Raw genomic sequence first — 144,179 nt, forward strand, 5'->3', positions numbered from 1 at the left:
AGACAAATTAAACATCAAGCATTAAAATAATTTAATAATCATGAGACAGTCTCCATATTCCAGAGTTATACAAGTATAATTAAGGGCAGAATATGGCTCATGACTTCTGTAGATCTTGCGGTACTAAATCTTCTCAGTCAATGGACAGTCAATTGGCAGTGGCTTTGGACTGGTTTCTTCTATTAAGGACTTTCAGTGACCTCACGTTCACACCAATCAGTCGCTAGTTATCCAGTCTGAACAGTCAGTATAATTTTCAAAACTTGTCAGACCCACATTCTGCTCTTTATTCATGCACAAGATTCATTTAAGGTGTACTGGGATTATCACACACTATCACTTCTGCAATAGATGAAAGATGAAAGTAAATTTGTCAGGTGCCTTACATCTAGCTCAGCCTCACACCTGGCAGATCACAGCACTCATTGACCTAGTGAAGTTTCCAGTAAAAGAAACCTTTCTGTTGATCCTTTCATTCTATTCCTGTCTTTAGGATGGAGTCTAGAAAGTTTAATTTCAGGCAGTATTAATTCTTAATCTGGTTAAGGAATAGAGGTATTCAACAGTACTGGAAATTACACATGTTCTAATGGTCTGGACATGGCTATGAAGATGATTACTTGAAGTATAAAACAACTACTGTAAATTATACAGTGAAATATAAGACTCTTAGGTGGCAAGCCTCTGACTGCAATATACTGAAATTATTCATAATGTCACTGCTGTATGCCCATGTATTTTAACACCTTCCCCCAATGCATTTTTATAATGAACTCTTCCTAATCAAAACAAATGTACAGTCATAATTCTACTCTTTTCTTATTTAAAAAATTTTTTGTCTCTGATTCTAGCTTCTGTGGTTTTTTTGAATTGTTTTTTTCAGCACTTCCTATAAGGAATGCTTCTAATCCTTTCTACAAGCATACACTACTTGATCACTATTTTTTACTTCTGTATATGAGGTGCTCATGAGCATAAATTCACCTAAAACCTTTATGCCAATAGCTGGGATATCCATTTCTCCTCCAGCATGTGTACTGGCAACTTATCATCATGAACTATTGACTTAAGACTCAACAGCTGAGAAAATTGGGTCTGTTCAGCCTGGAGAAGAGAAGGCTGTGTGGAGACCTCAGAGCAGCCTTCCAGTATCTGAAGGGGGCCCGCAAGGATGCTGGTGAGGGACTATTCATCAGGGACTGTAGTGACAGGACAAGGGGTAATGGGTTCAAACTGAAACAGGGGAAGTTTAAATTGGATATAAGGAAGAAATTCTTTACTGAGAGGGTGGTGAGTCAGTGGAATGGGTTGCCCAGGGAGGTTGTGAATGCTCCGTCCTTGGCGGTGTTCAAGGCCAGGTTGGATGAGGCCTTGGGTGACATGGTTTAGTGTGGGGTGTCCCTGCCCATGGCAGGGGGTTGGAACTAGATGATCTCAAGGTCCTTTCCAACCCTAATTATTCTATGATTCTATGATTCTATGATTCTATCTATGATTTTGCTTTCCTTCATTTCTGATCATCTTGAACCTCACATTTCTGCCTTCTACTCAGACCCATAACCTGGGGACATTTTGCAATTACAAAAATTCTCAAAACTAAATTATGTTTTAATTTTGCTACCTTCTTCTGGAGCACATCTTAAAAACATAACCTTCTTTTCCATTCCACAGAGCTATTTATAAGATAGAATCATAGAATATTTTGGGTTGGAAAGTACCTTAAAGAGCATGATGTTCCAAGGTCGCTGCCATGGGCAGGGACACCTTCCACTAGACCAGGTTTCTCAAAGCCCCGTCCAACCTGGCCTTGAACACTTCCAGGGATGGGGCAGCCACAGCTTCTCTGAGCAGCTTGTCCTGGTGTCTCACCACCCTTACATCCACCCTTTGGATATTTGAAAAGCTCTTACAGAATTCTTTTTCTCATCTGTCACATTAAATGCTGTTCCCGTCTCTACCTGTTCTTGCTAGTTCATCTTTACTGTAGTTTCACTTTTAACACTCACAAGACTTAGCTCCACCTTCTGAATTTTTTTTCCTTTCAGTAGGAAAAGATTTAGTTGTACGTGTTTGATCATCCTTTAAAACCGGACTTGCTATCCTGCAAGACAGGATTTCATAGAAAAAGGAAGCAGATTACTATTCCGTCAGGACTCAGCCAAATAAACCACATTATAATCATATTCACAAGAAATATAATAAATATATTAATATGATCACTACCTTATCTTTCACTTCTTATGCATGGGGAAAAACGACATTTTATTAACATGCTGCAGAGTTTCAAGAGCTTTGTAAGTTAAACATTTTTCTGCCTTTTATTGGCTAATGGAAATCATTCCAGTGGCTGCCAGACAAGAATGTTAGTTACAACTCTTCACAGAATCTGCTAGAAAGGAAAAAGCGAATAAGTTAACTGTGCTCTGAGGGGGTTTGTAAATCTATGCTATGCACAACTAAAATCAGTGGAGACTTTCTCTTTTAATTATTTTTCATACAAGAATCAGGTAGAAAAATATTTTTTTAAAATAAAACCATTTTACTCACTCCTTTGTGACCAAAAAGTAAGGTAGAATTTCTACTAAAAAAAAAAAAACCAGAACAATCCAACAAAAAAACAGTACAAAAGCAAGAATATTGTCCTCTATGATGTGAAAATTTTCTTTGTTTTGCTTTGTATGTTGAATTGGTCAAAAGAACTTTTATCCAGTCTTGATGTAAATATCCATGGATGCACCAACATTTACAGTTTTGTATTTCTTTGAAACCCCAGTACAAACACTAAAAATCTATGAAGTACCACAGACTAGGACAATCTGAATAGTCATGCCTATCTTCTACATTGAGCAGCTCTGTTTCTTAAACTCAAATTCTCTGACAGTTTCTTCCATTCACTGTTTTAATGAGTCTAAACATAGTATGAATTTAAAGAGCTTCTTCTAGTGGCTTGCTCTTGCAATAGTTATTACAAAATATTTTATTTTTACAGATTAATTCTATTTATATGAATAAGAATTATGATCTTCAGGCAACTGAAGCTAATAGCCAATTTTTGTGGATATTACTATATAGGTTCTGAGTTATGTACTAGTTGGCTGCTAGTGTTGATAAAGTGAAACCTTCCCACATAATATAGTACATGTTATGCAGAGTTCAATTGAAACTGGAGAATACCTGCTGTCATAAATAATGCAATGGTATTCTTTCTTTCCTACCTCATATTCTTTCCTACCTCGTGTGTTAAATTTGACATGAAAATGATGTGGGTTTAGTACTCATTTAAAAAGAAGCCTACAATTTTTTCACCGGGAGACTTAAAAATTGTATGTAATTGTAGTACTGACTGATTCAGCTAATTGGTATCTCTTATTGTTTAGTAGCATTCTGGGATGCATGTAATTTGGATCCTAGGCCCTTAGTAGTATAGCTGATGGCTTACAATTGTTTCTATGAGTTGCACAAACAGAAATCAAGCCAAATTTTTTTTTATGGGACAGAAAGATAAATTCTTCTAATTGGGGCTATATGTTATTCTACTGACAACATGTCATCAACTGTGCTTGTGTACAGATTCCAGCTTTTATCATTCAAATTGGGCTACAGCAAATACAATGAAAATCAAATATAAAAATAAGTTAACACTTGTAGCCAAGCCTGTTAAAATTAGCTAACCAAATTATATTAAATCCTCCATCTGTTTGATACATTATCCTGACAATAGTAGTGGTAGAGCAAATTTACTGACTATATTTTATAGAGTGTGCTCCCTATAATTTTAGTTTTTAATTTCCAGACTGCAACTTCTGGTTACTTGTATTGTGTTATTTTATTGACACAGACACTCTTCACCATTACATGTTTAATAATCAAAATACTAATTTCAAAATGACTTCTAAACAGTCTGTTACAATTATCTTTTAATCAGGATATTAATTTTTATATTCAGTTTATGATAAACAACTATAAACTTTACGTCCTTTTTAGTTTCTTTTGGCCCTTCTAAAACAGTAAAAGGACTTCTTTCTTATCCGGGTTGTAAACATTACCTTGCAACATGAAGGTCCAGATTCACAAGAGAAGACTGTCATAGAAATGTCGTGTTCTCCCATTTTTCTTCTTGAGTTCAAGGACTGATATGCACAAAGTCAAGTAAGCCATCTACTTATCTCACACAACATATAGGAAAAGACAGATACTTAGAGTGCAGTCTATTAACAACCTATACAGCAGCAAAGATGTCCAAATTAGCTCACAGGGAACAGTGAAATATGGGAGGTACCTGAGGTTTCTCTTATTTCCCTTTAACAGACACCTATATACAAAGGCAAAAGCTGTTCACACCATCCATTCTGGAAACAAGATGGAAACAAATGGATGGAAACAGAAGAGAAGTGCACTTCAAAAAATGGCAGCAGCAGTGGTAGTGTTTGAAGTGGTAGAAAGTGAAAAATGTGGCTTTTAGATCTCCTTCAGCCTGAAGCCATTCAAACTATATCTCTTACTTCTAGGAAGATATCTCACATATCTCACATTATTCTGTGACCTACATGAATGGAAGGCACCTTCCATCTCACCTGCTGAAGTTGAAAAACAGTATTTGAAAGGCAATCCATTTTTTCAGGAAATTATAATGACTGAGAGCATAGGGAGCTCTGTTTCTCTGAGAAGACTCTTTCCATGAGATATGAGCATCTTAGGTTTCTAGGGACCGCTTATGCATCCTGCATTAAAGAGTCATGCAATAGGGTAAGTGAGCAATGTTTGAAAAAGAGATAAAAGCCAACCAAACTCAAAGTTGCCTATACCCTCTTAAGAACTTAAGTGCTTAGATAAAGCTTAATAGACAAACTCACAAGGACTTCGACACTTCCTTAGGTTGCACTTAAGGCACTCACATCTTTTAGTCCTGGATTCAGGCCCTAATGGACATGGTTGAACAATCTATGAAGACATGTACATAAATACCCCACAGAACAAGGTTTATATAACAGAGATTAAGGGCCAAATCACAAATCCTTCTCTTATAAACAGAGTAAATAAAAATTTTTCAGAAGAGAAGAAGGGTTTTGGGTTTTCTTTTTTTCTTGCAAGTTCTTAATATCAACTATTAACCCAACTATTTTGAATGTAGTTGTCATCAGATTCCACTGGGAAAAAGAATGTTCTAGAGTTCAGCAAGGTATTCAGAACCCATATTGTGTCATAAGTAAAGCAAGTGGGCAGAAGACCAGCTTGGCTGAACAGGAAACTCTTGTGACTCAGGAGAAAAAACGGATTGTCTGATCTCTGGAAGAGTTTAGGCATCACAGGAAGATTACAGAGCCGTGATTCACATATGCGGGGAGAAGACATGAAAGACCTAAGCTGAACTGGAGTTGAAACTGGCTAGTGTTGTCTCAGACAACAAGAAAGGCTTTTTAAGGTGTTTTAATAGCAGGAGGAGGTCCAAGAAAAGCATTAGACTAATATGTGTTGAACATGCTCAGGGGATGAAGGAAAAGCAGTGGTGTTCAATATTTTGTTTTGTTTTTTTTTATAGAATCATAGAATCAGCTAGGTAGGAAAAGGCCTCTGAGATCACCAAGTCCAACAGTTACCTCAGGACTGTCAAGTCCACAACTAAACCATGTCCCCAAACACCACGTCTGCATGTTTTTATATATTTCCAGGGAAGGTGATTCAATCGCTTTCCTGGGCAGCCTGTTCCAACGCTTGATAACCTCTTTAGGGAATAAATTTTTCCTAATATGCAATCTAAACTTACCCTGGTGCAACTTGAGGCCATTACCTCTTGTCTTATCGCTTGTTACTTAGAAAAAGAGATCAGCCACCTCCTTTGTCCATCCTCCCTTCAGGTAGTTATAGAGAGCGATAAGGTCCCCCCTGAGCCTTCTCTTCTCCACATTAAACATCCCAAGTTCCCTCAGATGTTTCCCTTCAGACTTGTACTCCAGACCCTTCACCAGCTTCACTGCCCTTCTCTGGATCTGCTCCAGCACCTCAGTGTCTCTCTTGTAGTGAGGGGCCCTGAACTGAACACAGGATTTGAGGTGCGGCCTCACCAGTGCCAAGTACAGGGGGATCATCACTGCCCTGGCCCTGCTGGCCACACTATTGCTGATACAGACCAGGATGCCATTGGCCTTCTTGGCTCTCTGGGCACAAACTGGCTCATGTTCAGCCATCAATCAGCACTCCAGGTCCTTTTCCACGAAGCAGCTTTCCAGCAACCCTTCCCTAAGCCTGTAGCATTGCATGAGGTTGTTGTGGCCCAAGAGCAGGACCTGGCACTTTGCTTTATTGAACTTCATACCATTGGCCACAGCCCATTGATCCAGCCTATTCAGATCCCTCTGCAGAGCCTTCCTACCCTCCAGCAGACCAACACTCCTGCCCAGCTTGGTGTTGCTTGCAGATTTACTAAGGATGCACTCAATCCCCTCATCCAGCTCATCAATAAAGATATTAAACAACACTGACCCCATACTGCATAAGACATCACTAGTGACCAGTTGCCAAGCAGATGTGACACCATTTACCACCACTTTTGCTTCAGTCTTAAATAACACTGATAGACCTTGGACTGCTCAGTCCTCTGAGTTGGAGGACCACAACTTTGAATGTTTATAAATCCATGAGGCCTGACAAGAGTCATCTCAGAGTACTGAAAGAGCCCTGGTGGATTTTACAGCAGGACCCTGCTATCTAGAATCTAGCAACGTTACTGCAATTTGCAAGAAAGTCATGAGGGAAGACTCAGGGAACTACAGACCTTTTAGTCTAACCTCAGTTCTTGGGAATGGTTCAAAACTGTGACAGGCGAGGTTCTGACTGGACATAAGGAATCATTTCTTTACTGAGAGGGTGGTCAAACACTGGAACAAGCTTCCTAGAGAGGTGGTTGATGCCCCAAACCTGTCAGTGTTTAAGAGGAATTTGGATAACACCTTTAATAACATGCTTTAGCATTTAGCCAGCCTTAAAAAGGCCAGGCAGTTGGACTATATGATAATTATAGGTCCCTTCCAAATGAACTATTTTATTTAATTGGAAGAACACATCTCTTTTAGCATGTGATAGACATAAACCACAAACATCACTGGAAACAACCTGACTAGTCTTTTAAAAATATTTACAGCACAAAAGCACTAGTATTGACATACATCACTGGATTGTGGATGCAGCTGCAATAAAGGCAAAAGGAATGGGTTAACATTAGCCCTCCTGACCGTGCCTTCCATTTCCTTCTATTTATCAATCACTTCCTAATTCCTGCACGCTGTTTTGGCTTTGCATTGGGAAGCTACAGCATCCGAGGGCTAGTGTACCTGCATAGCAGCAGACTGTCTCCAAATGGAAGAAAATTCATAAAACTGCATCTAGATGCAAATATTGAAAGGCCTGAACGGAAAATTACAATAATCTGGTCTTCTAGTAAAATTTTCAGTTTAGTAAGACGTTCAACATCCCTGTAACTTGTGCTTAATCACAAAATATTTCAGAAAGATGATAATTTGATATCAGAATTTCAAAGGATAAAAAATTTACTACCTCTGAACAAGTTGTTCAAATTGTGAAATATTAATAAACCAAAAATAACTACATTTAAAAAGCTATTACTGAATTTATGTAGTTACCAATTATGAATTTTCCTAGATTTGTTATACAAGAATTAGGATTTTATGGCTTCTCCTGGTAAACTGAAGGTTTATTCACTTTAAGAAAACTCTTTTTTATGTGAACACACTGATGATAATGAAGACTCCTCTTAACTGTTTGAGATAAATGTAACACTGAATGTCTTAGCTGTCTTTCAATAGACCTGTTTTCTAGTCTGTGTACTTACAGTGGCTGTTTTTAAATTCCTGTCCAACCCCTTAACATTTCCATTCGAAGCAGAGTTGCCATATTCTTCTTTACACACAGAGAAGACTTCATACCCTGGCTGCCTTCTGCGTGGGAATTGTCTATACATCTAAGAAAACTTCTTTGATACAAAGACCCCTCATTTTTATTTGATTACTTATAATGAGCCATTCCAGTTTTAATGCACTACAGGTGTTATCTCTCACATAGAACTCACAGTCTGCATTTTTTCTTTGTACATTTTGTGACCTTGCATTTGGCAATGTTTAACCTCATGTTGATCAAATGAGCCAACTTCACTGTATGATTCAGATCAGCCAGTTTTATAACTGACCTATAACCATTGTTACTTCCCTCTCCACCAGTTTTAGTATCATCTGCATTTTACAAGCAATGCTTCCATATTTTATTCCAGTTCATTTACAAAGGTATTGAAGATCAATGGGGCGAGGACAGATTCCCGCATGTCTGAACTAGAAGCAACCCCAACAGGAAGATGGGTCTTCATTTATGGGTTACATTTTGCGGTCTATTTGTTAGCCAAATTTTAATCCCTTTAATACAGGTTGCATTGATTTTGTGAGTGCTTTTCTTTTCCTTTTTTTCTTCACCTCTTTTTTCCCTCACCCATCAGATTGTGAAGCCAATTCAAACATCACACAGAAGTCTATTCGTCAGCACATTACCAGTATTGACTGAGTGCTAGGTTTTTAAAATGACCATTTTTCAAAAGTTTCATATTGGATAATTGGAAGAGTAGTAGTGAAATGTCTAACATGTTTCTTATTCTTTCCTAGGTGTCTGCTTGCGACTTTTTTTGGTTACTTTGCTGCCAGCTGGTTGCTTGTTTTGGTCTTGATCCAGTGACCACTGAAACAAAATACACATTTGTTAGTGCATTTTCCGAAACCCTACAGCCATTCTTATGCAATTATGCAAAAGGTTTTATTCTTTACTCATTGTATTCCCTATCAACGTTCCCACATGTTTGCTCTGAATAACTATCTACGGCAAACAAAATCCTGATTTATTAAGCTCAGGGGGCACACATGTGAAGAAAAATCAGGAGAACATCCCTCTGTATTTTTGAGAAACATACCTTTAAATTATTCTTGTATAGTTTTCATAAAATACTAAATAATTCTTGCTACTTGAAGTTATCAAGAAAGCCATATTCTTTGCTGACAAACCATCTGCCTAACCTTCTCAATAATCTAGTACACCTGTTTTTCTATCGGTCTTCTCTACTTACAAATTCTAAATGTTTCCCACTGCACTATGATTTCTATAAAGATGAACGCCAAGGAATATGAGATCACTCTGTCCAATTCTATAATTCAGCCAGAGTTATTGTTACAGTGTTTAACTTTTAAATGTTATGACATTTTAATGTTCTTAGGGCTCTTTCAAGTTTTTAAGTAACTCAAAAATTATTAAGAAACCCAAACATATACTCAAACCCTTTTGTTATTGATACATTAACCTGCTTTATTTTTCTGAATATAAAAAGAAATATTTACTGAACACTTGCTCCTTCTCAGCCTCATGCGTAATTTTCATGCTTTGTTTTTATATTATTTTCCTTCTGTTCTTGACTTTCACCAATTCTTGCTAGATTTTTAACAATTACTTCATATCTTCTGCGTAACTGGTCATACGTTGCCAAGTGATGCGCTAGTTTTCTCTGTAAATTCTTTGCATTTCCCAGCTTCTGGTTTGTCCTCAATATTCTTGAGATCCCATTAAATTTATGAAAAAGGACTTTAAGGAGACCGTTCTGAATATATAAAGTTAAATAAATGCATATGTTTTTACAAGAGAGACTTAATCCTGATTCAGCCCTATTGCACTTTCAACTAAGAATAGTAGCAGTGTTGGGAATAAGAAATTTTCATAAAAAACAGTAATATTACTCTACTTTGAGTCTCTACGTCTGTCCCAAGATTTAAAATTGGTATATCTTAATATAAGCTGGAAGATAGTTATGGAAATGTTTTTAATTTTTATTATCAGCAGATAATATGAACATAGCTACTGTATTTCCCTACTCTACAGTGGACCATTTCATTATACATTTCAAGCAGATTACAGCCAAATACATGCACTTTCATGGGAAAACAAAACCTGATACAAAGTATTATCTTTTGAACTTTTTGATTTTTTTTTTTGAGTTATGAATATTTTAGGCCTATGCATGCTATTTTCTGTGTAAAAACAGGCAGAAATAAAAGCTCAGCGCTTTTTATATGTTTATCTTGAAATTCTTTCATTGCATATACCTGAAAATTTTTGTTAAAAGTACAACGGTGGTTTGGTTTGGAGTTTTTTGGAGGGTGTTTTTTTATTTTTCTTTTTAGTGCTGTTTCTTATCAAGTTCATTACATATGAGATAACTCTATACGTTGTGCAGAAATCCACTATTTCCTTTTTGTTTATGAACTGCAAGTTATGATTTATGAAGTGCAATGTAATTTTTTCACTTAGAAGGAGATAAAAAACTTATTTTAATCAATAGGAAATACAGAAATATTCCTTGCAAGGCCTTTACATTTAAGATAATGACATAATATGAAGTTACAGCATCAAATTTACATTGAAGAAAATCAGTATAAGTCTGCTGCTATCTGCGTAATAGCTTCGAATTACATCAATTCTGAACTATGCTTTCTAATGCACATAGGTGTGTTTTATTTGGTGAATGATTTATTCACCAAAAAGTGGTTTGGCTCTGAATTATTCATAAATCTGATGAATAATTCTGAATAAAAAATGTTAAAATGGTTTATTTTGCATCTGCAGGTAAAAAGATTTTGCTTTCTTGAAGGTTAGAATTAGGAGAGGTGTAGGCGCAAGTTCCACTTTAATCATTGGATGACACATTCCTCTGATAGCCTGTTAAGTGAGTGGCAAGGACAGTCTTCTGGAGATCACAGAAGGTTCAAAACCTACCCCAGCCTGTACCAGGGAATAGCCTTGAACCAAAACCTTTTGCATCTCAGAAAGCTATTGCATAGGTGGGTGGTTGTTATTTGATGTAAATTTATTAAAATATTTTCATTGTAGGTGTTCCATTTTAAGGGAAAAAACCCCACACTTTAAGGTTAATCATCTGAGGGCCTGGAACTGAAGTTATACAGTTTTCAGGTTGGTAACTGCTGAGGTTTAAGCTACTCTGTGATAAGTTTCTCTCAGCATGTCCTTCTGAGTCTGCTCCATGAGCTACTGATGCCTCTTGCTGAAAGTCACAGATCTGTTCCCAATGTTTCTCTGTGGTGCTGTAACAAATCTTTCTTTCTCAAATGGAGGACTAGTAAACATAGGGGAAACATGATATTATTATTCAAAGAACAGTTTTCAAGTTGCTGCAAAATGGAGTAGCATTGAAAATTCAAGAATGTTTTTTTCCATTTTCCCCAACTTTGGTGAAAAATGTACTTGTGAACACAACAGCCTCTAAATGATCCATCTGTCTTTTCAATGCCAACATTTCTACTTCATACACATCAAATTTCAAATTAAATCAAGCCTGGATTTGAAAAGATTAACCCCCTCAAATTTATGTAAGTAAGTACACTTGAATCAGTTTAGATAAACTCACCATCAATGACTTAGAAACACAAGATGAAAACACCTATTTCATGCTTTACTTCCAAAGTCCTCTTTTTCTTTCCAATAACCAAAATCAGATGGAAGTCTAGTTCTCAGAAGTGTCCATGAGTTGAATTAGAGAGTCCTTATTTTACTTATTCCTTGGATATCTCATTATACAGCTGTTTTATTATAAATTAAAAGTCACCGTTCTCCATGTAGAGTTCCCAGTTGGACTCAGATCACAATTGCTTTAATTCTAGACTTAATGCATGACTGTCATAACCAGACACAAATACAGGACCAGACATCTGTCTTTCTGGCTGCCTTAGAAATATAACAAAGAAATGAAAGTTGGAAACAAACTGAAATCCTTCATCTTTGAGTGAATTAAATAACTGGAGCTTTTGTAGTGAGACAAGGGGAGGCACAAAATTACAAAATGGAATATATAAACCCTTAGAATCAGTTTTAAGTAATGTTAAGTTTGATGGCTTTGTAACAGTAGCAATGGAAAATTACTGAGGTGCATGATACACAGGAAAAAATAAAAGGTACAGTACAGCTAGATAACATACTGAGAATTCTTGTACAAGAAACCATTGTAGTTGACATAGTTTTAGGCCCTATGACCTTAGTACAAAATGAGTGTAAGAAAAAACAGGCTAGAAGAACAGGACACAAGGATAAGGAGTATCTGGGAATGCCAGGTGTCCAGGATGGGCTGCAGCTAAGCTAAGTAGAAGGACAGGATGATTGTTACGTCTGTGGTGTTAACGAACCAATTAAGCTTGTATAAGCATCTACAGCGTGTGCTTCAAAGACTGCCAGAAGTGATGAAGATTGCTGGAAGAAGTAAACGACCCTCAGAGAGCACCACCACAATTTTGTACACATGTGGGGAACTTTCTGGAAAATGATGTAATCCATACATAGCCTCATGAATATGTATGGCCAGTGGCTATATAAGGATGGCTTACATAGCAATACGGGCACACACGTTAGGAGGAGCTATGCCCCGTGTTTCCTGGCGCTGCAATAAAGAATACCTGCTTGTCAACTTGAAAACTTTGTTGGCAAATTTGTTCCTGGAGTTTTCTCCAAATCAGTAGAGTGACATATACTGGAAGTGGTGGCTGCCCAGGGTTTTGCAAGCTATTTTGAAAGTGACATTATTTTGTATTTTCATTATAGATGGAGAACAAACACTGTCTGCTCTAGTGAGCAACTCACTTGCCACTTTGCCTGCTAATTATTTTAATAATACTCCAATGTTTTAATATTTTAGGTTGCTTCTAATTTAGAGAGTAAGTACAATTTAATAATTAATGAAGCCTTATAGGTGATAAAAACAAGAGATATTGAAACAACATGCAACTGCCTGAACAATATGTTTTCTTGCTGGAAAGGATACCTTCAGATTTGGATGCTAACACCCTCTCATCACTTTTGTGTTTCTTTCAAATGCTTTAGTATGTTTGAATTAAGATGAAGAAAAGGATTGAAGTAATTGCAGAGGATTACATTAAAGGAGCCTAGAAAATACACTGGAAGTACCTTGGAAATTTCCAAGAAAGCATATCTGATAATTTTGAAATTACACTAATTATGACAAGATAGTGAATTCAGAATAAAACATTTGTGCTTGGAGAGTGAATAAACAGCATGTTATCATTTGAAATATCTATTCACACCTCCTTTTGGGTTTGGGTCTTAGAATGTGTCTGGGAGTACTGCTGTGAGAAATGGCAGAATCTGTGATTCCATGATAATTAGCTCCTGAAAGTCAGAACGGTAATACACGTATATATGACATTACAGTAGAGAAACTCTGTTTCTGAAAAATCAACAGTATGGCAGAGACACAATATTCATAAGCAATTTCAAATTGTTTCGTGATTGACATTCTAGTTCTAGATTCAAAATTTAGTCAGTTCAAAATTAAAACGCATTTTTCACCAGAATCAAAGCTAGAACAGACTCCTGTGTACTGAAAAACTTCCAGAAAAACTTCCCATTTCCTTGCATTAGTCCACTGTAGACAACTTTATTAAATGATAAGTCAGATGATATCTTTTATCTTAAGTTTCCATTGATTAAAGAAATGTGCACTACTGTGTATCCTTCAGAAGCCTCAGTTATGAAAATTTAAGTATGGAAATTATAGAAGTTCTGCTTTTAGTTAGATAACACTGGTGACAAGGATGAATGTGTGGCTATATGACTGTTAAAAATATATATTAATAATGTAACTTTGTGAGTACCTTATTGAAAAGAATTAACCTTTGAAAGTAAAGAGGATTCTTGTCCCTGACTCCTACTACCTCAGAAAGCAAAAGTAAGTTAAGGAGATCTGGTTAAACTGATATGAAAAACTGTAACTTTCCTATTTCTACTACTTACAGAAATTGGAAAGAGATTCTCACTTTTATTGTGAAAATCTTACATCTTATCTTTGTGCAGAAGAGAGACCTTTATTATTATGAAGTCTTCATTATATTTTGTGGCTGTATATGAGAATATAATTATGTCTATGACAACACATAATGCTTCAGTGACTATATTAACTTTTGTAAGCACAGGAAAGATTCCTCAAAAGAAAAAGCATAGACCACTGACTAGGAAACATTCAGCATATGCAGAACATCAAAAACTGACATGGATTTCAGTGGAACCTGTCAGTCTCAAAGTTCAGCACCTGCTGACATAGCAAAGTACATTTTGTCTTCATCACTTCCAGAGGAAATTTTTATCTCATGTAAATTGTCCTAATCATTTTTGAATCAATGATCAGGAATGTTTTTTTAAGTTTTAAATTTAAAATAACAAGGAATTTGTCCTAAAATTCTGAGCTACAAGCATTCCAGAAGCAAGTGACGACATGTAGAAAAATCACCCACGCAAACCAAATATCTGAGGGAAGTGTTTATTCCCTCCTGTTTATCTCTTGTTGGACTACGTCAGGAGTATTGCTTCCAAATATAAGAAAAATGTTGCAAAATTGGAGACAGTCTAAAGGACGGCAATAAAGATATTTAAGAATCATAGAATCATAGAATAGTTAGGGTTGGAAAGGACCTTGAGATCATCTAGTTCCAATCCCCCTGCCATGGGCAGGGACACCCCACACTAAACCATGCCACCCAAGGCCTCATCCAACCTGGCCTTGAACACTGCCAAGGATGGAGCATTCACAACCTCCCTGGGCAACCCATTCCACTGACTCACCACCCTCTCAGTAAAGAATTTCTTCCTTATATCCAATCTAAACTTCCTCTGTTTCAGTTTGAACCCGTTACCCCTTGTTCTGTCACTACAGTCCCTGATGAAGAGTCCCTCCCTAGCATCCTTGTAGACCCCCTTCAGATACTGGAAGGCTGCTCTGAGGTCTCCACGCAGCCTTCTGTTCTCCAGGCTGAACAGACCCAACTTTCTCAGCCTATCTTCATATGGGAGGTGCTCCACTGCCCTGATCACCCTCGTGGCCCTCCTCTGGACATGTTCCAACAGTTCCATGTCCTTTTTATGTTGAGGACACCAGAACTGCACACAATACTCCAAGCGAGGTCTCACGAGAACAGAGTGGAGGGGCAGGATCACCTCCTTGGACCTGCTGGTCACGCTCCTTTTGATGCAGCCCAGGATACAGTTGGCTTTCTGGGCTGCGAGCGCACACTGAAGCTGGCTCATGTTCATTTTTTCATTGACCAACACCCCCAAGTCCTTCTCTGCAGGGCTGCTCTGAATCTCTTCTCTGCCCAACCTGTAGCTGTGCCTGGGATTGCCCTGACCCAGGTGTAGGACCTTGCACTTGGCATGGTTAAACTTCACAAGGTTGGCATCAGCCCACCTTGCAAGCATGTAAAATAAGAGGCTATGATGGAGACAAAGTCAGACTTTTCTAAGAGGTCTCCAGCAGAAGGATTAATGCAATGGTCACAATCTATGGGGAAAAAAATTCCAGCCAAACATATAGAAAAGGTCTTCACAGTGAGGGTGGCAACAAACTGAGGAAGACTGTCAAGAGAATCTGCAAAATGTCCATCTCTGTACATATTCAAAACTCCTGGACAAGGTCTTCGGTAAAAGCATCTACCTTTACGGGAACACTACTTTGAGAAGGTGATGGAACTAGATGATTACTACAAGTTCCTTCCAATCTAAATTAGTCAGGGATGTCTGAACTCTCTTCATTTTGACATCCAGTTAGAATTTATAAAATATTTTTGCTGTATCAGTGATACTGTATTGCTTATAGATGCTGAATTCCACAAGCTTAATCGCATATTTTGAAAAAAATTAACAGTATTTTCAAACATGCTATCCTTAAAAATAAATCTGCAATTTTCTCCTTTTGTTGCAGCAGAATGTTTCTAGTGGTAGATAAAATGAAATTTTACCAAAAGAAGTTGAGAAAAAGAAAAACAATGCTGAATTTGGTGGAGGATTTTTGCTTTCCACATTTTGGTTGAGTAACAGTGTGGGAGGTATTGGATTAATGTCAAGAATTAGCAAGAAAAATGGAACAGAATGAAGGGAAGGAGAATATACTTCATTCTTTTGGCAAAAATAATTCTCTTGGTCTCTCTGGCAAAATACAATGTTGGAAAATTATTCTTTAAAAACAAAATGGGAACTGGTTTACACTAGAAACACATAAACCAGAAAGACTGTTGATTTTTATGTGCTCATTCAAAGATATATAAGTATTTCTTTTATCATGGTGGGTGCCTGTTAAAGAAGAATTTCTAAAGAATGTGATGAGCACTGGGTTCTTACATCTGGGAGAAATCCAAACTAGCTGAACTAACTTCAGTGAATTTATTCTGGATTTGTAATTGTATAATTAAAACCAGGATTTTATCCTTTGTGTTTCTTATTAGCTTATGAAATTAAATTTATATTTTTTGTCTAAAAATGAGAAAAACTTTTTCTGAGTAATATGAAAAAAAATACGTAGCAGCTAGCATCAAACCACCTGAACAAACAATTGGAGATGCGGCTTAGCATCAGAGATCTTTCCCAGGTTTCACAGGAGAAATATTACTTTTCCTTTGCAGTTTATTTGTAAGCTATATGGCACTGCAATACTGGAGCATCAGACATCAAATCAGGCTTACCCAGCAATCAAATAAGTTTTTAAAGGGAAAGGTGTACATATGTAGACATATATAAAATCATCACAAGACAGCTCTTTGAAGAACACAATAACATTTTAGTGAGAGTATAGCATAAGAAGCCCGGTGTTTGGTTTTCATGACAACTCTGTGAGACTGTTAAAGGTCTAGGGATGTAAGTCATCACTAAATAAAAAAATATACTCATGCCTTTTCTAAAAACATAATTCAAAAATGGGTAATAATACGCATCAAAAAGTCAATTTCTAGAGTGAACATCTTTTTCATGTTTCATCCCCTTACCTGAAGAATGAAGAATGTTTCTTCAATTAAGTCTTCCTGTATCTTCTCCGGGGTTGTTCCTCAAAAATTTTATGGAGAAAATTCAAAAAGAATGTGGTTTTCAGGTTTTTTTCCCCCATAAGAATATGTTATTTTAGAATCAAATTCTGGGGGTAGTGCTGCACGCTTTCTGTTGTAGAAAGCTTAAACAATTCTTCATATACAAGACCTAGAAGATAAGATCTCTCATAATATTTTCTAATCTTTCTAATCTGACTATCTTTTTCCTGCAGAGACACCAGAGAAGCTTGTGACCTCCACAGGTAGGATAGCTCACACAGGGTCCTCAAAAAGAAGGAACTGCAAAAGATGAAAGACAAGATCTCAAAGTTGAAAACCCTTATCCCTGCTTTACAACTCATTTTCTGCAGTTCTTAAGCAGCACTGATACCAGGATGAGGAGAAAAAAGAGGAATGTTTTATCTCTTTCTAGCTTGGCTTTTTTGAGTGGAAGGCAGCCAGGAAGACCACTAAGTGATAAAGCTATCAGTGTTAATTCTGATATAGCCACCATTTTACCATTATCTCACATCAGGAAAGAACAGATCTCTGGATTCTTTCCAGGAAGACCTCCACATATCTTGAGATATGAATAAATTTCAACTATCAAGGAGTCTGGTCGAGACCACAGAGCTGCAGTCAAGCTCCTTGTTCACGGATTGCCAAACTGAAGACTCGGCCAGGGTATTTAACATTGGAATGAAAACCCACAGAGCAAAGTGTTTTACAAAGTTAAAACAGAACCACACAGCTGAAGTCCAGACACCACTGTATGGTCCAGTGTTCATGACAGGAAGTGGGACTGCAAGCTGAAGCCAAACTATAAATGGCAGCCAAAGGTAATTGAGCTGAGAAAATAATGCCTTTTCAACACTAAGAGAAGAAAAATATCATAAATTTACAACTATTTCTTGAAGTTAAAGGTGTTAAATATCTTGAAGAAGGAAAGAAAAAAAACCAAACAAAACAAACAACCAAACTTGTAGAAAGTGCTCCAGATCAATTACCTCAGGAAGCATATCAAGAAAATGTGTCTACCTCTTAGGGACCAGAAAAGGAACTGATTAACAAAGGAAGCTATTTTTAAAGAGCTGAGGAACATAGAACTGAAACGAGAAACTTGTCAAGGTCAAGTGGAATTACACTTAAAGTATATCAAATTGGATATGCAGGAATATATCATAGGGTCATAGAATCATATAACGGCTTGGGTTGGAAGAGACCTTAAAGATCATCTAGTTCCAACCCCCATGCCGTGGGCAAGGACACATTTCACTAGACCAGGTTGCTCAAAGCCCCATCCAACATGGTCTTGAACGCTATCAGAGATAGGTAATTTATATCATAACCCTTTATTTTGGTTTCTCTGTCTCTTTATATAACCCAAATCAAAATGAATATTTTAATTCAGTTTTCTATAGAAATTGTAATACTGAAAAAACCAAAAATTAGGACACAGTATGAAGAGAGAAGTTATTCAAATGGAGCTGGCAGTACAATTTTAAAACTGCAATAGATTCAAGCTGAATAAGCTGTTCTCCATGCCAGAACACTAAAAGAAGGGGCAAATGAAGCTGTAGCAACAATTATTGCATGTTCAACACAAATCTACTGAGTCCAGGCAATATTTTGTTATGGAAAAATAGCAAATATGTTCATACTTTCAGAAGGAAGAAATGGTGAACAATGCACACAGTCCCGTTAGTTTGGTTTGAATGGTCATTTCTGGCTTGAATGGACTTAAGAACAAATTTGATGGAAGGAGTAAAAGCAGAAGTGAAGCATCAACTGTTACTTATTAAAACTAAAATGAAGCATATGACAGACAAAATTATTAAATTTACATATAAATAAGGTGAAGAAGATGGGTTTCACAGAATAGTTAGTAGTAGATGCATAGTTTTTATGAAACAGAGAGACAGGAAAAAAGTGATCTGAAGAACTAGTTGAGTTCTTGATCCTACAGAGCAGCATCAATGCATGAATCGTGAAAATCTCGTTAGTGTAACCACAAACAGGAAAATTTTAAGAAGTTTCCAAAAGTAAGTTGTGGTAACAGACTTAAATTAAAAATTAAACATTCTTAAAGTAAAGTACAGCTAAACTACCTGAAAGATACTAATGACTCCTTAAGGACTAGGAGAGTTTGAGCATATGTTTAATATGAAGGAGATTGGTGAACTAATGCTGGCCACCAAAAGATATGTATTCCACACAGACCCCTGCTTTACCAGACTCACTATTAAATCCTGGAGCTAAATAAATGGTGTTATCTGAAAGTCTTTGATCTGGACTGAGATTCTGGTCAGTGAGAATAGTCTTCATTGATCTCTAAGAATCACCCTTGAAATGACTATGAAATGACTGACAGTTTTCTAATTACTCTGAAATAACCAAATACAGGCCAAAGAGGTTAAAAAGGAGAAAAAAAAAAATCTCCAAAACCAAGTCATAAATCCTAAGGAATAAGTGGTCAGAAATAAAAGGAAAACATGCATATATCTGTTATCTGAAATAAAGCCAAGGGTTTTATTAATTGTAAAGTAACTAGCTGCCACTCCACATGTATATAACTGATAGTCCAACTCTCAGGTACAACCTAGTATCTTCGATGTTCATTCATGGAGGAGAATTTATGTATAGGAGCTAATTTTCTTTTATACGTGTCATGGTCTAACACCAGCTAACTCATAACCACGTATCCTCTTGCTCACTTCCCCTCATTGGCCCTCCTCCTCTGGGCAGCACTGGGAGGACAATTGAAAGAATGTAAACCACACTGGTTGAGATGAGAACAGTCCAATAACTAAAGTATAATATAAAACTAGTAATAGTAGTAAAACTAATAATATTTAATAATATTATTAATATATAATTATTATTATAAGGGTAATAACAAGGGGAGAACAATAATTATCCCTTAATTTATTATTATTATTATTATTATTATTATTATTATAAGGGTAATAACAAGGGGAGAGAATATAAAACTAAAAAGGGAAAGGAAAAAACCCAATAAAGACAATTGATGCACAATACAGTTTCTCACGACCCACCGACCAATACCCAGCCTGATTTGAGCAACGATCTGCCCTTCCAGGTGACTCCCCTCAGTTTATATATGGGGCATGACATGCTGTGGTATGGAATACGCCTTTGGCTAGTTTGGGTAATGTATCCCATCTCTGTTTCCTCCTGGCTTCCCATGCCCTTCCTCACTGGCAGAGCATTAGAGACTAAAAAGCCCTTGATCAAGGTAAGCACTACTGAGCAGCAACTAAAATATCAGTGTGTTTATTAGCATTGTTCTCAGACTAAAGCCGAAACACCAACACTGCTCCAGCTAGTAGGAAGGAGGAAAGATAACTATTACAGCTGAAACCAGGACAACATATTGTGAACTCTTCAGATTCAAATCAAAGCCAGTCCTCTCAGGCTGTCTTAATCATACTAAATCAAAATGCAATTTGGACATTTTTTCATTCCTAATGATGGACTGCTCACACCTTCTCTGGAAATGCTAACAGCAGCTACATGTCACCACTTATGTGTGTGATAATCAATGTCTACTGGCAGGTATTCTTAAGCACAGTTTAAACATGGCAAAATCATTAACCAGATCTTAGAAATACTTTCCTGATCAATATGGCAGCAAGTTCAAATTTGTAAAAATTTCCCAATGCTTTTGCAAGACCATGAGGCTTCTACTTCATACAGATATCCTATTTAATGTTCATAGTTCCTCTGATTACACAGCTGAGACTCTTGTAAGCAGTTCATTATTCATCAGACCCAAAACAATGAACCACTTAATCATAACAGTAAAACTGGAGCAAAGATATTCAGCGCAACTTCACTTCAAACTTGTCTTTTGAGGGATACTATGTAGAAAGGAAATAAAGTCTTGTGAGCTTGTTGAAAGAGAAGTCATCAAAGAAGACGGGATCCTAATGATTATATTATTCACTTCTGAAACTGGGGATGATACTCTTCATATATACATTGCAACAATATGATCCATGTTATCTCTAAATACGTTCTTCAGACCATATATAGCACCATGAAGGCAAATGAAATAGATTATACTGAAAGGAAAAACTGATGGAGGCTAAGCTTTTCAGAAAAATGACCTGAGAGTAGAGTACTAAAAAATGACTGTAACCAAAACCTGAAAGGTTATGAGATTTACAATGGAATCATATGAGAATTATTTGAAATATCATTCACTTAGAATAATTTGAGATACTACCAAAACCGAAGAAGTAGTATTAGTCCAAGTCCTAACCATTACAAGGATGAACAAGCTTTGTTTAAACCAACAGGAAGTGATAGAGCAACAGCCCACCGGAGCCAACATGAGACGAACAAGGAGAATTTTACCTTACAGGAGCAAAATAGATTACACATATCATAGAATCATAGAATACTTTGGGTTGGAAAGGACTGTTGAAGGTCACCTGACCAGCCCCTCCACAATGAACAGGAACATCTTCAGTTAGATGAGGCTGCTCTGAGCCCCGTCTAAACTGACCAGAAATATTTCCAGGGATGGGGCAACTATCTGTGCTAGCATTTTACCACCCTTATTGTACACTATTTTTTCCTCATGCCTAGGCTGAATCTCCTCTATTTTAGTTTGAACAGGCCCTTCTAAAAAGTCTTTCCCCATCTTTTTTATAAGCTCCCTCTAAGTACTAAATAGCAGCAGTGTGTACCTTGAACCTTCTCTTCTTCAGGCTGAACAACCCCAGCTTTCTCAGCGCTTTGTTCACAGGAGAGGTTTTCCATCCCTGATTGTTTTTGTGTCCCTCTTCTGGACCCTCTCCGACAAGTACATGTCTTTCCTGTACTGAGCTGAATGCAGTACTCCATGTGGTGTCTCAGGAGAGTAGAAGGGAAGAGTCAGCTCCTGCAACCTGCTGGTAACACTTTTTTCAATGCAGCCCAGGATACAGTTGGCTTTCTGGGCTGCAAGAGCACATTGCTGGCTCATGTCTAGCTTTTCATCCACAAGTACACCAAGTCGTTCTTGTCAGGGCTGCTCTCAGTGCCTTCATCCCTCAGCCTATATTGATACAAGGGATTGCCCCCAGCCAGATGCAGGACCTTGGCCTTGTGGAACCTCATAAGGCTCGCATGGGCCCACTTCTCGAGCTTGTCCAGGTCCCTCTGGATGGCAACCCCTCCATTAGGCGTGTCAGCTGCACCACCCAGCTTCTTGTCATAGTACTGCTGCTCATCCTTACCCATCTTTAAAATAAGTGATACGCACAGGTAATAAAACCTTTTAGAGGAAAAGATAGTCACATATATACTTACATAACGAATGTTTGCTTTGAACCTCAACTAAGAAGGATGCACATTGTTCAATTACATTCAAGCAAACTTGGCCATGTGTTCAACCAAGTTTGCCATGTATTTCAAAAAAGCCACAAGAGGCACTTCTAGAGCTCCATATGAAGGAAGGAAGAGGAAATGAAACACCAGTCCTTTTGGCTGAAATGGACAGAAATCACTGAATAGGTTCAGCGAAGAGACAGCGAGCCCTGCCAACAGTCAGGTTACTAATTTTCCTCCTTTGACAAACAGCTGTGCTTTTAGTCATCTTGGCAGAAAACAGTATTTTCTCAAAGGGTATGGCAGTATGGTTGATAAGTGGGTGGCATCTTCAATGAAATGGAATAAAGACAAAGTTTGCACATACAGGGGCACCACCACTACCAAATCCTCTGGCTCTCAGCAAGGGTGAAACAAAGAGTAGATCAATATTTCTTTATGTATTGAGTTAGTCACCAAGGATTTTTTCAGACATCACAAAAAGCAAGTGCCTAGGTGCTCCTTGGTCACAATTCACAAAAATGCCAGATGCTTACAAATCCCCACATAATACCACAGAAACAGCTATGCTGAGTAATGTCAGTGGCACCACAGATACAGCATTAAATACAATTAATGGCAGACAACAATTTAAAGAATTTCTTCTCTGCCATTTTGTAATGTGGTTCTGAACTGTTAATTTATATTCTTGTTTAAACCAATTTAGAATATCTGAAAGTATGTGACCCCAAAAGGTTTCCCTGTCTTATTTTTATATTAGTTTCAAGGATTTGATATTGTGATAGACAGATTCTCAGCTCATGCAAGACAACGTGAAACCTTTTCAACCAGCTTATAGTAAAACATCAAACCTGCATATAAGCATTTATGCATTAGAAAAATAAGAAATTTTTACATTCATGTACTTTTAAAGGACTGAGGGGAGAAAGACTGAGGAGAATGTGGGGGGCAGAACTGTAATAACAATAATATGAAAATAGAAAAAATAGGAAAATTATAAGAATTTTTCCAAAAGGGATTTTGTGGCTTTTGGCGCTGCCAATAATTTGTGTGGAAAAATAATATTTTCATGTGTGTTTAATCCTATGCCAAGGCAGCTGCTGGTGCAGTAGCTATCTGCAACAAATTAGAGGGCAGTTAAAGTGAGATTTTCCACAATCAAGAACAAAGCAGGATCAGTTAGCATGAGGACAGCTTGTTCTTGTTGCTAATGTGTTTAAAAAGTTGCTGCAAATAATTTGAAACAGCTTTTGTGCGTGGATGCTGGCTCTGGTTTCCAACGTCTAGAGCTAAATCAAAACCAAATAGAGAGAGCTGAATAAGAAAATGACAAATTGCACACTGACGTCTCCTGCTCTGGCTAAAGAGAAGGTTGTTTCTGGTTTTTTGGTTTGTTTTTTTGGGGTTTGTTTTTTTTTTTTAATTCATCTTTGCTATTAATTTAAAAGTTAATTTCACTCAATATTAAAATATTTAATGAATGACTGCTGGCTGATATCTGGAGCTTGAGGCCAGCTATCTAGAAGGAAAGCTCTCAATGACTATGGAGCAAATATAACACTTACAAGTTATTTAAAGATGTATTACTTTTACTATTAAGAAAATAGACGTAAAGAATATTCTGTGCTTTTTTAATGGCTGAGCTCTATTCAAGAGCTTTTTTCAATGTAACTCAATGTAACTTTTTATTTCAGTGCAAGGTGAAACGCATTGGCTGATGTCCTTGGAATCCAAACAGCTTCTCAGGTATCAAACTAAAACTGTCATTTGAAAATCAAATTGTATTTTGAAAATTATATCTAGAGAAAATAATAGAGATAATCCTATCTTTCTTGATTCTCTTTGATATCTTAGGCATCACATGGCATGTGATGTGCATCCTTAAGGAGGTGAGAAATCTAGATTTCTTAAAGTCAAAAATACCACTGATTTCAGCTACACATGTTGCTCACTGAAGTCCTGAATTGCAATGGTAATAATAGACACTGAAATAATTACAGTACTCTTTTGGAAGCCAGAATATGTTGAGAACCTTCCTGAATCTTCAGCCTCAGCAAAAAAGCAGCATTTGACCATGTTTTTCAAAATGTTCATATAATGGAGCTTATGTGATAACTGGCTGTTTGCTAAATTTGGTGGGGAAATATCTACTATATTTCCATGTACTTTCAGAAATAAAAAAGCACTAACATGAATATAATTTTTATTAAAAGATAATTGAACTTTTTCCAAAATTGACTGAAGTTTGGTTTGAGTGTTAGAGAAATCTATAGAAAAATACAGAATTTTTTTTTATTATTTTTTATTTTTTAGTAAAAATCCCAATAAGTCAGATGTGCCATGTAATCAAGCTAGCCCTGCACCTATATATAGAAGTCTTGGTTGCACTCTGGTTTTACGAACACAAAACACACTAAAATTTTCAACCTGCTCTTAGATACATAAAGCCTCCCAATGAAATACACATTGAGCTTTCTTCACTGCTTTGAGTCATATATGCTCTGTCAGTATATGCTATGTTATGAAGCGATTAGCCACAACTCCAGCAACACCAGAAGATAGCCAAAGCAAAAGGTATAGATAAGAAATACATGATAAAAAAAGAACGTACAGGCTGACAACTCTTCAAGGAAGAAAAAAATATCAAGACATGGAAAAAACACATAAGGCTAAGAAACTAAAGCATAGAAAATATAAATGGAAACTGAGAATCTGATTTATGAGTTTAGAGGATAAAATGAAATTCTAAATGAAGAATCCAAGAAGGTAACTATGATTTACCAAATTCTTTGCAAGTCAAGTCCAAATTCCAAGTCAAAGACAGAATGAAAACTTTGGCTATGGGAAGATGTGTAAAGAGGATGCAGTAGACCACATACTAGGTTACTCACTGCAGTTGTTTATAACAATTGAGGTTACTATGATTTAGAAAATTGCAATAAAATTTAAGCTCCTGAACCCATAAATGACAATTTTCAATGTAATCCTGGTAATTTCTATTTTTTTTTTGCCTCTGTCTGCATTTACAAGCTCACCTTTAAGAACCTACATTTGACATGATGTGTGTTTATGTTTATATCTTCTACCAGAGGTAGATTTTTGCATGCATTTAAAGGACTTATTTACGTGTATTTAGAGATATGTCCTGTAACGTTAGTTTGTCAAACATGCCACATTTATTTCTTCATAGTATGGTCATACATTCATTCATTACAGATTGTATCATGTTAGAATCATAGAATCATAGAATAGTTAAGATTGGAAAGGACCTTAAGATCATCTAGTTCCAACCCCCCTGCCATGGGCAGGGACACCTCACACTAAACCATGCCAGCCAAGGCTCTGTCCAACCTGGCCTTGAACACCGCCAAGGGTGGAGCATTCACAACTTTCCTGGGCAACCCATTCCAGTGCCTCACCACTCGCACAGTAAAGAATTTCTTCCTTATATCCAGTCTACATTTCCCCTGTTTAAGTTTTAACCCATTACCCCTTGTCTTGTCACTACAGTTCCTAATGAATAGTTCATCCCCAGCATCCTTGTAGGCCCCCTTCAGATACTGGAAGGCTGCTATGAGGTCTCCACGCAGCCTTCTCTTCTCCAGGCAGAACAGACCCAACTTTCTCAGCCTGTCTTCATACGGGAGGTACTCCAGTCCCCTGATCCTTGTGGCCCTCCTCTGGACTTGTTCCAACAACTTCATGTCCTTTTTATGTTGAGGACACCAGAACTGTGCACAATACTCCAAGTGAGGTCTCACGAGAGCAGGGGGGCAGGATCGCCTCCTTTAAAATGTTATGATTTTAAAGGACATATGGACACTTTCACCCTTGTCAGCTGTTTCCAAAGCCTTTCATACTTACAGTCAAACCCTGTAACCCAAGATGAGCATTCCCAGATGACTTCTGTGATGCTTGAGCAATAAATGGTTCCATTCTGTTTAAATATGACTTGCAAAAACAAAGAAACAGAAGAAAATAAGAAAAACAAAGATCCTGTTGTAATACCTGTATAGCCAAGGGCAAAGTTTGATGGGAATTTACTGCCTTTTTTCTTCATATTTGTATTAGTTGAAAGTTGCGTGTAACTCCAAAAGATGGTGGACAATGAAAGAGGAAACACCACATAAAAATTGTTTAATCATATCAGAAGACATGAGAAAAAGCTTGTTAGTAATGTCATATTTACATTTCAGGTTAGAAAAAAACTGGTTCAATACAAAATGTTTAAAACAGAAGCGCTTTTTATATTAACATTCAATTCTTCACTGTATTGGCCTTTGAAATAAGATAAAGCTTGCTGAGAGAGTATATTTTCAACAGAATCTGGTACAATTCAGACTTTGAAGAAAGCTGAACATATGCACAGTGCTATGTTAGTCAACAGGCTTAATAAATTAATAAATAGCCATGCAGAAAGTGATACTTTAGGGAGTGATATTACAGTGGCAGGCAATACCTATCTTATAATAGTATGAATTTGTTCTTGCACAGTTTTGAAGTGGGCCAAAGCTTCAGTTTCTATACATCGGGAGAATTGCACTAGATTCCATGCAACTGCATCAATCCATATCAGCTGAGAATTTAGCTTTAGTGTGCACACAAGACTACAGAAACAACCCTCCTATTGATAACGATTCAGAAATTGCCAAAATATTTTAACATTGTACAACTAGAGACAAGATAGCTCTACCTAGCTGTGAGAACCAGGCCTACCCTATTCTAAATGCAAAAAAAAACCCCAAAAACATTTGGAGGAATTAGTGGAATTAGGCTGCAATACTTCCATGAATATGTAACCTAGACATTAATATTATAGGCATACCAGCTTATTGAAATTTCTGAAAAGACTATTTCAATTTGTTAGGGATTTTTGTCATGTTTGCATTCCGTCTTTTGCTGTTGAGGTTCATAACAGCAAATAAGCCCAAACTCAAATTTACTGTAATAAGATAAACGTCATAAAACAATATGCTGCATTTTTGCCAAATACACACTTGATCCTTTTCCTTTGAAGTTAGTATCATTACCCGGTGGCTAAACCTATCCCATTTTTTTGTTTAAAGAAAGTGCTTAGACCTTATTTTATAAACTATTAGATCAAAACTTGCTATTTAAGTAAAACAAAAATAAAATACAGAAGTATTTTTTCCATTTCCAGGTAAAGCTAGGTTTCTTTTTTCATGCCAATTGCACTACTAGATGCAGCCATCAGCTGTTTTTATTTTCCATGATTATTTGCATAAATGACTCACACGAAAGACTAAAGATATGCAAAATCTTTTTTCCTCTTGTTATTCCAGCTTCGACGGCTTCATCAGCAACATCAAATTACTGCCAAAATAATGCTCAGTCTCTTCAAAATACGGATAGATATTCCTTTCCAGGGCTAATTTAAAGGTCTTACATCACTAGATATACAAAAATATTTCCATTTTTGATAACCAAAGTTTACAACATTTTTGATGATATGGCTCACAAGCGGTTCACAAATTCGTTTCTGTATGGCTTTCTCTACATTAATTAATGGAGGAGGCTGAGTTCCCTCATATATAGCAAGGTGTTTGTACCATTATCAAATCACTCTGGAGTACTTGGCTTCATGAAAGAAATGCTAGACCAAATCACAGAAGAAATCACTCTTTTCAAATGTTTTGAGGCAAGACTGAGAAAGGAAGGCATAAAGTTTTGAAACTATCCTTTAACAAGATGAAAAGAAGACAGAACTTAAGTGTCGATGCTGTTCCAAGGAAATCAGCAGGACGGCTCAAGTGTTGAACCTGGATCTGATTATCTTGCTGAATCCAGGCTTGAATATGGATGGGAGATCTGCCCCAGGAGAATAACATGAAATGAAAAACTCTACCATATCCCTCCCTGTTCCAGCTTCATGTCTTATTTCTTATTAGCTTCCAAGCTGATGAACAAGGCTCCCTCTATGTCTGCCTACTCCTTTCTTGCTGTAGTGGTGCTTGCTATGTCCTCTGTTTTTGAGGAGCTTCAGTTTTTGGTTTTAGTGCAGTAACACATATTTAATACATTTAAAATTATGCCAATATGCTTACAAAAAGGAGAATGAAGGAAGAGACAAATGTGGCTTTAGTTAGTGATTTAAAGCATAGTAGTTAACAGCTGTAAAAGTACAAGTTAGCTAATCTCTAAAGAGACTTTAACATTACAGTTGTTATTGAACTTTTTGCTATAAAGGAAGGGCAGATGCTTAGGAGGGTTTTAGAAGATGAATGCCAGACAGCGTTATTCTCTGTATTTTCAGACACGAAAGTTAAAATAAATTCTGACCTACTTGTCTAATACTTCTCACTATTCTTTAGGCTAAAAATACCATCAGATCAGCTGAGGATGTTTCCGTTATAGGCTTATACCATGATAGTATTCTACATTTCTTAGAAAAGCTCTAAGTCAAATGGATGCAGTTCCTCAGGTGCCTCTAAAATGTTATGTGCTCTCCTCTAAAAAATACAAATATACTGAATTTTGTTGCCTGGGCACCTCCAGAGATATGTCCGTATGACTGAAAAGTGACCCTACTGAAGCACTGCTAGGTACATACTTAAAATACAGACACTAGAAATTGGTGCTCACTTTTTATGTGCAACATTTTTCAAGTTTAATAAGGAGGAAGAATAAGTATAGTATTTATTGTAGTAAAGAGAGTTCCCCCTTCTCCCCAGCAACTGGAATCGTTTGAGGATGGGGGAAAAAAGGACTCTCAAAATAACAGCTTTTTAAAATTTTGACATGTCTAACAAAAAGAAAATGTAAAGGTTCCATTTTATGCTCCTGCCTGCTGCTTAACTAGGGTCATAAGGTCACTCTGTAACACCTTCTTTTGTGCACATCTATGTAATGGTGAAGAAAGAGAAAGCTGCCAATTCTCTAACTAGATATTAAGCTTCCTCTTCCCTTCTGCCCCACCCTCTCACTCCCTCCCTCCCAACCCTAAACTCACAGCCCAGATTTTCAACATCACTGCTTTAAAGTCTGAGAAGACTCTGCTTAGAAACATTTTTGACCCTGAAAAGACATTTTTTTCCATTGTCTCATATGTTCTTCTTACCCAAATATATATTACTGTATTCTAAGGCAGATTTCCAGAAATACTGAGATCTAAAATGGCATTGTAAATCACCTAGGACAATAGCTTTTTTTTAACTGTGATAACATTTTTTTATATGTTACTCTGATTTGCATGGTATCCACAACTTGCATACATGCTGTGGGTTTGGGATTTATCGGAAGAATTATGTAGGCCTTCATTTTCTTTCTTCCTCAAATGCAAAATGTGTTTAGTAAGAAATCTGAACTAAGATGTAAAATTTTGGAAACACTTGAAATTTATTGCCACTTCACTTTTAGATGTTATCTCGTTATCTTAAAATGCTTATGCCAGCAGTTGAGCTGAATTCAGTAATTCTGTTTAAATGGACATTGAATAGGTGGAGTCACAATTCCAGAACCCTGCTATATGATGAACATATTTAACTATTCACTGCTTTTTCCTAGAAAATCTGTTATAATAACATCTTTTTTGCATTCTTTTCCCAGATATGCTGATTGAAATTTAAAGAGGAAAATGTCCTGTTGATAAAATCAGTAAAAATATGTTTTGTTGTTTTTATGCAAAATCCACTCTAAAAAGATTTGGGTTCTTTTAAAAAATAAATTATCACCTCCACATAGTGAACAATCCAGCCTCTCATACATTTTTTGTAAATAGCATTTTGTATTAATGAGCAAGGCAGCATTACAAATGCTGGTATAACACAGTCCTGCCCAAGAACAGTGATGTCTTTCTGCAAAGAGGTATAATTGGCCGTAATAATATGTTTGGTCTGAATATAAAAAAATAGATTTTTAATCAGTCCTTTTGCAGTTCTGATTTTGGATGTGGCTAATAGGCTTTATTATTTGAGAGACAAAATACAAATGCTGCATTAACAGTTCAAATCATCAAAAGTAGACTTTCCAACAGCTGTTTTCTGTTATGCACTGCTGTATTCTTTAACTGAGAATTACATAGATCACAAGCATGTGATTAACCGTTTCCTCAAATGAAGACTGTCTGGTACCCTGAATGAGCTGATAGAGTTTGCTTGGTGTCTTAGAGGCAGAGAAATTAAGGTTTCTCATAAAACTTTGGATGAACAAGATAAAGTAACAGAAGCTATAAGCACCAGTCAGAGTTAAATGCACCTTCTTCATGAAGAAAATATGACTGAAACCGTTCAATCCTTAAGAGAGCTTTGGCGCAACCTCTTAAGTACTTCCCCACCGTTGGAATTCTTCCTGTAGCTACTCTTGATGAACCACAGATGGATGTTTTACAAAGACCAAGCTGAAGCACAGAATTGCTTGACACATTGACACATTGGTCAGAGATGAGATTCAGTCAGTCATTGTACTGCATATTACTGCACAGTAAATTAAGTCTCTTTCTATGCTTATGTTCTTGCCTTATGGAAAATCACATACTTTCAATTTTTTAAGTTACTAACGACAGCAACAATAAGAACCAAAATCATTCAACTCAGCACATGAAAACGATTTTTTTTTTCTCCTTAATAAGAAGGCATCACTTCACACCATCTCTTAAGGTACAACAGTGTTTGCAACAGGTTTTTTAAAACACTTAAAAAAAATCACAGATGCCTGCCATTTACTGTAAAGTAAAGCTTCTATGAAGGGTCCTGCTTGTTGTGAAATGACAAATTGTGTAACTTATTCTTTAAATTTCTGTAACATTTAAGATATAGTTCCAATCTAGTATTCAGTGGATTCTTTTTGTATGTTAAATATTACTAAAACAGTAAAACATACACAGAATATTTACAAAGACCCGGTAAGAGATACAGCCATCTTGGGACACTATAGAAATGTCTGTAATGTTACAATGATTAGTTGATAAACAGTTAATAAATTACTATCGCAATGAAACCTGTTTAGATACACCCTGTCCTCAAGTTGTTTTTTTTAATTCTAGCTATTCATTTTGGAAAAAATAAATTAACTTGATTAGAAGGAGAGAAATCTCCAAATCTTTTTACTAAAAACAGCTTGCCTGTAAAAACTAGGATTGGCATGACAATTTCACCAAACCCTATCATTCAAGATAGTCAGGGGTTTCCAACACCCTGCTCAGCAACATCTTAATTTGACTTCTACATTCTTGTTTTAAATTAACATTACAGCCCTGTTCAGCATCAGCAGGGTTTGAAGTTGCAATGCCATCTGCGTCAGTTGCACTTTCTCATAGATAAAGCATCACAATATATTCTCAGCATTCACACTTGTTTCTCAGTCACTTAAAAAAGCTGCAGCTGCACTGAAAATTAATTCTGCACAATACAGTAGGAGGGCAATGGAACTACTTGTAAAATTAGTCAAAGTACGGTGAAAACTTCCTGATACTAGCATATGTAGAGAGCCTTTACATGTGGTTAAAGCTTTGTTTAATGAGACCACCTCACTGAGAGAGGAACTAGCCCTAGTGATGAAAAGAATGACACAATTAGATTGCCTGAGACAAAAGAAGTGAACACTAATGGAAAACAGTAGCTTAGTTGAAATGAGATGGAACTAGAACGTTTTCTTCTACCTAATCTCTTGATCACAAATCTAAGAGCTGGATCTTGTCAATGTGCCCACTGATTTTGTAGCAGTAGGATTAGGTCTTACTTTCCCAAGATCTCAGATTGTCATGCTAACAGCATTTTACAGGCATGTTGCCCTGTGGAAGTATTGTTCAAAACTCAGAATAGAAGACCGCAACCTGACACTGGTTGGATGCATACAATGCACTGGAATGAGTAAAAAGATATTTTCTTGAGAACCGATAGCCATCGTCATCACTGAAAGAGAGCTACGAAAACAAAGTAATCTTGTTAAGGATTGTTTCCATATCCTTTTCACATACTCCACTAGATTGTCTTCTCATACCCCCAGAAATAAATGTGTAATCTCACAAGTGTGCTTACAAGGGACACATGTGAAGTACTATTTCAGTATCAAAAGATAACTGATATTCACTGATGAGATACTGTCTTCTTAAGGCAGAACAGTCTAGCAAAAATAAATATACTAAATGTTTCTGTTGTTCACAGCTTCTGCAATGGCTTTTCTTCATTTTTTTTTTCAAATTCACAGAGCCTGGAATACTTGTCCTCTGCTCTCACAAGATCTTTGCACTTAAGATTTTCAAAGAGTGAAAACTGGAAGCTCAAGCTGGTACTTGGTAAAGGCTACATGTAGATGCATATGCATTTCCCTCTTCCAACAGATCTTAAATGGAGTGTTTACACAGAATGTTTAAAATGTGTACAACTACCCAAAGCCTGCACAAGAACACATTTAATGCTTTTGAAAGAAAATTTCATTCCAGCAGGTTCATAATGAGTGCAAACACACTGATCTTGTGAATAGGCCTTCTCAGATAGCTCTTGCAACACTGGCTTTGTTGTTACTGTAATTACAGCTACAGAATAGGATTCAGGGAGATAAGCTGCATATTGATTTTTTACTAATGGCTTGATAATGTTTTGGCCACTGTGTGATCTTTGAGAAAGTCAGAGATGGAAAATTACAGCTTGCATTAAAAAATCACTGCTGGTGGCTGAAACCAAAACAGTTTGGAAAGAGACCAAGTAACAATGAACCAGGAGACCCAGTGCATTCAGGCTTTTTCTCATTCATCCACATAGCTGTTGACTGCATGACCAAGAGGATTCATTCATAAGGGCTCCTTCATTAAACTCAGTGTGACATTGTCCAGGTGTCAGAAAAGCAGTAGTAGATGGTATATAAAGCTGTAGCGGGCATAAGTTGTTCAAACCCCCCATTGTGCACCAGAATGCAGCACAAGTATAACCACAAAACCACACTGTAGTTACAGCAACTGCTGTGATAATCTTTTGAGAGGTGGAATGAATGTGGTGCTATTTTGCTATTTGCTCCAAGGTCTCCCTCAATGATAATGGTTTGATTTTGCTTGGTTTGGCTGGTGTGGCTGTTAGGCTCATGCTGGCAAAGTCAATTTGATTCTGAGAGACATCCAGTTCCGAAGTCTCTGCTGTCCTTTGGTCCTAGTAACACTACAGTGTTCTAATACTAATTCACTAATACTAGTGAATACTACTGTATTCAGTATTTATTCATAGTACAAATCCACAGCTAAAAACCCCAAAACCACTAAAACATCTTTATAAATTTTAAGTCTTTGTCTAATTAATGTGTTCATCTAGAGCAACAGAAAAACAATAAAAATACTTTTAGTAAAATTTGCTCCCAAAAAAATCCAAGTAAAAAATGTCAGCTTGTCTTAAATATAATTAACACATCATTTAGGTTAAACTAGATATTGCACATTAAATTGAATTTAATTATTCAAACAGATTTATGGAGCATTAGGAGATATCTACACATGTAACATCTCTCAAAAACTTTTTTATCTTTACTAAATACATTATAAATATATCACTTAGAAGCTTTTTTTAGTTTTTCTGTTCAACTGACTTCCTTCCACGCTATAAAGTAGAAGCAGCCAAAATTATCTTACTTTTATAAGTTGTTTTATTTAATGTGGTCTAACAGACAAACCAATGGGCTCTGCCTTCCTGTACTTGGTTTCCTTAGCTTACTTGCATTTACTTGTTTTTTACTTGCCCTTTGGTTTCCTTATCTATGAAATGGAGGTCAAAACACTTAGTATGTAAAACACTCTGAGGTCTAAAGATAACAAAATGTTAAATAAAATGAAGCATTATTTTTAAAATGCATGCAGAAGAAAGGGTATTACAGTATCAACTGTCATCACTGCTAGTATGTTCAGTGCCCTATATATATATATTGAAGTATTGCAGATCACATTATATATTAAGTGGCTACGGATGAGAAAAGGAATAGTGTCATCCTCATTTTAAACAAAGGTTAAAGTTTTAAGACAATATTCAGGGCAAGGTCTAACTCAAAAAAAAAAAAAAAAAATAGCAGCCAGTGTTTTTTCCTAAACCATTGGAAAATTGAAAGAGACAATGGCACCATTTCTTTGATCATGGCTAGACCAGGTCTCATGAATGAACCAGTTGCCCTGGTGGCAGGCAGTTCTCTCCTTGGAGTTTCAGTGGCTGTACCTTTACCTTTTGCCATCTAGAAAGCCACAGACTTTCAATGGTGGTGCTTATCCTGCCTCTTGCAGCTGTCCCATTGTATTGAAGCTCCAGAGACACAGAGGCTGAGTTATCACCTCAGAAGTCAAACGACTCTAGCACCAAGGATGTGGCACACAGGTTGGAGAGGGCAAGCCTTGTGTTTCAGCTGCTTCCCTCAGGGTTCATGCAAATACATTGGGTTTTGGATTTTGGTCATTGTTAAGTGGAAGGCTTTTCAATGTAGTTCATCAAATGGTGACATTGCCAATCAGTGGCATTTGAAGTGAGAGCAGATGAAGACAGTCTGAATGCTGTTACCATTCTGAAACCAGACTGTGTCTAAAGTTTCTAAAAGTAACTGTAACTCTCTAAAATACATATTCTTAAGAAAATAATTACTTTAAAATAGCTGTCCCTTGTGCTTTCACCTTTTTTTCCTTTCTGAATTGTGATATATTTACAGAATCAAAACAGAACTATTAATTTCAAGTGCTTATACGTTGGCTTTCTCAGGCAAATTGGAATAAACAGAAGCAGAGGTATCTCCTAGTCCACCAAGTACACTCCTGAAAGTGGCACAAGTAAATCAATCAGACACTTTAAAAAGCTTCCATATGAAATAAATAAAAACCATGCTGTCAAGTTTTCTTATGATCTTTTCTAGTCATCAGAAAAGAGAGCTGGCTATTTCTTTGTTGTGGTTGCGATTGGCACTTGTTGTTCTTCGACCTTCAGCAACCCCACAACAGAAGGATCCTCTGAGAGACCAGGCAAGGTGGACAGCTGCTCAAGTTCCTCTGCCTCCAAAGCAGCAATACCAAAAGCCCATCGGTACCCTTTTGGGTCTTTGAAGTACCCTCTCCTGAGGTAATCTATGCCGAGGATGCATGGAGCCTCTGGACCAGTCACAATGGGGTGCTTTTGCCATTTCCTCCCAGTCAGGCTGATCTCAGCCTCCAGTAGAGTCAACTCTTGGGATCCTCCTGTCACTCCAGAGATATAGATGGGTTCCACCCCTTGACAGCTTGACGGCATCAGGGTACACTGTGCACCGGTATCTACGAGAGCTTTATACTTCTGCGGGACTGATGTGCCAGGCCATCTGACCCACACAGTCCAGTAAATCTGATTGTCCCCTACCTCCACCTGGCTGGAGGCAGGGTCCCTCTAACAGTCATCACAACGTTGGACACCTAAGTCGTGTTGAAAGGGATTATTCTTCGTTATCACAGGAGCTGGACTAAAATCAGCTCTTCCACTCCATCTGGGAACCTGCTCACCAGAGACTGAAGCCGCAGCTCTCATGGGATGATTAGTCTTGACCCTTGTTCCTATTTTCAATTCATGCATGTGTTCCTCCAAAGCTGAAGTAGGTTTTCCATCCCACTTCGTCATGTCTTCTCCATGATCCCGCAGGTAAAACCATAGGGTGGCCCGTGGTGTTTGCCTTCTATATCTTCCCTCTCGAACAATAGGATGTCTTTTGTTAACAGCTGAGACGTGTGTTGGTACATGTGAGGAGCTGGATAAATCAGATAGATCGTCCCTCAATTGTTTGACATCCTGGGACAGTTTTTCCACAGCTGAGATGATGGAAGGGGTGAGATTGTCTTCGAACTCTCGGAGTTTGTGAATCATTTCATCCACTGTTGGTGTTACTATGTCATTCCAGGTTACTGTTGCCAATGAATGGGCATATGATGACGGTGCATTCCGTGTAAGTTTTCGCCACATGGGTCGTGTACCTTCGACTTCATCTGGGTCTATGGGTATATCTCCGTTATTCGGTTTGGTGTGATAGATCATCTCTACGATGGCTGATTCCCTCAGAGACTGGATGCCTTTGTCTAAAGTAGTCCACTTGGCCGAACGACTCGTAACATCATCCTTGTATGGAAACCTTTCTTTCACAGCTGCCAAGAGCCACCTCCAAAGACTGAGGGACTTTTTCTCTCTTGCAATTGCTTTGTCAATTCCCCCTTCTCTAGCAAGTGATCCCAGCTGCTTGGCTTCCGTACCTCCTAGTTCGTGACCATCGGCCCCATTGTCCCAGCATCGGAGCAACCAGGTGATGATGTGCTCCCCTGGTTGACAGGTAAAATCTTTTCGCATATTCCGTAGCTCGGTTGAGGTCCGAGATCGAGAAGTCACCTCTTCTTCTTCTTCGTCATGGGATGATGACTCCTGATCAGATGGTGGCCCGGGTGGTGAATACATTGTTTCTTCATCTTGCTTCACCCTTCTTGCCTCTTTTTTGCTTTTTCTCTTGCGTACGGGGGCAATCGATATTGGTACAAATTGGTCCTCTGGTTTAGCTGCAGTCATTATCACTGTGGTTTGAGTAGCAACAGTACTTGTCGCTGGGGGTGGTGTAGCTGCTGTGGTTGGGGCTGGGGTAGCTTCGCTGTCTGTTGCAGTTGAAGTTTGAGTAGCGGCTGTACTTGTCGCTGGGGGTGGTGTAGCTGCTGTGGTTGGAGCTGGGGTAGCTTCGCTGTCTGTTGCAGTTGAAGTTTGAGTAGTGGCTGTACTTGTCGCTAGGGGTGGTGTAGCTGCTGTGCTTGGAGCTGGAGTAGCTGTGCTGTCTGTTGCTTCGCCTTCAGATCCAGGGACATTTCTTTCCTTTTGAAGGTGCTGGATAGTGTTGAACAAGGCCCGGTAAGCATAGGCCAAGCCCCAGCACGTTGACATGATTTGTCCCTCTCTGGTATGACCAGGATGACAGCACACCTCATTTAAGTGTTTTACTAATTCTTCTGGATTTTGCACTTGTTCGGTGGTGAAGTTCCAAAACACTGGAGGGGCCCACTGACCTAGATACTTGCCCATACTATCCCACACACCCTGCCACTCATGGCTGTCCAGCCTCGGGGAAAATCTCTCGGTCCCCCTATTTTGTCGTCTAACCCCAGACAAGACCCAAACCCGACTCTGCTTAACTCTTGAGATCAGACGTAATGGTTGTGGACAAAACACACTCTGTATGCGTGCGAACATGGTGACCCCCATCACAATCAACAAACAGGTCTCAACTATATTAAAAGGCCATTCAAAAACTTCAAAACTCTCAAACGATGCTGCAAACGGTCTGGGAGGGGCACCGGGAGGGTAAGAGAATGTCTCCTTCATCGGTTGACCACCCAGGAAGGAGAAAAAAGATGTATAGTTGCTAAGCACTTGTATTATATACTTCCCAAAGTATAAAGGTGGTGACCACACTGGGAACATAAGCCAGACCAGTTTCATGATCAATTTTTCTATTGTATTACAAGTCATTACCATAAAATACAATGAGACAATAACCTTAGCCCAAGCCCCACACTTGAAAAACACTAACACAGCAAATACCGGCTCTAAGTAACCTACGGCATATTGAGACTGTGAGATCAAAAACAACAACTTTGAGAGCCAATAAATCAGCATTGTGAGAAGTGACTATCAATCCAAAACACTGAATGCTTATCACAAATACGATTAGACACACTCCGGTCAGATCTGTTGTTATCTCAACCCTTCGGGCCCCACGTTGGGCGCCAAATTGAACTGTCGTGGTTTAAGCCCAGGCCGTAAATCAGAGCCACGAAGTCCACTTCCCCCCCACCTTTCTTCCGTCCGCTCCTGGAGGGACGGGGAGGAGAATCAAAAGAATGTAACTCCCACGGGTTGAGATAAGAACAGTCCAGCAACTAAGGTATAACACAAATCACCACTGCCGCCACCAACAATAACAACGACAAGAGAAATAACAAGGGAAGAGAATACGATACCGCCCGCCGGAAAAGACAGACCGACCGAAAAAGGGCCGTGCCCTTCCGGGTAGCTCCCAGTTACATCCCCTGGCATGACGTGCTGTGGTATGGAACACCTCCTTGGCCAGTCTGGGTCAGGTGTCCTGTCCCCACTTCCTCCCGGCCCCTCCTCCTCCCTGGCAGAGCATGAGACTCACAAAGCCCTTGGTCAGTCTAAACATCAGTGTTATCAGTTTTTTGTTCCCAGGGCAAAAGTCAAAAACACAGTGCTGCAACAGCTACTAAGAAGGAGAAAAACTGACTGCTACTGCTGAACCCAGGACATTCCTGCATGCAGCTAGAAGGCAAATCTACATTAAATTATATAAAATCTTATGCAGTCATTCTGTTAACTGGTCTCCATGCTTGACATCCTCATGAGAATACATCTATAGGCCCTACATCAATGCAACTTTAAAAATACATTACTTTCCAGTATTGTCTGTTATTTCAGCTGTTTTCATAATGATCAGTTTAGTGTCTTACGTAATATTTCCTTTCAACTTTCTTTCCATCTCCAGAGAAGTGTAGGTGGTAAGATTTTCTTGCCTTTTCTTAAGTTTTTATCTCTTCAGTTGAAGCAGATTAATATTCATTACAAAAAATAAAGTATATAAAATAAGGTGACAGAAACTGAATTTGCGTACTGTGGGAACACTGAGAATGAAAAAAATATTATTCCTTCAGAGAAATATTAAGAAAAATACTCACAGAAATCTTTATTTCTTTTTTTATTTACCCAAACGCAGTGTAGAGAGCAGCCAGGCAACTCCCTCTGGTCCCCACAGCTGCCTCATTCCCGGAGCTCCTCCAGAGTTTCACCTGGGGAGCAAAGAAGTAGCATTTGTCAACATGCAAGGGAGACCCCTCATTACACAGTTCTACCCCTTTCATCATGGAGCTACCATTGCAAAGTGGTAGCTTTTAGCTGCAGATGACGTAGCCTGCAGAGTACCTTAACAGTCCCACAAGACTCAGGGCCTCCGGAGCATCTTTGGGTCCTGAGGCCTGAACAGTTTGAGATCATTGTCCTAGGGCTGTGATAAAATAAGGTGTCTGAACAATTGGCAGGAAGGGTCAGGCTCAAAGAACTGTAGGAAGTGGGATAACTTCTACTAACACAGTAGTGGTGTTTCCTAGGGCTCAGTTTTAGGGCCAGTTCTCTTCAATGTTTTTATCAATGATCAGAACACAGGACTTGACTACACATAAAGTAAGTTTACCAAAGATACTTAGTAGAAGCCATTGATTCTAGAGAGGTCTTATTGACAGTTCTTGATAGATGAGAGCATTGTGCAAACTCCAACTGTATGAAGTTTAACAAGGACAAATGTCGGATTCTGCACTTTGGATAGTGTTATCCTAGGCATAAGTATAGATAGGAGACTGGAGTACAGCCCTGCAGGAAAGGATCTGAGGGCTTTGGTTGATGGTAAAATCAATAAGAGTCAACAATGTGGTCTGGCACCGAAAAAAGGGCCAACTGCACTCTAGGGTGCATTAAGGACAATACAGCTAACTGGTTAAAAGAATTGATTGCCTCACTGAAGACTCAGGATTGGTGCAGACTCACCTTGAGTACATTGTGCAGTTTGGGGCTCCACAATATAAGAATGTTATAAAAGTATTGGAATGTGCCCAGAGAACGGCAACAAAGATGGTAAAACAGCTAGAGATCATGACATAAGTGGCTGACGATATGAAGGTTGTTCAGCAAAGATGAGAGTAAGAAGTGACCACATTGCTGTCTACAGGGAGTGGAATGGGAGGTGCTGATCTGCTTATTGTCTGGTGATAGGATGAAAGAGAATGGCTTAAAGCTTCATCAGGAGAAGTTCAGGTTGGATATTAGAAAAAGGTTTTTCACTGAGAGAGTGGTAAAGTCCTGGAATATGCTCCATAGGGAAGTAGTCATGTGCCCAAGCATGTGGGTGTTCAACAAGTGATTGGACAATGCTATTAGATACATGGTTTAACTTTTAGATTGCCTTGTATGGTGCCAGGAATTTAAATCAATGATTCACATCAGATCTCACTCTTCTGACACAGGGTATAGTATGTCTTTACGATGCTGTGATATCAGCAGGAGAAATCATGTCAGTTGGCAGAATTTAAACTTGTTAGTACAGTTAAATTAGAGAAATGTTCTCTTAAAATATTTGATGCTCATAAAACCTCAAGTTTATTGGCACTGCAAGCCACTGGAATTTCCCCAGCAACATGACAAGCTGCATTTACTTTCTGTCTTTCACTCCAGTGCCTAGTGTAAGTAGCTTTTGTACAAGCATCATCACATATACATATACACACGTGTGTGTAGTTCTAATTATGTTAAAATAGATTTATTGACCATAGAGCAATATCAACTTATTCATATCCCCATATGAGAAAAAGTCTGCAGGAGTAGGGTAGCATGGTGTTGTGCTTCACATTTGCTCCATGAAAAAAAAGATATTTAGATATTTAGATATTAACATGTTTCATTTGTTTTTTTGATTTTTGTTTGGGCTTTGTTTTTGCTTTTTTTTTAATTTCATAGAATCATAGAACAGTTAGGGTTGGAAAGGACCTTAAGATCATCTAGTTCCAACCCCCCTGCCATGGGCAGGGACACCTCACACTGAACCATGTCACCCAAGGCCTCATCCAACCTGGCCTTGAACACTGCCAAGGATGGAGCATTCACAACCTCCCTGGGCAACCCATTCCAGTGCCTCACCACCCTCACAGTAAAGAATTTCTTCCTTATATCCAATCTAAACTTCCCCTGTGTAAGTTTGAACCCGTTACCCCTTGTCCTGTCACTACAGTCCCTGATGAATAGTCTCTCCCCAGCATCCTTGTAGGCCCCCTTCAGATACTGGAAGGCTGCTATGAGGTCTCCACGCAGCCTTCTCTTCTCCAGGCAGAACAGACCCAACTTTCTCAGCCTGTCTCCATACGAGAGGTGCTCCACTCCCCTGATCATCCTCGTGGCCCTCCTCTGGACATGTTCCAAAAGTTCCATGTCCTTTTTATGTTGAGGACACCAGAACTGCACACAGTACTCCAAGTGAGGTCTCACGAGAGCAGAGTAGAGGGGCAGGATCAACTCCTTCGACCTGCTGGTCACGCTCCTTTTGATGCAGCCCAGGATACGGTTGGCTTTCTGGGCTGCGAGCGCACACTGAAGCTGGCTCATGTTCATTTTTTCATCGACCAACACCCCCAAGTCCTTCTCTGCAGGGCTGCTCTGAATCTTTTTTCTGCCCAACCTGTAGCTGTGCCTGGGATTGCCCTGACCCAGGTGTAGGACCACACACTTGGCATGGTTAAACTTCATAAGGTTGGCATCAGCCCACTTCACAAGCGTGTCGAGGTCCCTCTGGATGGCATCCCTTCCCTCCGGCGTATCAACCAAACCACACAGTTTGGTGTTGTTGGCAGACTTGCTGACAAACATCCATGTCACTGAGAAAGTCATCAAACAAGACTGGTCCCAATACTGATCCCTGAGGGACAACACTCATTACTGGTCTCCAGCTGGACATTGAGCCATTGACCACAACTCCACAACAGGATGTCGTGTGGCCATCCAGCCAGTTCTTTATCCACTGAGTGGTCCATCTATCAAAATGATGTCTCTCTAATTTAGAGATGAAATATGGCACATAAGCATATATCTTTGAGTGTTAATGTCTATTTTGAAACTTTCTTACTTCGTTTTTACCTTATTGTTTGTTTCACATTATGTGTCATGTTTTTAATCTGTTCTTGGAAGCATGATCTTTTAATTAGATTTTGCTACTTTGTCCACTAGATAATTATTTATGCTGTTCAAACACCTTGGATATTTATTTTTAAAACCTTTATATTTTTATTTTCCATAGCATCAGCAAATTATGAGGTTTTTTTTTTAAAAAGAGATTGGTTTTGCATTTTACAATAACTAACTCCTCTGACATTTTGTTTCTCTAGAAAGGGAGGACTGGAGGTTAGAATATGCCTTCACTTTCAACTTGTGCCACTGCCTAATGATTTGACTATAGTTTCAGGATATGCAAATGCTGATCTGAACCTCTGAAAAAGCAGAGGTGGCCAAAGGCTCTGGATCAGTGCTATCACCATTCATTAATTAATCAAAACATAGGAACCTATTCTAGTAATTCCTTCTCTTTGTTCAACAGGCTAATTTTAAAGTAGCCACAATTATACATAGTGAAAATATAGAAGAGCTGGAGTTCTGCTACTGAAGCTTATGCTGGATCAGGAGACGAGACAGCTGCATAAGCTGGACTTCAGACACAGGAAGACCAGACTAGGAGGTAGTGCTGCATTTAGGCTATTCTAGAATTAGGCCAACACAGAATGGCAGTTTTTCACATGGTAGTTTTAGGCTTAGGTTACAGAATTTGAATTAAACTGACATTCTGATTTATACACCTAAGTGATTTATACACCTAGGTAATTTTTCACGAGCCTACCCAAAGTCAGCTGCTAAAAGCCCCAAGTCTTTAAAAATAATTTCTCAGATCATAAGCAAAACTTAAGAAAGAATACATATTGCTGAATCCCCTAACCAACAAACAGCTTTAACTTCATCATATACATGAATGTATATAAGCTTCTACAGACATGCCATTGCTGAAGCACAATGTCTGTGCCTTGACCTTCTTAAATGCTATGTAACCATGACAACACCTGGCCACCTTTCAAAAGCTGAAGGTTTGGTATTTCATTCTCCACTGTGGTGAACAGCTTCATGTGTCTTGTGAAAAGGAAGATCTACCAACAGCTCTCTGCATCAGCAGACCCCATAAAGGGTCATGAAGGAGTAAGGAAAGAGGCACAACAAAAGCGATGATGGGACAGCAGCACGGCTAAAAGATAAACAAGAGCATTTTGACAGCACTTTTTCATAAAGCCATTGACCCACAGGGTCAGCTAAGGTGACAAAAGTGCTCAAGATGATCAGAAAACCTGCAAAGGGAGTTGCAAATCCTGGTTTGAGAAGTATTTGTCTATTTTAGAACTGAAAAATTATGTTTGCTGATCAATGTATTTGGGAGGCACTGGTGGACTACAATGAAGTGTTCTAATATTTCTCTTCAATCTACCTTTCAAAGACTACGTATATCTGTTGGCACTTACCACTAAGTAAATAATCTTTTGTTCACAAATCTGCAGCTCCACTGAAATCTTAATTTGCAAAAACCATCCTGGAAATCCAAATGCTAATGGACTTTTTAAGGACGCAGTGAGAAGGCAAAGAAAATTCAAGGCTTTGAAAGGACACACTGAAAGCCAAGCTATTTAGTTTTAAGCTTGATAGAAAGAGCTCTGCAAGACATGGCTGTACAGGCCCCAGAAACAAAGCAGATGCTAACAATTCAGGGGCAGGGTGGGGTCTAGGACTCAGCCCAGGTACTTCACAGGCAGCCGATTAGCTATTTTCTCGCATTTACTATGTGATGATATAAGCTTTTCAGATTTTTTTTGTTATTGTTTTGCTTGTTGTTTTTTAAAGGTGCTTTGGAAGGAGGCATGCAGTATATAGTAAAATAATGCTTTCAGAGGATGTTACAACAATGTAATCTCAAAAAAAAGAAAGCCCAGATACTAAGCATAATGAAATATTGCAAATCATATATTTGAATATGTTTCAGCCTGAGAGGAAACATAGCTTTTTACTCCAGTCTTCATGAAATGCCTTTACTTTCCTGAAGTATGTGACTGTTAAATTAAAGGATTTAAACAAATGCATCCTAGCTTCGGTATTTGCTTACAACTGAAAAAACTAAATAAGTAACATGCTTGTTATGTCTGCAAACAAAATGAATTAAGTGAAACAAGGCAGGCTGAATGGACATGCTGATGTCTCTGTTTCCAAAAAAGCCTTACTCTGGGAAGAATAACATGCTAAGATAAATAACAAAACTTTCTTGTTATGTTTAGCTATTTATTTGCTGAGCTATGATTTGTGATTCAAAGGTTTGCATAACAAATGATACCCAAGCAATTCTGCTCTGATTAAGAAATTTTGCCATAGACATATTCTACATCCAGTGCCCTAGAAAAGAAAATGAAATTCGTTGGAGGAGGGAGGAAGATTTAAACCAGTTACTTTATTTGTACTTTGCTCTCTAGCAACTGCTCCTTCTTCATGTCTAAGTAAGCTTTTGCAGTTACAGCCATTTTAAAAGGATGCTTTCAATAAGCCATTATCACTACTATTAAGCCAGGACCATACTGCTGCTTTTTCTTCCTGAGCATCTGCTCACAGCAAGGCACTTAGACAGTTAAGCCACCCACAATCACACCACAAGTATTTGTTTATTAAGAAGAAAAAGATGGTCAGACCTACAAAACTGGCCTATGTATTATTAACATCATCTTTGAAAGTGTTGTGGTCAAGCTATGGTAAATATCACTGGCAGTACAATATTGAAGAGTTTGGGAAGTCATCAACCAATGTTTTATATGTGGAACACATGACATAACCACAAGCTTCACTTTATGAAATATGAAACTGTAACACAAGGAGTGACCTAATTTAATTCATGTGGTTCCATGTGTTTGAAGTTAATAGACCCTTTCTTACTGGGGGGAAATAAGGCCTTTAATAAAATACCAGCCCTACCCTGCCAAGTCATTTATCCTTGGGGATTCATTTTTTCCATATTATGATTGATAATTCATGGATTCCACAGGGGTTTCCTGTATCTTTTACACATTATATTTGAAGGGGTAATTAACTGCAAGCTTAAAATGTTTTCTTATCTTCAGGTGTAATAAGGGGGGTGCAGCCAGATTGCTCTCATATGGTGTATCAGTTCTTCAGCCAGAGACAAAAAGAGGATGCTGACGGGGAAGGCACAGATTACTTTCTAATCCTTACAGTCAACATTCATCTGATACTATTCAAAGACTTGTTCTTGTAAAGGTATTTTATAAGCTGTCTTTAACTGGTTTGCTTTTCATGCAGATTTCCTTTTTTTTTCAGATTTTTTTTCCCCATAAGAGAATCAAATGCCTCAAAAATACTACCAGATGATTAGATTACCACCATCAGGTGGTTTTAAGACATTTCTTCAGGCTTCCCAACATGATATTATAGGCCTTTTAATATGGCCAACAACAAAAATTAATACCAACTGTGTCTCCTACTTCCATCACAATTACACTCTTCTTACCTGGTGTCACATAATTTCTGTTGATCTCAAGACAAACATTTGACTTTGTTTTGAGTCATAATGAAAATTCAAACAATCTAACATACCAAACACTGTATTTTGATATACCAAATTCAAAGCATTTTATTGTAGCACTTTAGCACAAAGCTCTTTAACATGTTTCTAAACTGCTTTGGAGTGTCATGGGAGTTTATTTTCCAATTTCTTGTGGCTTCTACTTCCCTGTGGACTAGACAGACCACACTACATGTCATATATTTTGGAAAAAAAAAACCAAACAAAAAAAAAAAAAAAGGCAAAAACCAGCAAACGGTAAAACAACAAAACAACAATGAAAAACAAACAAACAAACAACAAAAAAAAAAAAAACAAAACAACAAAACCCAAAAAAACCCTACAACAACCAAATAAAACGGCAACCAAAAAAAAAAAAATCCCTTGATTTTTCACATGGAAAACATTAATTCTTGTTAAAATGGAGATTTTCCTGTAGAGAATTTTGATCCAAATTTTCCATTCAAAAAGCACATTCACAAAAAGTGGTTTAGTTGTTATTAGCAGTAGTTACATAGCACCAAGGCCTTTGTTTCTCAGACTGCTCTGACAGTGAGCAAGTTGGGATGCACAATGAGTTGGGAAGGGAAAGACCAGGACAGCGGACCCCAACTGACCCAAGCGATATCCCACACCATATGACATTGTGATTAACAATAAAAGCTGCAGGAAGAAAGTAGAAGGGGCAATGTTGGAGATATGGCACTTGTCTTCCCAAGTGAAAAATAGACATAATGGAGCCCTGCTTTCTTGGAGATGACTGAACACCTGCCTGCTGGTGGGATGTGGCAAATTAATTCCTTGTTTTGCTTTGCTTGTTTGCGCAGCTTTTGCTTTGCCTAGTGTCCTTATCCCAAACTGTGGATCTTCTCATTTTAACCCTTTCAATTCTCCATCATATTGTGCAGGACTGAGGGCATGGTTTTAGTGCTATATTGCTGACTGGGTTTAAATCACAATAGTGCTCAAAAAAACTTGAATTACAGCCAAAACTTATCTCTTTAGATTTTTTGGTTTTCATTAAAAATACAATTTTTTTGACCAAAGTTTTCCAGACCCTAACAGAATATGCAATCAATAATGGAGGAAAAGCACAAGGACACTGAGCTAGAAGAGCATTCCCTTATCTGTTGTGGCCTTGTGTCCTCCTAGAATCATGAAAAAAATCAATGTAGCAACCAGATATTCTACCAAAAGGCTTTATATTTTTTGTTCATTTTAGGTCACTAGAAGGTATTCAAGCGCAGGTTAATTTTCTTCCTGAAGGATCTGAAAGATCCAACAGTGAAAACACAACTTGAAGCTTTTGGCTTTTATTTTTGAAGAAAAAGGAGAGAGAGAGAAAATACATGCAAACAAAAGAAGACATTAAAAACACGGAAGAGAGGAGATAAAGTGATCAACTCTGAGACAGGGTTATCTTCTAGGACCTAGGCAAAGATATTGTTAGGGTAGACATGAAGATGTGACTGTCTAGCAGTTCAACTACAGTTTCTGTGTGGGAGCTGTATCATATTGCAGGCTGCGCTGGCTTATGGACTAATGAGAAAACAAACCCTGACTGGAAGGAAGTGAACCCAACATACTGAGGATGATATGATAAGATCATATCTTATATATATATAACCATCCAGGGACATGGAGACTCCAGCTCCTCCCAGCAGACACTTGGAGAACTCATTACCTTGTACTTCTCTTACCTGTTGTGGAAGCATCCTTTTCCTTTGATCCACCTCTTTCAACTTGAAGGCATGTGGAGATTGTAGTATATGTCTCATAGGATAGACATCATTGACAGAGTCTTATAAAGTTTTTATTAATTTTAACTTGCAAACTACTGCACCTCCTTTCCTACCCAGTAATAACTAGTCCAGTGAAAATATTTGCATTTTACATAATGATGTAATGCCTAAGTGACTAGGTAAACAAGAGTTTCAAAAGCCAGCCTAGTAGGATATACATATATGCCAACCAAGATTCAGAATCCTTGCAGTCATGATGAGCCCTTCTCTGCACTGCTGAAAACAACAGAGTTTACTTGCCAGTGTCCTGCATCTGGAATCAAACATTTATTGAAAGCTTAAATTTCCCTTACAGGAAATTGGGTTTTCTTGGCTCCCAAAGCAGAGGATACAGGAAAGGCCTCTTAAAAAAGAGGTGAATGCTCCTCAGAAGTAATAATAGAAAGTAACTTTCCATTAACAGTAAATAAGTACTTTGATTAGTATCATTCATAAACTATTAGGGAAGGGAAAGGGGAAGGGTAAAGGAACGGAAAAGGAAGGAAAAGGGGAAAGGGTAAGAGAAGGAAAAGGGAAAAAGTAATGGAAAAAAAAAAGAAATGGAAAAGGAAAAAAAAAAAAAAGAAAAGTGAAAAGGGAAGGGAAAGTTAAAAAAGGGAAAGAGAAATGGAAAGGGAAAGGGAAAGAGAAAGGAGAAAAGGAAGAAGAAGAAAACTTCTTATTAATTCTATTTTAGAATCAAGTTTTATTCTAGTTCATTTAATTTTTTCTTTCTTATCCTCTAACAGTGAAGAGTGAAGACTTCTTTTCAGAAGGGATAAGAATCGGCCAGCTCACCTTGAATTCAATTAGTTCTATAGGATTAGGGTCCATTAATAACCAGAACAGAGAAAAGAAGCAGACTAAGAAACTGGTTTTCCCTTGCTTTTTAAAAAAAATCTAAAAAAAAATTCAGAGCTTTTTTTTGTTTTGTTTTGTTTTTCATTCTATTTAGCTACTGTTTTGTTTCCTTAGCAATAATCTCATTTGGTTTACCTGCACAGACTTCCAGCCATTTGTGTCAGATCAGGTTGCTGTCACATGAAATGGGGAACATTTTGTATTATCTTATACATAAAAGAAATATCTTTTTTTGTCTGATATATATGCAGTTATTTTTAAACCTTTGGTACTACAAAAGTATAGCTATAAATCTATAGAAGAACAGAAAAATAAAAATGTTGATATTGATGGGAAAGACTGGAGAAATGTGTTGCAGATTTAAAAGGCCATTCCTCCCAAGAAAGACAGCAGGAAGCAAATCTGATAAAGTCCAAATTATAAAATAATGACTGTAAGATCAACCTAATGTATTATACCATAATTTTGGCAATGCCATTTTAGAAAGAAAATAACAAGAGACAACCATTAACAACAAGCTCAAAGTGTGTCACTTTCAAAACACTGAATCAAAAGGTCACATGCAAAAATATATGCCGAATTACATGGTTAATCTGCATGCACAATTGCTGTGATTTCGTGTGATGCTCAGGTATTGAAACTCAACTGACCATTTTCATGCACACAACCTGATTTGCATTTGCAATCACAGTAAATATACATTCAGATTAAGTGTGTAATTATGCATGCAATTTTGCAGATGGCCCTGAGCTTCTAATATTTTGAAAAATCAGACCCTGAAGGGTGCATTCCTCTCTTGAATACACAGAACTCCCATTGTCCCATTAAAAGGGTAAGTAAGAGTGGAATGTTCTTCCATATGCTCTCACAGTACCCGCCTTTTTATGATTATTTATTTCTTATATTGAAAATCTAGCCCAAACCCACGAGTTTGTCTTTAAATAACTAAATCCTTTAACTGCATCACTTATCCAGCCTATATTGAAATAGACAAGCTCTTTATCAACTCCTTGGACTGGAGTTTACAAATTGAAATGCCAAGACATACTTAAGTAATGTTGAGAAGCCAGCACCACAATACAATGAAAAATAAACACTCTTGTACTCCAAAGGTCCTTTCTTGATCTGTGCTTCATATTCATTTGTGGGAACAAAAGGAGGAGGATAACAAAAATCTGAAAAAGAAAACTAGAAGGTAAAGATGAAAATGAGAAAAAGCAACGGACCAATTAAGGAGCAAAGGGGGGTGATACTCAAATAAAAAACTAAATAAACTTTGGTGGTTTAGTAGGGAGCAGAAAAGAAGACAGACACATAAATTACAGGAAAACAGAAGAAAAGTCTTCAGAGTAGGACTGGAATTTTATATTCAGGACTCAGATGAACAGATTTAGAAAGTCAAGCCATGGAAGATAAAAGATGGCTAAACTCAGTGAGGTTTAACTGTATGTGATTATAGTATTAACATAGGAGATATTTATGAAGTGCTTTAGAGCTGCAGGCCTCAGAATTCTTCACACAAATAGATATTATCGCTACCACTCACAGAAAGACCCAAGGCACAGAGAGGTTATATCACATGCTAAGCACCAGTCGAAAACCAAGAGGTAGAATTTAGGTTGCTTAACTTTCTCTCCAGTTTTCCTGAGAACCTTTAAAGAAGGAACTACAATGACAGCCTAGTTTTTTGTGCACGAGTACTAGACTACATAACAACAGTGAGTTTTTCAAGAGGGGGCATTTGTGTGACCACAGGGGATACAAAGGGATTTTTTAAAATAGAAAATTCTAAACTGTTATCTCATAGAAGTTGTTCAACTGTTCAGCTGTTCTGTAAGGAAGTAGCTTCAAATTGTCATTCCTTTAAATAATGGAAATTTTCTGTGTACACCTATATATCTGTTATCAGTATTAATGCAAATATGCACCCAGTATAGAATTTGTTCATGCAATTTAGATGGTCAGCTTTAACAATGGGCATATAAAAAGAATTGTTCCTCAATTTTTAATAAATATTTCTTAAATCTAGTATTTCTGTAATAAATAACCATACATTCCTCTTAAACTCCTCTTATATGAATACATTATAAATACTAATTGGTACTTGTGCAGAGTATCTACTAATAGAAGTGCATTTTATGTTGGTTTAACTATAAAGAATCACTTCCCACCTAGATTTTAAATGTGAATCTCAAACGATATATCGCTGTGCATTTAAGTTGTTACCCATGCTCATGATTTCCTGTACAATAAGAAACTAGCAAAGTCCAGGTGAACACTTCAAAGGGCCATAATGGAACCTTTGCATCTGTTCTGCCTGCCTTCCAGGAGCAGTCCTTGCCATGTTATGTAAAAAGGTCTGCATGAAGGCCAATGGGCATGCCATGTATAAAAAAGTAGTATTTGGGCATTCATATTCATCCATGTTCTCTGATGCTTACAAGATTAACATCATCTCTTCCCCAGAATCTTCAGCTGCAGGAAGACTTGGCATGGCAACAACATATTAAGATAATTTGGTTGAATGCGCCCTCAGCAGGTTTGCCAAAGACACCAAGCTGTGTGGTGCAGTCAACATGCTGGAAAGGGATTCCATCCAGAGGGACCTGAACAAGCCCTAGAAGTGGGTCAGTGCAAACCTCATGAAATTCAACCAAGTGCAGGGTCTTGCATGTGGGTTGGGACAATCCCAAGCACAATTACAAGCTGGGCAGAGAATGAGAGCAGCCCAGAGAAGAAGGACTTAGCAGTGTTGGTTGACTGAAAGGTCAACATGAGCCGGCAGTGTGAGCTTGCAGCCCAGAAAGCCAACCTTATCCTGGGCTGCATCAAAAGGAGCGTGACCAGCAGGTCTCATGAGAACCCACCTGCAGTACTGTGTCCAGCTCTGTGGGCCCCCGACATAAGAAGGACATAGACCTGGTGCAGCGAGTCCAGAGGAGGGTCTCAAGTATTAGATCGAAATGCTGCTGCCGTGCAAATGTCAACTTCTTATGCACCAAAATTTATATGTACACCTTTTAGAAGTCTGACTTGGTGAATTAATAACAAAAACCTGGTGCTGATCTGGTGATACAGGAAAGTCAGAATCCCTTCTTTTTATTACTAATGTGCTTTATTTGTGTAGATATTGTCTCAACAAAGTGTAGGTATGGGCTTACATGACTGATTACATCTTCCCCTGTTCCTGCTTCAACTACACACAGTCCCTCTTGAAGACGGCATTAAAAAAATCACTGGTATCACTCATGGGTCATCTTGTTATGCTTTGTGGTGACACAATGTATGTCGGAATGGCAAGGTAACATCTGCAACTGTGCTGAGATGTAATAAAGTCTCCTAAAACCAGCTTCTTTCCCATGTTCTGTTACATGAAGATGCAATCCTTACGTTTTATACTGACTGATATTTGTTAGACAGAAGAACAGAATTAGGCTCTGAACAGCAAGGATGTCAGGAAATAAACTACTTTACTAAAGGACCCATCCTCCGTCTCATCTAATGCATGGAAAAAAAGAATGCCTAGGAGTAAGAAGGATTTTCACAGTGAAATAAGAAAAATCTGCATTTTTGAGAGCTTTTTAACAAAAGCTCTTTTTGTTCCCAGTGTGAATTTTCTTAACCCTTGCTTTTGTGGCAAAATGTCAGACTGTGAATATAATTAAAATATAATTTTTCGCATAATATCTAAGCCTGCTTTCAAAACTCAAGTAGCAATTTAGTTACCTGGACTTTATTATATATTTCTGCTTCAAATCTCACCTGTGATTTGAACATGTTTTGTCTTTCATTTCAATCCAGTTTCTATGATTCAAACCCCCATGCTTGACTAGAATATGGTAATAGAGGCAATTATATCATTGCGTATGCAGCACTACTCTCAGGTTAAGGTTTCACACCTGGGTGTCATTATTCTGTCCCATATCAATTTATTATTTAAGGCCTTATTATATGAAAGCTCTTACAGTGCTCTGGCAATTAGAGTTGCACAGATTCTGTCTGCAGTAAGTGTATTTATTTTGCTCTTCTAGCTTTTTGTGATAGAATAATTAATTCCATTCATAATTCAGTAGTGGCAGACTCCTCTGAAACTGCCAATATTGCCAGGCCCTCTTTAATCATCTGTAAGAAAAATAATTTAAGGGGGTTTGTGTTATACATATACCCACAGAACTAAGAAGTACAAGTATTATAAAAATATATGTAAATATTTCAATTTTATTCATGCTGGCAGACCAGATTAATTTTTACACCGGAAATACAACAGTTTGGAACATTACATAGTAGCTTACCAAGGAAATAAAATTCTCCAATTTGAAAGCAGAAGAAAAATTAATTTTACTTATAATAAATATATGGTATTTATATTATGGTATTTGCATTATGCTGTTATTCAAGCTTTTACAACACAATTCACTGGAAGTCCAAAGTTTTGGAGACTACCTGCTCTGGAATTGTTTTCCTACAATGCAATTGGTACAAATAACATTATCTGCCCACTTTAAGCTGCAAAAAGCAGAATAATGTTTCTGTTTTCTCAAGATTATATTTATACTTGTTAGGATAAACCAAGCCTCTCCTTTCTTATTGAAGGAACAGCTATTTAATAAAGAGAGCAAAAGAAGGGGAGAAAAAACCACATGCACATAGATGTACACACTTACATGAAAATATATGCATGCTATACATAACACTGATGTAGCAGTACACCTTCATGTGTCTTTGCATCCTCATGCTCAAAATGTTGCTACATCTTTGCTATTTAGGTGAACACAGCAGAGCTTCAGAAAAAACATGGCCAAGCTTACAAATCATCTCTAAAGTAAAGTGAATTAGTATTTGAAAAGAAATGAAAATGTTCCTAACTTCTACATGGATTTGAAAGCCTAGTGGAACATAACACGAAAAGAAACCACAGATACTTTTTGAATCTTAAAATTCATTGCATGCTGTATCAATCTTTTCGTCGTTTATGTGTTTTTCTTACCATAACTTATAGACACTTCTTCATGTATGGTTTCCACTACTTTATATATCCAGCCTCAGAAAGAGTAGCTCAGTAAGTTTATTTCTATTGCTGTAAAGTTGATTGTCTAGGTCCATATCTATTTAGTTATAAACATGTTTGTCTTTTCCCTCTACTACTTTGGATTTTAAGCACTTGTATGAAAAAAGTCAATAAAATTGTGTGTAAATATTAAAAAAAGAAAAGAATGATAGAGAATGTCAAAGCCAGACTGCTTGTGCAGTACCCCGTAAGCTTCTTCATCCAGAAAAATGAAAACAGATGTTTGAAAACTTGTGATGTTTGATGGATTTGGAACTTCCATCCCCCACCATTTCTCATGTATTAATTTATGCCAAAATGAACAATGAACATAACATAAGATATCTAGGAGACTTTTGAAAAATAAAAAATAATAGCTCATCAGCAAGCTTTCACAATGGCAAGAAGAGCTGGACATCTGATTTCTATTTGATTTCTCCTTCCTATATAGTTGCATAGCTGTAACAGCCACATTAAAATATCTATCCAGAAAAGAACAGGCTGGATATTTTGCTTGAGTCATTGGCATTCAGAGGACATTTATACCTTCAATTTCCTAATTTTAGCCATTCAATAAAAGCGGTTTTTTAAGCAGTAGAGAGAAAATTGCGCACCAATGAGTGATGCTGTTTACCAAAACAAAAGGATAAAGATGGAAAGCAGATGGAAGAACCCAGTGCTTATCTACCCATTTCTCAAGTAATGCTGGGAATACAAGGAAAAAAGATGAATTTCATGAGTGGAATAGACCCTTATGTCATACTTTTATTAAACCACCTAAGTATCACATTAAAGTGGGGACACAGTGGGCTTTCATATATTTCAGGTCATGCTTTGCTCTGTTTTTTATGCAATTAAAAAATAACTCTCTTCCCACAGAGATGCTGACCAGACTTACAATGTCTGCAAACAACACTTAAAAGATGAATTAAGGACTTTGGTGCTTCTGTATGAAATTAGGCAATCAGGAATTTATGGAATTGGTGACATAAGAGAAATGTCTCATGTCTAAGGAAATCCAGCCTGTGAGGCAAAGTAAGAACAAGACTTTTACCATGCTAGGTCAAGATTCCTTAGAATCTGAAAATTAAAAACAGAACAAATAATACCAAGGTACATTAATACTTTCTACATTCTGCTTTATAAAATGACAATTTGAAAGATTATTGTCAAGCTGGCTCCTCCATATAATCATTCCTTGCACTGCCAGCTATCACTGAACAAACTATAGGAAATGAGACTTGTAACTTCCGAATGGAAGTTTGTAAAAATTGTCCTCTAGTTTACACACCTGCTGAAAGAGTGGTACAAATAAGGTACGCTTGTAGATATGGGGTTCCTCTTAGGAGAAGAGACTTCTGAGGCTGTGCACCAGGAGATAGTCAGCTCATGAGATTAATTCAATAAACTTGTTCTTTCTTCCTGGGATAAAAACAAAACAAAACAAAACAAAAACCAACAGTCTTTTTGGAGATTAAAATCAAGTAGTTTAATACAGTCTACGCAAGAACATATCTCTTCACAAGAAGACAGCTAGGAAATTCTTTAGTTCTTGATAAAAGTGATAGAGATTTACTATCCTTGCAAAAATTGCCTTGCATTTAATTATTTTTGAAGTGTTTATGTTATGGCAATTGCTCTTGAACACCTGGTTCATTTTTGCTATGTGTAAATACTTAGCCCACAAATTCTTAAACTTTGAATTAATTAATTTCTAAGAGAACTACTGATTTTATATCCAAAGCAATTAATAAGCAGTCTAATTTTACAGCTACTCAAATGAGCTACTAAACATAAAGGTTGTGCTCCTTTCCCCACTGCTGTCCCTGGGAGTAACTTCAGTGGCTCCTGGATTTCCTAAGGTGTCTGTTTCGAGTGCTAAACTCTAGAGTTAAAATAAACACAGAGATTAGACAAAAATCAAGGAAATAAACCTGTAATCACTTGAGTCATTGAATGACAAAGCTGTGAGTTACTTTGTGGCAATAATTTTATTTACTCCAACTTTTTGAAATAATTACTTGACTTGATCTGATTGGCCAATAGATAGATACTGGATACCAAGGTTGTAGAATGACAGTCTTCTTTTAAGCAAGACCCTTTCATGGAGAACAGCATGATCTATAAAATAGGAAGATGGCATGAAACGTGATTGAGGAGTGAGGAGGTTTTTCTTCTTTCAGCTCAGTATACTCTTCAGTCAAATGAAAACAGTGTATACCAACCCCATAGCAGTCACCTCATCAAGCTGACAAGATGGAAGAAAAGTACTTTGGAAGAACCAACTTATTAGAACTCTGTTGAGCTTTAGCCATACCGTTTCTGTTAAATTCAGTGATGTACTAACCAACTACAGAGGAACTACCACAATCTTTATTTAATTGTTGGCTATCCAGACACTTATGAAAAGAAGCAAAAACTGATAAACCCTCAAGAGCCAAGGGATTTTATTTAGTAAGGCAGCCATTTGCATTTACAATGTTGGTTTTTTTCTGACATACAGGACCTCAGAGCATCTATCTTGAACTGACAACATGGTAATGTTATGGATAGAATAAGTCCCAGGATGCCAAGATGAGAAAATAGATCCTTGAATAAATTAAAACGACTATTTTCAGCAGAATCTCAGAATTAAAAAAAAACTTTTTTCCCCACACACCTTGCATTTCATCAAATTCAATTTCTCCTTAAGTTAAACAGACTTATATACTCTTGACAGTTCCATGTGTACTCCTGCTTCACTGTTTAAATATAGTACTCAGAGAACTAAGTCAGTAACAAAAATAAGAAGAAATTAAATAGAACTGGAAAAATATTTTGTTCCATGCAATAAAATCCACAGAATATATTAACAATCTGGACTTTTATTTTAGAGTAAATACATGCTAATAGCAAATAACAATTTTGTGGGTTTGTATTCTCTAGGTACCTTCTATGCTTTGAGTTTCCCTCTTATGCACACTAAGATTGAATTAAACACTCTGCTGTGTCATTCACCTAGACAAGTTTCATGACTCTAAGTTTTCCAAAAGTTGTCATCCATTTTCAACCACAGAGTTAATTTTAATGTGCTCTAATATATTTTTCCCCAGTATTAGGTCTTCCAAAAAGTCCCCCTCTGACATTTAAAAAACAGTTTTGCTTTTGAAAGCTCTTAACATTGGAAGAGATTAGAGTAATATTGTTGAGAAGCTACACATTGTCCAAACAGTGTAAATATGTTTCTCTTGGGGTTTTTTGTGTTCTGTTTTTGTTTGTTTTGTTTTTTAATTGTCACTGCCATAAAGTATGATTGTATGCTTGGATGTGCCTGTAAGTAATTTCTATGTCTAAACTCTTTAGATCCTAGTCCTAAATGTCAAATGCAGCAAACAGTTCCACAAAGCAAAGCATATATTAAATAATTTTCACATTTAAATTTCTTATTTTTTCCCACTTCGTTCTTGTATTTTAATGTTGGTAATCTAGAAGTCCTGATTTATCATCATTATGCTTTTCCTCTTCTTATAGTCAAGCACTTGTAAGGTTTCCTTCCTCTTTACAGTGTAAGTTTTAATATAGCACTAATCACTTGACAGCGACACTGGTTATTTCAAATATCCTTATTTCAAAAGGAGAAGTACTACAATGACTGAAAGTTGTTTTATGCAAAACAAGAAAAATTTCAGAGTTGATGACAAAATCATATGTTCAAGAAGGAATCATGAAAATTCTTTGTTAGAAATAGAACACAGAAGCAGGAGAGAAATAAATAACAATGGTCCAAATTTAAAAGACCTCTAAGCTCATAATTTTCCTTTCCATGGTAATTTTCAGGAAAAATAATAATATCAGGAAAAAGATATTTTTCCACTTGCGGGTAAGGAGGAAGTATGAGAAATGGGCAAATATACAGAACTAGTACATATTTTTTTAACCATCTCTTGCTCAGATTTATCCTGCTTATACCTATCTTTTTACCTTATTTATAAACCAAGTGCAGTTCTGAAGACACAACTTAAGAAGGTAGAAAAAATGCTCAGATCTTAATACTGCCTATTTTCATGACAACAACTTCGTTATGAAATTATGCAATTGTTCTTGGAAGTTTCATATTTTGTATTAAAAAACATAACCAAGAACAGACATTTTACTGTTCCACTTCTGGAAAAATACTCCTTATATGTTACTTGAAATGAAAGCGACTGTATGTGGCATGAAGGAGTGCTCAGGTATCTCTCTGTACTGAAGTCCTGACCAGTAAGTGTCAGGAATATGACATTTTCATGACTAATTCCTTCACGTCAGTGCATTATTGGTTCCTAAATTGCCAATGTCTTAGAAAAAAAAGACTGCCACTGCTCATTAGCTCTGTTTACCTGAGCAAGGGTTACTATTGATGTTCTTTGATAGCCATTTGCAAAAACATAGCTATTCATGTAGGTATATATATGTTATGGCTATTTTCATAGGAAAAGTCATACCACTAACCATTCTGTTGCTGCTGCTAGGAATAAAAGCAAACTGCATAAAGTTGTGCAATTCCCTGAGACAATCATCTCTTTCTCAGCATCACAGAAGATGCTATCACCTTTCACTGATTCCCCAACTTAATCAGGAAAAAGTAAATATGGCAGCATCCTTTCCTAGCTTTCAGAAAGGCATTCAGTCTGAATCAACCAGATGCCAAGTACAGTTTAGCTCCTCACAATTTGCATTGACCTACACATTACTGGCAAATCAGAGGGGTGTGACTGGACCATTATCACCATTGTTGAGTATTTTTTCTTTAGGAGAGGTTGCTTCTTAACTGTCTTGTAATTTCCCAACTGTGATTTTGAGGCAGGGATTTGGAATATGTGTAGAAATATTTCCTCTATGTCAAAATCTGGCAAGCAAAACACGTTAGGAAAAGAATAGGTAAAATTCACTGCAGTTATCTGAAAGACATAAACTATCAAACTCTTTAGCAGCATAGCTCTCTTGAACACCTCCCACTGGAACATGGCTAGGGTAACATCTCCCACTCACTGATGCTATTTTTTATTGGCTCACAGCAGCTTTGTAAGGGCACAAAGACTCCAGAACATTTTCTTGTGACATTGAAAACATCTCAAAAAAAACCCCAAGCTTTTTCATAATCTTTGTCCAGAATGTCAGTAAGTGTATACAGAAATTTCCAACATATATACTGGCTCTATGGGAAGAAGGAGAAAAAGAAAGGAGTAGCCGGCTATTGATATTTGAAATTGGAACACTGGTAGAAATGCCAAAGCCTGCCTCCCATAAATATAAAAGACAGATTTTGTTCTTTTCAGTTACCAGTAGAAAACCCAGTGTACTTTCAGGTGAAATACCTTTTTAGTTATGTGGCATAGAATTATATAATCATAGAATGGTATGGGTTGGAAGGGACCTTAAAGGTCATCTAGTTCCTTGGGCAGGGACATCTTCCACTAGACCAGGTTGCTCCAAGCCCCATCCAGCCTGGCCTTGAACACTGCCAGGGACGGGGCAGCCACAGCTTCTCTGGGCAACCTGTGCCAGTGTCTCACCACCCTTCTAGGGAAACACTTAGAATTATAGAATCATAGAACAGTTAGGGTTGGAAGGGACCTTAAGATCATCTAGTTCGAACTCCCCCGCCATGGTCAGAGACACAAAAAAAACACACTAAACCATGTCACCCAAGGCCTCATCCAACCTGGCCTTGAACACTGCCAAGGATGGAGCATTCACAACCTCCCTGGGCAACCCATTCCACTGACTCACCACCCTCTCAGTAAAGAATTTCTTCCTTATATCCAATCTAAACTTCCCCTGTTTCAGTTTGAACCTGTTACCCCTTGTCCTGTCACTACAGTCCCTGATGAATAGTCTCTCCCCAGCATCCTTGTAGGCCCCCTTCAGATACTGGAAGGCTGCTATGAGGTCTCCATGCAGCCTTCTGTTCTCCAGGCTGAACAGCCCCAACTTTCTCAGCCTGTCTCCATACGAGAGGTGCTCCAGTCCCCTGATCATCCTCGTGGCCCTCCTCTGCACTTGTTCCAACAGTTCCATGTCCTTTTTATGTTGAGGACACCAGAACTGCACACAATACTCCAAGCGAGGTCTCATGAGAGCAGAGCAGAGGGGCAGGATCACCTCCTTCGACCTGCTGGTCACGCTCCTTTTGATGCAGCCCAGGCTACAGTTGGCTTTCTGGGCTGCGAGCGCACACTGAAGCCGGCTCATGTTCATTTTCTCATTGACCAACACCCCCAAGTCCTTCTCTGCAGGGCTGCTCTGAATCTCTTCTCTGCCCAACCTGTAGCTGTGCCTGGGATTGCTCCAACCCAGGTGTAGGACCACGCACTGGTCATGGTTAAACTTCATCAGGTTGGCATCAGCCCACCTCACAAGCGTGTCGAGGTCCCTCTGGATGGCATCCCTTCCCTCTGGCGTATCAACCGAACCACACAGCTTGGTGTCATCGGCAAACTTGCTGAGGGTGCAATCAATCCCACTGCCCATGTCACTGACTTCTTGCTAATATCTAATCTAAATCTTCCCTCTTTCTGTTTAAAACCATTCACTATTGTCCTATCACTACATGTTTTTGTAAAATGTTCTTCTCCAGGTTTCTTGTAGGCTTCCTTTTGTTACTGGAAAGCTGCTCTAAGGTTTCTCCTGAACTTTCTCTTCTCCAGGCTGAACAAGTCCAGCTCTCTCAGCCTGTCCTCATAAGAAGGGTGCTTCAGCCCTCTGGCCATCTTTCTGGACTCGCTGCAACACGTCCGTGCTCTTCTTATGTTGAGGGTCTCCAGAGCTGGACACAGTACTGGAGATGGGTTCTCACAAGATTAGAGAAAAGGGGTAGAATCACCTCTCTTCACAAGCTTGTGTCTCTGTTTCATAGTTCCATTTTTTGACTCCTCTCTGAAACCTGCAAAAAAGCCCAAGGGAGTTAATTTGGGATATACTTTTACCACACAACATATTTGTTGCTTTTGGGGCTTTCAGAAATCATACCAAGTAAAACTAAACATATTTAAATGGTATGTGGTTCGATAAATATTTACACTCAGTCTGAGCAGTAATTCTCTTTTTTTAAATACATATTTTATACAGATAACACTGCTTAGTTCAGTTTTTAAAAGCAATGTTAAGAAAAGTGTTAGTCTAGTGTAATACAATATAAATAAGTCCTCAGCTCCAAGATAAACATATAAGCAAGACAACAGTAGATATTGCCACTTATGAGAAGCTAGGCCATTTTAGTATGTAAATATGAAGTTCAAGGCCACATAAAGCTTTGTAATGATTTGTATTAATTAATTTCTGAAAAGGTTTTGTAGGATGAGAATAAGCAAATAATACTTTATGTGAAAAAAAAACTTTAGATTTTTTCTAAATTCTTAATGCTTTAGAATTTAGAATTCTAAATTCTGAGTTCTTAACCAAAGTTGTTTAACTTTAGCTGATTCTCAGAAATAACTGTAATGTTTTAGCCAAAAGTGTATTAAAAAAAATTATTTTCTGTTTAAGTCTGCTTTAGAAAGACACTTAGAATCAAACATTTCAGTCACAGCTGGAAAAATTGTCAAAATTACAAGCAACTGAAAGATGATATTACAATAAAAAAATCAGTGTGAAATCTCAGTTGTTGTCATTTCTGCTTGCATTGCCTATAATCTCAAAGACTTAGAATCAGCATTTTGCTCTCACTCTCTCTCTGAGATTAGCCTTCAGTATTTAACAACAATGCCTCAGTTTATATGACCTGTTTGTCAGAAGAAGTATAAATGAAAGTTCAAGCAAATAACTCAAAATGTACCAAATAAATTAGCTATAAAGTTTGGGAGTGGTGTTTTGCTTTATCTTATGCAAATACTGGACTGTCTCACAGAACACCTATAGCCTTAATAAGAACTTATCTTACGTAAAGACCCATAGTTATCATGAATTTTAAAATAGTAGTAATATTTAAATTTCTTTACCTCAAAAGGGAGTCAGGCCCTGGAATAATCAAGGTCTCAGTAACAACACTCTAGGCTTGTGCGACAAACACCACCAGTGGTAAGGCAGCAGCATTCTTCTACTTTAAAGACAGGCTTTTGTCTCCAGGGAGCATGGGAAAATTTATGTGACCACCAAAGACAAAAGCATAATTGAGGAGCATGGGGTAGGAGAGCACAAGTATAGAGATAGTAAGTAACTAACAGTAAGAATAGCAAAAGTGAATTTATAGATCAGTTAAGAAAACAAACAAACAAACAAAAAACCAAAACCAAAATCACGGATAGTCCTGTTACATAAGTCTGTTACTAAATATGATGAGTTTGATGAAGCTTTAGGTGAAAATAAGAAAGAAAAATAAGCAATACTTCAGCATCAGGATAAGGGATCTTCAGCAACACAGTGGAGAATTAAGCAGAATGTCTTTTGTTCTCTATTTTTCATGATAACTACCCAAAAAAATTTTATATGAGAAAGGATTTTGAACAAAGAAGACCTTTCCAAACAGATCATATGTTTGGTTGTACTAGACAGACTCATTTATCTCCATTGGAGGAGGACAAGACCTTTATAATTCACTTGTGGCTTCATTGCTTGTGAATTATGAGTTTTGCCCCCTTACTAGTGGGCACCAATCTGTTATCCCAGAAGATTGCTGTTGCTGTTACGCAACATTTTTTTCTGCGTTATTCATATGTACCAGAAGATCTCTGTTCTTTCTTATCTATACAATAGATATTATTGTATATTATCTATTATCTATATTATTATTGTAAATTATCTATTTGCTTGTCAGAAATACAAGCAAATATGCTTTCTTCTGACATAAATAACTGTTGTGTTAACAACTAAGATAAGGGAAAATACCTTTGAAATTAATCCTTTCTGGTTAATGAGGTGCTCTGGCATGTCAGAGGATGCCTTGTTCAGTTTTTTTGCTAATTGCTTAAAACAACTATAATATTTCTATAAAATTAAGGAATTGAACACTAGGTAGAAAAAGAGAGAGAGAAAGAAAACAAAAGTGCAGGCTCCAAAGTATTAAAATTACATTGGACAGGGGCAGTAAATAATTGACAGTTGTCATCTATCAGTTCCTTGGTTATTCATGGGCTCAGAGTTAGTCATTTATATCAGTGCTATCTAATCTTGTTACATCACTTGCACTCCTCAACTCAAACATTATTATGTCTGCTAGTGACATGTGATACACACTGGCTTTTCAAAGATATCACAGACTGCTGATCTGCACCAGTCAAGAGCAATGTAGTTGACATTGTCAGACAGAGATATTACTGCCAGACTGAACAGTGTAAATAATTAAAAAAAAAATCCTCCAACACTGCACAGAGAAATCTCCATAATTAGAGAGAGATCTCTTCAATCACACCCACTGAGCATCGCCCCTGAATTAGAAAAGTGATAGACTAAATGGAAGGGTTCAATTCAATCATACTTAGCACCTGCACTGTTTTGATTATATATACAGCTACAGAGCAGGTGTGTGGGTTACAGTCAAAAGAAATAAGATTACAAGTAAGTAGTTCAGATTTTACTTCTTTTTCTAGATGTCCTGGGTTCAGCAGTAGCAGTCAATTTTTCTCCTTCTTAGCAGCTGGTGCAGTGCTGTGGTTTTGACTTTCAGCCTGGGAACAGCGTTGATAACACCGATGTTTTTAGTTACTGCTCAAATGTTTAGTCTGACCAAGGACTTTCTGAATCTCATGCTCTGCTAGGGAGGAGGGGAAGCTGGGAGGAAGGAGAGAGAGGACACCTGACCCAAACTAGCCAAAGAGGTATTCCATACCTCAGCATGTCATGCCCAGGATGTAACTGAGAGTTACCTGGAAGGGCTAGTTTGCTGCTTGGTCGGGCTGGGTATTATCGGTCAGTATAGTGGTGAGTGGTTGTATTTTCTTCCCTTGTTATTTCCCTTATCATTATTATTATTGGTGGTAGCAGTAGTGGTTTGTGTTATAACTTAGTTACTAAACTGTTCTTATCTCAACCAGTGGGAGATGCATTCTTTCGCTTCTCCTTCCCATCCCTTCAGAGCAGGGAGAAGAAAGGGGCAGGGGGGAGTAGACTGCGTGGTTCTGATTTACGGCCTGGGCTTAAACCACAGCCTGTAAGGGAGGCCCAGCAATTTAACCAAAAATATGAATACTTAGTCATAAGGCAAGACTAAACCCACTTAACTTGTTTCTTCTAGTTCCATGACAATAGTATGAAGATACAGTGAACAGTCTGTGAAACTTATGAAGGGGAACAGCTGGAAATAAAGTTCCATGACAATAGTATGAAGATACAGTGAACAGTCTGTGAAACTTATGAAGGGGAACAACTGGAAATAAGAGTGGAGTTAAAAAAAAAAAATAGCTACCTTGTGCATCAGAGAAGTTTGCAGAAAACCTAGCCAGCAAAAGAGATAATTGAAAGTTAAAGTCAGTTCAATGTTATACACCATCTGCAGCTCTGTTGGACTGGTAGAAATAAGTATGCATCAGTGTGTAAACAGCCCTAACCTAAAGTGTGACCAGAAAGTGTGTCAGGTTTGCTCCTAACTTGAGAAAGTTCTGATTTGCATTACTGGAAAAAGGCACAAGAATGCAAAAAGAAGAGAGACACTGATGTATTCATCACTGATAAGGAAAAGCAGATACCAGAAGTATAATAGAGCCCATCAGCTCAGTGAGGTACTCAGACCAATTCATCTTTCAAGTGAAGAAGAAGCATGGTTGAAAGAATGAGTTGAAGATGGGAAAGGGCAATGGATTGTGAGGGAATGGAAAACAGTGGAGAAAAGGAAATGGAAGATAGGAGAAAGTTTAAACAACTTGCTACAAAAAAAAGTAGCATATCATGTCTCCCCTGGATTTCTCAGCACTGAGGAATGTTCCAATGTTTCCTACCTCTCCTACAGAAATCAAACCATGATTTTCTCTTGATTTTAGGTGGTGAAAAATTTTCTCTTCTCTCTCTCAGCTGATATTGGCTAAATACTACCCCTAGAATCTCTAATTCAGAAAAGAGTTGCACTTCAAAATGTCCTTATTTATTTCAGTACAATTGCTACAATACAATATGTGTTACTGGACACCAAGATTGGCAAATGGATAAATACAGTTCTGTGGGAGACTGAGCAAGTTCACCTGTATGACATGCTGAGAAGCTCTAAGCTTCTGAGGTCAACTGGAAAACAGGGGAAAGAAACTGATACCATCGCCAAACACAAACCTATGTCTTACTATAAATAAACTTGACACACTGCCAAACGTACCACACAAACCTTTGCGTATAAATATTAATTACATAGTTTTATAAAAATTGGTAACTCTAAATATCAATTTTCAAGCAAGGACATGAAGATTTAACAAAGACAATAAGACCAAATCTATACAGTTTTAGAAAAGTGTCTTTTTAATATCCTCTGGTGTTTATTTGGCCTTTGCTCTTTGATAAATAACACTTTGTATCTGCAAAAGTTGTTCTTTATTTTTTTTATTTATTTTTTATTTCTTCTGAATTACAGCAACTGCTAACCCCATAATTCTAATTTTAAGGCTCTGGGGCCACTTGTGTAATCGTATGTCGTATTGATTTTGTTCATGATATCACTACGTTATTACATGCTATGCAACCTATATCCCAGGATCTATAAACCATATTCTATGATCTGGAGTGTAAAACAATTATGCTAAAAGCAGTTTCCATATTAAAATAAACATTGGAATTCAAGTTTGATGCTAAAACCCTAGGATATTCTGAATTTACATTCCCCTACCACCCATAAGTATTTCCCATATTACTAAAAGTTGGGTATATTTCTCTTTTCCCTAAAAAGAACAATGCTGGTTTGGGTTTTGCCTCCTCTATGTTGTTACTATTTAATAAAAAAATTATGCAAACCTTATAAGATTCACATTTATACAAAGTGACCTAATAAACAAAGTCTGATGGCCCTCAGTTTCCAATGACGTCCTGAGGTAAATACAAATCAAGATTTGTCCAATATTATGAATATTGCAAGTACACAAACATGAAGTGCTTTTCTTTTGTTCCATAACCAGCAAAACCTGAATACAATAGAGCAGCCTGGATAAAAGCAAATCTCAAATACGAGCTAAATTCCAATAAATTCCTGTCAGTGACAGGGTTTTTTAAATATTTTAAGGTACACAGTAACACATTATGAGGTGTTTCTTTGCTGGTTTACACTAACCATATTAGCAATCTGTGAAAAACAGTATCATGAAGCAGGAATGATTCTGGCATCGTATATTTTTCCTTTAATCATGTAATAATTTTATGTCTCTTCCTCCAGGACCCTGCTTTTTTGAAGGGCACAGGATGATTCCTAACCATGCATTTCTTCACGAGGAAACTCTACAGACTAAATGGACAAAATATAAACAGGGCTTGCAGAAGATAACTTGTGCTCTGCATGTGTATCTTTCTGGGTTAATTCTGTAGGCCTTAAAAAAATAATAATTTTCTTTATAGAAGACTTCATGTTAATAGTCCTTCTGTTGGAGCCTCTGATAATGACAGGTGAATGAAACAGCTTTAAAAAAAGTCAAAACTAAACAAAGAAACTCCTAAAAAACTCCCACAAAGCCAAAACCCAAGCATAACAAATGTGGTGTTTCTTGTTTAACTCTAAAGGTATTTTGACAATTGCCAGACAATTCAACTGCAGTCATCCTATCCCAACCTAATGTATTTTACACCTGACAGTGGATAATACACTATTAACAGTCACCTCTGCTATGATATCAATTTTGCAAATTTGACTTGAATTTTGTATATTGGCATATAACCCTTACATTTTGTTTATGTGTTTAAATAAAAAAATAAACACACAACCCTAAAAATAAAGCAATCATGAAACAAATGTGACAATTCTTTACATAATTATCCCAGACATATCCAATCAGTTTATTTGGATTTAGATTTATGGGGTGAGGAAGGAGACAGGGGAGGCCTTTTCATGTCTGCACTTTCGCACAGTCAAGTGAGGAGTCCATGTGCAGCAGAGGTCCTCAGGCCTTCCCAGGGGGAGTCACATTCAAAAGACACTTGGTTCTTTGCAATTCAGCAGGGTATTGCTGTTTCCTAGATGTAACTACAGGAATGCTTTGAGACCCAGAAACTGGCCACTATGTTGTTGAAGGGAATCTTTTACATGTTTTACCATTATCTCCATAAGAATATCATCATAAAGCTGAGACTTGCCATTGCAATAAAGATGAATGCCACTCTTTTAGTGCATGTTTCAAAATAAATGGATTATATTAACTGATGTACAATTCCCCTCTCTCTCTGATTACTTCTAATTTGTACATTCATAAAGCCATGGATTAGTAACAACAGCTATCAATCTTTTCCCCTGAAACAGTTTGACACTTAAGTACTAGAGATCACAGAGAGTTATAATGAAAACACTGCTTACAGATGGCATAAAAGCACAATTGCATTTTACTCTCAAGGATTTAATAAAGAATACTACCAGCTTACACACTATCTCATTTTCCCAAAATGGAGCAAAACAGCCTTTGAGCACACACAGAAGAGACCACTAGTGTCCTTTGATGAATTCCTGCAAGTTGTATGCACCATTGCCTTCCATCAGTCTGCTTCTGCCCATATGCTTCCCTGACATCCCATGTCACACACAATGAAACAAAATAATTCTAAGGACCATTATATGCCTTGTTGCAATTCCAACAGAAGGTCACTCCTGTTTTATATTATTAATTGCAATATATTTGAAAGAAAAGAAAGTTGGATGCTATGGCTCTGCCAACAAGCTCAGTCCAAAAGGAGACGTCTCTGTGAGATCTGCAGTACCAAGGCATACCAGGCTACAGGCAGACAACTTTGGGTGCTTTCTCCCACCAAAATCCTTTGATTGACAGGCTCTTAAAGGCTGCATGAAATTTGTCACCAAAAAACCCAACCTGTACAGAATATCAGCAGCTCTGAGCACCTGCCACAAGAGAATTAGGAGAAACCAAACACCTGGAGCAGCACACACACACTGCATTGTTTAGAGCTAAATTGTGTTAAAATTGCTTGTTGTTTCCTTTCTTTTTTTGTTACCTCTTCAAGTGTGTAGATTCTACTGATCAGTAAAACCTAAATAAAACACCATAGAACCCAGAAGTGAGGCGTCATAGTCCGGACTTCAGAGGACTCAGCCAGTTAAGTTCTTCTCCAAGCACAAATCTGGGACATTTTTATTTTCATAGACTGAAAGACAGACAAACAGGGCAGATTCTTCCTCTTCACCCTATATATTCCCTTCAGCAACTTAGACCAGACTAACTTGGAAACAGGATAATCTTCCTTAAGCAGAATACTAGAAAATCAGCAGTAAAGTAAGACGTCTCAGTTTCTTACCTCAGTCAAAACCCCCTGGTTCATCAGTTAGCAGTTATGTATTCTCAGTGGTGGAGTAAAGATGTGAGTGAGTTAACAGGCTACAGCACAGTTTAAAACTAGTAACAGCTGGAATATTTATTGGGTTAATCAGGTCAAAGCAGCCTACCACCCACAACTTCATTAAATGTCATCTCTGCCATTAAAAACAAATCCTAGCTTGACTGCAGGGAGTGAGGGGATGTCTCCAGCACAGACAGAAGCAGCAGCCTACTTTGTGTGTTGACTTTCTGTGTGCAAGATATATAGTCAGCATTTCTAATGAATCTGCTTGGAGTGGCTGGAATATTATGATTTATAGCACCTTCCCACTCTCTATCATAGCATTTTATTAGATGGATGGGAAGTCAGTAGTAATGAGGTTAGGAATGAGAAAACATCCATCAAGCTTGGCTACATCTTCTCAGGAAAGACAACACACTATCTTGTATGTCACAGGCAGTGATCTAGGTCACGATGGTATAAAATGTGTGATTAAAACCAAGCACTTGACACTAGATAATAGGCATCTAGTTAAAAAATAGCTCTAATGTTCCTGACTTTTAATTAAACCCAACTCATAAATATGCACTGTGGCAAATATACTGCAGAATGGGTCTTGTTTATGTTTCACTACATAACAATTATGTCCAGAACAAACCCTTTATTTTACTACATGCTGTTCTTAGGCAAAAGAGAGTCTAAGAGACAGTCTAAAATACAAATGTCAAGCCAGTGATATTAGGCAAGCACACAATGATCCCATCCACTTCAATTGCTTGCTGTCCTTCTCACACTTGCTACTGAAGTTATCAGTATAAATAGAGCACCCTTAATCATTTTTAGCAATCTTTCAAGGCACCTTTGATTGCCTTAGTAATAACGGAAAGGGGGGGTCTTATATGTGCAATGGTAGTTCACTCTAAATCTATCCCTTTAACAGGTTTATTATTTTCTGTATGGCTCATTTACGGAAGATTTTTTTTAAGTGGCTTTGAATAATGTAAAGCTGACAAATTTGTGTACAGAAGCCACAGACAGAATGTAGGCACTTGTTCAGCAAGATATTTAACTCTGTGCCTGACTTTAACACGAGTCATCTCACAGAGGTTAACAGTCAATTACCCATTGATTACTAACTCAACAATTGATCAATAAAGGAGTAATCCAGTTCCCTCGTGGTTTCAAGAGGCAACATCCTCATACTGAATTTAAAGTCTTTGGGGTCAAGTTCTGTATGTTGGGGAATTCTCACTGCAAGGAAGGCTATGGGAGGTATTCATTAGATTACAGTGCAGCAGGATATGGAACAAGCTGCAGTATTGCTGCTCAGGGTTTCACTCAGTGGGCTGTGTAGCAAAGCAAGGCTCTCTGTTCTCTTTGCTTTATTACAGGAGGAGGTTAACGATCCAGGGATATTAATCTCTACTTACAGGAGGAAATAGCAAAAGGTAAGAATTTCTGTCTTTAAGGAGATTATTCTGATCCACTAAATGAGGTATGTCAGTATCAGCTTACTTGTGAATAAGAAACAATCATGGACCTGATGGATGTGCTAAGTACTTTGACGTAATCTTTTCACTGTTTTCTATTGTAAATGAAATTATGTTTATCACATTAGATACATAGAGTCTTCAAAAACTATTTATATGGGTGTTGAGACAAAACTCACAGGAAATGTCATTTGAGGGTTTTTTCCCACTCTTCAGAAACACACTGAATCTTCCATTTCTGAAGCTTCACAGGGAGAAAATGTGACATTTTTATAATGGCGCAACTTGGTAAACATGGTGAGTTTTCTAGTGGGGATGAATAATTGGATTTTATAATTTGCCCAGAATACTTACAAATTTGAGACTTCTGCTGTAAAATGCCATTTTTTTTTCCCCTCTAGGAGGACCTCTGATGCATTTGCTAGTGGCCTCCAGGGAGCTGAATGTTTGTGTGGTGCTTCTTCTGTTTCAACCTGCTACACTGAAAGATGCTTATAAATACAAAAGATATGTTTCAAAGGTAACTTTTGCCTATAATCAATGGCCATATTTATTGCTAGGCTTTTTTTATAGGCAGAAGGAGAGGAAATGGCCTTTCTCATCTTCAGAGCAAAGACAGTTGGATTCATAATAAAAGAATCTTTCAAAGAAAACCTGTTATCTCACTTCAGAATATTAAGGATGATTTCTGTAGAAGCTATTGCTCCAACACAAAATGCTAATTTTTCCTATTATGTTTGGTGAGAGGAGTACATGCAGAGTTCCATCCTACAAAATAACCCTAAAAAATACACTAAAATTCACTGACCTAGTTAATATCACTATCAGTGTTCTGCCACTCACAGCCCTAACACAGCCCTTTCCAGTATCAGCCTTTGAAGTGATTTGTCTTTTCTTCCATGTCACCACTTCGTATTTGTTTTAAAAGTTAAAATATTTTCAGTAGTTTCAGCAAATTGTTGAAGCCTCTTTAGATGAAAACAGTAGCATCAGTAACCAATCTCTCTCTGTCACATGTTGTTGTGAAATACATCTTTATGGTATATTTAACAGCTTCCTATTTACAATGAATTATAATAATGGGATTAATTTTGCCTCAACAGAAAAAGATAAACTTGAGTGCTAACAAAAGGTGGGCTGTGGTGCCACCTAAGTGCACCAGTAAGACTTTGGTACAAAATCAAAATAGTTTCTTAGAAGAAACAAGCACTGTGCAAATACACCATGGTCTGCCTACTTGCAGTCATCATAATCCTTCCAGAAAGAGATTTATTATGCTGTATTTTATTATGCATCAATTTTTCAGTAGAATAAGTTACATGCTTGTTTTGCTGTGTTAATATGACTATGCTGATGACTATGACTGCTGTTGTACACTTCCTTGGAAGCACATTTTATACAGTGCCAATTAAGCAAGAGGTGGGAATATTGGCAAGAGGATTTCAGTATCTCAGCTAAAGGTCAATATAACTAACACAAGCCAGCATTTATTTAGTAATGGACTGTATAGTCAGTACTGGGTTCGAGCCCAGCTTCTGCTCAGGGAATAGAATTGTACAGTCTTCTGAATGACAGCAGGCGCTATCAAAGGAACCATGTTAGTGTTTAGGAGACAGCTTAAAATAGCCATAAAGCATGTGAGAGACCTCATCCGACCAAGCTAGCTTTTGTACTTTTTTTTTTTTTTTTTGAGTAGTGTTAACGTTTCAACATTGACTAGTACAATTTATACGTTGACACTTTGTCATTAACACTGCACATAAGGCTTGGTTAGTAATAAGGCTTGGTTAGTAATGGTAGCTTCTCTTTCCACTCCCCTTTTTACAGACAGCAAGAAATTCTAAACATGATCAAAAACTACAGCAGGTCAGGTGGATCAGATGTCTTCCAGCATCCAAGGAAAAAAGCTCATCTCTTTTTTTTTTTTTTTTCCCTAAAGGTTATTCAGAAAATAGATGCCAATTTCATTTTTCTCTGCCATATTTATTGCTTCTTAGTGTTCAAATGAGATTTTCACTTAGCTTTCTTCACATACTGCCATGAAAGAACTATTGAGACTTGACTGATGATTTTATAAATGCGTAGAAAGAGACTGAATGAGCAAGGTGAGGTCTGGGTTGATCTTTAATATAAGGCTAAATCCTGGCATTGAATGGAATGGAGACACGCTTTAGCTTTTAGAAGGGAACATGTAAGTAGTTATTCACTTGTTTTCTTATATTTCAGTAGAAACATTCATTCCTTGCTCTTTGTACACTTGGCTACCACTGAGAAAAACAAACAATACCAAGGCTTTTCCACTTTACGAATTTCAGTAGGTAGATCTCACCAGAGTTGTGTTCAATGACAACAAAGAAACATCTGTCCCTTTGGAAGATGAGATGCAAACTAGTCTGTTTTTCCCTTCATCACTCTTGGTTTTTCTTTGCCTTTGCCCCTTTCTGGACTCTGCACATTTAGACAGTCCTTGCTCATCAGGTAGATTCCCTTGCCATCCAACATTTGCGACTTTAATCTCATCTTTCAAGATCATTCCCAAATTCTTTACCATCTACAAGATGAAACTTCAAAAGCATCATTTCTCCCCCTGTGCCAAATTCAGACATGAGGAGAATTCATTGTTTAAATTCATCTGTTCTGAACGTCACCATCCCACATTAATTTTTTCAGTCCACACAAATTCATGCAGTTTTTCAAAGGAAACCCTTATTTCTTTGCTATATAATTTTACTATTAACTGGGCTAAAAACAAAACTTTTAATTTTTCCCATGAGCCAAAAGAGAGGAATCATTTCTTATTTGCTTATTTCCTTGCATCTGCTCAGTGACCATGATATTTCTTCTCATTTTATAGTTGCTAATAGAAGAACGCCATTTTTTTCTCAGCAGCATTTGACAATTTGAGGACACGTCTTTCATACAGCATGCCTGGCCAGAAGCTGAGGTGTTCCTGTTCCACTAGACTGCATGGCTTCCCAGGATACCACAAATTCTGCTTCATTAGAAAGTTTCCAAGCAGCTGCAATTATAACCCATAATTTCATCACCCATATTACACGATGTGGTATTTACCCTAGCTTTATGGAAATCACTAATTTAAAGAAAGAGATAGCTCCTGCCAAGCTTACTCATGGCTTGAACCTAGCTCTTATCTAAGGAAATAAATTCATAGCTGCCTGCCTTTACTCACATAGTCTTCACCAATCTCTTCAAGGTTTGAAGCACAAGTTATCCAAGCAGTGAAGAAAATTAAATTTTCCAGTTATTCACAACTGAAAACTTCATTTCTCTCTGGAACGAGTCTGTATCAGGGCAGCTTGCTAAAGCAGTGCATGACAGCTCTGTAGTTTATGCAAAGCACCATGCATGCCAAGGGTTTCCCAGTACACAAGTAAAAGGAGCTGTGCTTCTGAAGATCATTGTGTATGTGCTTTTGATTGCTTGTCTCTCTGACTATGTGCCTCTCACCTCTATCTTTTTGAGACAACAGATACAGGCAGCAGCTGATTACATTTATCAAGGCTATGCTCAGTTTGCGACTACTAGCAAAAAGAGGTGAGAGGGCAAAACGGTTCACTGCATATTAATAAAATATTGAATACTACCAACAAAGCACAAATTTTAAACTGATTCCTATATGACTGTGTTAGACATTAAATGTGTAATTCTTTTACAGAACTCTACTTTTATGTTCTGTTATGTGAGGTTGTACCTACAGACACAATATAATACTTAATGCATAATGCTACTTGGACAACTGTCTGCCTATAAAAGTGCTTTCTGAAGGACAGCAGAGCAGCTCCTAAAAGTACACCAGCAAGCACAGAGCTGCAAAGCGTGATGCCCTTTGTTAGGCATGGAGATTGATCATCGTTAATGTGAGGCAGAAATAAAAGGAATATTTGAAATTCTCAGTCTGTACTTGATCTGATCATAACAAAGGCATCAACGAAACCCAGTCATGAGAAGCGGGTATTTTGGTTTTCTAAATTTGCAGAAGCCAAGACAATTTATATCATGAAGATGGAGTTAATTGACATCTTTTGTACCCCACACATTCCAACAAATTCTTCCAGAGATCTCCTATGAGACATCTAACGCTCAGAGTGTAATGTTGCAATGTATCACCTTTTAGACTCTTAAAGACTAGATTAAAAATTCTCAACTTCTACACTCCCTAAAAATCTCCTATCTCAATGGTGCACTAAGATCAATATGAGGAGGAATCTGTATTTTTGCAGATAAGGGTTTTAAAAGAAAAGTAGCCAAGGTAAGGGACATCTCTATCTGTAAGCTCTAAGGGTATTTCAAGAAGAATGCCTCTGTTATAGAGGATGACATCACCATCAGCAAACAATATTAAGATCTTTGTTTTCATGATAATCTTTTAGCAGGAGACAAGAAGTAAGAGTTAGGGCAGGATCTTCCTTGCAAGAAAGCTAGGTTTCTCTGAGTGTCACTTTCCTAACAAGAGCCCCTACAGTGCCATTGTGTTTACTTTCTTTGCACAGAAAAGCTAAACAGTCAGAACACTGATGCACAGCCCTTCAACTATTGAGATATTGAATTCTGATATTTAATAAACCAACACTGATTTACTTCACTGCTTCTGTTTGCTTAGTTAAGCTCCACCGGCACAGGAAAAGGCACACATAATTTAATCAGATTGCTTTTTTCATTTGATTTTTATTAATGCAGCAAGCAGGCATTGAGCTCAGTGAATTTGCTCAGTTCTCATCACTGAATACCCCTTCCTCCCTCAGACTGGAAGTTTCAAACAACTGTGAAAAATCGCAAAAGAGTAGAGGAGTTTATGTGGAAATAACATGAGATCCATTTCAATAGGACAGGCTCTCCTTTTTCAGTATTGCATTAAAAGCATGCTTTGTGGAATAGAGAGCAGAGTATTTAAAGAGAACACTGAATTGCTCTCATTTCACTGGGGCTGTGACAGACACACAATTCTGTTTTCCCCTGAAAAAAATCCCACCACTGTGAGACTCAAGGATATCTATCCAGTTGCTTAATGCCATTCAGTATCCAGCACAGCCGGCTGTTCTCAGCATTCTCCTCCCGTCTAGATAAATGTAGTACTGTTGAGCTGTCAAACTAGAGACCTACAGATTTTCTTACTTTTTGTGATTGGCAGTTCACAGCAGTGTTTGCCAAGTCTTTCCCATTTATTTCGGGGTCAAACCTTCAAAAAGGCACTTGCACTCAATTCTCTGTACAGAACTGTCATGGTGATTTTAAGAAACAACTTTATAATAAAGCTGAGCATCATGTAGGGGTAATTCCACACTGTGTTTGTCCTAAGCTCTGAAGACAGTTGAACTTTGTGTAGAGAAGAGCTGATGAAAGTCTTAGAGATTTCATTGTTCAGTTTCCATTTGCTTGTTTTCCCACCAGCATCATTTATCCTACTGTGTTAGTCTAACTCTTATCATATTTGATTGCATTTCATTTTGTAATGTAAAGACTGAATTGACACATACATAAATGTTATGAACATGCACATTATGTGATTTTTAAAGTCTTAAGCTCTCGGGAACATCTGCGTGATTCTATTTTCAATTACAATGTCATGGTGTCTGCCTTCATGGAGGGATAAGCAGCCCATCCACATTTTCCTTTATTGTCAAAAGAACACACAAAGCTGCAATGTTAATTGTCAAAATTATACTTCCTCTGTGATGGCATATCTTCACCTTAATGCAAAAATCTCTCAGGATAATTTAGAAATGAAGACAAAATTATATCTCTTTCTTTGTGTGGGTTGTTTCTTAAGAGAAAAATAATGTTTGGAAAGTGGCATTTTTTGAACAACAGAGATTACTTTCCAAGTAAAACATGGACCTCCCTCCGAGGCTAGATTCCATTTCAAAGCTTCTAACTAGGTTCAGAAACAAATATAGCCTAAGTATATTCTTTATCACATTTAACTCTATCAAGAGTTAGAAATTATTTAGTCTGCATTAGAATTGTAAGATGACACATGGAGACACATCTCCATGACACATCTCTTGAAGATTTTTAACACAGGTCATGAACCTATTTTATTCTTAAGTCTATAGAATTTTATTGCTAGCCCCTTCACAAGACAAACCTCTGCTTATTTTTCAATCCATCTGAAAGTATCTGTGGGCACATGGCATCCAGATTGCTGGAATTGTAGTAACTCTGCTTCCACCAAATCCATCAAGAGTTTTATTATCTATAGCCCTGAGTAAGCATATTTAAAGTAACACTTCATTTTGGTCTATCTCTATGATTATCTTCGAAGTATTGAATGACAAGTAGACAAATAAAGGAAATATTTGTAGCAGCGCAAGAAACTTTTAAGCCACAACTTTCAAACTTAGAAGAAAAAGAAAAATACATCTATTGAATATCCCACTACTTAGAAGTTTTGAACACCTAGAGGCCCACAAAATCCTTTACTCTGATTTCATAAGACATTTTTTATGAGTTTCAAATTAAAATGTTTAATGTTTCCTGAAGCATGAAAACACCTGCAAGTTACAGCATAACTTACACACCCAAAATTTTATCTTTTTTATTTCATAAAGTTATTAATTACTTGGCATTATAGAACCATTAACACTAGGATTTCAGCATTTCAACATGCTAAACACTTGCAGATTGTCTTATGTGTTTTTACCATAAATCATTCTGAAGGTGTTTCTGCAATCTAAGCCAATAATTACACATACAAAGCTATGATACCTGTCCATTATTTTAAATGAACATTAAAAAGAATCCAAAGTCTTATTTCTTGAAGTATGATGAAAGAAAGAAATAAAGCAAGAATGCAAGAACATCCACAAGGAAGACCAACACTGAACTTCATTATTCTCAGTTCCTTTATTTGTAGCACTTACCAAATGTGTGGTAGCATTGTCCCACAGAGTTTCTGAAATACCTATCCACATGGGCTAAGCTTCATTGAAAATATGATATTGGACTGATTTTCATCTCAATGCTCCAGTTTTTTGAGTTCTTACCTATGAAAGTAGCAGCTGGCTTCTGTTAAATTTCTGGTTCTTAAAATTAAATTCCACATGAACTCAGCAACAAAAGAGTTTCAAAAACAACTTTTATAGAAGGCTGTACAGTGAACAGAATTCCAGAAATACTCAGTGCATACTATAATATATAATAAAATGGGAAAAAAAATATTGCAAGCATTCTAGTTTAATTTTCTACTCCATTGGAAGTTGGAGATCTCTCCAGACTGCATGTGATACTGGAAGAATCTTGTCAGTCAAGTTTGGCCATAAAAGATGCAGAAAATACTTTTCGTTCAACTCCTTTGACTCTTAATCCGTCAAAGAACTAGTCTTCACACTAGTTTACAGTCTTTCAAACATGCCTATTTGCCTAAACAATGTTTCAGGTTTTGCTTACATGTAACATCCAAGGCGAGGAGAACATGATGTGTTAACTATTTGAGGAAAGTCTGAACTACAGCATTTTTTTTAAATAAAGTGCCCTCAACACTTTCAAACAGTTCAGTATTTCCCACTGAATCTTTTCAAACACACATGCAGATCTCTACATGAAGGATTCCACCCTGGTGGCCAAATTGGATGTTAAAGCAAATATATGATATCCCTGGGTTTTGTGGCTATGCTCAAAGTAATTTTGATAAAGCTTTTTATGTCTCTTTGTTTGTTTTTTTTTAGTTTCTTTTTAAACACAGATTAAAAATGATTTCTTAAACTCAGTCTATTTTGATTATAAGAAACCAAGAAACACACTTACTTAGATTTTCGATCTTTAATCCTCTGTTCCCTGTGCAGCATCCATGTGCAGTCTCTCAATCTGCAATTCTGAGGCATAATCCCATTCAAGCACAATATTAAGTTCCATGGTAAACCTGCTAGACGAAGGCAGAAAAGATTAGATTGCTACAGTTTAACAAAGATTCACCAAATGTGTCACCTACTTCATAGCATGGCAGGTTTGGACCTGGATAGTTACTTGCAATCTAAATGTATTACTGATCTACATATTAATTACTCACTGAGGAAAAAAAAAAAAAAAAAAAAAAAAAAAAACACCAAAAAATTATCCCACAGGAGTAGCTTGAATTTGTCATTATGGTCATTTGTAAGTAAATTTGCAAAGCTGTGCACAGGGAGCTACAGATAAACCCCGTTAGAGAATAAATAACTTTGCACATTTTGGGCTTGCATACAGTGTGCAAAATGTACCTTTCCATCCTTTCCATGTTCTAGCCTGAAGTTCCAATGGCTGCTAATAACTGGGAAAGATGCTGAATATCCCCATTACCTCTACAATATGGTCCAATTATTACAGAAAATCCATACATAGTACAAAATCCCAAAATTGAGAATATGCCAAAACTTTTTAGCTAAACACCATATAGAAGATACTACTGAGGTAAAAAATAAGGTTAAAGAAGGATGAAGCTAGGGGTGCCTTAAAATCCTAGTAGAAAGCAGGCTACTAGAAAAAAAAAGAATTGAGGACATTTCTGTATTCTTGAAAGACTTTTGTCTCCTCATCTATGCCCCCACACCCGCTTCCATTTTTTTCACTTCTGCATTTGTAATTTTAAGCCTATTACCTGTTTCATGGTCTCCCTACCTTTTCTCATTTCTTTCCTCCATGAATACACATTTTTCTTTCCTATAGTTTCTGCCTGGAATGTCAGGACTGTGTCTTGGATTTTCACTGAAGAAGTTTTCACAATCTGTTGTTCATCTTTCTTTTACGAACTTTTTTCATTATTCTTTTCCAAAGCTTTGCTCTGCCAAAAATCTTCATTTCTTCTTCCTCCATGGTACACATACAAGATTTTTTTAAGCTATGTCATCATTCCTCTACCCAAGATCTCTCTCTCTACATGTAACAACTAAAACAATTCAATTCATTTGCATTAGTTCTCTCTCAAGTTTTTCTGCTTTGTTGAACAAGCCAATCTCCTGCCTTATGCCATGCCACCCACTCACTGGATGTGTAATGGCCTTTTATGTCAGTGCTCCTACTTTCAAATTAGTATAATTCCTTTATTTTCCTTCCAAATATTGCTACCACCTTGCTCTTTCATCCTCAACCTCCCTTTAGCACTATTTTCCACACTCCAGCCCTTTCTCCCAACAATTTTTCCTCTACCCCAAGCTCCTACCTTCCACCCTCTTCAAAACAGTGGGGGTTTTTTAACCTGTTTCTCCTTCTCGCATTTTCTTTTAATCCTCTGCAAGCCAGTTTGTGGCTCTCCTCACCACTGAAATGACTTTCACTAATGATATTTTACGAGCTACAATAAATAATTTAGGGAGAATGTTAGTAATGCACATGAAAGGAGGAAAGGAATTGAAAGATACAGGAAAATAGAAGTTTTCAGCAGAGAACCACAAGGAGATTGAGATATACAAATACATTTTTCCTTATCATCTCTTTCCAGAGAAAAAGACTCATATTCCAAGACTGATATATAAGGGAAGCAAGATGAAGTCTGATATTCCATAAATGAAGAAGTGGAAAAAGGTTCATAAAACAGATCAGGATAAAGTTACGAAGGAAGATCCTAATCAAAACCAAGTGATCTTTTCTCTAGTAGAGCTTGAAAAAAATGAAGATTGACTAACAGCCTCAAGAAGCGGTTACAGTTTTATAGCCTTTAGGATAAGGCAGGCAGCCAGAGATTATTGTGCACTTTGAGTTCTTCTTATTTTTTAAGTCAATATTTCTCTCAGATACCACACACACACTTGAATTGACAGCAAAAGTAGTCTGTTGTTTCATCAATACAAATTGAAGCAGCTTGATTTAAAATCGCAATGTTTTTCCAGTAGTAATTCAAGTATTTGAAAGCTGTGTATGATTTTTTGGATTATATTTCTGCGACGGGATAATGAAATACAAAGTGGGTACAGACTGGTTTTTGTAGCACAGGGACTGTAAAAAAGAACTGGCCATGTATTTTCCATAGAGTTCAAGATTTTCTATGGATTTTCTGTTGATAAATTCGCTTTTCTGGGAGGAAACAAAAAAGATTTTCCATGAGAAAAAAACTGAAACCACTGCTCTGAAAATTAAGGTGAAGTTTACAAGAGCCTCCCACAAAAACTGCTGGGCATGAACCAAGTTGCCAGCTCCTGAAAAGATGGAATGCAAAATGGTTAAGTGAACTGACTCAGTCTTTGACCATCAACAAGGCCGGAAAAGTCCTGCCAATATCCATCTGCTTACTGATTAAAGTTTCCCAGGTGGTCAGCCAGAAAATCAAGCAGGATATTTCTCCCAGAATAAAAATTTCCCTTAAAATCTCCACTAAAAATGTAGAAGTTCTGATGTTCTGTACAAGGGCTAGTATTAATTCCCCTTGCCTCCTTAAAAAAACAAAACCAAAACCAAACACTAACCAAAAACCAAACAAACAAAAACACAAACAAAAAAAACCCCAAGGTAATCTTTCCACTTTTCAACCCTGCAGATATAGCAGCATTTCTCTTCCAGTATAGCAAGTTGCTAAAAAAAAAAAAAAAAAAAAAAAAAAAAAAGAATACTTATCAAAAATTTGGTTTAAATTACTTCCAAATAAAACAGGAAAAAAATCCTTCCCAGACACAACAAATGAAAGCCAGTGAAAATCTGTGTCCTTCTTGTTAACTACAAATGTTTTGCCATACTTCTTGAATAAGATGTCCCTTTTTTTCACATACACATAGGAGGAAAACTAAAAATACTAGCAGTTCTTAACATGGGTTCTTTGTGTAGCAATTTTTGGGTCAAATTTAGGCTTTTTCCCTTTCTCCATCATTCTCCAAGTTATTATCATACTGCGCCATACATGAACTCATAACACGTGACGTGAAATTTCTTAGTCCTGTGGTGTGCCAGCAGGTTAGCTTGGAAAATAAACTTTATCTCAGTTGCTTCAATTTATTTAACCAAGTTGCATAAAAAGTAAACATTTTATATAGTTTTGTGAGATGGAGATCATGGTAAGGAAGTCCTTGCTATTAATGTAAAAATTCTAAATCTTGTGTTTCCTGTCGAAGTACCCTGTGAATGGCAGCCTGAATGAATTTTAGTACAAGAGAAGAGAAGGTTTTATTCTGAAGTTTTTAACTAACAGCAGTTCTAGTGTTTCTCTATAACCACGTAGGTTTCATAGATCCATTTCCTATAAATATGTTGCGTCAGGTTAATTACTTTAAAGTAAAAAACTCATCATTAAACTTTGTGCATTTAGAAGCTCTTAATTTACTTCAAATTAGGTTCACTTCAGTTAAGGATTGAATTGAAATTGCCAAAACCAAATCCAATTTGAGAACATTATACTGACACACATGATGACCAGTTAGGAAATATGTATGGATGAAAATAAGAATGCAGAAAAACTGTAGCACATCTATAGGACAAATTAACTAACGCAAGTCAAGAATATCCTTCTTCTGTGAAGAAGCTCTTCTCTGAAACTGTATTAAACTCATAGGCTTTAAAATCTGCAGGGAAAATAGATGTCAGTCCTGCAGATGGCCAGGTTGGACAGAGCCTTGGGTGACATGGTTTAGTGGGAGGTGTCCCTGCCCATGGCAGGGTGGTTGGAACTAAATGATCTTAAGGTCCTTTCCAACCCTAACTATTCTCTGATTCTATGATTCTATTCTTTTCCTGATTATCTGAAAATTTAACATCTTGCTGTGGAAGCAAATCTTCTTATCACCTGTGGTGTAGGTTTTGTTGAAGCTTGAGCATTGAGTCTTTTCAGAGTGAGTGTATGTCTTCAGCACAAGACAGGCTGTGCCCCTAACCAGGGCTGTCTAACTGAAATTACTGAAATCAGCTAAACCATGTCAACCAGTAGTGCAGACAGCACAACTCAGCTTATTCCATAATACTAAACCTTATCAAAGGGAATAAAAAAGAAGTTTTAATCTGGGCTACTAACAAGTTTGTTTTTTCTTCACTCCTCTTCTAACCTGATCCAAGTTAGGGGCAATTTTTATTTTTATTATTTTCTTTTACGCTTGGTGACAGCATTTCAGCAGTAATCCAGGCACAGCACTTGGGATCTTCTGTGACATTATGCTCCACTCCTGTCTCTCACATAACAGCTACATTAACAAGATCTACAGTTTCCTTAATATTTCCATATAGACACCAAAGGATATGTAAAAGCATTAGCTTTAATCCCTTGAGAAACATTTCATTGTAATCTGTCCCCAGGTGCGGTTCTGAGCTACCACTGAGGAATAAATCCTAACTAGCTTTGATTTTTTTCATATAGTCATATTGTTAATGTATATTAATGTACTTAGCTTGCTTCTTTCTGACAAGATGTTCTGTGGAAGACTTTTTAAAAGCAGTTATACAATAATCTTGACTATTTAAAAAGTTTCTATTCATAGGGTTTTAAAACACTTCATTTTAAGATGTCAGTTATGAGAAGGACAAATAATAAGTAATATTTTCTCAAAGTTTGTAAACATTTTCAACTTCTGTTGTTATTTCATGCTATATTTGAAACCATCATCTGCTTCTTTGCATGTGCAACAGGCCCTGTGACAGCAACAGAGACTGGTGGGATTTCTTAGATGCGGTTTGCCTGACACAGCTCCACTCTTTGAGATGAGAAGTTTATCCTTTTGGCACTACAATGTAACTAGCCTGTTCTTGTTTTGCAGCAAATGTTGCTATTACAGCTTTACAAATAGCGTCCCATCCTCTGAGAAACACTTTGCGGAAACCAAGTCTGAATTTTAGAAGCTGGATTTGACTTAATTTTCAGAGGAAAACTGCACAAGCAGGAGAAAAATTTCTTGCTGAAGTCTACTTTAGTTCACTTACAGTAGCAATTGAGCCAAATCTGGCCTACAACCATGGTAACCTTCAGTGAAGCATCTCTCTTCAGAAAACAGTCAGCAGACCCAATGTTGTCAATACGTCTTTTGTTAGCAGTATAGTCAACTTGTCACAGTGTTCAGTCTAAATTGTAACAGAAACCAGTACGTTATTCTAAACTTTATCCATCTGCCAAGACAACACAAGTACTTAGCTACTGAATGAGCCTGAACAGCAAAACCAAGGCAACTTCACTTGAAGCCAAATATTTCAGTTGAAACTTCTCTAGTGCATATCTAGAGCAGCCAGAATGTATCTAACTAACCGGAATGGGATACCATGTTTTTTGCGAGGAGAATTAATGAGTAGAATCATGAAGAGAGTCGTGAAGGTCAGAAGGGACCTCTGTTGGATCAATGACAGGAAGACAAAGATCATAGTGCTCTGCAGCTAATGCTGCATCTGAACACTAACTATAAGTGGTTCCAACATTCCCCTTAGCTGCAGACTTGAACACACTAATGCGGAATATAACATGAACCATCAACACACCCCCAGGAGGAGAAGAGATACAAAGGCAGAGTAAGCTGCAGTCACTAGATTGCTAACAGCATGTCCCCCACAAGCCTCAAGAAAATAGAAAGCATGTCGCTTTCTTCTCCACCATGCCTAGCTGCAGGAATGATAGGAGAAGTTGAGGAGGGGCGTTTAACACCATGTGCTGTCTCCAGCCTCAGGTAGCCACTGAATCACGTGTTGGCAAAAAATCCTCACATAAAGCATGGACATTCTTATGACCTGGCTAATTTTCATATTAATACACTAAGCACTCAGGAATATTTTTTGTTTATTTTCTAAGGGTTTGGTGTGAATTCATTAACCCAGTAAATTTGCTAATTAATATTTTAATAGCATTAATATGCTGCATATGCAAGTTGAGCCTACAGAGTGTCACCTGGAGAAGAGCTACTCCAATGCTCAATGCAAGTTTTGTTTTACCACTCTTTTCCTTCCTCTAGATCAGGCAGGTGGCTTTCCAGTAATAATCACATCCTTCACCTGAGTCATCATGGAGGACAATCTCACATGGGCAGTGAAGGTTAAATATTTTTAAAATGCAAGCAAAATGAATTTTTAAAAGCTTCAAAATAGCTTTGGATTCAGAAAGCCCTTTACAATCCACAGGCAGTTCTCTTCAAGAAAAATGCTTTTAAGTTAAGCAGAATTCTCATACGTCAGTGCAGAGATTTCTTTGTTGCTTCTGCCACATAGTCAGTATAATTTAAGGTGACTTACTGTACAGGAAAGTTCACCTTCCATTAAAATGTTTTCTTTAGTAAGCACTCTCCTGGAAGTGCTGTAGTGTAAACATGAGTGGCTACGAATACGAACATTTATTAAATAGTGCTGATGAATTTTTCAATACCTAAGGGAGAGCAATTCACAGCTCAATCATTCAGGCCATTTTAAGTGCTGCACAGGACAATTCCACTACATCTTCCATTAATATTTAATTGCCCATTTTATTCTGTTTACCTTTTTGGTTAATGTATAATTTAAAGCCCTTCTACTACACAAGGAGGAGTGGGAGGAAAGAGAACAACTGTTAGCCTGCTTTTAACAAATCTCTGGTGAGAGCTTTTCCTCCATTTAAAATTCATTGCAAAGAATTTTTATTTAATATCAGTAACACAAACCCCAGGTATTAAAGCAAAACTTGGAAGCAATTGTTGCATAACAGTCCTGACATGGACTCAGATTTGACCAATGTCAGTTTCTGACTGGCAGCCTTTGACAAAGCACCCCAGCAGCCTGGGATGATGCCACATAGCATGACCACTAGAAGAAAGTACAAAAAAAAATCCATTGTGACAAAACCACTCATGTTACAAAAAGATTTTTCCACAGGAAGTAATGGTTTTAGTGGAGAGGGAAAAGGGATTGCCCAATATAGTGAAAACACTTTGTCCACTTTTACAGAAATGGGGATTGTTTACAGCTGGGTATATTACATCATAGTGTTTAGGGGGGAAAAAACCCACACCACCATGTTTTTTAATAAGCTAGATTAATAGGCCTGAAAATATTTGTGTACTATAAACTGGATATGAAAGCAACAATCACATAAGTGTTACACTTATACTTCATCGCCAGTCATTGGGATATTAGAGCTTATCATAATCAGGAATGTCATAGAGAATGATTGATTTATTAATAGCAGGAATAGAACTGCTTTTGAATTTAATAGTTTCAGTACTTAGGTTTTTGTTATTTTTTGGGAGTCACACACAGACTCACCACCTCCTGCCCTAGGATAAGATCTGCAGTTTATGGAACTCCAGATACACTTCAATAACTGCTTTGTGTGCTCCTTTGCCTTTACACAGGGATTGTTGCATGACTACAGAGCAGACAAATACAATTTGCTCTGAGAAATTAAATTGTTATACTGCTTACCAGATTCAAAGTCCTTTTGTAGTCTGTATTCTTTTAGCAATCAGGTTATTTAAAATTATCCTATATATATTATCATATATATACAATGGGTAGACAGAAGTTGATATGGACACAGACACTATCCTATACATTGAATAGTGCATATATATACACATACACACTATACACACATGTATCTACACATGCATACATACATAGGTATATATACACACTATTTCTTCAAAACAGATATCCACTCTTTCAAGAAAATTACCTTCACATGGTCAGTTCTGCCATGTCGTGTAGCCTCAGCTGTTCTTTTTGACAATTGTGTTCTGCTCCCAAGCAAACCTCATTTATTTTTTCTTTCGGAATGGTTTTCTTTCCTCGAAGGGTGAATACATTGGCTGCATGCCATACTTCAGAAAATCAACTCATTCTAGAATGTTCAGGTGCTCTCGCTCTGTGCTGCCTGAAGATGACAAGCAATGGGGTAAAGAGTGACAGAGTTGGGCTACTCTGAGGAAAGTGGTACCCTGGTTTCCTTTTTGAGGTACACAGTTTACAGGAAATGCAGACAACACTGTAAGCTAGAAGTAATCATACCACTCCTCTTACCTCATCCTTAACAGTCACAGAGCAGGAAGCTTACCATTCTCATAGGAATCAATACACATTGGTCCTACAGGATGTAAAATCTGCTCCCACCTCATCAAACCCAGACAGCAATCCTGATGCTGTCAGAGTGGATATTCAAAGACCTCTATCTGCTAGGACTGCACCTTCTGCTCTGTTTCACCCTAAGGGTAGGTAGGACACTACCTTCATTCCACACACATAATAATAATGGTATGTTTCAGAAGACAGTCAAACATTTGAAATGAATCAGTCACAAATGTCAGCAGAAGCCTGGATCTGCAAACCTTCCGTAGCATGCACTTTTGATAACACAGATTAAATATAAAAGAGAAATGTTACTTTAGAATGTCACTTAAAATGGGCCCTCTACTTTAACAGTTGACTCATCTTATGTAAATACTTTATTTAATTGAAACACAGTATGTCCATGTTTAGCATTCTGCCTTTGTGACAGGGTCACATGGGTAAGCTGAATGTAATCAGCAATTGGCAGTGAAGCTTTCAAATTGTCTTCATGTGAACGCAATAGTCAGTAACTGAGTTTCACAGTCCTAGTTACTGTATATGTTTCTTTGTACATCTTTAAAGGTGTTCCTATATGTAGCTTTCAGGATAAATAGTGGCTTAAAATGCATTTGCAGAAGAGGTTAAGATCATCATTCCAGTAGATCCTTCTGAAGAGGCTGGATCCTTGGTGCAGACATACTTCATAAACTACAGGCAACCCATAGATGGGAAATACAAAGTTGTACCATGTGCAAATCTTACTGTCATCGAAGTACATAAGAGAAACCATCACTGAATCAGAGGAAGTAGTATGGTATTCAACACATTCTACACAAAAGTAATTAATTTCTCTTGCATATAGTCTAGTTTCTTCATACACAGACTTCACATAAAATCTAAAAAGATAGAAGCATACCGTAACTTTCAGAAAAATGACAGTTTACCCTATCACTTTTGAACCTGATGGGGACATAATCATGCAAGAGCACTGAGATTTCAATACAAAATCTTAAATTTGTTCTTTCAAGCAGCGAAAAACTACTCTTTGCCATCCAAATAGTTGACAAATCTCATGTAAAAATGATTTTCCAAGCCAGACTTAAAAACTACTTTCCAAGCCAGTTAAAGGAAAATTCATAGTATTGCCTTCAGAGAGTTACAGGAAGAAAATTTCAGAAATAATCTGCTTGCTAAGTAAATGAAAATAAAAAGTAGTTGATGACCTCAGTAAAAGTGGTGCTTGGCCTGGCTTCACTTAAGGGTGTGTTTGGTGCTTAAAGTTGAACTTTTTAATTGTGAAAAGTGTTTTCTGTCAAGGATTTTACTAAACTTTTAAATATCACTGAACAGCTTAGAAAGTTTTCTTTGCCACTGTAAATGTTCAACATTTACAGGCAAAAGGGGGATGAGGATGAATTTTAATTTTAAATTATGTTAATCTGAAATATTGGATTGTCCAGACTAAAACTCATGAGAACAGTGTCCTCCTTACCATAGCCACAATTACTGCTGAGAGGATCAACACAAGAATTTCTGTATTTTTCCTTTGAGCTGGACTGATATAAGAAAAAACTAAGTCAGGTCCTATATCTGCAGAAGCCAGAGTCCTGTCTTCATAGGAAGATTGCGCACACTGTTAATTACTTTTTACAATAATACTCTAATGACTCTGTATTAAAAAATAGGACTCCCTTAGGCAAATTTAAATGTAGCTTTTGAAAAAGACTAGAATATAATGTATGTGAATCTAGGATTATCCATCAGTTTATGGTTTAATTTTTTTAAAGTAAATTAATTTTACAGAAGTATGCATCATATACTACTGTATGTATGATCAGTGGTACAAATATTGCAATGTTCTCATATACATAAAAAAAAAACAAAAACAAAAACAAAAAAAACAACCAAAACAACAAACTATTTAAAATCTGTAATATTTTATCTTAATAATTTTGTAATCTAACTTAAATTTATATCAGCCTATTCAATCAACACATGAATATATAGACCTGTGCCACATACTTCCACTGATGATGCTATTTATTTCTAACAGAAACAAAAAACAAGTTTGCATAGTTTTGAAATAATTACTGGAAAGAAAATAAGTGGTTCTGTACTGAATATTTTCTTGAGCTGAGTTAGAAATTTCCTGATGCCTCTTCTTTCACCAACTTGATAAAAAATGTTCATTTTTACAGACAATTTCAAAAATTCCACTGTGTTTCAGACATAAGTACTGAGCTGCAAAAAAGCAGTACACAATCATTATGATATTTGACATAAAATGTCTAGCAGCAGCAGTAATTGAGTTAGTTTCTTTTCTGCTGGATAGGGGATAAAATATAATTAACAATCTGAGAGTAGGTTAGAGCAGTAAAATATACATGTCTCCTGCAAACTAAATTATGGAGAAAACAAAGTGCAATTAAACCAGATATTTAGCATTTCCAAACAAGTTTATGAGAAAAAAAAAAAAAAAAAAAAAAGTCTTTTCTACTTTTAAATGTATGTGAGTTTTTAGTATAAATTTGCATGTTTGGCAGGATATGTGCTTTCCTACTCTAAGGCTCACATTTTACAGTCTTAGATAGTGAGCAGAACCCCAAGTACATTCTTCTGTACCTAAAAAACACACGCAATAGGCTAGTCACCAAAACTTATAGTATAATTAAACAATGCTTTCCTTTAGCCATCTATCTCTTCACATCACTTTAATTATTGTTACAATCCAGTTTCAGGGTTTCCTAAGAAATAATATTAGGCAATATTAATAACAGTATTTAATTAGATTAAATAAAATTCATTTTGGAGTTAGGTGTCAGTTAGCTGATGTAGGCACGTGTCAGAAAGAAGTGTGGGAGCAAATGCAGGGAAAGTTATTTCGCTTTGCTTGGCTGGCTACCAAGGGAAGTGAAGAGGCACCTCCCCTGATCTGTTATACACAGCCCTTGCTTTTGCTCCTAACTTTGCCCCTTCCTCATCCCGCCTGACAGATACGAAAGTTACAACCAATGCTAATTTAGATAACATCTAAAGCCTTTCCTGACAAGGTGTGTTCAAATTACAAAGCAATCTCTTCACATAGAAAGACCTTGTTTGTTAGATTAGTGGCAGATTGGCTCTGTGTGACAGCTTGTTTCCTACAGGTGAGCTATCTGCATTTCCAATGCAGGCAAGACATATCATCATTTAAAGAAAAAATAAAGATGTCATTTCTCTTATTTGTCACAGAGTTAATGTAATATTCCTTCTCAGGTTTCTTTATTGTTGACTTCTTAAGGAAATAGCAGCAACTGTGTACCTTCGACTGAGACACCTAATTTTGTTATGGATGAACATACTGTTGTGACAAAACAGTGGCACAGCTGTCATAACAGCTATCACGCATTAATCATGACAGTGACAAACAGCATAATTACTTTATCTGGAATGTCTAGCATGCACACTCAGTATGCACCACTGCAGCATAAGCATATCAAGCATGGTTTAATTAAAACACATCAATACAGGTTAGTTAGACATGGTCTTGGAGACACTGATTCAAAACGAAAATAAAATTATTTATCAGTTCCTTTTTAGGGACACTGAAAGACCAATTATTTAGCTGACAAAGTACTTTGAATCTATTTTCCTAATCAGTCCCTTTGATGTCAGTTCTGCATGGTGAATTGAGCTACTGGCATGTGTTTCTGACCCAAAACCTCAGCTATATACCATGTTCAATGGTTGTCCTTTCTTCCAAGATGGCTTAAATGTTCACATCTGTCCCACATCCTTTGATTGTACAAAATGTAGCAAAACTGCCTCTGATGGGTAAAACTTTTCCTTCTCACAGACTCTCCAATGGAGAATAGTGAAGCTTGTGTTGTCACAATGTATGCTTTGGGTTCTAGAATTGCACCTGCCAAGGCTTAGGTATTATGTAGCAAGAGCCCATTGTAAAGATAACTACCACTGAAAAACACAAATCCAGCTCAGGCTCTAATTTCAAACAACCCAAAGCATTAAGAGATAAGTTTTTGTTCCAGAATGCTATCCAGTTCAAAGTCTCTTTACTTTAGCATCATTCTATGGGTCCACATGTGTACACACATTCACAGCTGTTTTGTTTAGGCTTTTCTGAAGATAAAATACACCCACAAGATACTGCTGCCAAGGCTCACTTCACACAGCAAATTCCAATGGTAATTACCAACTTGTAGTATTTTTACTTTTTGCTCCAGATTCGTTAAGCTCTGCAACTGATTGAATTCACTTATTGAATTTCTAGGGGCAGTTCATGAATCGTACTGAAGCTGACTCAATGAAATATTAATGAATCAATTTCCATAGACATGGATTCATTATCTCTCTGGATGGCATCAGAAAACACAGTCCTGCGGGCAGTATCCTTCCACCTGCCTGCCAGAGGATTTCACTTTATTATTCAATTTTTAAAGCCTACACTCAGGCTTCTTGATAAGTTTATACCAGTAGCTTTTCAATCTCTTGCTCCAAGACAAATTAAGGGGAAAAAATTGTAATATCATTTAACTAAACATCAGTAATGCATCCAATATGATTTCCTATTAGCCAGCAAAGCAAGATTGTCAGTGACGTGCTATGGATCACAGGAAGCAAAGATTTTTCAAATACAAGAAATTCTTTCAAAATAAGAAAGTTTTTTTTTTTTTTTTTCATTAAGAACTGTAAAGGGAAAATTGGCAAAATATTTCAGTAATTTTTTTCTGGGGTAGAAAATTTACATTAATGAATCTAAGACTTAATGACTGGGTTTAGGATTTTTACACTTCTGCAGAGAAGGTATGTGGAGCGACAGTCTCCAGAAATGCATGTAAGACCTGGAAACCATTTCAGCCTTATATATTTCAAGACACCCCATGGTTACTCTGTGACGGCTTGAATAGTTACACATCTGTTCTTTAATAAGCATAGTGATTCTTCTCTCACATGCCTCAGATATTGTCATGGTCGAAGCCAGTCAACAAGTCAGCCACGCAGTTTATACTCCCCCACCCCCACCCCAGGGAGGAATGAGGAGGAGAATCGAAAGAATGTAACTCCCATGGATTGAGATAAAAACAGTCCAGTAACTAAGGTATAACACAAATCACTACTGCTGCCACCAATAATAATAATGATAAGGGAAATAACAAGGGAAGAGAATACAATACCACTCATTGAAAACGAGCCTGACAGAGCAGAGATCGTGCCCTTCTGAGTAACTCCCAGTTACCTCTCCGGGCATCAGACTTCCCCATCCTTCTGCATTACCCACTAAGGATATTCAGGTCCCTGAGCAAAAGCAATCCCATGAGTGGGTTTGTATTTACCTGAAGCAGGAATAACCCAGACTGTCTTCCCCAGCAAATTCTTCATGTGCACCACAGGAACTTTGTCCCCATCTACAATATGTGAATGTTCTGACTCGGCTGGGCCAGCCTTGTTGGCAGATCCTGTGGTGTTGACCAACCAGGTGGCCTTTGTTAAGTGTGTATCCCAATGCTTGAAAGTTCCCCCACCCATTGCTCTCAGTGTAGTTTTTAACAGCCCATTGTACCATTCGATTTTCCCAAAGGCTGGTGCATGGTAGAGGATGTGATATACCCACTCAATGCCATGCTCTTTGGCCCAAGTGTCTATAAGGTTATTCCGGAAATGAGTCCCATTGTCTGATTCAATTCTCTCTGGGGTGCCATGTCACCACAAAATCTGGTTCTCAAGGGCATGGGGCACAGCATATGTTTCCAGCCATCCGGTGGTTGCTTCCACCATGGTAAGCACATGAATCGTACTGAAGCTGACTCACATGGTGCTTACCTTGGCGGGTTGGTGGGAGTGTGATATAATCAATCTGCCAGGCCTCCCCATATTTATATCTCAGCCATCGTCCTCCATACTAAAGAGGCTTTAACCGTTTGGCTTGTTTAATTGCAGCACACGTTTCACACTCATGAATAACCTGGGCAATAGTGTCCATTGTCAAGTCCACCCCTCAGTCACAGGCCCATCTATATGTTGCATCTCTGCCCTGATGACCTGAAGTGTCATGGGCCCACTGGGCCAAAAATAATTCACCCTTATGTTGCCAATCTAAGTCCATCTGAGCCACTTCAGTCTTAGCAGCTTTATCCACTTGTTGGTTGTTCTGGTGTTCCTCAGTGGCCCGACTCTTGGGTACATGGGTGTCTACATGGCGTACCTTCACCACCAGGTTCTGCACCCGGGCAGCGATATCTTGCCACAGTGCAGCAGCCCAGATGGGTTTACCTCTGCGTTGCCAGTTGCTCTGCTTCCATTGCTGCAACCACCCCCACAGGGCATTTGCCACCATCCATGAGTCAGTATAGAGATAAAGTACTGGCCACTTTTCTCGTTCAGCAATGTCCAGGGCCAGCTGGATGGCTTTCACCTCGGCAAACTGACTCGATTCACCCTCTCCTGCAGCAGTTTCTGCAACTTGTCGTTGAGGACTCCATATGGCTGCCTTCCATCTCCAATGCTTTCCCACGATACAGCAGGACCCATCAGTAAACAAGGCATACTGCTTTTCACTTTCTGACAGTTTATTATATGGTGGAGCCTCTTCAGCATGCATCACCTCCTCCTCTGGTGACATTCCAAAATCTTTGCCCTCTGGCCAGTCCATGATGACTTCTAGAATGCCTGGACGACTGGGATTTCCTATTCGAGCTCATTGTGTAATTAGTGCAGCCCATTTACTCCATGTAGCATCGGTTGCATGATGTGTAGAGGAGACCCTGCCTTTGAACATCCAGCCCAACACGGGCAACCGGGGTGCCAGGAGGAGCTGTGCTTCAGTGCCAATCACCTCTGAAGCAGCTCAAACCCCTTCATAGGCTGCCAGTATCTCTTTCTCAGTTGGGGTATAGCTGGCCTCAGATCCTTTGTATCCCCGACTCCAAAAGCCGAGGGGTCGACCTCGAGTCTCCCCTGGAGCTTTCTGCCAGAGGCTCCAGGTAGGACCATTCTCCCCACCTGCGGTGTACAGTACAGTTTTTACATCTGGCCCAGTCCGGACTGGTCCAAGGGCCACTGCATGAAGTACCTCACGTTTAATTTGCTCAAAGGCTTGTTGTTGCTCAGGGCCCCATTTAAAATCATTCTTCTTCCGGGTCACATGATAGAGAGGGCTTACAATCGAACTGTAATTTGGGATGTGCATTCTCCAGAACCCCACAGCACCCAAGAAAGCTTGTGTTTCTTTCTTATTAATTGGTGGGGACATTACTGTTATCTTGTTGATCACATCTGTGGGGATCTGACGACATCCATCTTGCCATTTTATTCCCAAAAATTGAATCTCCTGTGCAGATCCCTGGACCTTACTCCGTTTTATGGCAAAACCAGCTTTCAGCAGGATTTGGATTATTTTCCTCCCTTTCTCAAAGACTTCTTCTGCTGTATCACCCCACACGATAATGTCATCAATGTATTGCAGGTGTTCTGGAGCTTGCCCCTGTTCCAGTGCAATCTGGATCAGTCCATGGCAGATGGTAGGGCTGTGTTTCCACCCCTGGCGCAGTCGGTTCCAAGTGTACTGGACGCCCCTCCAAGTAAAAGCAAACTGTGGCCTGCACTCTGCTGCCAAAGGAATTGAGAAGAAACATTGGCAATATCAGTCGTGGCATACCACTTGGCTGCCTTTGACTCCAGTTCATACTGAAGTTCTAGCATGTCCGGTACAGCAGCACTCAATGGTGGTGTGACTTCATTCAGGCCACGATAGTCTACTGTTAGTCTCCACTCTCCATTAGACTTTCACACTGGCCATATGGGGCTATTAAAGGGTGAGCGGGTCCTGCTGGTCACTCCTCGACCCTCCAGTCTACGGATCAGCTTATGGATGGGAATCAGGGAGTTTCGGCTGGTGCGATATTGCAGCCGGTGCACTGTTGTGGTCGTGATTGGCACTTGTTTTTCTTCGACCTTCAGCAACCCCACAACAGAAGGATCCTCTGAGAGACCAGGCAAGGTGGACAGCTGCTCATTTTCCTCAGTCTCCAAAGCAGCAATACTAAAAGCCCATCGGTACCCTTTTGGGTCTTTGAAGTACCCTCTCCTGAGGTAATCTATGCCGAGGATGCATGGAGTCTCTGGACCAGTCACAATGGGATGCTTTTGCCGTATCCTCCCAGTCAGGCTGATCTCAGCCTCCAGTACAGTCAATTCCTGGGATCCTTCTGTCACTCCAGAAATATAAATGGGTTCCACCCCTTGACAGCTTGACGGCATCAGGGTACACTGTGCACCGGTATCTACTAGAGCTTTATACTTCTGTGGGACTGATATGCCAGGTCATCTAATCCACACAGTCCAGTAAATCTGATTGTCCCCTACCTCCACCTGGCTGGAGGCAGGGCCCGTCTAACAGTCATCACAACATTGGACACTTAAGTCATGTTGAAAGGGATTATTCTTCGTTATCACAGGAGCTGGAGTAAAATCAGCTCTTCCGCTCCATCTGGGAACCTGCTCACCAGAGACTGAAGCCGCAGCTCTCATGGGATAATTAGTCTTGACCCTTGTTCCTATTTTCAATTCATGCACCCATTCCTCCAAAGCTGAAGTAGGTTTTCCATCCCACTTCGTCATATCTTCTCCGTGATCCCACAGGTAAAACCATAGGGCGGCCCGTGGCGTATGCCTTCTATATCTTCCCTCTCGAACAATAGGATGTCTTTTGTTAACAGCTGAGATGTGTGTTGGTACACGTGAGGAGCTGGATAAATCAGATAGATCGTCCCTCAATTGTTTGACATCCTGGGACAGTTTTTCCACAGCTGAGATGATGGAAGGGGTGAGATTGTCTTCCAACTCTCAGAGTTTATGAATCATTTCATCCACTGCTAGTGGTACTATGTCATTCCAGGTTACTGTTGCCAATGAATGGGCATATGATGACAGTGCATTCCATGTAAGTTTTCGTCACATGGGTTGTGTACCTTCGACTTCATCTGGGTTTATGGGTATATCCCCGTTATTCGGCTTGATGTGATAGATCATCTCTACAATGGCTGATTCCCTCAGGGACTGGACGCTTTTGTCTAAAGTAGTCCACTTGGCCGAATGACTCATAACATTGTCCTTGTATGGAAACCTTTCTTTCACAGCTGCCAATAGCCACCTCCAAAGACTGAGGGTCTTCTTCTCTCTTGCAATTGTTTTGTCAATTTCCCCTTCTCTAGCAAGTGATCCCAGCTGCTTGGCTTCCGTACCTCCTAGTTCGTGACCATCGGCCCCATTGTCCCAGCATCGTAGCAACCAGGTGATGGTGTGCTCCCCTGGTTGACGGGTAAAATCTTTTCGCGTATTCCGTAGCTCGGTTGAGGTCCGAGATCGAGAAGTCACCTCTTCTTCTTCTTCGTCATGGGATGATGACTCCTGATCAGATGGTGGCCCGGGTGGTGAATACATTGTTTCTTCATCTTGCCTCACCCTTCTTGCCTCTGTTTTGCTTTTTCTCTTGCGTACGGGGGCAGCCAATATTGGTACGAATTGGTCCTCTGGTTTAGCTGCAGTCATTATCACTGTGGTTTGAGTAGCAACAGTACTTGTCGCTGGGGGTGGTGTAGCTGCTGTGGTTGGAGCTGGGGTAGCTTCGCTGTCTGTTGCAGTCGAAGTTTGAGTAGTGGCTGTACTTGTCACCGAGGGTGGTGTAGCTGCTGTGGTTGGAGCTGGAGTAGCTGCGCTGTCTGTTGCTTCACCCTCAGATCCAGGGACATTTTTTTCCTTTTGAAGGTGCTGGATAGTGTTGAACAAGGCCCGGTAAGCATAAGCCAAGCCCCAGCACGTTGACATGATTTGTCCCTCTCTGGTATGACCAGGATGACAGCACACCTCATTTAAGTGTTTTACTAATTCTTCTGGATTTTGCACTTGTTCGGTGGTGAAACTCCAAAGCACTGGAGGGGCCCACTGACCTAGATACTTGCCCGTGCTATCCCACACACCCTGCCACTCATGGCTGTCCAGCCTCGGGGAAAATCTCTTGGTCCCCCTATATCGTCGTCTAACCCCAGACAAGACCCAAATCTGTCTCTGCTTAACTCTTGAGATCAGACATAATGGTTGTGGACAAAACACACTCTGTATGCGTGCGAACATGGTGACCCCCATCACAATCAGCAAACAGGTTTCAACTATATTAAAAGGCCATTCAAAAACTTCAAAACTCTCAAACGATGCTGCAAACGGTCTGGGGGGGGTGGTGCTGGGAGAGTAAGAGAATGTCTCCTTCATACATTGACCACCCAAGAAGGAGAAAAAAGATGTGTAATTGCTAAGCACTTGTATTATATACTTCCCAAAGTATAAAGGTGGTGACCACACTGGGAACATAAGCCAGACCAGTTTCATGATCAATGATTCTATTCTATTACAAGTCATTACCATAAAGTACAATGAGACAATAACCTTAGCCCAAGCCCCACACTTGAAAAACACTAACACAGCAAATACAGGCTCTAAGTACGGCATATTGAAAGAATACGACATATTGAAAAGTGAGATCAAAAAAACAACTTCGAGAGCCAATAAATTAGCATTGTGATGAGTGACTATTAATCCAAAACACTGAATGCTGATCACAAATATGATTAGACACACTCCGGTCAGATCTGCCATTATCTCAACCCTTCATGCCTCACATTGGGCGTCAAAAAATAACTGTCGTGGTTTAACCCAGCCGGAAAGTCTGCCACGCAGTTTATACTTCCCCCCATCCCACTCCCGGAGGCATGGGGAGGAGAATCAAAAGAATGTAACTCCCATGGGTTGAGATAAAAACAGTCCAGTAAGTAAGGTATAACACAAATCACTACTGCTGCCACCAATAATAATAATGATAAGGGAAATACCAAGGGAAGGGAATAAGATACCACCCGCTGAAAATGAGCCCGACAGAGCAGAGAGCGTGCTCTTCCGGGTAACTCTCAGTTAACTCTCCGGGCATGACGTGCTGTGGTATGGAATACCTCTTTGGCTAGTTTGGGTCAGGTGTCCTGTCTCTGCTTCCTCCCGGCTTCTCCTCCTCCCTGGCAGAGCGTGAGACTCACAAAGTCCTTGGTCAGTCTAAACATTCTGACCAGCAACTGAAAACATCGGCTTTATCAGTATTATTCTCAGGCCCAAAGTCAAAACCACAGCACTGCACCAGCTACTAAGGAGAAAAAGTGACTGCTGCTGCTGAACCCAGGACAGATACGTAACCAAAATCATTGCACAGACTTCCTCTGGGTTAACCATAGAGGAAAGACAAACAGCTCGTCTCCTTTGGCATACTGGGCTTCGTAGACCAATACAAGAAGTTCTGCCAGGCTCATAAAGCAGAAATCTCACCATCAGGATAAACTGTTTTCATAAAGTTTGCGTTCAGTGGAATTAAACTTTGCACTTCTATCTAAATTCTCTGCACAGTATTAATTTTTAGGGTGTTCTTTGGCATAACCAATTGCAAGCTGGAAAATGAAATCAAAAATGTTTCCTCATTTGCCTAACTTAAGAGTGTTAATGAGTGAAATCTTTGTTCTTCTTCTATTCATGTCCATCAGATACCTCACAGAAGTACTCTCTTTCCCTAATAATGGTAACCAGCAGACTTTTGGTGTGAAAATTAGCAGCTGCCAATTATATTTATCCCTCTAAGAGGTTTATTATTTATCTTCAGTGTTGCAGTGCCCATGTGGCAGCACTGATACTGAGCAGCTGGACAGATTGCACCCTGGAGCCACATCTGCAGCTATACAGATCAACACCACTTTCATTGCCTCAGCGCTGGAGAAGTTCATTTTCTGTCAGTTAGATTTACTACCTACTTCATGAATTGTTAAGGATTTCCCCTCCCCCAGTTTGATCTTCAAAGCATGTTAGTGTAATCTGGTGCTGATTGTTAACAGATGATTAGTTAAGCATTTGCTTTTTTTTTTTTTTTTTTTTCTGTTTTTCTAATTAATAGGGATTTCCGGTTGGGTGTGCGAACATAAATCTTGAATGATAAAGAAAATTGGTTTCTATGTGAAACTGGAAAATGGCAGTAAAAGACTGCATGCTATTAAACAAAAAAAAAAAAAAAAAAAAAAAATCCAACAAATAAAAAAAAAAAAATCCAAACACATGAGTGCATCACATATCACAGCTGTTTCAGTCATTTCTTAGGATTTGAGCTGACCAGGCAGTAATTACTCACATTAGGCTTTCTTCCCTGAAAACTGAATCCTAAATAATTTACTTTCCATGAAGAACAACAACAACAAAATAATAATAAAAAAAAGCATTCTGCCAGTAGCAATCATATCTTAGTGAGAATCTATATGTTTTTTTAATAATATATTTAAAGAATAACAATTTTATATAAACCTGCTTATGTACACAGTATTATCAATTTTCTATTTAGATTGCTGTCATACCAGCAAGGCAGAATTGAAGAAACTGTTTGGGCTAGTTTTTGGGGCCAGTACTGACTACAAGATCCTATGTTTTCTTCTCTTCCATGTATTGTAGTAAATTCCTCATCTTCCTTGTGACACAATAAAGCAAGCTGGTCTCAACCAAATAGGCAGCTCAAAGTACTCACTGGGGAAAAGAATATAATTTTTTTTTAGAGCTTGCTAACTCAGACCCAGTCATATTCAACATTCAAGATATTCAACTGAATTAGCACAGCTTGTGTACACTCAACTTGGCTTTGGAACATGGTTTTCCCTATTTATTTCATTGGCATCAATGGACTGAAAATATACAACAGAAGGACTCTTCTTCCATTTTATCATTTCAATTCTTACAAGATGAAAAAAATTACACTGCTTTCCTGCTTTCAGGCAGACTTCTAAAACAAACAAACAAACAAGTCAGAATGTCAGGAATTCTAAAGTTATTTGAGGTCAGCTCAAATCAGAAAGTAAAAGCAGTGTTTATACATATGCCAGATGTGTCCAGTTTTCACCTCTGTTTTCAGATTGAAGAAGTTTGGTGTCATTCCTATTATTTTGATATAAATCTCCAAAATCATCTGCTGTCAAGTGGTACCTCAACAAACGTAGATTATGTTTGTACTTAGTTAGCAGCACACATCTTTGATTCCTCCAGTCTCCTCCCCAGCTATTATATTTGGGAATTTAAACTGGAAGTCATGGGTCCTGTACCCCACCATTTAGAAGAGGTATATAATGCCACAGTCCATCATTATCATGCTCTATGCATTTCTATGAGATGAAATCTCCACTGCAACATTACATGTTTAGCCCAAAGGAGAATTCTCAGCAAAATTTGACTGTCTGTACATAGTATAAAAGATTGCTGTAATGAAGTCAGAAACCAGAGGCATTTTTAAAAGGAATGGAAAGAATCAAAGTAGAATTTGATGTGTGGTGAATGTATCCAAAAGTTTTTATCATTTGTATAGGACTATATGAAAAGCACTGAACAGAATTCCAATGAGTATAGTGGTTGCAAAACAGAGCTCAGAAGGAAGAGGGGCAGAAGAGGGAAGTCAAACACTCTGCATGCTTAAATAACCAACTAGCTAACAATGTGGAAGGTCCCTTCTTTTCCATAATTTCTAAATAATGAAATAATTCAGTTTTGCCAGTTCTTTGAAAAAGATGTTTTCACTGCAAATGACCGTTTGCAGCAGATAAGAGAGTTTTGTTCTTCATATTTGTAACTACAGATCTATCTGAATCATTCTACCAAAGTCCACAACTGAGTTGCTGAAGCAGAATTCAACAATCTTTTCTGACAACAAAAGAGACATAGTCCTTCTTTAAATATTTTTGTGGTCAGCGATGGTATATTTTTTTGTCATGGCTGGTTATTATTTCATTGTTGCTATCTGGAATACATTATGTCTTTCCAATATTGAAATTGACCACTGTAAAATCCTGAATTAAACCAACAATGTTTTCATACTGTAGCAGCCAGTTAAGGTTAGCCTTGTGCATAAAAACACAACATGAAATACCCAATTGATTTTTTATTTGTCTACATAAATGCAGCACAGGGATTATTGCTGATGAAGTGGATATCAGGTTACCCAGACACATTAGGAAAAGGTTAACACTTTCTTTTAAGTATCCCATCAATCATTATGAATTACTGTTGTGTTCTGTGTAAAATGACTGATTTTAATTCATATTATATTCATCGTATGAATTATGATCATATGATTGATATGATCATTGATTTGATCGTTGATCATATCATGCGTCAAATGTATACCCAGAGAGACCTCTACGTAAGAAGAAAACCTTAAGCACATCCTATTCCCACTCCTTCCATGGAGGATGTTAGTTTTAATCGTGGATGTATATCCATGTTTTACTTATACTTCAAGCTGCACAGAAGGACTGGGCAAACCATCAGGCTTTTGAGACAGTCACCTTTTTAACAACCCCTAGCTAGCTTCATCAACCATTACAGTTGGCAGATTGTGGCCATATGGATCTGCAGACATGATTTCCTGTTTAGTCTTCATATCATCATGTACATTGTAGGGTGATGTGACAGATCTGTGTCATGTGAAGGCCTCCATATTCCTTACTGCAATTTCTACCACCTGGGCTGGTCTGCACGAGCTACAGCAAAAAAATCTACAACTTTTCAGGACACCAGTACATTAAGATGGTCTTTGGACCTTATTTTTGCTGTTCTGAGAAGCAGAGCAGATACCTTTAAGCAGATATTTTCCAGCATCTTGTCCTCATGTCTAGCTACGTTTCTTCTCTGATTATGTTGCAGCAGTCACTCTAAATGAACTTGCAATCTTTAAATATGCTAATGCAGGTAAACATAAAGGGATTAATTTTTTGTTGTGTATGAATATCTAGCATAGAAATATAACAATTCCCATCTGCATCAGGGTATAATTCTGTAAGAATTAAGTGAGGGTGGTAGGAAGGAAAAGGAAAACAACATTGATGCTACTGTTTTGTGATAGTAAAGTTCCTCTAAAAACAGTATTCATATGGATGGGCCCAAATAACCTCCATAGGCTGTGTTTTTGATTGTTGCAGAGCAAAAAGACTGAGGAATATTAAAAAGAGTGAGCCTTTTAATTTTGCTCCACAGGAATACGGATCATAATTTGAATGTTTCAGAAAAAAGAAAGAAAAATTCTTGACTATTGTTTGGTCATCCCTGCTTTCATATCTTGTCATTAAAGCTATCAAACATAAGCCTGCTCAACTCATTATTTTTTTAAAAAAAAATATGCATTCATTCTTTTAGATTAGTTTTGCAAATGTTCTCCTGAAAGCACAAATTCAATTCTGGAAATACCTATATATCTGTTAATATATATATATATAATACTTACATATGTTTAATGAATAACTCACACACAATTAAATGGGGGTTAAGTATGTACAGGCTAGAAACCTGTGGCCTGGTTTATTTTGGGATGGGTTCTGTTCTTGCTTTGGTATTTGGTTTTTTGTATTTTGTTTTTTGTTTTCCTGCTTAGGCATATAAATACACCTGCATCGTTCCAGGCCTAAGCAAGCCTGTGTTTCTCATCTATGTGGATCCCTCACTCCCTGTCTTAGACTGTTGCTAGCTCAGGGATTTCTGCTTGGTGATGTTTAGGTGCTGCAATCATGCTGTTATAGTTATCATCAAAAGTGGCCACAAACACCCGGAATATGAAGTTGCATTCAAAGTCTACAGGCCTCAGGTTTTTAGATACTTTGATAATTTAGTATATTATCTTCTCTCAGTTCAGCTTGACACACATATTAACACAACTCTAATGCACCACAAAGAATAAGCAAAATATATGTTACTATTAGTCATTATTGCACAGAAGAGGGCACATTTAGGAATAAGTTTAAACTTTGGCCAGTTCTAAGACAAGCATCTCCTATATGTATTTCCACACTGAATAGAATGAATCACAACACTAATCTCATTATTGAACTAACTATCCAGGTGTCATGACCGCATTCTGAATGTTCTCTCTCTTCTGTGATGAGTGACATTAGCGTACTTAATATTTCAGGATAATGATCAACCATTATTTGGCTTTATGACTAGATACATGGCCTTAAAGGATAGACTCCCATGACATTATAACAGATGTGCTTTCTCATCTTGCTACATAATTGTTATTGTAAACCATATTTAACAATGATGCAATAATAATACCAAGATTCATTAACAATAGCTTCCTTGGCATAATAGCCATTTTACAGTTCAGTACTGAGTCTACTGGCAGAAGGGCATAAAACTCCAGAAAGGTAAAGAGCTTTTCAGCAATGTGGTTTACTGATCTCCAAATTGTCTCCCAACAAGGAAAAGAAATATTAAGTAAAATTTAATTTGTTTTAGAAAATAAAAATGTTATTTTGTTTTATAGAGTAAGATCATTACAGGGAGTTAAGCTGTGAGTCACTTTCCTGTGAAGCATTTTTGCAGAGCTTACTCTTTGAAAAATCTATCCTTTAGCAAAGTCAATTTTTTTAGAAAATCACTTTTTCCCCAAACATGCTAGTAGTCATAAAATATGTCAGAAGAGACTAGATCCCACCTGCATACATAGTGTGTACTTCCACACACAACTGTAGTATTATATTGTTTTACAAATTACGCTGAATTTTTTTGCTTATTTTCTCTTTAAAGTTACAAACATCTGTAGTACTCTTAAAATAATTCCTCTAGTTAAAAACTCTCCTTAAACCACTCTAGTTTTAACTGTGTCAATATTTACCTGATGCTCACATTTTGCTGAAAAAGGAATATGTGTTACAGAAGTGATAATTCATTCAAAAGAAGCGGAAAATTCAAACTGGAGAAACTGGGTTAAAATTTCTGAGCACCACACACCCCTAAGTTGCAGATGCAGTGACAAAGCTAGTTTGATACCTATGCCCAGAGCAGAGAACGGAAGACGGGGTGGATGAGGTACAAATGGAGAACACCTCTGGAAGACCTGCTAAATTGGGAGCATGTGGCTTGGCATTCATGGTATGCAACAGCAGAAAGTCAGCCAAGGTCCAGATCCAACTGATGAGTAAACATGCATTCTATGTAGTGTACAGGGGAATTTTGGATAGCCAAACACATAGAGAGGGAAGTTTGCTTATAGGTAAAATAACCATAACTGATGTCTATAAAAGAGCTGCTTGCATGAGTTATCACTGCTAGAATACAGTCTGCCTCACTTGAAAAAGCTCTAAGTGGCATTTCCCATAGGGTTAAGTAATTTAACACCTTCTCTGAAAACGGAACATAATAAGATCTAATCCTGAGAAAGCTCAAGCCATTACCAACTATGCCGACATTGTGCCAAGGACAAATTCCTCTCCTCAGTGTTCATGTCCAAGAAGACGGGTCTCACTCAGTCCATGTCTGAGTGGCCTGGGAGGTTAACCATTGTCCCAGATGAAAACATGGCTGGCACAGCACACTTTATAAATCTTGATGTTAACTATCACAACTTATTTTCCTTCATTTCTCTCCACAACCCTGGGGCCGTTAAACAACAGCTAGTAATAATACCAAGCTATTTCTAGAAATCAATACTCATGCATGGTGAATCTGGCAATTTATGTTGAAAAATAAATGTGTTTCTCTTGTATGAAGTGTAAATGCAACCTTACCAACAACCCTGAGGATGGCTGGACTGACTTCTTTAAATTTGAGCCCCAGGGGTTCCAAAAGTATATAGGACAGATAGTAATCAATGCAACAGTAATGATCATTCAGGATTATACAGAGAAATATCTCATACTAACATTAGTTTTGCAAAGAAACACGAAAGGATGAAATTGGTCCATTTTATCTGGGGTCTGCTATTGTCTGCATGTCAGTAAAAAGTGTCCAGCTCCTTTCCTAAGTAAGTATCTGAAAGGGTGGAGGAATCCACACAGCCCTGTTTTGTATGCACTTCAAAAGATAAGTGACCATGAGATGGTCGAATTCGAGATCCTTGGGACAGTGAGAAGAGCGTGCAGCAAGCTCACTGCCCTGGACTTCAAGAGAGCAGATTTTGGCCTCTTCAGGAACCTGCTTAGTAAGGTTCCATGGGATACAGCCCTAGAGGACAGGGGGGCCCAAGACTTTTGGTTGTTATTCAAGGATCACCTGCTCCAAGCACAGCAGTGTTGTATCCCAACTAGAAGGAAGTGCAGCAGGAGGGCCAGGAGACCTCCTTGGATGGATAAGGAGCTGCTCAGGAAAATTCAAAGGAAAAAAGAGGCTTATAGAAGGTGGAAGCAGGGACAGGTGACCTGGGAAGAATACAGAGATGCTGTCCGGGAAGCTAGGGACCAGGTGAGGAAGGCTAAGGCCCAGTTAGAATTGAACTTGGCTAGGGATGTTAAGGATAACAGGAAGGGATTCTATAGGTACGTAGCGAGTAAAAGACAGACTAGGGACAACGTAGACCCCCTTCGGAAGATATTGGGAGAACTGGCTACCCAGGATTTGGAGAAGGCTGAGGTTCTTAATGACTTCTTTGCCTCGCTCTTCACTGGCAAAGTCTCTGACGGCACCACCCAAGTCTTGGAAAGCGAACGCAGGGACTGTGAGAATGAGGACCCTAGGCCCACTGTAGGAGAGGATCTGGTTCGAGACCATCTTAAAAACCTAAACGTACACAAGTCCATGGGACCTGACGAAATCCATCCACAGGTCCTGAAGGAGCTGTCGAATGAAGTTGCTAAACCACTGGCCATCATATTTGAAAAATCATGGCAGTCAGGTGAAGTTCCCGATGACTGGAAAAAGGGAAATATAACCCCCATTTTCAGGAAGGGGAAAATGGATGACCCGGGGAATTACAGACCAGTCAGTCTCACCTCTGTGCTTGGCAAACTCTTGGAGCAGATTCTCCTGGGAGACATGCTAAGGCACATGAAAAACAAGGAGGTGCTTGGTGACAGCCAGCATGGCTTCACTAAGGGGAAATCCTGCCTGACCAATTTGGTGGCCTTCTATGACGGGGCTATGAAACTGATGGACGGGGCAGAGAAGTTGACGTCATCTACTTGGACTTGTGCAAAGCCTTTGACACTGTCCCACACGACATCTTTGTCTCTAAATTGGAGAGACATCAATTTGATGGATGGACCACTCGGTGGATAAAGAACTGGCTGGATGGCCGCACGCAAAGAGTTGTGGTCAATGGCTCGATGTCCGTCTGGAGACCAGTAACGAGTGGTGTCCCTCAGGGATCGGTGTTGGGAGTGGTCTTGTTCAACATCTTTGTCGGTGACATGGACAATGGGATTGAGTGCGCCCTCAGCAAGTTTGCCGATGACACCAAGCTGTGTGGTTCGGTTCATAAGCTGGAGGGAAGGGATGCCATCCAGAGGGACCTTGACACGCTTGTGAGGTGGGCTGATGCCAACCTTATGAAGTTTAACCATACCAAGTGCAAGGTCCTACACCTGGGTTGGAGCATTCCCAGGCACAGCTACAGGTTGGGCAGAGAAGAGATTCAGAGCAGCCATGCAGAGAAGGACTTGGGGGTGTTGGTCGATGAAAAAATGAGCATGAGCCGGCTGCAGTGTGCACTCGCAGCCCAGAAAGCCAACTGTATCCTGGGCTGCATCAAGAGGAGTGTGACCACCAGGTCGAAGGAGGTGATCCTGCTCCTCTACTCTGCTCTCGTGAGACCCACTTGGAGTATTGTGTGCAGTTCTGGTGTCCTCAACATAAAAAGGACATGGAACTTTTTGGAACAAGTGCAGAGGAGGGCCACGAGGATGATCAGGGGGCTGGAGCACCTCCTGTATGAAGACAGACTGAGAAAGTTGGGGCTGTTCAGCCTGGAGAAGAGAAGGCTGCGTGGAGACCTCAGAGCAGCCTTCCAGTATCTGAAGGGGGCCTACAAGGATGCTGGGGATGGACTATTCATCAGGGACTGTAGTGACAGGACAAGGGGTAACGGGTTCAAACTTACACAGGGGAAGTTTAGATTGGATATAAGGAAGAAATTCTTTACTGTGAGGGTGGTGAGTCAGTGGAATGGGTTGCCCAGGGAGGTTGTGAATGCTCCATCCTTGGCGGTGTTCAAGGCCAGATTGGATGAGGCCTTGGGTGACATGGTTTAGTGTGAGGTGTCCCTGCCCATGGCAGAGGGGTTGGAACTAGATGATCTTAAGGTCCTTTCCAACACTAACTATTCTATGATTCTATGATTCTATAACCAAACAGAGGAAACAACCAGGACATCTAATATTTATATCTTTAAAAGTATGAATGAAAAGTTTGTACTGGGCAGCGATTAATATCCATTAGTGATTATGCATAATTTTTCAGAGTAATATCTAGTACATGAAAGGAAGACATTGAAAAAGATACAATGAAACCATGAATTCAAAGAAGCCCTGCCAACCCATTACAAACCCTTTGAACAAAAGAACGTCTTATAAAAAAAAAAAAAAATTGAAAAGAAAAAAGAACTGGGAAAAGAAATTGAAAAGGAAAGGAAATTACTACATGTTACTATAACTGGGAAAGATTGTATCACAGGATTATTAGAATTTGGAGGAAAACATTATTATTTTCTAAATTGAATTGGATTATTTATTACAGTTCTAAAAAGTATTGAACACCAGGAAGAATCCAAGCAAATATTAGATTAGACCAGGAAATAATATATATGAGAGAAGTGGCTCTGAGATAAATCTCTATACAAACATTACAAATATTAAATTCTCCTTCATGTAGCTCTGATCTGATAAGAATAGCTTTACATTTTCTAAATGCCTAGTTCTGTAGTCCTAGTCACTACCTACTTAGAAAAATTATTGGTCACACTCTTATTGCAGGAAATCCCAAATTCAGCAGAAAGACTATAGAGAGGTGATGTTTTTCTGTCCTAATCAGGCCCCATCTGATACTTCATTCAGGCTTCACAGGCCTTCTGTGTGAACAGCTTCTCTGTATTCTTTAAATCAGAAAATGGGATACAACAGCATTTCCTTTCTAACATTATTCATTTTCCCACTGTTGACATCACCTTTCCAAAGCTGGGAAATTGAACTTATTGAAACGTTGAGTTTCATGGTCTACTACAGAGGACAAACAGACTTTCTTTAGATCTTTTCTTCCTTTAATGCTTTAAAATGAGAGCTTGGAAGAAATTTATAATAAACTGTCCTGGGTTCAGCAGTAGCAGTCATTTTTAATCCTTCTTAGTAGCTAATGCAGCACTGTGTTTTTGACTTTCAGCCTGGGAACAGCGCTGACAACACCGATGTTTTTAGTTACTGCTCAAATATTTAGTCTGACCAAGGACTTTCTGAATCTCATGCTCTGCCAGGGAGGAGAGGAAGCCAGCAGGAAGCAGAGACAGGACACCTGACTCAAACTAGCCAAAGAGGTATTCCATATCACAGCACGTCATGCCCAGGATGTAACTGAGAGTCACCCGGAATGGTTAGTTTACTGCTTGGTCGGGATGGGTATTATCGGACGGTATAGTGGTGAGCGGTTGTATTCTCTTCCCTTGTTATTTCCCTTATCATTATTATTATTGGTGGTAGCAGTAGTGGTTTGTGTTATACCTGTTCTTATCTCAACCCATGGGAGTTGCATTCTTTCAATTCTCCTTCCCATCCCTCCAGGAGCGGGAGGAGAAGAAAGTGGGCAAGGGGAAGTAGACTGCATGGTTCTGATTTACGGCCAGGGCTTAAACCACGATATAAACATTAGAACTGCACACTCATGTTGATCATTAAACATATGTCTGCATCTGAAAGATGATGAATATAGTCATATGTGAATGTGATTTCAAAGACAGTAATTACATGTACAGCTTGCTGCCTAGCTTCTAACTCTTATTACCAGTCTTTGGCTCAAGAAAATGCCAAGCTGACCCTTCTTACACCTGCTGGACAGTTTTGCTTTAAAATAAGGAATGAGGGAATTTGATAGCTGAATAAAACTCCAAATTGTTGATAATAATTAATAGAATCATAGAATAATTAAGGTTGGAAAGAACCTTAAGATCATCTAGTTCCAAGCCCCCTGCCATGGGGTGGATGCTTTAGGTGAATGCTTTACATTTTCAGGATTTTACATCATATTTTAATTCTTTACCCAAGTAATTTATAAGCCTTTAGAGTTTATAAATGTTATGATACTCATTGGATAAGAATATTTTTTTCTCATATACTGTATCTGTGATTTTGGTATCATTCTTACACAACAAAATTTATTTGCTATTCAACACAGGCCTTTAAATCAACTGTCAGGTTAAAATTATCATAACCGGAGGCAGCATCTTCACAGGAATGATACACCACCATGCTGGTTAAAAATAAGGAATCCATGCTACATCTGTTCATCTTGGGACACAAGGCCAAGAGTATGGACTGATGCCACAAGTAAAGCAACAAAGCCAGAAATGTGCACAACAAAACCACAGAAATATGTGTTCAGTATTTTCCCTTGTTTACAAATTCTGCCCCAGTCCCTTCTTGTCATTCTGATAAGAGAAGACTGGCCATTTGAAGAAAGAGGAGGAAATTCTTTTCAATCACAGCCAAACTACTTTGTACAAATCTTAATATTACAATAAGCCAAAAGCTTCAGGATTTGGAGGTTGTATGGCTGTGGGCTTTTTTGTTTTGTTTTATTTTGTAGAAGTACACTAAGTATTTAGGATGCACACTGGAATTATTCACAGTTTTTTGACAAAAGATAAACAATGATTGACACACACTTTAGGTTTGGTTTGGTTTGGTTTTTTGTTTTGTTTTTTTCTTTAAGTGCATTCGCCTCAAATTTGCCCTCCTAACCAGACAATTAAAAAAAAAAAAAAAAAAAAAAAAAAAAGGGTTCTTTAACTTACAATGTATTTAATAAACTTCAGATTACAGCTGAAACCGGCTCTTTCCTCCCTAGGAAGAGCCCTAAATCTGCAAGGAAGAGCAGGCTAGCTTCCTCAACCACTGTCTTCAAGGGTTGCCCAAGGAGAACAGCTGTAAGTAATCCATGAGCTCTGAGGTCTAAGGAGGAAGCAGTACACATGGTGGCGCTGAATAAGCCCTTCAGACATTGCTGCTAATTACTGACAATGTAGAGTGTGAGGCCCCAGCAGGTGCACTGCAGCGTCACACTGACAGCCTGCCCTGCTTTGCAACCTGCCTCCATCTTCATCAGTACTGTCAGAATTTGAGCACCTCATTAACATCTGTGAATTAATTTAATCTCTGAGCTAAAAATTCCACCTTCCCCATTGTGCAGACAAGACCGCTGCTAATCAGGGTGTAAGCAAGGATCAACTGCATAAATACAGCCACTGTTTGAAACAACTCAGACTAAATTTCTGAAGAAAAATGCACCTACTAAACACGCTGAGCACTCGCTGAGACTTGTGTCCTCACTGACCTCTCTCGAGGTTTCTTTGTACCCTTGCATGAGTGGGACAAAGCCTCAGGTACTGTTTGTGTGGTACAGTTTGACTGTGCACTCTCCCCCTGTCCTGATAACAATTTTAATAGTCATTACTTCTCAGAGAGGATATTAAGTCAATTTTTTAAATGTGTGCAACATACTTTTCCCTGGATCACATAGGAAGTAACTTTTGTCTAGAATGTCTTACCTCTGCACAGAGACTTCTGAACTGTGTTTCACTACTTAGTTACACTTCAGGCTTGCTCTTAACTGGCTGGACAGCAGGAAAGTGCTTTTCTTGCCTTTTTCAAAGCATGCAAAAAGGATAGAGAAATGCAGTTTGCAGATTGTTAAACTTGACATATAGATGCTAAGTTTGAAGCCATTACCAAAAGTGTGTTTCTTGAACAAAAGAACTTTTTCATCCGAAGCTCTACAGTGTAAGACTATTACCATGGGGATACAGTTTACTGTGGTTAAGAAAAATCGCGAGAAAACTCAAGGCACAGAAAGAGAGAATGATAGATCTCTGCCAGGAGGGAGGACTCCACAACATGAAACATGCTGGCTAGTTTAATCCTTCCCGCTTTGCTCAGATAGACACAGCTGCTTCTTCTTCAGTCCAAAGTTGACAATTTCTGGAAAGGCAAAACCACAGACTTCTCTAAAGGACCAGAAAAAAAGATGTGGTCAGTATTTTACTACCCGTAATCTAACCCTTATGGGAAACTGCACCTTTCCAGTTCACTGTACACTTCTGCAAAATTCTCATGCCAGTCTTCAGAGGTTACTAAACATCAAATTACTTAGATCAATGGTCTCAGTAAGAGTCAATAAGAATAATGGTAATAATGACAATGTAAATGTGTTTACTGATTTACTGAAGCTGAGAATACAGGATGTCAAAAAAATCAGCACGTTACAGGGTCATTTATAAGTCAGGTTGCTGCTTAATATAAGAATTGGGCAAAAATCAGTTCCATAAAGTAGAAGAAAAAATTAATGTGCAATGTGGTTACCTTCTGTAGTTTGTTAGTAGGAAAACTCCATCTTACTCTTGGAACAATTTCAGATTAAATATTTTCAAATAAACACTTGTATATGTAAGATCTCTTTAAAGTCATACGTGAAATATCTTCTGGATTAGGAAAGCTTGCTTTCATGAATAGCCCTGAGACTACTTTTGAAACTAGTCCTATTGTGAAACTTCTTCCTCATTCAGTGACTTATTGATACATTAGAAAAATCTGGGGTAATTTTTCTTCTGGCTATATTTGTAGTTCTATTTACATGTATTTTATATATATATACTTAATATTTTATGTTTATTTATATATATATTTATATTTGTCTTCTACCTATGGAACATCCCTATGTTACGTATTTATTCTGTATTCTGAACAGCTAAAACAACATTACTGCTTGCAAAATGTCAGTAAAAAGTCACTAAATAACTAATATTTTATTCCTGTTCCACTTGCAAAATACCTTGTGTCTGGAATAAAGTATTATCCAGATTCCTCACCTAGTATAAGAGATAGTCTCCTTTTATAAAAGTGAAAATCTGTGCCTAGAAGTAATAAAGCAGATTAATAAAAACTTTTCTGGAGGCAAGGTAATGGAAGCTGTATCACAGCCCAGTGTGGAAATAATGCATGTGTATACAAAATATTTATCAGAGTAAAATATACCTATGCAGATGAACATTAGTTTTCTATATTACATCTTCATGCAGCGGACAGCTGTGTTCTTAAGCATCTGAGGGTATGAAGAGGCCCTCAACTGGAGCTTGTGTTTGACCTGTGTAGCTCCAAGGCTTTGAAGACTAGATCAGAAAACAGCAGAAGCAATGACAGCATGTCCGACTTTGCCATGAGATCACCTAAGCCTTCTCCTCAATAAGCTTCATTTTCTTAAAACTTCATGACATGTATTTGTAGACTGAACCATAGAATCATAGAATGGTTTGGGTTGGAAAGGACCTTAAGATCATCTAGTTCCAATCACCCTGCCACGGGCAGGGACAGCCCACACTAAACCATGTCACCCAAGGCTTTGTCTAACCTGGCCTTGAACACTGCTAGGGATGGAGCATTTACCACTTCTTCGGGCAACCCATTCCAGTGTCTCACCATCCTCACAGGAAAGAACTTCTTCGTTATATCTAACCTGAACTTCCCCTGTTTAAGTTTAAACCCATTCCCCCTTGTTCTATCACTACAGTCCTGATGGAAAATCCTTCTCCCTTGAGGGCATGAAAAATGACCTCTTTAGATACTGGAAGGCTGCTCTGAGGTCTCCACGCAGCCTTCTCTTCTCCAGGCTGAACAGCCACAACTTTCTCAGCCTATCTTCATACGGGAGGTGCTCCAGTCCCCTGATCATCCCTGTGGCCTCCTTTGGACTTGTTCCAACAATTCCATGTCCTTCTTATGTTGAGGTCACCAGAACTGCACACAGTGCTCCAAGTGGGTCTCACAAGAGCAGAGCAGAGGAGTAAGATCACCTCCTTCGATCTGCTGGTCACGGTCCTTTTGATGCAAGTGCAGAACCTTGCACTTCACATTGTTGAACTTCATGGTGTTGGCACTGGCCCACCTCTCAGGCATGTCAAGGTCCCTCTGGATAGCATCCCTTCCCTCCAGCATGTTGACCGCACCACATAACTTCAGAGTTGACACGACAAGGCTGTTCCAGCTTGTTTTGAGCATCTGTGCAATGATAAAAGCTATAAATATATTTACAGCTATAGATTATACAAAAAGTGAGATTCTGTTCTCCTTATGTGACCCAGAGATATTTGGCATTACTTATGGGTCACTAATGCATATCTTAATCCTGAAGTATGAGGAAATAAGATGCTGATTCTGTATTCATTATATTATTAGTTTATTTCTTAATAAGAATCTCAGAGTGCTTTACAAACATTAACTAATTAATCCTCCTTGTTCAGCAAGCAGCTATTATTAATGTAATCATAAGTAAATTGAGACATAACAAGATGAAGGCCAAAATTTTATAGTTGGCTAAGAGAAATTACTATCAGTCTATTTAAATGATGAGTCAAAGAGCTTGCAGAAACTCTCCTACCCATGTGACATAGAACATGGGTAATGCTATATGACAGATGACCCATCGAGTTAGCCATGTTTGATGATAGAAGAAATATAAACATTGAAATATTTACCATCCTCACAATTTTGCACAATGTTGCAGGCATTTTGAAAGACTTTCCCCAATATGGTAATCTCTTGACTCTGTAATAATGAACTTCACAAAAAAAGAAATTTCTCACTTCTACAACTAAAATATACTTGTCTTCTTGTGGTTTTAGTTAATTCAATTTATTTCCACACAATATAATAAATAAATTCAATTATTAAACAAAGCCCATGTATAATTTTTTATTGCAAGAAGTGGCAATAGTGTAGAATTGAGCTGCACAAATTACAGGATTTGGGGTTTGACTAATTAATCTTTTTTAAATCAGAGGTAGCTTGTTTTATCCATTTTTTTCAGGCCTTTGGCCACTTAGTGCTTTTATTCTGGTAGTTTCCACTAGAAAAAACCATAAAGGTCAAGTTCAGAAAGCCTGGAAAGTTTACTGCCATTTCTCTGCTGGTCTCCAGATGAAAACCAAGACATAATGTTGCTGTGAAACATGCTAGCCTCTGCCAGTCCATCTATTATCAGCTTGGGAACTAACAAATTGAATCTCTCCATCACTGAAATGCTATAACATAACGAATGGAGTGAGATCACTGTGTCAAAATTTCGTTCTGCATATGGTTTCCTCAATGTAGTCCCAGGAGACAAGAGTGCAGATTTGGCAACAGTTCTAATTCAAATTACTTTCTAATAATGAAAACTTTACAAAATACTATACAGTTTCCTCCTGTGCCACCTCTTTTAGCTTTTTACTACATTAAAAAAAAAAAAAAAAGAAAAAGAAAAAAGTTAATTCTATGATCCAGGATTAGGGAGTAAATGGACTAAATAACCAAACAAAAGGACATTAGGATTTTATTCCATCTCTCTCTCAACACCAAAATTTCATAATAGAATTATATTTGTGAAATTTGGGGGAGAAGATGGAGTTAAGAGTGGGTAAGGAAGAAACAGTAGAGCATAGATCTTTTGCTTTTGACTTAAACTATTTAGAAAGAGGGAAGGAGTTGGCTTTTATCTTAACACTGGTCAGCTTGAAGGAGCAACACTCTGTGATCTCAAAACAAAAAGAAACAACATGTTTAAGCACTTAATTTTTCCTAAACCAGAGCTATTTTCCTTGATATCCCAATGTTTATGTATCTCAGTGTGTGACTGCTTCTTTCTCCCTCTGGAGCATTGCCAGAATTTATCCTTGCCTTGATCCTGCCTATGCTGACACTTTATTCATTCCTTAATAGCTTTAACTATTTCCTTCTTCCTAGAGGATCTTTATTCTCAGAAACAAACCCCAAGTAATTTTCTCCTTTTCCCTTTTGTCAAAACAAACAAACAAGCAAACAAAAAGCTAAATAAGTTAAAGCTTTGGGGTTGTTTTTTGCTCAACCTTCCCTCAACAAAGCTGCAGAGTAGCCATGTAACCAAAACAATTACCCATAGCTTTCTCATATTCATCCTTCTTTTCTTATTACCTGTTCAAGTCCCCAGCTTGAGCTGCTGCAGAATTAACAACTTTCTATTTTGATTTTTCTACATAAAACCAAAGAATGTTAAGGGGTTCCTCCATTACCTAGGAGGCTAAGTGCAAACACCTACATTGTTCTGCTTTTAAAGCTTTCCATTACTGATGATGAACAGATGGCAGGATTTGGTTAAGTCTTAGAGAACCAGAAAGTATTAATAATAGATTTAATCTAGCACAGATCTAACAGATCTTTTTGCTTGTTTCCTCAACTAATTTATTTTAAATCTACCATCTGAACCTCTTTGTATCTTACCCTTATCTGATTCATAAGAAAAGCAAAAAAGCCCTCTGTTAATAGCTTTCAAACCAACATGGACATGCACAGATATACCTGCTTGCAAATGTTTTAAAAGGTAAGACTCTTCTGATTTTCCTGTATCATGCAAATATTATTGACATCAGCTGACAGCTATCTAAAAGAACTTTCAGTCCTATATGTGCTGCATTCACATGTTGGATCTTCTCATTTACTTCCCAGCTCATCTCATGCTGTTCCACTCCTATTTAATCTACCTGTCACTTTGATATTTTCAAGTGTTGCATGAGACTGAGCACAAAAATATGTTGCATGACAATAATTAAAAAAATAAAAAGAAGTGGTTTAAAAATGCAAATATTAAAGAGCAATGAATAGGAACTGATTTCCATACTCTGGTTCCTTGCATACCACTTTTATATTTCTGGTCTTTCAAAAATCACAGTATAGTAACTGCAGTTGCTTAGTTTTACTGGTTGTATTCTTTTTGGAAATGGAAGCAGGGGGGTAACAAGCAGGACTGCATACATGTGCCAACTTCCCCTGAGAATTTATAGATACATATGTATTAGAATGAAAAATATTTGAGGAATTTTTTCTCACATATATTATTAAAACATAAATATGTATTAATTACTAAAACATTTTAATAGTGTATATGGCCAAGTATGATTATAAATCTCAGCTACATCAAATCTGAATTGCATACTTCCAGCTGCTTTACAATAGTGGTGGTAAGTTATTTACTCAACCTTACCATTAACTGTACATATCCACATCAAAATATTTGGAGCCTGAAATAATTATATGAACATGACTCAGAGAAATTAGAACAAGTATTGTCTCTCTAACATTTAGTACAGCTGCCAGAAAATAAAGTAATAAATTAAGGAAACATCAGGAGGAAAGGAATTAAAATGAAAGTTGTGGGAAGAAGGGAAAGGTACTTAATGGTGTTACGTATTTTTTTCTTCATAATTGCCCTCTTTCCTACACTCAGTCCTCTCCAAAACAATGGTATGGAAAAAGTTTTATAAACAGAGCTGAAAAAATAATACTGTTCAATACTGTAACTACCATTCAAGAAGGTATTCCACAGTACTTTATCTAGTTCTTTAGAAAAAAAAACAAACCACACACACACAAAAAACCAAAACAAAACAAAAAAACAACAAACCAAAACAAAACTCAAGTTTTCAGGATAGATTATAGGGTTGGGTTTTCTAAACAAACAAAATTTAAAAAATTAAAAATATGGTTTCATAACCTCTCTTTTCTCATTATTCAAGCTTCTTGACTCTCTTGGATATAAATTACAGAATCTAATGTATGTGGAATGTACTATCCATGTTCCAATCTTTCCTGATATAGAAGTAAAAGATTTAGAGGTGGGTCTAGAGACATTAAAACTAGAGCTATACCAACAAAGAAGTGCAGTTGGTGTTGGTGACTCAGATTGTGATGCCAGCCCAGAAGACTGATATATACGCTAGTTTCACTGGTGCTTTCTGTCATGGAATTAAATTTTGCTATAGCTGGAATATTTCCAACTTTTATTCAAGTTGTATTCAAATTTATACTCATATCTAATTCATAACATAAAGTGAACACAAGCATCATTCTAAGAACCCATTGACTTTGCTTCCTTTCCCTATTTTTGTGACTTTTGTCTGTCTGTGAAAGATGAAAAAGTGACAACTCAATCTGAAAGTGTTTGCAGCATAAAGACATTTTGAAAACTTTTGGTATGCTGGATCAGATTACTGGGAATGTCTCTTTGAAAAGGTCTGCCTAATTTAAAGACATTTTTACTACCATTTCAACTTACTATAAAACAATGCCAGAGAACTATTAATCAAGATATTTCTATCAAAGCATGTAATGGAGTTGTGTGGTGTCTGTGAAGAGATTAAATCCTCACCATGTGACCACAAACTTCACAGATTAATTTCTAAACTTGTGTAGACTTCCCAGAAACCTTGACACTCATCCTCACAAACTCAATCTCAGTTCTTGTTTGCAGCTCGTTTTGCCAAACTGAACTTCTAAAATACTACGGAGAATTCTGTACACATATAGAATCATAGAATGACAGAATAGTTAGGGTTGGAAAGGACCTTAAGATCATCTAGTTCCAACCCCTCTGCCATGGGCAGGGACACCCCACACTAAACCATGTCACTCAAGGCCTCATCCAATCCGGCCTTGAACACCGCCAAGGATGGAGCATTCACAACCTCCCTGGGCAACCCATTCCACTGACTCACCGCCCTCACAGTAAAGAATTTCTTCCTTATATCCAATCTAAACTTCCCCTGTTTCAGTTTGAACCCGTTACCCCTTGTCCTGTCACTACAGTCCCTGATGAATAGTCCATCCCCAGCATCCTTGTAGGCCCCCTTCAGATACTGGAAGGCTGCTCTGAGGTCTCCACGCAGCCTTCTCTTCTCCAGGCTGAACAGCCCCAACTTTCTCAGCCTATCTTCATACAGGAGGTGTTCTATTCCCTCTTGTTTGATGTTATTTGCACTATTACACATTTTCTTCCCTCAGAATAAAGTCATCCTCATTATGTCATCATTGTCGGTCAGCTGCTGAGGTGAGTAGCTCAAGAGAGGAAGCCTTCAACACCGGAGCAGGGAGGAGATCAGCATCCAGGAGCCTCTACCCAGAGTGGCCAGAGCCACCGAGGGAGCCTCAGGTCCTCGACAGGACTTGCCCAGGAGCCGGCAGCTCAGCTGACGCGAGCAGCTGACTCACAGGGGGCGGAGCCACGAGGAGCGGCATCAGCTCTGACTGGTTAAAAACCTGCCCCTGGGAGCGCGAGCGGCCAGGAGCGCGGGGAACAGGACGGGTCGAGGCAGTTTGTGCAGTCAGGCGAGCGGGATATTGAGTGCTCGCCGTATGACCAGGGCCCGGTCTGGGAGCTCTGCTCTGGCTGCCCCGGCAGTAGCCAGCGTGGGCACCCAGAGAGAGCCGATGAGAGGGGAGGCTGCAGTGCAGAGCTCAGAGTGTAGAGAGCGCCTGCGCTGGTCTCCTGAGGGAACGGTGCCCAGTGGGCAGGGCTGCACTCAGTGCTCCCTGGTGGAGGTCCTCCTGCAGCAGGTGGCTGAGCTGTGGGATGCTGTCAATAGGCTGCAAGATATCAGGGAAGCTGAGAGGAAGCAGGACTGCCTCCTCCAGGCCCAAACTGTGCAGGGGCCTCAGGCGTCAACTGAAGCTCATGGAGGAGTGGAGGAGGCTGTCAACCCAGGAAGCTGGGAAATAGTAACAACAAAAAACAAAAAAAAAAGAGGAAGAGGACAATTAAAAACAAGGGGCTTCCTCCTAAATCTGTTGTCCCCACCCAGAACCACTTTGCTGTCCTGCAGGGAGCTAATGAGGAAGGGCACTTGCACCAGAAACAACTGGCTGGTGCGCCGGTAAAGAAGATCACTACTGGTGCTGCCAGGAAAAAAGAGACGGGTCATAGTGGTAGAGGACTCTACTTTGAAAGGGACAGAGGCACTCATCTGTTGGCCTGACCCGGTCTCGAGGGAGGTGTGTTGCCTAGCTGAGGCACGGATCACGGATGTTGCAGAGAGGCTGCCTGCTCTAGTCAGACCCCCAGACTATTACCCACTTCTGGTGATCCATGTGGGTGCTAGTGATGTTGATAGCAGTAGCCTGGAGAACGTAAAGAAGGACTACAGAGCCCTGGGAGAGGTGGTTAGGGGCTCTGGAGCTCAGATTGTCTTTTCATCAATTCTCCAGGATACAGGGGGAGACCTTAAAAAAGCTAGGAGGATTGGCCAAGTTAATAAGTGGTTAAAAGGATGGTGCCATAGTCAGGGGTTTGGGTGTTTTGAATACAGGACCCAAGTTAGTAGGCCAGGTCTACTGGGGGCTGGTGGAGCTGATTTGACAAAGAAGAGGAAGAGAGGTTTTGGTAGGAGGCTTGCCAGGCTGGTCAAGATTTCTTTAAACTAGATGTGTTGGCGGAGGGGGGCATTGTTCCATCCCAACACACCCAGTCATTTACCAGCACCTACAATAAATGCTTGGAGTGATGCAGAGATATTCCAGCCACTCAAGCCAATGAGCTGGCTGCATTTGGAGCTCGGCTCAGATACCTCTATACAAACGCTCGTAGCATGGGGAACAAACAAGAGGAATTAGAGATGTGTGCATGACTATGGGAGTATGATATAGTAGGCATCACAGAAACATGGTGGGATGGCTCCTACAACTGGAGTGTTGGAATGGAAGGTTACAGACTCTTTAGAAAAGACAGGCCTGGCAGGCGGGGAGGAGGAGTTGCTATTTATGTTAGGGATAGGCTGGAGAGTATGGAACTCTGTCTGGGGACGGGTGAGCAGTCGACAGAAAGTTTGTGGGTCAAGGTTAAAGGGAGAGCAGCGATGGGGGACATTACTGTGGGGATCTGTTACAGACTGCCTGATCAAGAGGAATCTTCAGATGAAGCGCTCTACAGACAGATAGAAACAGCCTCACGCTCACAGGCCCTTGTTCTCATGGGAGACTTCAACCACCCTGACATCTGCTGGAGTGAAGGTATGGCCCGGCAGAAGCAATCCAGGAGGTTCCTCGATTGTGTGGAAGACAACTTCCTTCTGAAAGTAACAGAGGAGCCGACATGAAGAGGTGCCATGCTTGACCTCGTGCTCACCAACAGGAAAGGGCTGGTTGGAAATGTGATGCTCCAGGGCAGCCTTGGTTGCAGTGACCATGAGATGGTCGAATTTGAGATCCTCAGGACCGTGAGAAGAGCGTGCAGCAAGCTCACTGCCCTGGACTTCAAGAGAGCAGACTTTGGCCTCTTCAGGAACCTGCTTAGTAAGGTTCCATGGGATACAGCCCTAGAGGACAGGGGGGCCCAAGACTTTTGGTTGTTATTCAAGGATCACCTGCTCCAAGCACAGCAGTGTTGTATCCCAACTAGAAGGAAGTGCAGCAGGAGGGCCAGGAGACCTCCTTGGATGGATAAGGAGCTGCTCAGGAAAATTCAAAGGAAAAAAGAGGCTTATAGAAGGTGGAAGCAGGGACAGGCGACCTGGGAAGAATACAGAGATGCTGTCCGGGAAGCTAGGGACCAGGTGAGGAAGGCTAAGGCCCAGTTAGAATTGAACTTGGCTAGGGATGTTAAGGATAACAGGAAGGGATTCTATAGGTACGTAGCGAGTAAAAGACAGACTAGGGACAACGTAGACCCCCTTCGGAAGATATTGGGAGAACTGGCTACCCAGGATTTGGAGAAGGCTGAGGTTCTTAATGACTTCTTTGCCTCGCTCTTCACTGGCAAAGTCTCTGACGGCACCACCCAAGTCTTGGAAAGCGAACGCAGGGACTGTGAGAATGAGGACCCTAGGCCCACTGTAGGAGAGGATCTGGTTCGAGACCATCTTAAAAACCTAAACGTACACAAGTCCATGGGACCTGACGAAATCCATCCACAGGTCCTGAAGGAGCTGTCGAATGAAGTTGCTAAACCACTGGCCATCATATTTGAAAAATCATGGCAGTCAGGTGAAGTTCCCGATGACTGGAAAAAGGGAAATATAACCCCCATTTTCAGGAAGGGGAAAATGGATGACCCGGGGAATTACAGACCAGTCAGTCTCACCTCTGTGCTTGGCAAACTCTTGGAGCAGATTCTCCTGGGAGACATGCTAAGGCACATGAAAAACAAGGAGGTGCTTGGTGACAGCCAGCATGGCTTCACTAAGGGGAAATCCTGCCTGACCAATTTGGTGGCCTTCTATGATGGGGCTATGAAACTGATGGACGGGGCAGAGCAGTTGACGTCATCTACTTGGACTTGTGCAAAGCCTTTGACACTGTCCCACACGACATCTTTGTCTCTAAATTGGAGAGACATCAATTTGATGGATGGACCACTCGGTGGATAAAGAACTGGCTGGATGGCCGCACGCAAAGAGTTGTGGTCAATGGCTCGATGTCCAGCTGGAGACTGGTAATGAGTGGTGTCCCTCAGGGATTGGTGTTGGGAGTGGTCTTGTTCAACATCTTTGTCGGTGACATGGACAGTGGGATTGAGTGCGCCCTCAGCAAGTTTGCCGATGACACCAAGCTGTGTGGTTCGGTTGATACGCCGGAGGGAAGCAATGCCATCCAGAGGGACCTTGACACGCTTGTGAGGTGGGCTGATGCCAACCTTATGAAGTTTAACCATGCCAAGTGCAAGGTCCTACACCTGGGTCGGAGCATTCCCAGGCACGGCTACAGGTTGGGCAGAGAAGAGATTCAGAGCAACCGTGCAGAGAAGGACTTGGGGGTGTTGGTCGATGAAAAAATGAGCATGAGCCGGCTGCAGTGTGCACTCGCAGCCCAGAAAGCCAACTGTATCCTGGGCTGCATCAAGAGGAGCGTGACCACCAGGTCGAAGGAGGTGATCCTGCCCCTCTCCTCTGCTCTCGTGAGACCCACTTGGAGTATTGTGTGCAGTTCTGGTGTCCTCAACATAAAAAGGACATGGAACTGTTGGAACATGTCCAGAGGAGGGCCACGAGGATGATCAGGGGACTGGAGCACCTCCTGTATGAAGACAGGCTGAGAAAGTTGGGGCTGTTCAGCCTGGAGAAGAGAAGGCTGCGTGGAGACCTCAGAGCAGCCTTCCAGTATCTGAAGGGGGCCTACAAGGATGCTGGGGATGAACTGTTCATCAGGGACTGTAGTGACAGGACAAGGGGTAACGGGTTCAAACTTACACAGGGGAAGTTTAGATTGGATATAAGGAAGAAATTCTTTACTGTGAGGGCGGTGAGTCAGTGGAATGGGTTGCCCAGGGAGGTTGTGAATGCTCCATCCTTGGCGGTGTTCAAGGCCGGATTGGATGAGGCCTTGGGTGACATGGTTTAGTGTGAGGTGTCCCTGCCCATGGCAGAGGGGTTGGAACTAGATGATCTTAAGGTCCTTTCCAACCCTAACTATTGTATGATTCCATGATTCTATATGAAAAGCATATATATTACAGACACTGCTCTTATCTAAAAGTAATTCAACTTCAGGAATTATTGTATTTTTACATATTGCCATTATCTCATGCTTAGTTTGGGTGTAGAGGGTCTACCAAAAAAGCAAGCTTTTTCAGCGAAATGTATTTATTAGTGCCAACTTATTTACAGAGTTATGATCAGATCCTCACTCCAGATGAATTTTACTTGGTTTCACATTTCGTTCCCCACGCTTTGCTTTTCCTCTTACATATCTTATTCAGTTCTGGCATTTCCTTTTTCTTTTCATTCCAGATGGTTTCTTGTCCTTTATATCTGTACTCAGGTATAGGAACTTGACTCCATGGCATAGCTCTCTTTTCTTACATGGCATCAAACCTGGTTGAACAAAATGGTGTGACCATTAGTAGAACGATTTTCCTGGGGTCCTTTTTCTTTCCTTTGGGCTTTAAACCAGGATTTGATGGTTCTATAGTCAGCTTGTGCCAGTGGAGGTGTCTGAGGCAATAAAAGAGTCACTCCATTGTATGTACTGTACAATAGTGTTTGTAAAGAGAGGTATTTGGGATATCATAGGATAGCCATTTAAGATAAGAATTATTGTAACAAGAAATATCATGCTGATCCCTCAGGTCAACAAAAAGACGTTCAACATTAAACAGAATTACTGAGAGGAAGACAGCTGACTTTTTTCCATCTCTTTTCTTTCTCTTTTTTTTTTTTTTTTTTTTTTTTTTTTTTTTTTTTTTTTTTTATGAAGAGACAGTTTTATAAGGAGCAGCAGAAATGATGACTTCCTTTGAAAAAAGTGTGAAGACCTGGCTCTGTCTCTATATCTCTGCTTGGTAAAGAAATTATGTTGCAGATAGAGGTCCACCCAAACCATCCTCATTCATTAAGCCTGTGAAGACAGAGTTTAGAAAAACAGTTCCATCAAGTCAAGATTTATAGCCTTTTTTTCACTTTATCCTTCCAATGGTTTTCTTAAATGATTTTTTTTACTTTGTGTCTCTTTAGATAATAAACTCTCTTTACTGGACAGCATCTCATAAATTATTTCAGATAATTTCAATATAAACTCAGGTTGAATGCCATTTTTTTTCTGCTATGGAAGGTCTTCCTCTTTAATTCAAGCTCCATTTCCTATTCTTACAAACAATCCCATCATCCTCCCAGAAGAAAATGCCTCACTGGCATCCCACAGACAAAAGTCTGCAACTGAATCCAATGCATATTCTGTGCCACATGCTGAACATTGTACATTGTCAAGTTGAGTCTTAAGTTAGAAATTGTCCCAGTTTCCACCACAGAGATGTGCTGAAACACAAGTAGTTAAATAAAATGTAAAAATGTTCAGCATAACTATGAAGTGAGTTTCTGATTAGTTTTTTTTCATGATTATTTGCCTGTTTTTGAAGTAGTGGTACAATTAAAAACTATTTCATTATAGGTGTGCAAAAAGAAAATTATCCCAGCTATAAGTGCTGACTCTCACCAGTGAAATGCATCTAATAATATACAATCTATTAACATGGAAGAAGAACTCATACAGCCAGCTCCCTTTCTCCTGCCTTTCCCAGATGCAGTTGTTTGTTAGAATTATGTGCAAAACATTTGATTGACCTGAGGCTCCACCTGTCAACACAATTTCTAAACATACAGTGCTCATTTCTGGAACAAAATCAGAGCAGTGTAATTGCCCTTGATGTTCTTATCTCAACAGTCTGAATTCAGTTCCATCTTTCTAATTTGAGACTTACAGAAAAACATAGGATCCTGAAGAAATCAGCTTTTGCATGAGGAGTACTGAGAGACTTATTACATTAGTAATGTTTACACAGAACAACTGAGCAGATAAACCTATAACACAATGCTTCCTAGAAGGTGTACAGAGGAATATGTTTTTGTTCCTTTTCACATTGTCTTAAAAGTTCACAGATGATTCAGTGTATTTTTTCTTAGTGTATATACCCCACAGAATGTACTGTGGAGAACTCTCTTCCAAATTTTAGCCATGCTGTATGTTACAAATGCTGGGCTATGAAGTTAGCAGAAACTCTTGTAGGGATCCCAGAACACTTTGCCAGAAAAGTTTCTGCCCGTCTGAGTAGCAACCTTGTCATTCTTTGACGTGACAGAGAATGTCCTTTCCAGGAAGCCAGATATTTTGGCCAATGAAGAACTGCAAAGAGAAGGGCTTGGATTTTATTTCATCAGTCCCTCTGCAGAAGCTTTTCACAGGCTGATATTGTCAGCTGTGCTAGCCAAGAAGAGCTTTCCACATACTCAGATGGACTGTTGCCAGGCCCTCACAGAGGTAAACAAGGTAGGATTTCTCTTCTATTCTAATGCATCTCCACAAAAGTAGAAATTTCTGTCTCAGAGCTCAGGCTTGATACTATTCCAGTTGAATACAAGGAAACTATGTAGTTTAGTGGAACTGTCCATCTAGCTTTAACAAAGTCACTTAAATTATCATTATTGCAGTTTAAAATTTGCATTAAACTTCAAGTAAATTCAAAACAAAGAAGTGCAAAAGAACCATACCATTTTTTGTGAGTATTAGCTGTGACAGAGAAAATTTGAGGTTCATACTCACAAGCACTGCATATATAGGATTGTTGGAGGTGTGCATTCAAGGATTAAACTCTGAAAACATTTCAATTTTGCATAAAGCAGTGTCTATGAGAAACCTTAGGGAATCCTTGGGTGATTCTGTTATTGCCCAAGTGCTAACCGTGCAACAGAACTTCAATACTGCAAAAGTGAGCATTATACTAGCTTGCAGTGCTTCCTGTCATCTAGCAGAATCCTGAAGTAGATTTTCAAGTTTCTCCTGAAGGACACAGTATTTTATTGGTGCCTACCAATAACATTCATAATAGCTACTAACCTTTCATGGAGCTGCTTAAGCTAGGCTCTAGCAGTACCAAATTTCTTACTTCTTACAGCACAACTAGGTACCAGCTCTATTAGCTCTCAGCTGGAGGGAGGTAGCTGTCTTCACTTCCACCCACAGTTGATTAATCTTCAAAGGACATAGTATTTTATTGGTGCCTCCCAATAGCATTCATAATAGCTACTAACTTTTCATGGAGCTGCTTAAGCTAGACTCTAGCAGTACCAAATTTCTTACTTCTCACAGCAGAACTAGGTATCAGCTGTATTAGCTCTCAGCTGGAGGGAGGTAGCTGTCTTCCCTTCCACGCACAGCTGATTAATCTTCACTTTGGTTTCCAGCTTTGGAAAAAAAAAAGTTGGAGGTGGCAGCAATGGTTCTGGTCCTCTAAAGCACTTTACTGCATGATTAAGAAAACCTAACCAGCTTCAAATCTGTTGCCTGCTGATCTGCGGATACAAACAGCATTGCACACATACCAGATAAACAGGTATCTTGCACAGTGGGACATGCCTTGTAACAGTCCCTTGAATCAGGCCTTGCAGACCTGTAATGAAGAACCACCTTGAAAGGCTGACAAGAGCAAAGATCGCCAGCAATGAAACTGAGTGAGGTTTTGGACAGCTTTGAGAGTTTTCAGGTCCTTTAAAGCCCAAAGAACTGAAGATAAAAAGCTGAGGATCTTTGAATTCCTGAATGGTGGACTCAATGCTCAAGTTACCCTCCTACAGTTTAGAGATTATTATCTGTATGAATTACAAAATATTAATACTAAAATAATATCTCAAATGTGTAATAATCTTGTAAAAAGTTGGGGCAGACAGCAGTCTCAGTGTTTTAAAAATTATCATATGAAGTTAACATTTTAATAGACATCATGTAGAATATATACAGTCATGCTAATTTACTTTAACCAGGATCTGGCCCAGACAATCTTATCCTGGTTGTTTGGATTTCTCTGTCACACCCTTCACAGTTGTTTTTAGATGTATAAATATATTTGTACAGAAGCAATATTTTGACAAAAAGTTAACATGGATGTTTTCCAGAATTGTAATCTTCCAAGTCATCATTTATGAAATGCATATTTAGAAAACAGAAAACTTGCATAAAATGTCTTATAAAGCAGCCTTGGCTCCTTTATGCCTACGTACTTTTCATTCAGTAGTGATCATTTGTTTAAAATATTGCTGATTATGTTCAATTTCTTTTTAAAAAATCTTATGTTTTATTGAGCCAATAATTCCTGTCCAAAGTTAAACAGGGAGCCTAGATGAGCTCTGATTAAGAAAATAAGATTGAACATCCCTCTTTGCCAAAAGAAGTTTCTGATCTTTTGCATTTAGTGAATTTAATCTCACAGAGCTGCAGTAAGAGAATATCATCCACCTTTTATAAAATAATTGTTATTCAGATTTCTATGCCCAATTAAAGATCTGATGCTCTTTTCTTTACACCAAGAATTCAGCAAATTGGGTTAGCATAGCTTTCCCTTCTGAACCTACTGACTTAAAAAAAAAAAAAAAGAGAATAGCAACAAAACATCTTCACCACTTTTGCTCCATCAGCTGTGGAGTGCATAACAAGCAATAGCTGAGCAGTATTGTTTTCTACCCATCACAGTGCAAAAAGCTCTGATAAATTGCAACAATAAAGGCTTGGAGCATTACAATCAATACTTAATGGAATAATGTAAATCCAGCTTGTGTATGGCTTGGGAATTGTGTTCTTTTGCAAAGAGCAAAAGATTGATGCACAGCAGCAGAAGTGCATCTTTTTTCCCCCCCAGTCAGAGCTATAAGAAAGACACAATAATGTGCTAAAGTTGCTTTGCTTGTATTGTGGAGTTATTACTATTTTTTTTTCCAGCCTGGTTTAAAAGGAGTCAGAGAGACATTGTGTCTCCCAGGGCTGTGTAAAAACCAAGTTAATGGTATTCTCAGTCTTTAGACACATTTACACATCCTCCATCTGCTTGGGAAGAAAAAAAAACAGATTTCAATAAGAAAAATTGTACAGATCTGCCTTCAGGCAACAGAAAATGCATGTGATAAGGGAATAGCCATGAAGTACAAAGGAGTATTTAGGTCTTAGTGCTTATTGACCGAAGACTATAAAGGAGATGTGAAGGATGTGTGAAAAATCCTAAATAAAAAAGCTAGAATAACATGTAATGTGGATAAAAAAAAGTGCTTGAAAGGAATGCAACTGTCACTAAAATACATGGTAAGAGGAGGAGGTGGGATGAGAGAAATGAATGACAAGAATGAAGATAAGCAGTATTCTGCATCCAGAGCTTGGTTCAGGAAATATACTGTACTCTGGGACTCAGTCACTTGGGTGCATTATATCAAATCAAACAACACTCAAGATGTAAAATTTTACTTTCCTCTATCTCTTTGTCTCTATTGAGTTGTATTTTATCTTAAGAGGAGGTCAGTCCCACAATCAGTTTGAAAAGTTAAAGAAGATTCAAGCTCAAGGGGCAGTGGAAATGTCAGAAATAGTAAATTGAAATAATATTTTTAATATCCACTCCACTCAGACAAGGAAAAGTATTAATTAGAAAACCCATTTGTTAAATGTTACATCTTCAGAGTGCATAGTATTTGTTTTCAAAGTTAATCAATAGACTCATAGAATCATAGAATGGTTTGGGTTGGAAAGGACCTTAAGATCATCTAGTTCCAACCCCACTGTCATGGGCAGGGAGTCCTCACCCTAGACCTTGTCACCCAAGGCTCTGTCCAATCTGGCCTTGAACACTGCCAGGGATGGAGCATTTACCACTTCTTTGGGCAGTCTCAAAGGGTGTTCTAATGCCTCACTACCCTCTCCATCCCCTTTATCATCCGCATGGCCCTCCTTTAAGTTTGCTCCAACAGCTCCATGTCCTTCTTATGTTGAGGACAGCAGAACTGCACACAGTACTCCAAGTGAGGTCTCATGAGAGCAGAGGAGCAGGATCATTCCCTTGACCTGCTGGTCACGATTCTTTAAATGCAGCCCAGGATACAGTTGGTTTTCTGGGCTGCAAGTGCACACTGCCCGGGTGTGTTGTTTCTTGCTGAAAACCAGTACAGTAGGAAGGAGAAACACATTAACAGAGATTACCTGTGTTTTTTGGATGCACATGTTATGAAAATATTGTGTTCCGCTATATGTATTCCAATATCAGGCACAAAGTCCTTTGGAAGTTTTGGGTAAAGTTGCTGCTTTTCCTTCCCCTTCTGTTGTTCAAATGATGAGTGTATTTTTACTACATATATGCATAGAAGGTAGATGGATTCTACGTAAGGTCTAGTTTCCTGCTTCTACAGGAAGCATAACATATCAGAACAATACCTTTCTTATTCTAAAATACATAGTGAAAACAGATTTTTATTTTCTATTTTGTCCTCATTATTGCTGCTAGTAACCTGATAGATAGCATGAAATTCAGCAGATGCCTAATTCCTAGCATAAAATTTGTTCATACATTGCTTATACTAATTTATATTTATTTTTATGCCAGTGTTGACCTTTAGCTTACCTTTAATTTGGAGGGAGTTCCTTCCTAGGTGTTTGCCTCCACAGTATTTTTATGGATAGCAATCATGCCCATTTTAGGCTAAATGAGTCAGAGTATTACAGTTTTCTGAGACACTATCTTTTTTTCTAGAAGTCTTGCTACATAGCCATTTCTGTACAAGTCATCTTTCTGGAAGAGAAGCAGCCAAAACTGTCATTCCTGTATTCCAGACAATATGGTCAGAAATTCTGCACTGGGATATTAAAAGAGAGAGAGAAAAAAAAAGAAAGTCAGAAAGCCTGAAAACTTATGTTCATTGCTGATTCATAGATCCAAGTTTAAGTGTGCATCAAAGCATAAATTGGATTTTGTGACTTAAACCCTAAAAGCCCTAAAGTCTGAGTTTGATTTGAGCTGACTGCTACTATTCAGGAATGAGATCTAGGAGAAAAATCAATACTTCCATGAAAATTTTAGTTCAGTTTTCAGTAGCACGAGGAAAAAAAAAAGTAAATAGAATGTTAGGAATTATTATTAAAGTTGTAAAGAACTAACAACACAAAACAACACAGAATAAAATTAAGCCACTGTATGAATCCATGGCCTCATCAATGCCTTTTGAATACCATGGGTACTAAACTTTCCACCTCAAAAAGTTAATAGAACAGAAAAAGTTTCAAAGGCAGCAATGAAGCTAATCAAAACCTGCAGCACTGAAGATCAATTAAGTAGGCTTATATGCATCAGCCTGAAAAAAAATGCAAATGAGAGTGGCTGTGGTAAAGTTTTATAAAAGCATGGGTGTCAGAAAGACAGTGAGAATGGAACCACTGGTAAAACAACAAGAGTAAATTTTCTTCTGCCTGGAAGGCTGGAGCACAATCACCTCCTGCAGGGGGTGTACCATACATACGCCACTCCTATGCTTGCATTTCTCCCCTTCCCCTGTATGTGTAACTATATGTAAAGTGAAATAGGATACGGCAAAACAATCCAGAGTCTGTAGAGACAAATTTATGCAAAACTATTCTTTTTCTACCAATACCATAAGCAGCCAAGGAATAAGCTGCAAGGTCAGCCCCTTCTTCCTGATCATACGTACACACTACTACAGAAGCATTAGAGAGATGAAGTTAATTCTGCCCAGACATCTGTCTAGTATGCTTCAAATATCTGAAAACAATGGTGTAGTTAACATAGTAATAGGAAATATATTTTAAAATATCTCATGAATATCCAATGAGAAGTATTTCAGAGACTTCTATGGTCAGACTAAGATCTATTGTCAGGTTATGTCCTTTCTTCCCAGAAAAGGTTGAAGAAAAGATCATTTTCAAGTGTTAACCCTGCCATATTATTCAAAAATGGAGTTGACAAATGGCCTTCTCCAGTTGCTGACCTAATTTAACAAAGAGTCATCTCATGGGACAGCCTTTTAATTGACTCTGAGGACAGAGAATAAGAAAGAGATGAGGGATGAAATTCGGCCATATGCCGTAACATATGTACAACAACGTTCAATGCTTGCACTGCAATGAATTTATGTCAGCATCAGGTGCTCCAGTTTAAACATACCATAATAAATCTGAAACTAATTTTTACTCTATCAACAGCCACATTTAAATAAAATAAAACATCATAGTTGCCTAGCACTATTATTCTTCATAAAATCTAACAACATACCTAAGTATTGTATCTTAAATTTAACTCTGGTTTCTTCTACAAATGACATTAACGATGTTACAGCATCTGATGATATAAACCATACCAGGTAACAGGCCCAATATCTCTTTGCATAACTTCTGGACATCATAAAGACCTAAATGATTAGTATTTACCACTTTGCACCCAAAGACTCCTTCTAGCCTGGAGATACATTACTTTCTTTATGTTATAAATGGAAAGCAAATTCTGTTCCTACCCAAAAGAATTTACAATCTTTGAGTATTCAAAGACTTTACATGTGCTCAAAATAAAGCTCAGGAGGTTAAACTGACTTCGCTAAGACTGTAGATGTTCTCAATGTTAAGTTTGTAAACGATCTTTGTAGGACTAGGGCTTAAGATTTTAGTCTTGTCCAGTTCTTCTGGGTTTCTTATTTTAGATCATTCATTGCTGTACAAAATTATGATACAAATGTGAACAGCATGAAATGGCAATATATTTGAACCTATCTGGAAATGAAATGACATTTTGTATATATGTTAAGAAAATGTTCTAAGAGAAAATTTCTGAAACTTCTTGAAATTGAGTTTTTGTCAGGATTTTAAGAACTCTTAGAAGCCAACTTTTTTCCTTTATAACAAATCAAACCAAAATCAAAAAGTCCAATATACCCATTTTTTTGTAAAATATTCTCAATCTGAAATGTTCAGTGTAAAAGAAAGGTAACCACAACAACCAAGAATCTGATGGAAAGTGATTCCAGAAGGATGGATTTTATTTATATAGCCATGACTATTAGTACCATATGAAATCACGCTGAAAACATAGAAGGCTAGCTATTTAGAAGAGATTATATCTCCATAAGTAGGTGCTGCTCAGAGAAGATTTAAAATAAATGTAACTTTCAAGATTAAGGAACTGGGTTGAGGCATATGTACAATCACAACATTGGAGAGGAAATTGTGGGCTGAAAAGTGAGAAGTGGAGCAAGAAGCTAATTGCTTCTTTATACCCCTGTTGTTGATTATTTTTCCTGTCATGTCCTTTCATTTCATTCATCGCACACAGAACCACTGCAGTTATACCCATATAAATGTGATTTCACCAATGCTACCTCAGGTAGCATACTGCAGAAAAAAATGCAAAAACTCTCCTTCAACACCTAACTTACAACAACTCACACTTATTTACCCAGATGTAACATATGCCTTCTTACCACTGAATTTGTACTGCTGTGTCATACATATCTCATAATATAAAATATATATTTCTCTATATTTCTATGTATTTGAGCAACTGCTGACAGTTCTATTGCTTTGTCACTACAAATAGCAACAAAGATAATTTTGTGCATGTTGTACAAAGAGATACGTACACATTTCAAAACCTGCTGCATATATAGCAAGTTGAAAAGTAGTGATGGTTGCGGCAAAAGAGATAAAAAACGGGTTACAGTATCTTAATTACCAAGACTAGCATAGATCTGTGTTCATTCTGTATTTCATTGTCCCTAGTTGTGGGCTGTATTTTTTTTATCAATATGTTTGATGAGAATTAGTTAGTTCTCTTGCAATGTTACAAAAATGCTAAGTACTCTTACTAAGGGTTCAAGACAGGATAATGCAGTACACTTGTCCATCAGGGTCCTCTTCGTCACATGGATGTAATATAGTGTGAACTACCCATATGTTATAACATATGGCAGAATTCTAGTATCTTTTCATATATCTTATTCTTCATTCTCAGTGTAAACAAATGGCTCTTTCACAGGGGGATGCTGAGTTAAATTGGGCCAGAGACTGAGTGAGTTGGGGTTTTGCTAGAGCAGATTAACAAGAGGCAACTGAAAAATCAAGTAGGACTACAACTTCTTTTTCACCCCTAAAGGAAAAAAAGACAACTTAAAATACAGTTATGTTATACAGGGCATATATATTTAGATATTTTTTAGTAGATTTTTAGATATATTCTCCATCCTTCCTAAGAAATCAATAATGTTAAGTGAGCAGCACATGGTAAATTCTTTCGTATTCTAGCTTTTTTTCTCAAATCTTTTGCAGGAACTGGGCTTTATAGCACATTCTAGAATGCTGTTTCAAAATTACCTTCAAAATTATCTCAGATTTACCAAATGAACATTTGTACCCAGCATTTGAAATGCAATAAGCTTTTCAGTTCAGTTTCATTCCATTTTAAAAGAGAACCAGACATGCTTCATTCTTGGTAGTCTGTGCTCTTATATATATGACACCATGAAATCACAGATATACAAAAAAACTCTATTACTATTTCATAAAAAGAAATACTGGAGACTGGAAAAACTATGAGAACAAATGAAAGTTGAATCTTGATTTGTGGTAGGGAATTACCTGCCTCCTGTCACAATGGCATCTAATATTTTCATACTTGTCATAAAGAGTGGGCAGTAAAATCTTGATTGTATTTTTATATGAAGTGAGAATGGCACACAGGTCAGATAGAAAACTGATTTAAATAATTGCAAGCCTTGATTTATACAGAGTGCATAGTTTTGAATACCCAAAAATGCAATCCTACGGAAAATACAAATTCAGCAAGTTGCTCTCCTGACGAGGTGTCCATTCTGTAATCAAATGTGCATCTTTTATGCAAATAATAGAGTTCTGGTTCGAGAAAAAATGTGGGGAAAAAAGCCTCCATTGTGGAGAAAACCTGTAGATAAAGAAATCAAAAATCTGAAAAATAAGCTGGAAAGAAGTCAATTTCTACTTCCTTGCTCATTTTGCTAACCTGCTTAGGTTAGCTTTTGGTGCAAAAGTTACTGTAGCTAAAGAATAGCTAAATCTTTACACCAAGTTGTAATTTTCAAGGGAAATAAAATTCAAATAAAATTTGAAATAGCATCACAGAAAAAATGCTTTTTTATAATATACATTTTATTTTTGCTTCAGCTGTTTACTCTGACCAAGGACTTTGTGAGTCTCATGCTTTGCCAGGGAGAAGAGGAAGCCGGGAGGAAGCAGAGACAGGACACATGACCCAAACTAGCCAAAGAGGTATTCCATACCACAGCACATCATGCCCGGGGATGTAACTAGGAGTTCCTAGAAGGGCTAGATCACTGCTGGGTGGGGGAGTTATCGGTCGGTGGGTGGTGAGGTGTTGTATTCTCTTGCCTTGTTATTTCCTTTATCATTATTATTATTGGTGGCAGCAGTAGTGATTTGTGTTATACCTTAGTTACTGGACTGTTCTTATCTCAACCCGTGGGAGTTGCATTCTTTTGATTCTCCTCCCCATCCCTCCAGAAGCAGGGGGAAGAAAGGCGGGGGGGGGGGAAGTAGACTGCGTGGTTCTAATTTACGGCCTGGGCTTAAACCACGACACAACTCCATCTGACTTGAATCAGATTTCTGCATGTGATAGGCTGGAACAGGGCAAAAGCAGTCAGGTTAAAATATAAAGCCAGTAGAAATTTCAAAAAACTAAATAGTTCAATTAACTCAAACTCAAGTATAACTGGATTTTTTAATATATATATAATAACTTTCAAGCAATGTGAGACTGTTGTACAGTGCAGGTACAGCCAGTAATACCTCCCTCAAATCTAATAATTTCTGATTGAATTGTAACATTTCTTTCAGAAAGTTATCTTGCCTGAATTTCAGACCAGAAAGAATCCACTGAAAGAGCATTTTTTTGTTATTCTAAAGATCTTTACACTTAATGAAAATTCATACCTTACACCCAGTGTGGGTCTGTTTAGTTTTTTTCTTCAGTTTATTAGACTTATTATGGCCACTTTCTGAAGGAAGAGATGTTACCTTACTTTATACTTCTCCACAGTATGTAACTTGAAATTAGCAATACATTACCTCTTAGTTCTTATTCTGATGAATTAAAACATAGAACTCTATTTTTTAATTATTACTGTAAAGCATTTTTCTTGATTTTTCTCTTGTGAGTCTGTGCTGAATCATCACCAAAGTTTCCATATCCTTTTCTGAGTATGATAAAAATGGATTAGAAAAAAAATAATCAAATTCCAGTTTCTTTAGCCTTCAAAAAAAAAAAAAAAAACAAAAAAAAGCACCCACGACAATGTATCACAGTAGTTGTATGTTATTAGAGAAAGCAGGCTCCTGATAACCTGGTCCTGTGACTTCTCATTTTTCTGTAGATTTTACTTCATTGTATGCATATAACAGCAGCGTAACCAATATACTGATTGGGATGGAGCTGTTACCATTGGTGTGTGTAGCAAGAATTCATCACTCACATTTTGCTTCATGTTACTCTGGACTAAATATTAGTTGTTGACATTTTTTTTTTTTAAAAAAAAAAAGGTTGTGTTATAGCTGATTAAGATCATCTTAAGTTGCCACTGAAAAGTTTTCCACTGAAGAAAGCACGTTAATCAGAGATCATCTCCAGCTATGAAGAAGTGTTCCAGAAATTATGTATTTCATTAATTTGAAGGTCTAAAGCAATACAAACCTAACTAATATATAAACATTTTCAACATTGACTTTCTCTGATTAACAGCCACAGTCAAAACCAGCAGCATAATCATAGCCTAAATCTTCAGGAGTCAGACTTGGAGAGCACATAGATGAAATGAAAAATAAATGCATGTTTGTAATAGGTTTATATATAGTTAGATATGCCTGTGATTTACTCTGCCACTGACATGTTTGATTTGAGTTAGGCAGACGAATTGGTATGAAACAATTAGAGGTTTTCCCTCATTCTTCAGTCAGATTGAAGAACAGTTAAATATTCCTCAAATGAAAAGTAGCTTATTAACTTTTTCATTCAGTTTGCATTATGACGTCCTAAATAAACTACTAAAATATTATGAGGTCAGCCAACAGCAACCTAATTCTCACTAGGATAAAAAGTTCTGCCCAAGTGTTTTTGATCTGAACAATTACAGTGCAAATCTCAAGAAAATCTTTATTCATAGATTTCCACATCTCTACAGCCAAGCAGAAGAGAAAAAAAAAAAAAAAAAAAAAGAAAAAAAGGCAAATCTAAAAGAAACTAACAGCTCAACGGTATCTTTAGAATTGATGGTTTGAGATTGGCTGTGAAGGCTTGAGCTTCACTCACTACTAGTGGACTGCACATCTGACACCAGTAGTTTTCCACAAAAAGTCCAAGTCAAAATCTTGTATTTCATGCACATGCATGTGCAGATGATTCTCTGTGGCTTTCACATCAAGTGTAATTTTGCTGCACAAGTGACATACAGCTCAGGTTCATGATGGGCTACACGGAGTCCTATTACCATGTCTACATAACCTGAGTTTTTTGCACAAGCAACTAATGTTCTGCATCTATAGAGGAGGTCCACTTTGATGGGTTTGTTGCCTGTGCATCCCAGCATGCTGAGATGACCTTGACTTTTAGACAGAACAGCACCAATTTCAGAAGCAAGATGCAAAAAGATCATGAACACCGCTTCCTGAAGGGCTGTTATCATATCTACATTTCTGTGTATGAATGATAGAAAAGCTGCATTCAGTGAAGCTTCAGACACTGCAGAGAAATTCATGGCATCACAAAAGACACATCCCTGGAAGAGTAGTGGGGACAAAAATTCATAAGGAAAATGTAGCTACATTCCAGATGTAATATGATGAGCATATAAAAGATATTACATGAAGTGACTGCTCACAATAGCAGGAGATTAATATTCTAGGAGCTCTCTTCAGTCCCTATTTAAATTAATTTTGCCTTAATTTAGTCAGGTAAGATGGAGAAAGGCAAGCACAACATCTATTGGGAGGCCTCTTTCTGAGTTTTAAGAGCACCAGGTTTTCTGCCTGAGATGGATGCAGTCTAGTAGCTAGATAGCTGTGCTTTTTTGTGCTCCACCTTGCAGAAGTATCTGGAAGGAGAGCAACTGCTTTTGACTTTGATGAATGTGCAAAACAAGCTTATCTTTCCCCCTGTTTGGGATATGGTGGGTTTGTGTATGCATGTTGGGGAAGGGGGTCCACTATACAGGAATAGGCTTCAATTACATTATTGCATAGTGCAATATTTATTCTATCACAAATAGTTCCTTCATGTAGGACAGAAATGACAAGCAAACACTTAAAGCTACCATAGGGAGTCCCTCTGTATATCTTTCTGATGTGATGAAAGCAGCAGGAAACATTCTCTCTGATTTAGTTTTTGACAGACTAGTGTCTCTGTCAGTAGTCTGAAGGTGTTAAATACCTGTTTGGAAAATGCATGATGACTTCAAAGTTCTATTTACCAATGAGCTGAAAGCTGCTTCTGAAAAATCTAACAGTTACCAAGAAAAAGCAAAAGTGAGACAGTAGTCACTAGTCTAATTTAATAATTTCAGAAAATAGTATAACAACAATCATGAAGATTAATTCTGACAATATAACATAATCCACTCTTTTTTGTGTATCAGCAAACTAAATGCCATGGATTAAGGTTCCTTCTATGTAATCTGAAGAATACGGAAAGCTTTCAGCTCTAACATGAAATGATGTAGGAGCATCCTTCGCTCAGATTCTACAACCAGAATTGCCAAGTGAGGAATTAAGTGAAATTTTTAATGTACTTCTTTATTACATGTTAATTTATGGAAAAGTCAGGTTTACTTTGCAACATGAAACTGAATTGTTGGGCCAGGTTTGACAGTGGATAGAGTTGTGGGCTGCATAACGGATGTGCAACATCAAGAAAAGTATTTAAGGGCAGGATCAAGAATAGCACAGGTTTCAGCAGTTACACATCACAATTTCAGGCTTCTGGACTGTTTGTCACCCACTAAAAATTTCTATGACTGATCCATGGAAAATATGCTCTGGAACTTAATAAGAATTAGTCTGGTGATGTAATGGCAGTTAGGCTTGTTTCTGCTCTCTCTTGCATAATTCTTGTGATGGAGAATCAGATTTTTCATTTATACTTTTCAACAATAGGTTTTGTGTGTTTTGGTATGCTTTTCTAATTTTTATTGCTCTTGAAAGTCCTTTAGTGTTGCTGTATCTGTCTAAAAGGGACAGCTGATTGACATTAAGGTTGCTGTACTTCACTGCTTACAAACACAAACCATCCTCTATAACTTAATAGCTTAATTTTTTTTCCTTAAATACCTATATCTCTTTTACCACCAAGCATCTCTTTGCTGGTTAAAATTTCAAGACCAGAAAATCCATTAGTCATTTCTAAAATGGGCTGTAATATACAAACTGCAATTTATGATATTCAGTCTGTTAGCAGAGGCGCTTATTTTATTTTCTGTCATTTTATCCCTGCACATTCTGAATCTTCCCTGCCTTTATACCAAATGAATCTTTTTCCTTTTGTGTTCACACTGCTAGCATCTCTGTTTTGACCATTCATCATTTTCTATGTCCTACAAACATTTGCTGAGCTACAATTAAGCAAAACTCTGGAAATTTTTATGACATTTAAAGGGAAAGCTTAAGCTGATTATGCATATATATTTAATTCAAGAAGGAAAGAGTATGACCCTTTCACAATTAATAAGATTTTAATTTTTCAGTTTTAAACTAACAGTCAGATTCTATGGCTAAGGGCTAGCGTATTCTTTTGACATTGGCTAGTGAGGATCCCTGGAACAGAAATATATGCAATAACCCAATAATTCTGCCTGCCTTTCTGCTGCTTTTGACAGTATCTCAGTTCTGGCAAACTGAAGGGCAATGGGAATTAGAAGAAAGGAAAAAAACCCAGCAATAAAAATATAAATCACAAAAGGAAGGAAATCCATTTGGTCCTTGGCAGCAAAGACACTGTTCAGCTAATCCATGCTGAGTGCAATCCAATACTCCTTTATATAATCCTGTTCTTGTGGAAGAAAATTAAAGTTTAATGCAATAACGGCTGACACAAATCACTTCTGTTGCTCAGAAGCAGATTAAAGAATAGTTGAAATCATACTAATCTATTTTCTTTTCTGTTGTTGTTTTATTTTATCCAATGACATCTTCATTCTTTAATCCACAGCATCAGTTTTTGATTATTAAGCATAAATTCCCAATGTAAGAGAGATTTTGGGCTAGAGAGAAGGGGAAATAGTGACAGCTAAGAAATTATTAGTTCTTAAATGGTATGTTATAGCTCTTTCAAAAATCCATAAATTTTTCATAAGTTCATATGGGTCCTTGCCTTTAATCAATCTGTGTCAAGGGGACATAAAATAAGCATAAAGTTAGTAGAGTGCTATCAGTCATAATTGGAGCTGTACAGGTCACTCCCATTAGCTATCACTCTTGTGTACATATGCGTTTGTTGTCTTGCAATACATTTGAGATCTGCCAACAATGAAGCAAACTGAGAATTTCTGAGAGACAACAATATGAGAGAGCAGATATCCTGATCTACAATTTTATTACTCCAGCCATCAGCCTCAACATGCTCCTTATCAGGAAATGGGACTAAGATAGAAAAAAACACAACAAAGAAGAAAGCTGTTCCTCAGCATATTATGTTCCAGACAATAAGTTCCATTATGACCAAGAAGGTTGCAATTTATCTGCAATTTCATAACTATTGAAATAGGATAAGGTTTTTAATTTTCTTTACCTTTGTCCCCAATGAAGATATTCTCTCTCACAAATTCATTTGGGAAAATTCCCTTCCTAAACTTCATATTGGTGATACAATGTAACTGCAGACATATGGGGAGAGAATGCAGGCGTCAGTTACAGTTATCAGTTTTCCCAATAGAGCTGTCAAAGAATTACCCAGGGCACTTGAGTAGTTTGTGAAATACAATGTGGAAGTAGAAAGATTGCATAATTTCTTCAGCATTTCTCTTCTCCACACATATTTTATGCCGCAGGTGTAGGACCCATGCTTAGAGAAGGGAACGCTACTGCTGAACTGAGGCTAAAACCATATCTTCAGAACATGAAAAGATTTTTGTTACATTATACTCTTCTCTGTCAGACTGTAGATAAGGAGAAGCCAACGTCTTTCAGGAGTTCAAGGCCTCTTCACATTTAGATTTAAGGGTTTCTCCAAAACAGATTTCTGAGCAAGCTATTTGCTCCAAAAATGCATCTTTGCCAGGAACAATAAAAAGGACATAAATCATGAAAAACTACACACTGATGCACTAGGAGGACTCTGTGGGAAGAAAGCAAGATTAGTAGGGTTTTGTTGTGCCTCAGTGACACCCAGTTAACTCCTTGACAAAAGCTATTTCATATCACCTTGCAATTTGTTCTTGCAGTAAGAGATTAGCCTATGGTCAGCTGCACCTGCAAGGCCAAAGTGAAAAAAGGCAACTTAAGAACCATCTCCTTCCTGAGCTTCAACATGCATGTCGATTTTAAACAAAGGGTTCTCTCACTGCTTTATTAGTACTTGTTTTTTTCCACTCCTTTTTCAAAAGGACATCACTTGCAATTGAGCACATAAAACACTGATTCTTATCATTGGCACATGAAAGCATGTCTATAGAGAGTATATGGCAAGATTTGTATATAGTTATGAGGGAAATAGTCCTAATAACCAAGTTTTAGTTAGAGACTGTGTATTTAAAAAGACACGAATATTTTCAGTAGAGAAAATATAAGGATCTCATTTTCCCTCTTTCTTTTTCAATATTTATATGAAGAACACCACAACAGCATATTTTATTGCCTTGGTATATTGCGATCAACTCTAATTATATGGAATCAGTCAGCAGTGGCAAAACTCAGTCACTGATCTCTGGGGTGCCATTTGATGTCTAGGCCAAGTCCTACCTTGCTAGACCACTTGTACTGGCTTCCTGTGCATCCTAGAAAACATTAAAATGTAGTGCAGAAGCAGGGAATGGTGGGGGGGAAGGCTGGGTTGGGAAGAACAGGGGGCAGGGGGAGTGTGCGAGTATGCATGTGTGTGTTTTCTAATCCCTTTGCAGCCTGCCAGGCTTAAAATGCAAATGTCATCATCATGAAGGAAGTAGTTGAATCCAACAGGTGGGGTAATAAACCATGACATTTCTAGCAGGTTTAATTGTAGTGGATGTGCTGGGATACCTTTCAGTGTAAGCATGGTTTCACTTGATGTCAGCACAAGACCACAGACCTAATTTTCACTCTGCACCCACGGGGTGTAAAGTTCCCACCTCCAAAACACTTTATGACCTTTCAGGTGGCAAAACCTCTGACCTATATCATTCTCATCTTTGCTGGTTCAGCTGCTGTGTGGTGACAACCTGCTAGACTGTATGTCTGGTCTAACAGTGATTTACTGCATAATAGAATTAAAGCATTAACGTGGTATTCCTGTCCACCCAACCCTAAAGGGCTTTTTGGTGGTTGTAGGAGAGGCTCTCTGGAAGAAATTGCAACCTACAGGGATTTGTTGTGAGCCTATTGCCGCCTAGTGCCAAGATAGTTCATAAATTTAAGTGAAACATGACATCTCTGCTCCAATTTTTTTTCACTACAGCTCTTCTTTATGACAATTTAGTGTCTGCATTCCTGAATAAAAAGCTAGCCTGCTGCTCCAAGAGCAAGTCATAGCCCTCATTCTATTTACAATTATAGTCAGGGAAACAGATTTCACTAAAAGACAAAGTATATTTTTTAAACTCCAAATTAGCATCTCATTTACATCACAATTACTCTAGTGATGTCACTTAATCTATTTTGCATCCGCACCAAATGAGGAAAAAAAGAGACCAAAATGTGCCTGATTTTAATAATAATAATAAAAGCTTATTCTGTTAAAGAACTGAGAGCTAACTTCTTTCATAATAACCTTTTTTCATTCTAAGAAATGATCATTAATATTGCTTTAATATGGGATGACTATCAACATGACATTAGAATTTGCCCATAAGGCAGCAAACTACAAAGTTGATCTTCTAATATACGATTTCAAGACAGCCTTTTCTCAACACTGCAAATAAAAAATGGTGAATCTGGAGAAAATAAGGAGTAAAAAAAAAAAAAAGAGTTAAACCATAGATTTAGAAAGAAGAATAAAATCAGCATGTAAATCTGTCAGAGTAAATTTTTAGTAATTTACATCAGATGAAATTTTTTCTCTTCTAATTAGATATCCACAGGAATAATTTCAGTGTATGCTAAGGATTTAAACTCATTTTCTTTTTGCTGCTACAAACTTGTGGGGTTTTTTCTTAATTTTACTTGGAATGCTTCCTTCAATACATATGCAATTTTAAAATAAAGCTTTACATGTGTGTTTGCTCCTGAAGCTAGAAGCCAGTTCTTAATTGAAATTAGTTACATTCTTTTCATCTTACTGAGTTTTGCAAGCCTTCTAGCATATGAAAGCATCCTTCTAAGTAAATCAGGTATTCCCACTTGGCAAAATTAACACCTTTTTTCCTTTGTCCCAGTTACTTCTGGCTTTAAATCTCCTGTCCTGCCAAGGTATTACAGTGATTCCTCTGGAACAAATGAAATACTTCTTTGCCAAAAATCATATTAAATTAAAAATAAAACCCATGTTCAGCCAAGCTTAACTATCATTTCCACTGATGTCAGTGGCAAGATTTTTTGCTAAAATAATAATAATAAAAAAAAAATCATAGAGTGAAAATGCCCTCAGTACTGCCAATCTTTCCCTTTAGTAAAGAAAAATCCTTACAAAATCAGAATCAGCAGAAAAATAATAGAAAATTCCCCATGAAACTTAATAAATCAACACAAGCACTTACTTTACAGCAGGCTACCTGCACCTCACTCCCTACCTCTCTAGTACCCTCACTCACTTTCTGTTAATCAGCTTTGAGATAGGTGTTAAGTTTCCATCTGTGTGGTATTTGACTGCAAAGTCACATTAACTTCAGTGGTATCAGTGTTGTGTAACTGTGCTTGGCAAAGAAAACCTCTGGGAATTATATGTCGAACTTAAACTTCAGGGTGTCTTCTCCACTTGCAGGCAGCCTGGGATATGGTTATATATCATGTGAAAGGCTTCAGGTATAAGACCCAAAAGTTATCTGCAATTCCAGACATTACGCTCCTGAATTCACTTCCTCCCTCTTTTCCGTGGCTCAAGCAAGTTGCGTATCCTAACCAAGTCCCTAGCTTCCCACTGACAAATCTAAAATGGATTTGTGTGTTGCCATTTGAGACTCCTGTAAGACTGAAGGAAAACAAAATGAAACAAAACAAAAAGTTAAAAATATAGGGACATCACAACTGTAGTCAATGTTTTGTAAAACTCAATAACAACCAATATAGCAGCAGCATTAATTGATTTCATTTAATGCATTTTTTAAAAAAGAATATAGGCTTGTAGAAGGCCACTAAGAATATGTCCAGAGTAGTTGATCATAGCCTTGGTTCTGAGGGACTGTGAAACGTTCTTATCTCTCTGTGCCTCAGGTCTCTCCTTATACCTGCAGCCCTGAGCAGCTCATTCTACACTAGGTCAGAGCCATCCCAAATTCAGTGTTCCCTTGACAGTGACTGAGCAGCCATCTACTCATCAACATGATAAGCTCACCAGAACATAGCTCATGGAGTAGTGTCTGCCCCTATCCTATACATATATCCCCTTTATTTTAGGGGACCTGTCTCTTACTCTCACACATGCATAATAAATACCAGCAGAAGCCCCGTATAATAAAGATAAATACTAAGATTTAATACCAGTGACAGCTTAAAATGCTCTCACAGGACCTTACAGTACTTAGAATTGAAAGCTCTAAACAGCCTGTCTAGTCTTAAGCCCAAAGTGGAGCATAGCTTGTCACTAGAGACCATGGGAGCATGGCAGCACCTGCTGTTTAGGCCTATTCAAGCATGTTATGATACTGGCTGCTTCTCACAGGTAGCTTTGTTGACTTATCTGATGCCAAAAAATGTATTTTAACTAAGGGGTAAAATATTAACTGGTAAGAGACATGGCACAGAATGCAGAGAAAGAACATTGTTTTATGTCTGTTTTACTGCATGATTCCTACTCCAGTTCCACCATGTCCTTTTTTTTTTTACAGCATAAATATCTATTATACACTCCCCAAGTTATGTTCAGTCTTTTCTTGGGGTTATCCTGAAATCTGCACTCTTTTTAACAATTCAGCCTCTGATGAATAGAATGAAGTTGATATATTTGTGGCATAAATCTAAACCAGCAACTGTTGCAGGCTTTTTTACTTTTTAGTTAGAACATCATACACTACTTTTCTCGTGGCTAATTTAACTATGCCACTAGCATCAGCTCAGGTATTTTTTTACAGTCAGGCAATAACGATACCTCCCTATAGTGCAGAGGCAAATGTGGAGGAAAATATTCTTTGAGTGTTTTCTTTGAAGTGATAGAGACATTCTCGGCTGTAATACAGTTCTACTATGTGAACAAGAGAAGCTTTTTAAGGTAAAGATTAGCTTATGTTGCTTTTTTTTCAAATCTTAGTTTTTCCCCAAACCCAGTAGGTTTCCTGGTCTGTTCTTCTGAAAACTTGTGTGTTCAGCTACAATACAGATATGCAGTATACAACAGACACATCTCCATCAATCACTCTGTATTCCCTTAGCCACAGCCATAAAATAAACAGTCTCTGAAAGACTGAGCATTAATAGGAACAATCTTTGGCTGCTCAACTACTGTGACAACAGCAAGTTCTCGGATGAAACTAAAATGATTAACATTACACTTTTTATTGGTGTAATCTATGCCAGTTTTACATCCTACTCTCTAATGGGCCAAAAACCCAACACTGGTAAGTGACACTGCTAATATAACTGCATCTTCCGGGCTTTTGTTGGTACAGCAGCTCTAGTTGTAAAATGCGTCTTGTTGCACCCCTGATCAATGCAGATATATTGACAGACTTTATGTTATAGATATAGTCCTTAGTTTCTGGTCCAAACTGGCAGGTCTTTGCTTTGCTTAGACAATCAATAGACTCCCAGAAAAGATTAAGTTTATTAGCCAGTTTCCAGCAGGATATCAAAAATAAACCAAATGAAAACTTTCACATGATTAATCCAATCTGCCATCAAATAGTGGCCAGTGTAATCCCAATGATATAGAAGACCTGAACTCCACTTTCAAAATATGTGCACAAGACTGCAATATGTGTTAGTCCTCTTTACTGCATGTTCATCTCGAGCCAATGTTGATAAACAGACACTCGTGCTCTAAATAAATAAATATATAAATAAAATCTGTATTGCTTTAATATATATTTTAGAGAGAAACAGCATATAATATACTGAGTTATGAACACCTGGACAGATTCAAACATGTCATTAACCAAATAGATTATCAATGAAGAAAGGAGAGGAAAAAAAAAACCCAACCCTCCAATAAAAAATGTTGCACAATTTAAAAATTAGATGTTACAGAGACTGTGAGATATAGGGATGCTATGATGCCTTTTTCACCAAATAGCTTGATTTCAGATCCCAGTTGAACTCCTCATTAATTTTTTTAGTGGACTGAAAGTTGTTGCAATAATAAACATTCTTGTCTATTGGTTTCTGCATGCACAATACACATTGTGTTTAACAGCTCTTTTAAAGTGAGATTGATAGGTCAGGACATGTCTCCCTTGTTATTATATAAATGGGCCACAAGGCCATTCCAAACAATCTTGTATTGAAAGTCTGTGTAGCAGGGCACTCTAGCACAGTTCGCCTTATTGAACCCCTGTTCACAGAAGGGAAGACAAGACAATACACTACAAATCCATATAACTGAAGCAAAAGCTGTCATTAGCCAATCTATTAGATAGTATCTGACAAGGAAATAATTAAACATGAGGGCAATGTTTCTAACAGCATAGTATGTAGGAAGCAAGGAAACAGTAGCTAAGTGTGCTCAGATTACTTAAAATGCATTATTCAGTATCATGTGCACTGCTCTGCCTCTGAACCGCAGAACATCAGAAAATGGCTTTTCTACTCCATGGACACAAATACAAGCAAATTCTTTGGGTCAAATGTATTCAGACTACATCTGTGGAAAGACAAAGACTTTATTAGGTGCTGAACAATCTTTCTAATGGCAGAATTTCAGCCAAGACCCTCACTCATTACCTGATGTCATAAGGCAAAGTCACAATAAAACTACAGACAACAGCTAAGACAATTTTACAAAGTGCTGGTGAAACCATACAGTAGTCAAATGAGCATGTTGCAACAAAAGAGAATGATGATAAAATGCATGATCCATTATAGCAAGCTTGCTACTTTTCTAAGAATGCATCTCCTGTGACATGCTATTGTTGAATTTCCATTTGCAATAATAAAATAAACTGCAGTAATAATCCTTGTTCATTTTAGTCCACAAAACCACCCTACTCCAATGAACTGCATAAATATCACTAATCCCTAATTTATAAACAGAGGTATGTAAGAAACCTGATGAAGCCCACAGGAAAATCAGCTGCCAGAGCTAATGTAAGAATGTAACAACATGGCATGGTTTTAACGCTGTGGCTGCTGCTGAAGTCAGTGGAAAAATTAATTTTTTACAAATCCCACCCAAGAGTTCATGGCTTTCAAGCCTGTATACCATAAAACACTTCAAAATTTTAAAAAAGATCCAAAGTTAAGGGAAAAAAAAAATGAAAAGAGGGGAAAAAAGAAGCAAATCCTGTGCCAGAAAACACTAAACCACAATAGAGCTCTTGGAACTGTACAATTCTTCCAAGCTCATGATGTATAATGAAACTACAAGGTATTAAGGACTCTGCTAGCTTATCTGCTTGATCATCTTGCCAGCACAGGATGAGGAACAGCTCTGAATAACACCTATATGCAGACAAGTATCCAGGGCCTCTTTTAAATTACTGAATTGATAGAACTTTTACACTCCTAATTCAGAGTCTAATATACGTCTGTCATAGGAAAATATACCCAATCTAAAATGAGGAGGCAAGCCGGATTGCAACAAGCAAATACACTTCAGGCACAAGGAACCCCCACTTCACTTCTTAGCCTTGTTAAAATGTTGAAGT

Source organism: Psittacula echo, assembly GCF_963264785.1.
Source record: "Psittacula echo genome assembly, chromosome: Z".
Taxonomy (NCBI): domain Eukaryota; kingdom Metazoa; phylum Chordata; class Aves; order Psittaciformes; family Psittacidae; genus Psittacula; species Psittacula echo.